The sequence below is a fragment of the Xenopus laevis genome, chromosome 7S, assembly GCF_017654675.1.
Source record: "Xenopus laevis strain J_2021 chromosome 7S, Xenopus_laevis_v10.1, whole genome shotgun sequence".
Classification (NCBI taxonomy): domain Eukaryota; kingdom Metazoa; phylum Chordata; class Amphibia; order Anura; family Pipidae; genus Xenopus; species Xenopus laevis.
The window spans coordinates 5,558,107-5,662,481 of record NC_054384.1 but is presented as its reverse complement, the minus strand read 5'-3'; the positions used below and the strand labels follow the sequence as shown (position 1 = coordinate 5,662,481).

Here is a 104,375-nt window from a genome sequence, read left to right as displayed (position 1 = left end):
GGAACAGGTACCGGTACAGCTCTATTGCGCATGCGCCGAATGTCACGGAAAACTTCGTGACATTCGGCGCATGCGCAGTAGAGCTGTACCGGTACCTGTTCCTACTGCGCATGCGCCAGAAGACGCCGGTCAGAGCAGGAAGAAGACGCGCGTGGGAGAAGATGGCGACTGTGAACTCCGTGGACAGGACCTGCGCAGAGGGGTGAGTAACAAGTTAGGGGCATTTGCCCAGGGGGACAGGTAGGCCAGGGGGGAGGAGGGAGGGGGGCAACACAGGGGAGGGGGGAGGGGTTTTGCGCCCTGGGGCTTTCCTTATCCTTTAAGAGCAGGGATCCCCAACCTTTTTTTACCCGTGAGCCACATGCAAATGTAAAAAGAGTTGGGGAGCAACACAAACATGAAAAAGTCCTTGGGGTGCCAAATAACGGCTGTGATTGGCTATTTGGTAGCCCTATGTGGACTGGCAGCATACAAGAGGCTCTACTTGGCACTATACTTAGTTTTTATGCAATTAAAACTTGCCTCCAAGCCTGGAATTCAAAAATAAGCTCCTGCTTTGAGGACACTGAGAGCAACATCCAAGGGGTTGGGGAGCAACATGTTACTCACGAGCTACTGGTTGGGGATCACTGCTTAAGAGTGACTGGAGACTGGGGTACAGAGCCCAAAATCTGGTAACTCCCGACTTCTACACAAGTCAGTCCCATTGCATGCTGGGTATTGTAGTCTTACATTAAACTTGGCAGTCTGCAAATTGTTAAACAAAAACTACATTACCCAACATGCACGGGGAGACACAGGCTTGACACATTAGGACAAGAAAAAACGTTGGCTGGTTTCCAAAGTAAAAACCAACCAAAGGCCCAAAAAGTAGCCCAAATACGCACCTTGGCTAGTTTATACTTTTAAAATCCGCCTGAACTTTAAATTAGTAGCCCAATTTGGCTGGAAAACCACCAACCTGGCAACCCCGCCTAATGGTAAATCTGTGCACAGCCAGGGCTGATCCTGGGACTGCTGCGGCCCCCCCCTTACCTGCTCCGCACTTAAAACATCAACGTTGGAGTGGGTCGAAGGGGCGTGCATGGCTAGTGCAATGAGCACAATAGCGCTCTCTACACTAGCGGAGCTGAATTTCTGGGTTAAAACCAGAAAACGTAAGGTTACAAAAGGTGGCTTTTTGCCCCCCCCGTAACTCGCCACTCACTAGAGTCCTGCATTGGGTCAAGTACCCGTAATATACCCACAAAGTGGCTGGGTTTCAGGCAAAAAGTCCCTGATTCTTTGTCTGCGTGGGTAACCCGGCTTGGTACCCAACAAAGGCTTGATCCCTCCCTTGTGGTTATTCTATTTTTTTTTTGCTAAGATTCACTTCTGGTTTCGCCCGGGTTGGAAAGTTAGTTGACCTATTGCGGGTCGAGCCATGGGAACATGCTGGTCAAATTGCGGGTCAGGTTGTGGGTCGGGTTTCAAAAAATGGACTTGCGCAGGACTCGCTGCCACCTGAACAAGGTTCGCACCCTGCCTCATAGGACTGGAATAACTGAAAAAAGCTAGACGGGCCCTTGATCACACTGGGCCCCTAACTATAGCCTAGGGGAGCCTGTGCATCAATCCACTTCTGCATCTGCATTGGGCTCTTTTATAAAAAAACTGGCCCTGGGTACTGGGAGGGAAGTGCTGCACTGCCATCTTTCCCCATCTCACAAGTAGTAGTAGTGGGCTTGGGCTGGACCCACTCAGTATAGCAATTCTGACAAATCTTAGGGGGTTATTTATTAAAGTTCCAATGCCAAAAAATTTAAAAAATTCAAGTTTTTTTTAATATAAAATCTGAATTTTCTAGTGGAAAAAAAACCCTCGAATTTTTCATGCTTTTGTTATTCTGCTGCTAAAAGGCTTCTAAAAGTCCAAATCCAAAGATACTCCATCTCCAAGCTGTCGGGTCGTAGTCAATGGCAAAGGTCCCATTTCAAATTTGGTCTGTGCTGAGTTTTGACTAAAAATCTGAAAAAAATGTGCGTTTCAAGCGATTTCGCGAAAAAATTTGAGCATCTCAGGCATTTTTTTAATGCAAAAACTCGATTTTTTTACGAACCGAGTTTTTTTTTTTATAATAAATAAGGTCAAATCGGGAATTCTAGTTTGGTCGGACTTTTTTTTATTTAAGAAATCAGAAAAAAAAAATCCGATTTTGATAAATACCCCCCTACGTGTAATGTTCATACTCATGCAATCCCCAGCCAATTACCTTGGGCCCCTGAATTTATTATATCTTTTTTACAATGTAGTAAAGTACAATTGTTTCATATTGTCATTGTTAACCTACAGAAGTTCAATAATATATTTGCATGAAAAAGAAAAATAATACAATACGACTGTTATATTTTCATTTTTGTATAACTTCAAACTTAATAAATGAACTTTAAAGTAAGTTTTTTGCCCTTCTTTTTTGCATCTAGCATTCTTTATATATGTGTTTAGATATTCAACTAGGGAACGGTTACCAGCTAATAATGATTATTCAGGTTTAAAGGTATAAAAGCACAGAGATATCCGTAATTCTCCTCAGTCAGATCATATTATAGATAGGTCATAAAGTAAAGTAAAGTAAATTCCCTTTTTCTAAGTCACCTCTATTTTCAACACTATGGGGCACATTTACTAAGGGTCGAATATTGAGGGTTAATAAACCCTTGAAGTTAAATCCTACGAATTCGAATATCGAATTCGAAGGATTTAGTGCAAATGCTTCGATCGAAGTAAAATCGATAAAATCCTTTGAATCGAATGCTTCGAACGATTTTAAGCGATCAATCGAAGGATTTTTCTTCGATCACAAAAAGCTTAGCAAAGTGATGGGGAAGGTCCCCATAGGCTAACATTGTACCTCGGTAGGTTTAAATTGCTGAAGTATGTAGTCAAAGTTTTTTCTAAAGAGACAGTACTTCGACTATAGAATGGTATCGAATCGAAGTCAAAGTCGAAGGTCGTAGTAGCCTATTCGATGGTCGAAGTACCCAAAAAAAATACTTTGAAATTCAATGTTTTTTTCATTCGAATCCTTCACTCGAGCTTAGTAAATGTGCCCGTATGTTTCCTATTAATGTTTCATTTTATACAATATAATAGCTATCAATATTAGGCCGAGAGAAAAAACATATCTAGTCCATGAAAAGTGGCCCGGGGTGCCCAGGGTTGTCCTACTTGTAAAAATTTCTTGTGGTTCCCTTATAACAGAGAAGTCAGTTTTTCATTTATCATAATCTCTGTTATACGAGCCTTTCATTTTTGAATTGAAAGAAATGGGGTCCACCACGACTTAGCGGTGAATATAAACGTAATTCGTTTTCTGGAGTTGGCGTTAGGGATCCATTGATTAAATAGGCAACCCAGGGATCCTTTTGAATATGGATATGAGTAATAGAGTCGATCATTCCATAAATTCTTGACCAATATCTTTGCAGTAGAGGGCAGTGCCACCATATATGAGCCATCGTTCCTTCACCCCCACAATTCCTAAAACAGGCTTTAGATTGAGAAGGAAACATCGTGTTTAAACGCATAGTACCATCGAGTAAGTATTTTGTAGGAAGTTTCTATTTGATTCAAATTAATAGAACATTTGTTCGTTCCTTCCCACATACTCTCCCATGCTTTTGGATCAAGGGTTTGGCGTAGTTCCTATTCCCAGCTTTTGATATACGATGGAGGAATTATGTTGGATTTCATCATTAAGGACTGATAAAGTAGAGATTAAAGGAAAACTATACCCCCAAACAATGTAGGTCTCTATTAAAAGATACTGAGTAAAACAGCTCATGTGTAAAACCCTGCTTCATGTAAATGAACCATTATCATAATAATATACTTTTCTAGTAGTATGTGCCATTGGGTAATCATAAATAGAAAATTGCCATTTTAAAAAATCTGTTGCTTAAGTATTCATTTGGGGGTATAGTTTTCCTTTAAGTCTTTTGTGTAAGGGTAATCAACACTTAATGTTTCAAATGGAGACCTCAAGATAATCTTTTAATATTTTCACAACAGGATCCCTGTAATATAAAGGGTGGCAAACTTCCACAGCATACAGGGCCAAAGCAACCAAACTCTGCATTCTAGTCCTACGTTGAAGCAGGAAATCGAAGTCGAAGGATTTACCGCGATTCGTTCGATCGAACAATCGAAGGAAAAATCTAATGATTAAATCCTTTGAATCGAACGATTTTTTTGCTAGGAAAGCCTATGGGGACCTTCCCCATAGGCTAACATTGGTGCTCGAGTTTATGTGGCGAAGTAGGTGGTTGAAGTTTTTTTTAAAGAGACAGTACTTCGACTATTGAATGGTCGAATAGTCGAACGGTTTTTAGTTCGATTCGAAGTCGTAGTCGAAGTAGCCAATTCGATGGTCGAAGCAGGCAAAAAAATACTTCGAAATTCGAAGTATTTTTCATTCTATTCCTTCACTCGAGCTAAGTTAATGTGCCCCCCAATGTGCCCCTATACAAGTGAGTGGAGAATTGTGAAACTGCCTCTGCAGAACTGTGTGAAGTCTGCTAAATGGACAGTAGGTGGCACTGTTTCTTCTCCACGAGGGATACTACATATTGCCAGATGTGTTACAAAATTACATTTACTACTGTATAATATATTATTGTGTGCAAAGTTATAAAGAAAGGTACCACAATAGTCATTAACCTACACCCCCGACCCCATTATGGGGAACCCGATGCTTCTCTCTCAACATGAGGGGTTCCCTAGTGAACGTGCTGATGCTATATGTAGGTGCTATATTCTCTGTGCTCACTAGAAAGCTCTGCAATATGTGATCATGTTCATTAAACATAAAATAACTGTTGTATGTTGTCTTCTAACTGCCTTATACGTCTCTTTTTTTATTGCTTTAGCAAATAAATAGACATTTCCCACCGTTGGACTAATGAGAGGTTTCCGTTGCACCATAGCAGTTGTTCACCTTCAAACTCTTTTTTTCAGTTCAGTTGGTTTCAGATTGTTCCCCAGAAATAAAGACTTTTTCCAATTACTTTCCATTTTCTATTTGTGACTGTTTTTCTAATATTGTAGTGTAAAGTTTCATTTGTACACCTTCTCAAGCAGCTCTGGATGGGGAGGGTCGCCGACTCTTTAACTGATCTAAATTGATAGATTTAGTTGATACATTTGTTATCTTTGTCCCTGCTGAGCAGAATCTCTGGGTTTTATTAAGGCAGAGACACACGATCAGATTCAAGGAGATTAGTCGTCTGGCGACAAACCTTCTCTTATTCGGGGGGACTAATCACCCCGAACTGCCTTCCCGCCGGCTAGAATGTAATTCGCTAGCAGGATGACGCTTGGAGTTCTTCGTTTTCCGCAGTCGCCCAGAAACCGAAGCGCTCCGAGTGCCATCCGGCCGGCCTCCTGCCTCTAGACTGAGGGTGAGGGGCTCTTACACTTGTGTCTGGGAACAACGTACACAAGAAATGGTTGTACTTTACAGCTGTGAACAAGGAGTCAGTTTCTGGTACTCATCAGGTCTTGCTTTATGGCTATGGCAAAAACAGCAGTTGGTTGACTGAAGTCATCTCCCAGTTCTTCCCATATAAATGTAGGAGACACAGTGGGCCTGTCTTTCATGGGCCCCAGTAAAGCAGCCCATTCCCTCGCCTGGAACATTCGGCCAGTTCCCCTTTAAATGAGACTCACACAGTCCAAGCAGTAGAATATCGAAAGGGATTGATCACCTTTTAATTAACTTTAAGTATGATGTAGAGAGTGACAATTTATGTTTCGTCCTGTACTCACCCAATGAATTCTCTAGGGGGAGCTAAACAACAGCTGATATTTTTCAACATTTCAGTCCATTTAGATCAAATGCAAATGGCTACACAGCAGCTTGTTTATATAAACTATAGTAGTACTTATCTGTTATCTACTGTGTATCCTGTGCTTGAATGGCTGCCCCCATGGCTACACAGCAGCTTCTTTATATAAACAATTGTAGAGTTTCTGAAGCAAACACAGCAGTTTTACCAGTGCAGGACAACACTACATTATATTATTATTAATTTAAATGACTTAACTTTTTTGATTTTTCCTTCCTTTAAAGGAGAACTAAACCCCCTTGCAAATAAAAAACCCTACCCCCGCCCTCCATAGTCCCCCTCCCTGCTCTCCCCCGCACAGGTGTTAACATCTGTAAATGCCCGTAAGCCTGTAATTACCCCTCGTTGCAGAGGCAGCGCAGCAGAGCTCACGGGCCATCGTCAGTGCTTCGGTAATCTGAGTTAAGTAAGCGCTGGGGACAGATCGTCGACTTAGCGCACCAAATTCTTTGTCTTCCTATTTTATTATTAATTTGCGGACCAGGTGGACCCGCATAAATCCTTTGGTGCAGAAAGCAAGAATCTACACTTAATTGGGACTGAGCGCAGCACTTACAACCTTTAGATAAGTAAGCGCTGTATCTGCGCATGCACAGTTGGAGCAGTTTTATAACTGCGCATGGGCCGAAAGTACCGAAAATTACCGAAACGAAGATTACTGAAGCGCCAGAAGGCGCCCGTGAGCAGGGAGGTGGGACTATGGAGCGTAGAGGGTTTTTATAAGAAAGGGGGTTTAGTGCTCCTTTAAACAGTGTCCCTGTGGGGCCTCTTCCAACAACACAGACATAGGTGAGCAAGTTCCCCATATATCAGTGGTTAAAGGGTTTGCTTGTCCTTTAATTGCCCAGAGGCAACAGGTGGGAAATATTATACAGTAATAACACCCGAGACAGAGGGCGACGCTATTCCGGGGATGGGACTGTAGTTTTTTCAGTGATAAGAGACACAGGAGGCAGAGAACCTGCCCTCAGAGGAAGAAGAGAGGGAACAGTACTATAATATTTGCACTATTCACAACAAAGCCTTGCAATGCACGGGTGACGACAGAGCAAGCACACCCTTCTCATTATTACAAAATCTCTGCACCAGGAAGCAAGAACCAAAAAAGAAAAAGTTTCACCTCTCCAGGAAATCAGAAATGAGAAAAAGAAAAGTTGCCCATGCCGGTTATAAATGAACCTGACAGGGATACAATTGACACCAAATTTCCTTTTTCTTTTGATATGTTTATTTTAATTTTTCTTGCACTTCCTACTCCTGCTGGGCCAGTTTCTGTTTTACAGCAGCTGTGGAGTTGTTTCCTTTGCCTTGCTGAGCTTTCTATTCTCAAGAATCTGGGCAGAATTCTTCAGTGATGGGGTTTTCTATTCAAGGGGGTGAAATTTAGCTTTTTGAGATGTACCCGACAGCCTTCTAGCCCAGCTCCTGCAATATTATGGCTTGATGTGGACTTGTATTGTTATTTGGAGATTTAGTTCCCTTCCTGACATGTATAATATAGAGTTGTGCCATGAGATTGCTGACAGATAGAAGGCTTACACCAGAAAGTGGTTGATCCTCAAGGGAAATTTATAAATGTAAATGACAAATACAGCAAACTTATGAAAAGTTATTGAAATTGCTTAACCAAATTTAGCAGAACATATTTCACATATGTACATAATCATCTTGAAATAAGCTTATGGTTATATTGCAGGTATAGTAGGGAGAGATGGTGTCTATAGTAACAGTGGATAATAGTCTCTGGGAAGGGAGTGTGACTGTGGGATAGCAGGTATAGTAGGGAGAGATGGTGTCTATAGTAACAGTGGATAATAGTCTCTGGGAAGGGAGTGTGACTGTGGGATAGCAGGTATAGTAGGGAGAGATGGTGTCTATAGTAACAGTGGGATAATAGTCTCTGGGAAGGGAGTGTGACTGTGGGATAGCAGGTATAGTAGGGAGAGATGGTGCCTATAGTAACAGTGGGGATAATAGTCTCTGGGAAGGGAGTGTGACTGTGGGATAGCAGGTATAGTAGGGAGAGATGGTGTCTATAGTAACAGTGGATAATAGTCTCTGGGGAGGGAGTGTGACTGTGGGATAGCAGGTATAGTAGGGAGAGATGGTGCCTATAGTAACAGTGGGGATAATAGTCTCTGGGAAGGGAGTGTGACTGTGGGATAGCAGGTATAGTAGGGAGAGATGGTGCCTATAGTAACAGTGGGGATAATAGTCTCTGGGAAGGGAGTGTGACTGTGGGATAGCAGGTATAGTAGGGAGAGATGGTGTCTATAGTAACAGTGGATAATAGTCTCTGGGAAGGGAGTGTGACTGTGGGATAGCAGGTATAGTAGGGAGAGATGGTGCCTATAGTAACAGTGGATAATAGTCTCTGGGAAGGGAGTGTGACTGTGGGATAACAGGTATAGTAGGGAGAGATGGTGCCTATAGTAACAGTGGATAATAGTCTCTGGGAAGGGAGTGTGACTGTGGGATAGCAGGTATAGTAGGGAGAGATGGTGCCTATAGTAACAGTGGATAATAGTCTCTGGGAAGGGAGTGTGACTGTGGGATAGCAGGTATAGTAGGGAGAGATGGTGTCTATAGTAACAGTGGGATAATAATCTCTGGGAAGGGAGTGTGACTGTTGGATAGCAGGTATAGTAGGGAGAGATGGTGTCTATAGTAACAGTGGATAATAGTCTCTGGGAAGGGAGTGTGACTGTGGGATAGCAGGTATAGTAGGGAGAGATGGTGCCTATAGTAACAGTGGATAATAGTCTCTGGGAAGGGAGTGTGACTGTGGGATAGCAGGTATAGTAGGGAGAGATGGTGCCTATAGTAACAGTGGATAATAGTCTCTGGGAAGGGAGTGTGACTGTGGGATAGCAGGTATAGTAGGGAGAGATGGTGCCTATAGTAACAGTGGATAATAGTCTCTGGGAAGGGAGTGTGACTGTGGGATAGCAGGTATAGTAGGGAGAGATGGTGTCTATAGTAACAGTGGATAATAGTCTCTGGGAAGGGAGTGTGACTGTGGGATAGCAGGTATAGTAGGGAGAGATGGTGCCTATAGTAACAGTGGGGATAATAGTCTCTGGGAAGGGAGTGTGACTGTGGGATAGCAGGTATAGTAGGGAGAGATGATGTCTATAGTAACAGTGGATAATAGTCTCTGGGAAGGGAGTGTGACTGTGGGATAGCAGGTATAGTAGGGAGAGATGGTGCCTATAGTAACAGTGGATAATAGTCTCTGGGAAGGGAGTGTGACTGTGGGATACCAGGTATAGTAGGGAGAGATGGTGTCTATAGTAACAGTGGGATAATAGTCTCTGGGAAGGGAGTGTGGGTGTGGGATAGCAGGTATAGTAGAGAGAGATGGTGCCTATAGTAACAGTGGATAATAGTCTCTGGGAAGGGAGTGTGACTGTGGGATAGCAGGTATAGTAGGGAGAGATGGTGCCTATAGTAACAGTGGATAATAGTCTCTGGGAAGGGAGTGTGACTGTGGGATAGCAGGTATAGTAGGGAGAGATGGTGTCTATAGTAACAGTGGGATAATAGTCTCTGGGAAGGGAGTGTGACTGTGGGATAGCAGGTATAGTAGGGAGAGATGGTGTCTATAGTAACAGTGGGATAATAGTCTCTGGGAAGGGAGTGTGACTGTGGGATAGAAGGTATAGTAGGGAGAGATGGTGCCTATAGTAGCAGTGGGATACACCCTAATGTAATAAAGGATATTATAAGTCACCTGCATCCAAGGTCAATGTGCGCATCTGTGATAGCGGGTACTTCGACACCCGTGTCTGTTTCAACGCACTGAAGCACCATGACTCTTACATAGGTGCTGTGTGTGCCTGGACTCGAGTGCGACAAACTCCTTACAACTGCGTATACACTGAGAGACACCAGGAAAAAACCCTGTGGGACTCGGCTCTTTTGGGCCCTGCTGGCCCAGACCTGCTCCTTGCACTGATGCTCCTTACTTCTCTCCGTGACCCCGGTGTGCAGAAAAAGGTATGCGCTTGCCCCTACAAGGTGTGTGTGTGTGTGTGTGGGGGGGGGGGGTTGCAGCTGGGGGTTTTTTCTGGAAAAAATACCAGCCTATATATTTTATACAGTCAAAATAGATAGCCGCTCCAGACTCACCCCTCGTGGGTTTTCCTCTCGTTCCACTTCAGTACCGGGTGCTCAGCCACCAGCGCCCGAGCTGTGCCTTATAACTATAAAAACAGATAGACGGCATTCCGGATAAGAAAATGTATTGCAACAGGAGATGGATCCACACGGCCACTTACATATTTTATATCCCTATTAATAATAACATTGGGGGATTAAGCATCATTTTTACCGGCCAGGTGGCAACCCTAGCTGCTGTGGGGGCCCCTGAAGCTGCAGACCCGGTGGACCCCCCAGTCCAACGCCCCGTGTGTAAAGATATGACAGGCTTTTCATGGATCTTGTGTATTATAAACCCACCATTCAGCCAATTCCTTTGTGAAAGGTTCGGCCGAATACTGAACCAAACCCTAATTTACATATGCAAATTAGGGGTAGAAAAGGAAAAAGTGGAAAAATTCTTCTTTTGTGATGCGATTTCCCTACCTGCCCCTGACATATGCAAATTAGGATTCGGTTCGGCCTGACCCAAGAATTCGGCCGAATCCGAATCCTGCTGAAAAAGAGCTGAATCCCGAATTCAGTGCATCCCTCATAAATATCTATCTCTATAGAGAGAGCGAATAGGGTTTTCTAGAAAAATATTGGCCTTTGTGCATTTTTTTCTTCTCAGTGAATAACATTGGCGCCAATACTAAACGTCAGGCTGCAGGAGAAGGAAAGGCCGCAGCCCCGCCACATTTTGCCTTGTGTCCCATCCCCCATAACAGTTAAAGGCCTCTCACTTTTTTTGTATTCATGAGAGAGAGGAAGAGAGGGAAATGAAGTGCTTGAAAAAAAATGACATTTAGCAAGTGCCGCCTCTCCACTCCTACACCACGTGACTTGACTCCTCAAGGAAAGGAGAAATAGTTCTTCCTATCCCTATATCCTTCCGCGGCAGCGAAAGATCCATATTTCTAAAAAGGCGTTTTTGCCACTCATAGGCTTATTTTTATGGGTTAAGCACCCCAACATCCTTTGTGGGGGTGAAGTAAAAATGAGGCGTTGATTCGTCTAAGGTGGCTACTGGGATAAGAGGTGACTGGGGGGGTCGGATGATGTGGCGCTGTGAGGAGAACTATTACGAGAGGAGGAGGGATCCATTCCATAGGGTTTCGTCAAGTTGTGGGGAAGTAGAAAAAAAAAAAGCAGCAACGGAACTACGTTTCCCGACGCTCATTGGATCGGCTGCCGGCGAGAGGAATTCTGGGGGTTGTAGTTCCGTGCGGTGTAGATTTCTGCGCAGCGTACGAGGAGGCGCGGAAGGACCGCCTTGTTAGAGACAGGGTTACAGGCGGAGGGATACGCGCAGGCTCTTGCCGAAGGAAGCCATGATGGGAGCCTGAACGTGCGGTGGAGGCGGCGGGCTGAGGAGACATGAGCAGCGGCGGTGGAGGCGGCGGGCGGGCTCCTGCACAGGGCACTGAGTAGAGGCCGCCTGAGTGAGCAGGTCCCAATCGATCCGCAGCGACAGGAAATAGCGGAGCGACATCTTGTTCTTTTTCTCCCTCCGCACACGCAGTCCAAGGGGGAAGAAGCCGCAGAGCGAAGGGATCTTTTTCCCGGCAGCCTCGTTGGACGTGATTATAGGCCTCAAGCCTCCCGGGGCGCTTGGGTGACCCCCACCCCCGGCCGTACTCTGGCCTCCCCCGGCAGCACCAGCGGCAGCAGCAGCAGGAGGAGGAGAAGGGGGAGGAGAGGAGAGCCGAGCGGCCGGGGGGGAGAGGAGCCGGATCAGGGGGCCGCTGCTGCCCCCCATTCCCTACAGCAGCCCCTCTCCTCCTTCTTCCCCACCCCCAGGTTCCCCGACATGACCGCCATCATCAAGGAGTTCGTTAGTAGGAACAAGAGGCGCTACCAGGAGGATGGATTCGACTTGGACCTCACCTGTATCCCTTTCTAACACCGGCCTCTGCCGTCTCTTTCCAAAAAAAACCCCATGCCTTTGGTTTGGGGGCGGGGGAAGAGATGCTGGGAATTGTAGTCCAACATCTACTTGGATATCCCCCCTCTCTTTCAAATCTTGGTTGGATCCGTATGTACATGGGCTGTGATTGACTTCTGCACAAGCTCTTGGCAAGGGAATATTGTTCTGCCTATAGAGGTTCCTCAATGTCTCTGGGGAGAAAGTTCTGCCTTTTGAGGTTCCTCAGTGTCTCTGGGAAGAATGTTCAGTCTATAGAGGTTCCTCAGTGTCTCTGGGAAGAATGTTCTGCCTATAGAGGTTCCTCAATGTCTCTGGGGAGAAAGTTCTGCCTTTTGAGGTTCCTCAGTGTCTCTGGGAAGAATGTTCAGTCTATAGAGGTTCCTCAGTGTCTCTGGGAAGAATGTTCAGCCTATAGAGGTACCTCAATGTCTCTGGGAAAAATGTTCAGCCTATAGGGGTTCCTCAATGTCTCTGGGAAAAATGTTCAGGCTATAGGGGTTCCTCAATGTCTCTAGGAAAAATGTTCAGCCTATAGGGGTTCCTTAATGTCTCTAGGAAAAATGTTCAGCCTATAGGGGTTCCTTAATGTCTCTGGGAAAAATGTTCAGCCTATAGGGGTTCCTCAATGTCTCTGGGAAAAATGTTCAGCCTATAGGGGTTCTTCAATGTCTCTGGGAAGAATGTTCAGCCTATAGGGGTTCCTCAATGTCTCTGGGAAAAATGTTCAGCCTATAGGGGTTCCTTAATGTCTCTGGGAAAAATGTTCAGCCTATAGGGGTTCCTCAATGTCTCTGGGAAAAATGTTCAGCCTATAGGGGTTCTTCAATGTCTCTGGGAAGAATGTTCAGCCTATAGGGGTTCCTCAATGTCTCTGGGAAAAATGTTCAGGCTATAGGGGTTCCTTAATGTCTCTGGGAAAAATGTTCAGCCTATAGGGGTTCCTCAATGTCTCTGGGAAAAATGTTCAGCCTATAGGGGTTCCTTAATGTCTCTGGGAAAAATGTTCAGCCTATAGGGGTTCCTCAATGTCTCTGGGAAAAATGTTCAGCCTATAGGGGTTCCTTAATGTCTCTGGGAAAAATGTTCAGCCTATAGGGGTTCCTCAATGTCTCTGGGAAAAATGTTCAGCCTATAGGGGTTCTTCAATGTCTCTGGGAAGAATGTTCAGCCTATAGGGGTTCCTCAATGTCTCTGGGAAAAATGTTCAGCCTATAGGGGTTCCTTAATGTCTCTGGGAAAAATGTTCAGCCTATAGGGGTTCCTCAATGTCTCTGGGAAAAATGTTCAGCCTATAGGGGTTCTTCAATGTCTCTGGGAAGAATGTTCAGCCTATAGGGGTTCCTCAATGTCTCTGGGAAAAATGTTCAGGCTATAGGGGTTCCTTAATGTCTCTGGGAAAAATGTTCAGCCTATAGGGGTTCCTCAATGTCTCTGGGAAAAATGTTCAGCCTATAGGGGTTCCTTAATGTCTCTGGGAAAAATGTTCAGCCTATAGGGGTTCCTCAATGTCTCTGGGAAAAATGTTCAGCCTATAGGGGTTCCTTAATGTCTCTGGGAAAAATGTTCAGCCTATAGGGGTTCCTCAATGTCTCTGGGAAAAATGTTCAGCCTATAGGGGTTCCTCAATGTCTCTGGGAAAAATGTTCAGCCTATAGGGGTTCTTCAATGTCTCTGGGAAGAATGTAAATCCTATAGAGGTTCCTCAGTCTCTTTGGGAAGAATGTTCAGCCTATAGAGGTTCCTCAATGTCTCAGGATGGTTTTACAGCCTCTAACCTCGCTTTTGTGCTTCATGGGAGCACCTGTAGAAACGGGATGTGGAAAATTGTGAATTCAGAGGAAAAGTAAAATGGAATTTGTTCTTGGGACATTGGAAAAATAAGGGGGCAGCTGTGAGAATATGTAACGTTGAGGTTCGACTGCGGTCAGTGGATGCACCCAGTCCATGATTCATTCTAGGGAATCGGCCAAATCCTGCCACCCTTATGTAGGATTTGAATTTGGCCGAATCCTGAATTGTGCCTTTTTTTTTTTTTTTTTTGGTTAGCTGATGCCGTTTCAGATTTTCAAACCTGAATGACCCAATTAAAGAGGTTGTTCACCTTCAAACACCTACTTGTTTTCAGATTGTTCACCCGAAATAACGACTTTTACCAATGTCTTTCTGTTTGTGTGGCCTTTTTTCAAATATTTAAGTGTAAATCGTCTAAAGCAGCTCTGGGAAAAAGGGGGGGGGTCACTGACCCTGTAAACTGTTCTAAATTGATACATTTAGTTGAAACATTTCTTGTTTTTGTCCCTGTTGAGCAAAATCTCTGGGTTTCATTAAAGGCAGCTGTTAGAATTGATACAATAGTTGCTGATACTCCAGAGATGCTGCTGAGAAATGGATCAACTCAATGTTGCAGAATTGTAACAGTTTAGACTGTCTGAATTACTGAGCTGCCAGTACCAGAGACAGGGACATTCAACTTTAAACTTAGATTTTGAAAAAAATGGTAAAAAATAAATAATGTAAAGTAATTGAAAAAAAGTCTTTATTTTTGGGGAACAATCTGAAAACCACTCAACTGAAAAGTTTTTTTCCCTTTAAGGGATTTTTTTGATATTTGGCAAAAGATTTGTCCGGATCTAAAGAGAAGAATGGGTTCAGTGCATCCCTAAACCTAACTTTTGGTATATACACATGGTTGCTGCAGGGAAGCTCATCCGAGTCTAAATCCCTTTTGGGAAACCTTGTAGTCCCTTTGGGAAAGCCATTTGGAGGCAGGCATTGTGTGGAGGCTTTCGGTTGGAGGGGTTATTGAGCTTTGCCGCCATATATAGACTGAAATTTAGTATATAATATATATATATGCCCTGTACATTTTGCATTGGCCTTTGTAGTCCAAAGCCTTGTTGGTGTAGCCCTTGGTTACTGTTGAATCTCTCTTGGAGTTTAATCTAGGGACCTCCACCCTGAGACCTTAAACCTTAAATGCCTTACCTGTTACACTTCCACACTATAAAATATCGCCTTAGTTGCACTTAGAACTTGCTATGCTCTGGCATTGTCAGACTGCTCTTGGTTCTTGTGGAGCCTCTTAGGAAGAGCAGTCGCCATGCAGTGAGACTAATATTCAACAAGAGGTTCATTTAAAGGAGAATTCAACCTCTAATAAAATATCCCCTCCCCCCTACCCTGGGTTGACCCCCACCCAGGAAAATGCCCCTAATTTTTTACTCGCCCCTAGTTCACGGACGCCATCTTGTTTCTTCAGTCTTTTTTTTCCGGAAGTTTCAGCGCATGCGCAGTTGGATTAAATTTCCGTTCCAGAACCACTGCTCATGCGACGAAAGTCGCGAAAATTTCAGAAAAGTTTTCAGAAATTTTCGTGACTTTCTTTGCATGAGCAGTTGTGCGGGACCGGAAACTTACTTCAACTGCGCATGCGCTGAAACTTCAGAAAAAGACTGAAGAAAGAAGATGGTGCCCATGAATTACCAGGCCAGAATCTGCAAGGTCGGGTGAGTAAAAAAATTAGGGGGATTTGCCCCGGGGGGGGGGGGCAGGTAGGCTCGGTGGAGGAGGCAGGGGGGGGTCTACCCAGGCTATGGGGAGGTTTTTTTGTATTACGTGTTAAATTCTCCTTTAATAGCCATTTACACAGAGGACTGCTGGGTAATGCAAATAGATCTGTTCTGCAAGGCTCCATTTTGGAATTCAGATGTGATATCACAATCCCAGCTTCGTTGTATTGGGTAAGGTGAAAAGTAGGATTGCCAAGCCAGTGGTACAGCCTGGTGATGTCTTATTTTTGGGAGTATGCAACCTTCACCTCCAAGTTTGTAAGCCTCAACGCTCTCTTTTTTTTTGTTTTTCTTTACTGTGTTGCTGAAAATCATCTTTCTGGGTAAAAACTAATAAATCCATTGCTTTTAGATTATCCCGTATACAGAGTCTTTGGCATAAGATTCAGATGAATCCTGATCCTTAATTTGCATATTCAAATTTCTCCTCAAAAATGGCAGACTCCACTTTTTTAATGTCACATAGTTTAAGGATTTCGATTCCGTTCAAGTGCGCGCTAAGGATTTGGCTGAAATGCCACAATTTATCCTAATCAGAGAATTAGCGTGATGTGATGAAGTGGGAGATTTCGTATTGTTAAGGCCATCGCTGTAAATACACAACATAATTGGCTTTGTTCCTGTATGAGAGCACAGTACTTGTTCACTTGTCTCTATTTCTTATGTATTTATATCCCTGCGAGTCTCGGCTTTGGTTGTCCAGCAGGATGAAGAGACGCTCATTGTGGCTCTCCTAGAGGTTTTTTTTTTTCTCTAAATATGATGCAATTTTAATCTAATTTGGTCCTCTGGCATTTGGTGTTTTAGATAATTGGCCCATAGCCTGCATTGAGTCCGATAGTACTGAGCAAGGATTCGTTATTTGCAGTCTATTTAAATGGTTATTTAATTTTGACATTTTAAAACAAATTTCATAAGCATTTGTCATGGAGTGCTGATTTTCGTTTTTTATTTTTATTCTTATATGACCCCATAAACCAATTCATCTCAAATCCCAACCTAACTGTCCTTGACTCTTCTAGAAGTATCTACAAGGGCCATCGCATCGGGATACTGTCATGTGAAAAAAAAAAATTCAAAATGAATCAGTTAATAGTGCTGCTCCAGCAGAATTCTGCACTGAAACCCATTTCTCAAAAGAGCAAACAGATTTTTATATATTCAATTTTAAAATCTGACATGGGGCTAGACATTTTGTCAATTTCCCAGCTGCCCCAAGTCATGTGACTTGTGCCTTCACTTTAGGAGAGAAATGCTTTCTGGCAGGCTAATGTTTTTCCTTCTCAATGTAACTGAATGTGTCTCAGTGAGACATGGGTTTTTACTATTGAGTGTTGTTCTTAGATCTACCAGGCAGCTGTTATCTTGTGTTAGGGAGCTGCTATCTGGTTACCTTCCCATTGTTCTTTTGTTTGGCTGCTGGGGGGAAAAAGGGAGGTTGGTGATATCACTCCAACTTGCAGTACAGCAGTAAAGAGTGAAGTTTTTCAGAGCACAAGTCACATGACTTGGGGCAGCTGGGAAATTGACAATATGTCTAGCCCCATGTCAGATTTCAAAATTGAATATAAAAAAATCAGTTTGCTCTTTTGAGAAATGGATTTCAGTGCAGAATTCTGCTGGAGCAGCTCTATTAACTGATTCATTTTGAAAAATTTTTTTTTCCCCATGACAGGTATCCCTTTAAAGGGCTGGTTCACCTTTAAGTTAACTTTTAATAGTTAAACCTTTGTTAAAACATTTCAATTGGTCTCCATTTTATATGTATTAGGGATGCACCGAATCCACTATTTTGGATTCCTCTGAATACCAATCCGAATTTAGGTGTGGGATGGGAAAAACATTTTTTACTTCCTTGTTTTGTGATAAAAAGTCACACGATTTGCATGTGCAAATTAGAATCCGGTTCGGCCGGGCAGAGCATATGACCGAATCTGAATCCTTCTGAAAAAGGCCGAATCATGCCCGAATCCCTGATATATATAGCTTTCAAATGGGGGTCACTGACCCCATCTAAAAACAAATGCTCTGTAAGGCTACAAATGTATTGTTACTGTTACTATTTATTACTCATCTTGCTATGCAGGCCTAGTCTATTCATATTCCAGTCTTTTTTTCAATTTCATCAGTGGTTGCTAGGGTTATTTGGACCCTAACAACCAAACTGCTGAAATTGCAAACAGGAGAGCTGTTGAATAAAAAGATAAATCGCTCAAAAACCACACATAATATAAAAGGAAAACCAATTGCAAATTAACTCAGAATATCCCAAAGGTGAACTCAAAGGTGAACAAACCCCTTTAACCCTTTTCCAGTGGTAGAATAAACCACCTGGAAAGCTCCACACTACCATGTGGTGTTTGAGCACTGACGTGAATATTTTTATATGTTTTAACCCAAAAATGCATTTGTGCAATTCAGGGCAAGAGGATTGATGTTTGCACTGCCAGTGGAGAAAATGCTATGTGTGCTATTAGCTTTGTCTTCAGGGTGCCAGTGCCAATATTTGAGAATTCCAGGTCTTCCTTTGATTACCAAGCAGTGTGCAATATAGAGGGTAAATGGGGCAGCGACATTGCCCTAAATTAGCACTATTGAATGGTTTGTTAAAGGGGTTATTCACTTTCAAAACCATTTTTTTTTTACATTGTTCGTTTCAGACAGTTCGCCAGATATAAAGACATTTTCCAATTACTTTCAATTTTCTTTTTGTGACCGTTTTTCTAATATTGACTCTTTAACTGTTCTAAATTGATAATTTAGTTGATTTATTTGTCCCTGCTGAGCCTTCATTACAGGCAGCTGTTAGAATTGATGCAATAGTTGCTAATATTCCACAGAAGCTGCTGAGAAATGGATCCACTAAATGTAGAATAATATCGTTTGGAATCTGCTCTTGATCAGACTGAAACCCCAAGAGAGACAAACATTAAACTTTAATTTTGGGAATACGGTAAGAAATCCAAAGATGGAAGGATCATAAGCATCTTGGTTTTTTCACTGATACCATGCAGCGATATTTTAGTTAATGGTACCTGGGAAACATGCCCTGGATCCCATAGCAAGTGTCAGGCAGATTGTAAATTGATGGTTTCTAACTAATGCTTTGATGTTGGAATATATAGACATCCTTTTTCTCTTAAAGGGTTACTGTCATGGTAAAACATGTTTTTTTTCCAAAATGCCTGTTAATAATAGTGCTGCTCCAGAAAATTCTGCACTGAAATCCAGTTTACAAAAGGGTAAACAGATTTTTTTTGATTTTCAAATCTGACATGGGGCTGGACATATTGTCAGTTTCCCAGCTGCCCCCAGTCATGTGACTTGTGCTCTGATAAACTTCAGTCACTCTTTACTGCTGTACTGCACGTTGGAGTGATATCACCCCCTCCCTTTCCCCCCCATCCAGCAGCCAAACAAAAGAACAATGGGAAGGTAACCAGATAACAGCTCCCTAACACAAGATAACAGCTGCCTGGTAGATCTAAGAACAACACTCAATAGTAAAATCCAGGTCCCACTGAGACTGATTCAGTTAAGTAGGCGAAATAGCAGCCTGCCAGAAAGCAGTTCTGTCCTAAAGTGCAGGCATAAGTCACATGACTGGGGGCAGCTGGGAAACGGACAATATGTCTAGCCCCATGTCATGTTTCAAAATTGAATATAAAAAAAATCAGATGCGTTTTGAAAAAACATGATTTTCCATGACAGTATCCCTTTTAATGGGATTTAGGCTACAGGTACTACCTATATCTAGATATTCGGTCACAGGTTACAACCTACCTTAGCTAAATGGAGATTAGGCAGACTTTAGTGAAATTCAAAGTCCGCCCAGCCAATCCAGCAGTGGCCTGAAGCACTGAGATTAGAATGTAGAACAGGACAGACAAGTAGTACCTAGTGGTTGCCAGCAAATGTAAGTGAAAGTGGTTCTGCTGTATATATTTAAAGCAATTACAGCACCAAATAACAAGCAAAGGGGGACAAGATGGACGATAAGAACAGTGGGAAGGTTCCGATATGAGCCGTGCTATAGGGTAGAGACTTGAAGAATCAAATTGTCAAAGAATAAATAAAGCAATTGGAAATTAGGGAAAAATAGTTGAAGAACAGATTGAAAACACAAGAATGGGGAAAGGAAAGGGTTAATAGGAACTGGTCAGACTTTCTGCAGATATCCTGCAACTGGATCCATACTTGTCCATTTATACATGAAGTCAAGTTCTAGTCGTATGTATATTTTTATTTGTAAAGCGCTCCTTGAGGGCAAAGCACTGTACAACAAAAAAGTCAAGATGAGAATCTGCAACGGTGCGACACTTGCACTAAACTCCAGCCTCCGCCAGTAACAGCCGAGAGAAGTTCTAATAAGGATGGAAACCTACTGGGCATTGAGAGGCTAAGCCGTATGTAAGAGAGGAAACGATAAAGCGGAAGTCAGAAGTTGGAGCAAGTGAAACTTGAAATTGGACAGTGAGACCACAGAAGGTAGAGGGGGGTGTAGGGTGAGAGCAAAGGGATCGCAGAGGACAAAGGAGGAAACTTTTGGTTACAGTGACTTGTGTTTTTTTGATCATTGGGCGCCAAACTGCCCCATGTATTATTGCATTCCCTATATTCATGAGTTGATCATCTGTGTTTCAGCAGAGTCTTTACACAGCATAGTTGCTAATACGGGTGCTTGGGGTTGACATTAGTGTTTGCGTGGTTTATTAATGAATCGAGCTGCTTTTGTCTTGGACTCTTGGCAGTTTATCTTCAGCCAATATGGCACCAGGACAAAACACAGGCTTGTTATTCATGCAACCTGGTCCGGTCAGATTCTTATCTGATACAGCCCTGCTAGTCCACTTCTGCAGCCGACACCATCCTGTGGCTTGCTCACAATCTCACCTATTTACTTGGTAGCCCAGGGCGAATAAGGCTTTCGTTTTGCTTTGGCTTCTGTTGTAGAGATGTAGGGAAGAGAACGGGCCCTACTTGGATAATCTGTGTCGAAGAAGCTGATGTTCTTACTGTTCTATCTGCTGATCACTTACGTTTCATGGTTACAGTCCCAGCTCAACCAATACTAAGTGATCCTTTACTGCAGGTTTTTAGCTGCTGCCAAATCTGGCTTTTGCACATTTCCAACGTTTGACAGATGTCTGCCTTTTGTAAAACTCGTGAATGTTAAACTGAGCATTGAATTGATGTTATTGCAGAGTGAAACTTGATCCCTTAAGCTGGCCATAGACACAAAGATCCGATCGTACGAATCCTCGTTTTGTACGATTTACGGACCGTGTTTGGAGTGTCCCGACATCTGTCGTGCCATGCCGATTGGTCGTTCAGTCGATCGGACAGGTTAGAAAATTACTGTCGGCTGCCGATAATATCTCTGTGTATTGCCGATCTGACGATCTTCAGAGAGAGACTGTCACCAGCTTTTGTCGGACATTACTTTCCTACGATTGCTGTAGGGGCAGAACATCGGCTGATCTGTTCCTTTTCTACTTTATTTGATCTGAAAGGTTAGTGGCAGGTCGGGAGATGGGTAAGTCCGATCGTTGGTGGATTCCAACGATCGGATCTTTGCATCTAAGGCCAGCTTTAATGTCAGAGGCTTCGTTCAAAAGGCTATTGCTTGGTAAATGCAAGCAAAGTTAGTCTCTTTACTAGGGATGCACCAAATCCAGGATTCGATTCAGGATTCGACCTTTTTCAGCCAGATTTGGATTCGATCGAATCCTTCTGCCCAGCCGAATCGGAATCCTAATTTGCATTGGCAAATTAGGGGCAAGGAGGGAAATCACGTGACTTTTTGTTACAGAACAAGGAAGTAAATGTTTTCCCTTAACCCCCCTAATTGCATATGCAAAGTCGGATTCGGTACAGTATACGCCCGAATCTTTTGTGAAGGGTTCGTCCGAATCCAAAATAGTGGACTCGGTGCATCCCTACTCTTTACTGTGCTGGTTTAAATGAAAGATTTCATATTCTTATCTTAGCATGGCAGACGAATGTACGTTCAGTTTGAAGCTTGTAGACACAAGCAGAGGCGACTAAATCTTCCCGAATCTGCCTGTGTGCTTGAACCCTGAAGGGTTGCATTTAAACCTGAACGGGGCAGGAGGAACATGGTCTCCTTGTGTTGGAGGCTGCTGTGTAACCCTCACTCTGCTTTAAAAATAGCTTATATAGCACCGACTTTTTTCTTGTTTAAAGTAAAATATAAAAAATATGTTGGGTTTTTAAATTCTCCCTATAATTCTAAAATATTTCTGGCCAATAAGTCATTGAAATCACCTTCTGTATTAATAGAGAAATATTAATATTTGCTCAAGTCTGAGATCCAAAGTACAGACGAGATTAAACTGAAATGTAGGATTGCACGTGCTAGGATTGCATCAGATTTCTGGCAGTCCTGGTTTTTTCCCCTACAGAGCTGATTGGCTGGCAGTATTAACAGATCTGCACATAATCCTAAAATTTTCGGGTGCGTGTATATAGTAAAAAGAACACAGTAACTCCAAATATAAAAATGCTTTGTAGGGGTATGTATATATGTGTATGTATGTATGTGTGTGTGTGATATTTCTTACACTGCCCTAATAGCATTTTGCTTCAGAAGTTCAGTTTACGTAAGCCATGGGGCCAGTTTAAAGAGATTCCATTATGATTTTATTTCTAAATGACACTGTTTACACTGCAAATAATTCACTCTACAATATAAAATTTTATTCCTGAACCAGCAAGTGTATTTATTTAGTTGTAATATTGGTGTGTAGGTGCATCTCAGGTCATTTTGCCTGGCCATGTGCTTTCAGAAAGAGCCAGCACTGCACTATGGAACTGCTTTCTGACAGGCTGTTGTTTCTCCTACTCAATGTAACTGAATGTGTCTCAGTGGGACTTGGATTTTACTATTGAGTGCTGTTCTTAGATCTTCCAGGCAGCTGTTATCTTGTGTTAGTGATCTGTTTGCTCTTTTGAGAAATGGATTTCAGTGCAGAAGTCTGCTGGAGCAGCACTATTAACTGATGTGTTTTGATGACCGGATCCCTTTAAGTTAACAGTTAGTATGATATAGAGAGGGATATTTGGAGACAATTTGCAATTGGTTTTCATTTTTTATTTGTGGTTTTTGAGTTATTTAGCTTTTTATTCAGCAGCTCTCCAGTTTGCCATTTCAGCAATCTGGTTGCTAGGGCTCAAATGACCCTAGCAACCATGCACTGATTTGAATAAGAGTGAATATGAATAGGAGAGGCCTGAATAGAAAGATGCATAATGAAAAGTAGCAATCAAGATTACCCTAGCAACCATGCATTGATTTATGAGTAACAAATGTAGCAATAACAATAAATGTGCCGGCTTACAGAGCCTTTGTTTTTAAGATGGGGTCAGTGACCCCCATTTGAAAGTTGGAAGTCCGAATAAGAAGGTAAATAATTCAAAAAATAAAAAATGAAGACCAATTGAAAGTTTGATTAGAGTTAGCCATCCTATAACATGCTAAAAGTTAACTTAAAGGTGAACCACCCCTTTATAAGCTTTTATTTTTGTGTGCATAAAATAACTTTTATATGTAAAAATATTTTTCACTTTATAGTATGGCCCTTTTTAAAGGGACAGAACAGAAGTTGCGGAGCATATTGGCAGCTGAATCATAAAATCTTCATTTATTGAAAATAATTAAAAGGGGTTGTTCACCTTCCAAGCACTTTTTTCAGTTTTAAGATTGTTCCCCAGAAATACTTTTTTTCAATCACTTTCCATTATTTATTTTTTACTGTTTTTCCAAAATCTAAGTGTAAAGTTGAATGTCTCCGGTGTTGAGTCCGACAGCTCAGTAATTCAGGTGCAGATTCTAAACTGTTAGAATTTTACAACATTTAGTTGATCTCAGCAGCATCTCTGGAGTATCAGCAACTATTGTATCAATTCTAACAGCTGCCTGTAATGAAACCCAGAGATTCTGCTCAGCAGGGACCAAGATAACAAATGTATCAATTTAGAACAGTTTACAGGGTGGGCGACCCCCTCCCAGAGCTGGTTTACAGGGTCGGCGACCCCCCTCCCAGAGCTGCTTTTAGAAAGGGAAAAAATATACTTTACACTTCAATATTAGAAAAACGGTAACACATAGAAAATAGAAAGTCATTGGAAAAAGTCGTTCTTTCTGGTGATCTATCTGAAAAGAACTAGTTGTTTGAAGGTGAACAGCCCCTTTAAGAGAATCATTTGGGCAGAAGTAGAATCATGGCATGACACAAACCAATTCTTGTTTAAAAAAGCAGTGTCAAAATAAAGGAGGAGATGGGGCGAGTTATGGCAGTTTGATGTCACATTTAGGTTTAGAGAAATGTCAGGCATTATACCTGTGAATTTCTCACTAAGCCCAGGACTAAAGTGCTTCATGCACGGTTTAGAAAATATAACACAAGCTGCGGGTCTATGCAATTCGTTTTAAATAGATAGTGACGTATTTAAGATTTTAAGTGGTAATATACCTTCCAAAAGTGACCACCCTCCTGCCCCCGTTTATGACCTGTTAAGGTGGCCAATTACGATCTTTCTGGGAAAAGATGTTTCCAAGAAAGATCGTTTGTTTCAATACACACGTGTAGAGCTGAATGGTCAGATATACGGGAAGAAACAATAGAATTCTACCTGTATCTGACCATTCAGCACTAACAATGGCCGATGTTTGGGTCCCTTCAAAGGCATCCGATAAAAATTTTCAGACGAGGCGACCGATATCCAAGTCTTCTGCCGATATCGGTTGGCTCTTTTTCCACCATACATGCAACGAAAATTAGTTTTGTACGATATTATCTGTGCGTCCATGGCCACCTTTAGTCCTACCTTTAGAATATTTGTGTTTGTTTGGCTGTCATGCAATGCTTGAACATTCTGCCTGTTTGGATAACCCAACTTCCAGTGCTGGGGATAATATCTAACATGGTGCCATGCATGACATAGACAGCTGACTTGATATAAAAAGAAGATTTAGGAAGGATAACATAGCAGAATCCCTAAAGTTGACCTTAAACGGGAACAATCCTGAAAATTTAATATAGGCTTCGTCATACTGAAGTAAGAAACTTTCTAAATACAATCAATTAAAACCTGTTTTGTGTTAGAAATAATCAAGTTTATCTTCACTATTCCTCTCTCAGCATCTGTTTCTCTTCATTCTCTCTTTGTACAGCAGTTGGGTGTCAGATATTCATTTACAGTTAGATCCAATATATCTTATGGGGGGGCTATCCATTCATAGACCCATGCCCGCCGATGACATCACAAAAGGGGTTGGGCAGGCGGGTGCCTATAAAACCGGAAGCCGGCAGTGTAAGATTTCGGGTGGGGAGAGCAGGATGAAGAGCTCAACCCTGCCTGCAACCCTCAAACAGCACAGCGAGGTCAACCCGACCCGCAAGTATAGGGTCGGCCCGCACATCACTAGCCACAGACACTGATTGACGGATAATTCAGACCAAGTCTGTGTCTATAAATGACTTATTGATATGCTGCTATTCACTGTTGTCTACCTGGCTCCCCTTTTTTAGGAAACAACTACTTCGATACTGTTGGGATTTTAATGATATTTAGGCCAGTCTGATTGTTTGTATCGCCCAGTAGATTGTATTTAAAGGGATCCTGTCATCGGAAAACATGTTTTTTTCAAAACACATCAGTTAATTGTGCTACTTCAGCAGAATTCTGCACTGAAATCCAGTTCTCAAAAGAGCAAACAGATTTTTTTATATTCAATTTTGAAATCTGACATGGGGCTAGACATTTTGTCAATTTCCCATCTGTCCCTGGTCATGTGACTTGTGCCTGCACTTTAGTAGAGAGATGCTTTCTGGCAGGCTGCTGAAAGCATCCAGAAAGCATCTCTCTCAATTATGAATAATATGGTGTCACGTTATGCTAAAAATGCATATTAACTTTAAAAATAGCCCCTTTATTGGCGTTCCCTATAGATGTTCTCTGGTCCCTCTCTGAGTTTCAGATGAGGGGTGGGTGTGTACTTAAGTTCCCTGCCACATGCAGAGTTGCTGGGGCCAATCACAGCCCTGCAGTCACACAAGCAAAGAACTGCTTCAGTTCCCTATCAGGTCCTGCTAGCTGCTTATTGGTTCCTGTCCTACAGTGCTGAGTGTTGCCGGCTTCCCTGCACAGCCTGGGAAAGGAGGCAGCAGGCAGTGGAACAGATGGGCTTTTGTAGGGTTTTTGTAGTAATTTACAATAAAGTAACCAGAAACACTACTTCCTTCTATAGCTATTTGTGTATGACTAATGCATTGTTACATTCTTTTTTTTTTATATATATGTCTCCTTTCAACATGATTTCTGACTTTTTTTTTTTTTTGAAAATTTTTTTTTTTTAATTTTTAAACTCCCCCCCTCCCCCCACCAATTAAGCAAAAATAAATGTACAATGAGTTTGAACGAGGGACACCCTTCTCCTAGCTGCAGAGTATGTCTGAGGCTTATAGATAAGGAGCAGTTGATTATACAGGGGCTTTATCAGTGGACTGGTAAATTGAAACTATTCCAACCGCAGTTCCTTGTTAGTGATGAGGTTGGAAAATGTACTTTCACTTTCACACGTTCATCTGCTCAGTGCAAGAAATAACCAAAAACAGATATTTATTAATAGACAATAGGCTGAATTTTCATCGCAATCATTTTTTATTATTCAGCTCATGTTAAAGAATGTTTTATTTACCGTTGTTTTTGTGTGTTCAGGATAGTCTCCCAGTTTGTATAAGCAGTTAATAAAATGTCACTGTATTCATGGAATTGGCCATACTTGGAATTGGCCATTCTACAACATGCTAAAAGTTAACTTAAAGGATAGGTAAACCTTGAAAATAATTGAATGTAAAATTTAGCAGTGGGCTATTCTAAGCACCTTTGCAATGTACATTCATTATTTATTTTGTTTTAATTCCAAGATATTAAGGGATATATGTACTGTTAATAGGAATGAATTTTGTTACAACAGCGCCACCTGCTGGTCAGTTTCCCACCAGTCTGACCACCAAGTAGTCAAGGAAGTTGTCAGGAGAAAGAAAGAGGCTGCTCTGATGTTCTTCTGCTTAGGAATGATGTAAGAAAGGTTTTTAATTTAATTCCTAAGCAGAAGAACATCAGCCTCTTTCTTTCTCCTGACAACTTCCTTGACTACTTGCTGGTCAGACTGGTGGGAAAATGACCAGCAGGTGGCGCTTTTGTAACAAAACTCATTCATATTAAAAGCACATGTATCCCTTAATATCTTGGAATTAAAATAAAATAAATGATGAATGTACATTGCAAAAGTGCTTAGAATAACACCCTCATCAATTTTAAATTCACTTATTTTTATGGTTTACTTATCCTTTAAAGGTGTGCCACCCCTTTAAAAGATCTATAGGCCATTGGCTGTTACTACCTACAGTGCTGTAGATATGTGCAAGTGTGATTGATAGGTCACATTTTTTAGCCTCCTTGTATTGTTCCTAAGCCAAATTAATTACAGATGAAGCACTTACTATATTTGCTCGCTTCAGTCAGTGTTGCCTAATCATGACTTGTTTTATGAGCAAGGGAAGAAAAGCTGATAAAAATCTTTAAGACAAATGATATAGATTTGTATGAAGGGCCTCTCTGTTGGCACTTGAGTCATTACATAACAAACCCTAAAAAAGAGCAATGTTGGATTTTATATGCAGAACAAACTATACTAGCCCAGAGGTTCAGCAGTCCTGTAACTACTAATCCTCGACCAAAACAAAATGAGGCCTATCTTCCGAGATCTTCACTGCTACGGATTTGAGCAGGTAGAGAGGCTTAAGCTGGCCATAGACGCACAGATCCTATCGTACGAAACGAGGATTCGTACGAATTGAGGATTCGTACGAATTGAGGATTCGTACGAATTGAGGATTCGTACGAATTGAGGATTCATACGATTTTCGGATCGTGTGTGGAGAGTGCCGACATCTTTTGTCCGGCAGAGATTGGTCGTTTGGTTGATCGGACAGGTTTGATTTTAACCCGAGCGATCCCGCCAAAAAGCCCATTGCACATCGTAATCGGATCGTTAGTCCATACGGCCGAACGTTCAGATTACCCCCGTTATAGCCATGCTCGTTAATGGCATATCAGGGAAAGATTCGTTCATTTGGTGATGTCGCCAAACGAGTGGATCTTTGCGTCTATGGCCACCTTTAGGGTGTTACAAAAATTTCACCGGCACACAGGATAATGCAAGCATGCTGCAATAAATCACATAGCAAGGCCGAGCCTGCTTGCATTATCCTGTGTGCCGGTGAAATTTTTGTACTGCTGTTATTGGAAGGTGGCCGTCTCCTTCCTTTGCTGTGCACCAGGGAGTCACTATCGAAGGACGAGGGTGTGCGGGTGTTTTTGGAATTCACCTTTAGGGTGTACCATTTACAGTCTAAAGGTGGCCATAGACGCACCGATAATATCGTATGAAATAAATTTTCGTACAACGTTCGATGTGCATTTGGTGGAAGACGAGCTGGCCGATATTGGCAGAAGACTTAGATATTGGTCGGCTCGCTGATCACCCCAGGCTAAAAATTTTGATCAAGCGCCTTTGAAGGCACCCGAACATCGGCCATTGTTAGCGCTGAATTCATCAGATACAGGTAGAATTCTATTATTTCTATATGTATATCTGACCATTCAGCTCTACACGTGTAGATTGAAACAAACAATCTCTCTTGGAAAGTTCTTTTCCAGGGAAAATCTTAATGGTTACATCTATGGCCACCTTAAATGGGACCAGTCACCCAAAAAAATTATTCCAAATCCTATTTTATCACAATAGTCAAGCCAGATGAACTTTAATTACACTAAATAAGTTTTTTTGAATCTTGTTTCCTTCAGTCTGGGAATTCATAATTATAACAAGCAGGCAGGAGCCATTTTGTGGACACTGTTATTAAGACAAGTCTTGTATCATCTCAGAATCTTGTTTGTGCACCAGAATGGGGGACCTGATGTCCATCCCCATGTCCTGGTTACACAATTAAATGGTGAAGAGAACTGGGGAATGTGGGGAGAGCAGTGACATGTAGGAAGTGCTGAATGGAAAGTGAAAGTAATTGTCTGCCCCGCCTCTATGCCTAAAGGTGGCCATAGACGCACAGATAATATTGTACGAAACAAATATTCGTGCGTGTATGGTGTGAAAAGAGACGACCAATATCGGCAGAAGACCTGGCTATCGGGCAGCTTGTCGATCGGGCTGGATGGAAAATTTTGATCGGGCGCCTTTGAAGGGACCCAAACATCGGCCATTGTTAGTGCTGAATCGTCAGATACAGGTAGAATTCTATTGTTTCTACCGATTCAGCGCTACACGTGTGTATTGGAACTTTTCCAAGAAAGATCCTAATTGTTACGTCTATGGCCACCTTTAGGCGTATAGGAGGGGCAGACCATATTTGATTGACAGCTGAAATTTTTAAATGATCTTTTAACCACTATGAATGCTTTAATAAAAAATAGAAATTTGATTTCATGTTTAATTTGAAAAGGACTTTTATTATACAGCTTTTTGTGTCTGGGTGACAGGTCCCCTTTAATTCTTTGCATTAGTGCTTCTTTAGGAAGCCATTCAATAAATAGCCTGAAGCTAGGCCGGTAATTTAGACTTGGCGACTGCTGGGTTAGCGCGGTAGTCTTTATGGTTTATTTACTTTTAAAGAAGACTTGTATTTATGCGCTGCTTGACTTGATTGGAGCACAATGGAAAATAATTTTGTTAAAATGGATACAAGTTCCCAGGCTGCAGTGGATTCTGGTTAGCAAGGCCCCCCTCCGTCGTGTGAGCGTCTAACTACAGGGATAGTGAAATAGCCATTCTTCGAGGAACTTTTCTTCATGGACTTAAGCCAGAAAGGATTATTTCCTACAACGGCATTTGAAGTGTGGAATAGAACAGCGCTGTTTTCAAGTACATTCACTTAAGAAATTAGCTTGGCAAATGCCATGAATATATCCCCTATGCTGAAAATACCAAAGGCTTTTTTTTTTTTTTTCTCTACCCCTGCTCCTTTGGCCTAGCCAAGGCCGCTCAAGCACAAAGTGTTCACTGTCTTAAGGATTCTACAGAAAGTCTGTACTGCAGCTGGAACAGACCGTGCTTTATACTCCCCTCTGATATATTTAACTCATGGATCTGGGAAATCCACGTACTGTCAGATTATTGCCGAAATACTGAAAATTGTTTCCATTTATTCCAAACAGTCCTGTGCCTGTAGCATCTCTCTGTAGGAAAAGCAGATCTTACAGCGACACATTCTGTCCTGATTTTTTTGATGTTTTTATTTCTAAATTAAATTTTTTTAGTTGTAATATTGGTGTGTAGGTGCATCTCGGGTAATTTTGCCTGGTCATGTGCTTTCAGAAAGAGCCAGCACTTTAGGATGGAACTGCTTTTTGGCAGGCTCTTGTTTCTCCTACTCAATGTAACTGAATGTGTCACAGTAGGACCTGGATTTTACTACCGAGTACTGTTCTTAAGGCCCCCCCATACACGGGCTGATAAAAGCTGCCGACAGACCGAGTCGGCAGCTTATTGGCCATCTGATGGGCTGGTATCTGACCATCTCGATCTGGCAGGTTAAAAAATCCTGCAGGATCGTGGCCGCATCTATGCGTGTATGCGATCCGACCACCCCTATCGGATCCATTATGATCTGATTGTTGGGCCCTAGGACCCACGATCAGATCAGACCTATATCGCCCACTTCGATGTGGGCATATCGGGGAGAGATCGCCAAACGTACAGATCTCTCTGTGTATGGCCAACTTTTTATCTACCACTTGTGTTAGGGAGCAGTTATCTGGTTACCTTTACATTGTTCTGTTGTTGCTGCTAGGGGGAAAGGGGGAAAGGGAGGAAGTAATATAACTCCAACTTGCAGTACAGCAGTAAAGAGTGACTGAAGTTTATCAGAGCACAAGTCACATGACTGAGGGCAGCTGGGAAACTGACCATATGCCTAGCCGTTTGCTCTGATGAGAAACGGATTTCAGTGCAGAATTCTGCTGGAGCAGCACAATTAACTGATGTTTTTTGAAAAAAAACATTTTTTTCCCTGGACATCATCCCTTTAACTCTCTTTAGGGTCACACCGGTGATAGAGGTTGCCCATCTGACTAGTGTGACCTGATAACTTGGCCTGTGGGTTTTTTATCTTTAGATCTTGGGCTTTAGGTGGACAGTAAGCTGTGCTCTTTCTGAATCGGGGGCTACACTCATGCCCAGACTGACAATCTGTGAATTTTGGCAAATGCCCGAGGCCTTGCTGTAAGTTGCCATAGACAGTCACTATTTAGGAGGCAGTTTAGGGCTCTGTATATTTGAAATACTAGGGCCTATTTTGAATTTCAGCCCAGACCTGTCCACACTTTTCTGTATGAGCTAATAGTTGTGTGTTTTTTCTGCAATCTGACTAGGGATGCATTTGGTAATCGGCCAAATCATTGGTGAAAGATTTGGGCGAATACTGAACCGAATCCTAATTTGCATATGCAAATTAGGGGCAGGAAAGGAAAAAGTGAAAAAAAAAAATCTTCTTTTGTGACGAAAAGTTGTGTTATTTCCCTGCCTGCCCCTGATTTAAATATGCAAATTAGGGTTCGGCCAGGTATAAGGATTCGGCCGAATCCTGAACCGAATCGTGGATTCGGTGCATCCCTAAATCTGACCAACCGGAGCATAAAACAGGTGCAGTCTTCCAAATAGTGATCCACTGAATCCACTATATGGGATTTGGCCGAATCCTTTTGGAAAGATTCGCCGAATTCCGAACGGAATCCTAACCCTGATTTGCATATGCAAATTAGGGGCGGGAAAGGAAAAAGTGTGAGCATTTTCTTCACTTCCTTCTTTTGTGATGAAAAGTGACGTCATTTCCCTCCCCGCCCATAATTTATAGATGAAAATTACCATTCGGGTTTGGTTCGGCCAGACACAAGGATTCGGCTGAAAAAGGCCAAATCCTGAACCGAATCCTTTGGTGCATCCCTACTTGCAAACCTGTATAAGTAACTGTGGGAAAATAATGAGTAAGTCCACTTTCTACACTTAGGCCAATAGATGTTCAGTCTCAGAACTTTCTTATTAATCGTGACATGATGGAGACGAGTTCGAGTTCCACCGGAATGTCTTTATCATTCATTATAAAGTGAAAATAATCTGCACAAGATGTTTCGTTCCCTGCTGTTTATTTTTTCCTTGACATAATAACTCTTCAGATATTTATCCAAACATCATTGCCATGGGCTTTCCTGCAGAGAGGCTGGAAGGTGTATACAGAAATAACATCGATGATGTAGTGAGGTAAGTAACCACTATCTTCTATAACATGTATCATGTGACTTGCACGTATGTATTTCTTGCTCATTGGTTGGCTCTGCCGTTGTTTTTACCCAAAATAGGAAGCATAGAAACGTCAAGAATACCATTATGTTTTCATTGTATCAATAGGCTCTTCCCAAACACAAAAAAACCCCACCAACCCCATGTCAGTTCCAATATGGGATCCGTTATCCGCAAACCCTTTATCCAGAAAGCTCTGAATTAGGAAAAGCCTCCATAGACTCCATTTAATCTAAATCATCCACATAATTAAAAACGATTCCCTTTTTCTGTGTAATAATAAAACAGTAGCTTGTACTTGATCCCAACTAAGATATAATTAATCCTCATTGGAAGCAAAACCAGCCTATTGGGTTTATTTAATATTTACATGATTTTCTAGTAGACTTAAGGTTTAAAGATCCAAATTACAGAAAGATCTGTTATCAGGAAAGCTCCAGGTCCCAAGCATTCTGGATAACAGGTCCCATTGGTGCAGATGAAAGACAATTTATTATGGTTTCCCTGTAGGGATGCACCGAATCCACTATTTTTGATTCAGCCGAATCCTTTGCAAAAGATTCGGCCGAATACCGAACCGAATCCTAATTTGCATATGCAAATAAGGGGAAAACATTTTTTACTTCCTAGTTTTGTTACAAAAAGTCACACGATTTCCCTACCCGCCTCTAATTTGCATATGCAAATTAGGATTCTGTTCGGCCGTGCAGAAGGATTCGGCTGAATCCTGCTGAAAAAGGCCTAATCCCAAACTGAATCCAGTATTCGGTTCATCCCTATTTCCCTGTAACATTTCAAAATCCATAAAAGCTTGTTCTCGCTGTCTTTTGTTTGCCCCTGTTGTTTGCTTGAATTACCTAAAGAACATTAGGACTCCACTACACAGACTGCTTTGAATACATCAGACACCTGTAGTACAAGAATGGGACCTGTTATCCAGAATGCTTGGAACCTGGGGGTTTTCGGATAATGGATCTTTCTGTAATTTGGATCTCCATACCTTACGTCTACTAGAAAATCATGTAAACATTAAATAAACCCAATAGGCTGGTTTTGCTTCCAATAAGGATTAATTATATCTTAGTTGGGATCAAGTACAAACTACTGTTTAATTATTTTTTAAAAACCGTGTCTATTGGAGACGGCCTTTCCCTAATTTTGAGCTTTCTGGATAACCAGTTTCTGGATAATGGATTCCATACCTGTACTGGTTTCTAAACTGCCATATCGGAATTCCGCCCTGTAATGGGAACTTGTATTGTATAAACACTGTATATTGTGTGCGGTCCCTAAGCTTAAAAAATTGGATTAATTGGATAAAATGGAGTCTAAGGGAGATGGCCTTTCTGTGCTTTGGAGCTTTCTGGATAACTGGCTTCTGGATAATGGATCCCATACCTGTACTCTCCTTTTTACTATGATTGATGTTTAAGTCACCAGCACTAGGAGTATTTTATATTGATTTGTACTGGAGCAGTACCAGGGTTCTAGTGATTTACTAGCCTGCGGGAAGGCAGTTCGGGGAGATTAGTCGCCCGAAGAAGAAACGATTTGTCGCTGGGCGACTAATCTCCCAAAATAGCAGCGTGTGTCTCTGCCCTAAAGATACAAATGGATTGTTATTGCTACTTGTTATTCCTCCCCTTAATATTCAGGCCTCTCTTATTCATATTCCAGTCTCTTGTTTAAATCAGTGCATGGTTGCTAGGGGAATCTGGACCCTAGCAACCAGATGGCTAAAATTACAAACTGGAGAGCTGCGGAATAAAAAGCTAAATAACTCAAAAACCACAAATAATAAAAAATTAAAACCCAACTACAAATTATGTCGGCAAATCCCTCTCTGCATCATAACAAAAGTTAACTCAAAGGTGAACAACCTTTCTCGGGGTTTTGTTCTCTTTAGTTAATTGCCGTGTATGTGTCACTTAGAAATACAAAGAGGTTTTCATACAAAAAGCAAAAGCACTTGAGGCTAATTGTTTTATGGATGTTCAATAAGGTAAAAGCAGAGGAATGAAGGGAGAGATGTCATGGTGTTTAAATTCGGAATGTCTAGTAAAATGTCAGGCTTAATCTCTTTCCCAGACAGTGTAGGCTATGGGAGGTGTCGCAGTGTTAGCGTTTGTGTCATTGCTCATGTTTTTTACATCTGCTACTTTTAAAAACTCTCTCCTCAGTGTCAATTGTGATTTTGTTCTGCACGTGGGTGGCCAAATCAGGCACAGATCTGTTCTTATAGCAAAATCTTCATCGCTAATGAGCCATTTTTATTGGCTATGCTTAGAAGAGTATAGGATTAAAACAAAATGCTGAAACTTAAAGGAACAGTTCAGTGTGAAAATAAAAACTGGGTAAATAGACTGTGCAAAATAAAAAATGTTTCTAATATAGTTAAGGGATACTCTCATGGAAAAACTTGTTTTTTCCGAAACGCATCAGTTAATAGTGCTGCTCCAGCAGAATTCTGCACTGAAATCCATTTCTCAAAAGAGCAAACAGATTTTTTTATATTCAATTTTGAAAATCTGACATGGGGTAGACATTTTGCCAGTTTCCCAGCTGCTCCAGTCATCTGACTTGTTCCTGCACTTTAGGGTGGAATTACTTTCTCGCAGGCTGTTATTTCTCCTACTTAATGTAACTGAATGTGTCTCGGTGGGACTTGGCTTTTACTATTGAGTGCTGTTCCTAGGTTTTAGGTTAGGGAGTTGCTATCTCATTACCTTCCCATTGTTCTGTTGTTAGGCTGCTGGGAGGGGGGGAGGGGTAATATCACTCCCAACAGTAGAGCAGTAAAGAGTGATTGAAGTTTATCAGAGCACAAGTCACATGACTGGAGGCAGCTGGGAAATTGACAATATATCTATCCCCATGTCAGATTTTAAAATTGAATATAACAAAATCTGTTTGCTCTTTTGAGAAATGGATTTCAGTGCAGAATTCTGCTGGAGCAGCACTATTAACTGATGTGTTTTGAAAAAAACATGTTTTCCCATGACAGTATCCCTTTAGTTAGCTGAAAATGTAATGTATAAAGGCTGGAGTGAGTGGATGTGTAACATAATAGCCAGAACACTACTTCCTGCTTTTCAGCTCTCTAACTCTGAGTTAGTCAGCGACTATAATGGGGGCCACATGGGACATAACTGTTCAGTGAGTTTGTAATTGATCCTCCGAATTCAGCTCAGATTAAAAAGCAACAGTTATGATCTAGTCACTTATTGGTTACTGCCTGGTAACCAATCAGTGGAAACCAAGAGAGCTGGTTTTTACACTTCAATATTAGAAAAACGGTGACACATAGAAAATAGAAAGTAATTGTAAAAAGTCATTATTTCTGGTGATCAATCTGAAAACATTTAGTTAAGGTTAAATTTTTCCCACCATATCCATAATCTGCTTAATTAAGCGCAATAAGTCGGCAGTGTAAGGGGACCTCTGATGGGCTTTCCCGATTTATATCTGGCAGAAACCATCCAGATGTCCCATCGGGTAGGTATAGAAATCCCGTTGGATTAAGGACCAAATCAGTTCATTGATGTAATCCTTGATCCGGCTGCCTGTATTTTCCTCGTTGTGATCCGATCGTAGGGCCCATTGAATCAACCTGATATTGACCACTTCAAGGTGGGTATTTCAGGGAGAGATCCTCTTGTTTGGGGACCTCGCTAAATGAGCAGATCTCTTTATGAATGGCCACGTTTAATCTTCATATACATAGCCTGTACTTCAGAGATACGTCTCCTTTAATAGTCTCTTGCTTTGGCCGTGCTCCAAGCCCAATGACAAATAAAGGTGTAGCATAGCGAGCATACCGGTTCCATAAGGAATGTACACATACAGATAAGAATGCTCACAATGCACTGATTATGTGGTGGAAGCTAAAGTTGTGCAGCAAGTTATGAGGAAGCAAAGATCCGTGGCCAAATATGTGCCGTTTGCTGCAGCGTTCAGCTATGAAATGGCTTTGAAAGGCTGCTCCTTTGCACAGAAAAGCCCAGTTATTACTAGAAAAAGGAACAAATGTAGGTGATGGGTTTGGTCAGCCCTGATGAATAGCACCGAAATCCCTGTTATTTCCGGTTTGTGGTGATAAAAATCAAGTCTGCTCAGTTTATTGTGACTTTGTCTTACAAATAATGTAACGCGTGTGAGAATTTTCTGTTCCGGATTGACTCCTCAGAAATGATTTGGGGGGAATTCACAAAAGTGTAAAGAGCCCATTTTTGGAGTAAAAGTGGTGGTAAACTGGAGTAAAATACTTTCTCCATATTCACAAACAGAAATCCACCTAAATCCCAGACTCAACCACCACTTTTCATCCTTTTGTGAAAGAGACAGTTTATGGACAATTAAATGAATTGAATAAATGGCAGAAAAACGACAATTTAAAAATGGAGTAAATCTCAGTATAACACTTCAATTTTAATATAATCTGCTCTGCTCTGGTTCAGCCAATCTTCGTTTCACACATCTTGTAGTAATAATTCCCATTGAGGAATTATCATATTAATAGGGATTAGCATTTTATAGTAAGGGCTCAAGTTTGTGTCTAACCCTATAGGTGTAAAAGCCTCATTAACAAAACACCTTAAACACTGATTGAACAAAATAAGTGTATTTTATACAATTTGATATGTAAAAAGTTCTTAAAGGGATACTGTCATGGGAAAAAAAAATTTTTTCAAAATGAATCAGTTAATAGTGCTGCTCCAGCAGAATTCTGTACTGAAATTCATTTCTCAAAAGAGCAAACAGATTTTTTTATATTCAATTTTGAAATCTGACATGGGGCTAGACATTTTGTCAATTTCCCAGCTGCCCCTGGTCATGTGACTTGTGCCTGCACTTTAGGAGAGAAATGCTTTCTGGCAGGCTGCTGTTTTTCCTTCTCAATGTAACTGAATGTGTCTCAGTGGGACATGGGTTTTTACTATTGAGTGCTGTTCTTAGATCTACCAGGCAGCTGTTATCTTGTGTTAAGGAGCTGCTATCTGGTTACCTTCCTATTGTTCTTTTGTTTGGCTGCTGGGGTGGGGGAAGAGGGAGGGGGTGATATCACTCCAACTTGCAGTACAGCAGTAAAGAGTGATTGAAGTTTATCAGAGCACAAGTCACATGACTTGGGGCAGCTGGGAAATTGACAATATGTCTAGCCCCATGTGAGATTTCAAAATTGAATATAAAAAAATCTGTTTGCTCTTTTGAGAAATGGATTTCAGTGCAGAATCCTGCTGGAGCAGCACTATTAACTAATTAATTTTGAAAAAAACATTTTTTCCCACGACAGTATCCCTTTAACTCAAACTTATTTTATTAGTTTTATCTTAATGAATGAGGCAATATTAGCAATTTGAGTGAATATATTATCTAAAGAAAACAATGTTGCCAGATGAGCGGATCTCTCCCCAATAGGTTGGCCATATCTGGCTGGTCTGATCGTGGGCCCATCATAATGCTGCCAATACAGGTGGTTGGATCGCGGGACCGCATCTACGAACAGATTTTTAACCCTGTCCGATTGACATCTGCCCAACCTTTTGGCCAGATATCGATCGGGGAAGCCCGTCGTAGGGATCCACACATGTGCCGATTGGTCCTTATATGGCCACCTTAAGGCTGATCGGTGCTGACGTTGTGCTGCTCCCTCACATGCTTATGCACACGTATGTCAGTGGGTCTCTGGGAGTTGTCCGTACTTGAATTGCTTCCGTTGTTGGGTGGGTTTTTACTGGGATCTCTGCTAACAACCATGACACGTGCAGTATATACTCGAGTATAAGCCGAGTTTTTCAGCCCCCAAAATATGCTTGGCTTATACTCGGGTCAAGCACAAAAAACGGTTGCCGGTGTCCAAGAATAGTCGCCGGCGTCCAAGAATAGTCGCCGGCGTCCAAGAATAGTCGCCGGCGTCCAAGAATAGTCGCCGGCGTCCAAGAATAGTCGCCGGCGTCCAAGAATAGTCGCCGGCGTCCAAGAATAGTCGCCGGCGTCCAAGAATAGTCGCCGGCGTCCAAGAATAGTCGCCGGCGTCCAAGAATATTCGCCGGCGTCCAAAAACGAAACTTACCAGAAGCTGCTTCATTTCTCACCCAAGGCTTATACTCAAATCAATAAGCTTTCCCAGTTTTTGGAGGTAAAATAAGGTACCTCGGCTTATACTCGGGACGGCTTATACTCGAGTATATACGGTATGTGATATACTGAGCTCCACGGAAAACTGCAGAACTGACATTCTTGTGGGCCACACCACCTAATAATCAAAGCCAGATTAAAAGTAATAAAGCTTTAGAGCTACATGGATGTGACATGAACTCTTGTTTAGTGTCCAGAGGAACAGATAGCCATCAGTCTTATTTTCCAGCCTCCGTTATGGGGATTTTGACTTGCATTTTGCTTTGCAGAATCCAATCTCTTGGCAGCTGCATAATATGTAGTTACCCTGCTCGCTAAAAGCATGGGGGGGGGGGGTTATTGGTATTGCAAATCTAAGGGCTGTTTCCGATGGGGAGACAAATCTCCTGAAAATGTGTCTCCAGTGGAAATCACAAACATATTGCAAAGTTGCTTGAAGTTTCCTCCCCAGGTAACTTTGTGTGACTCCAGAAGAACAAAATGATTTGTTGGTTTTACCACCGATTTCAATTATTAAAAATTGAGATTTGTCACCCGCAGTCGTGCATTTTTTATCGCAAGAGACAAATCTCCCCATCGGCCACTGCCCTTAGTGTAGCGAACGACTTGCATGACGGAAGCTATTGTTTTGGCAAATAATTCCTGCAATCAAACCGTAACTTCTTCTATTACTTCTGGATCAAGTTCCTGTATAGAAATGTAATAGTTCAGTGATGAATGAGGAATCGTTTGTCTGTGTTTATAGGGATACAGGACAGGGGGGATAATTGCTGCTGGAAGTATAAAGATTTGGGTTCTTAGTGAATTGTACATATAAAGGGGTTGTATAATGAAAGAGAATGTTTCTCTTAATATACTTCCCATGGTGGGGTGCCAGTCTAGTAATGTAAGTGTAGGGATCTTATACAATTACTTTGGCCATAGAAAAGAAGAATGAAATGTATCCGTTATGGAGGGGAGTCTGGGAGGGAGGTTGGGGTCTGTATGTTTTGGGAGAAGGAAAGGATCACTTATGATAGCCAGACCGCAGAAGGGCTTAAGGAATTGAGTGAATTTTTGTGGTGTTGACAAGGAGAGAATGATATTGAAGACTAGACTTTGCTGTCTGGTCTGGAACTTGCCGCAAGATATTTTGAAACCGGAGACCTGAACTGAAGGTGAAGGTTCCAGCGCAGAAAGATGAGATTGCAAGTTAAATTATCTGATGGTGTGATGAATGGAGCCTGGTAATGGAGAAAGCACCGTGATTTGATCACTCAAACAGTAATGGGCTCTACTTGGGAGGGAAAGCAGGAAAGTTGTTTGTTGTGAATGATTTGTATCCTGGGGAATAGTTTGAGTGAAGCTGCAGAGGTGTCAGGGGAGAAATCAGTAGAGGCCTTAAGGTTCTGCTACGATTATTCAGTCATTTATTTAGAATTTGAGTAAAGGTGGCCATAGACGTAACAATTCCAAGAAAGATCGTTTGTTTCAATACACACGTGTAGAGCTGAATGGTCAGATATACAATAGAAACAATAGAATTCTACCTGTATCTGACCATTCAGCACTAACAATGGATGATGTTTGGTTCCTTCAAAGGCACCAGAACAAAATTTTACATCCAGCCCGATCGACGAGCCGACCGATATTCAAGTCTTCTACCGAAATCAGTCAGCTCTTTTCCCACCATACGCACATCAAATATTTTAGTACGATATTATCTGTCTATGGCCACCTTAAGCCATGCTTAAAGTAGAACTAAGGCCTAACTAAAGAAGTAGTTAGAAATGTTGTACATTGTGTTTTGTGCTTCTGTACCAGCCCAAGGCAACCACAACCCTTTAGCAGTAAAGATCTGTGTCTCCAAAGATGCCCCAGTAGCTCCCCATCTTCTGTTCTGCTGATTCACTGCACATGCTCTGTGCTGCTGTCACTTACTGAGCTTAGGGACCCACTCACAATATACAGTACACATAGAATAGAAATGTCACAATATAAGGCTGATTAGTAATTAATACACATAATTACTACATGGCAGCACAGAAACCAGTGCAATTAGCATCAGAATTGAATAATCAGCAAACCTGTAGCATCAGCTTATATTACAGCCAGGGAAGATCATTTTCTGCTGGATAATTAGTAACGAGCCCTAAGCTTAGCTTCTCAACAGCCAATCAGAGCCCACTGAGCATGTGAGTGTCACAGACACTTTCCAAGATGGTGACCCCCTGTGACAAGTTTGAAGTCCTGGATCATTGCTGCTATCGACAAGCTCAAACTTTAGGCTGGTAAGTTCAGTAAATACAATATGGCATTTTTAGCCATTCATTTTTAGGATTTAGTTCTCCTTTAAGCACACAAGTGCATGAACTAACAATAGTCGGAGTGGTAAGTGTCTTTTATGAATAGGTGTAATTGGAGAGAACTGAACAGGTAGATTACTGCTGGGATTAGGACAGTGGGACATTAGGCAAAATCCTAAAATCATCAAGAGACAATTTGGATGCATAAGAGGTAACACCTATGTGCCTAGAGGCTAGCTATATCTCTCGCTCTCCATATCTCTCGCTCTCCATATCTCTCTCTCGCTCTCTATCTCTCTCGCTCTCTATATCTCTCTCTCTCTCTCTCTCTCTCTCTCTCTATATCTATATATATATATATATATATATATATCTATACCTCAAATTCAGCTGCAAGTGAAAAATCTCTGCTGCTTTCAGGAAGTAGAAAGGGGTACAAAAAGGGAACTGAAAGCCGAGTAGTGGGCAGATTCCTCTCCCCATGATTTAAATTCATTTATTTGGCACCTTAAAAAGTCTGTGTTCCGATCTGCTTTAAGGTGCATTTGTGCCATTCCTCGTCCAATCCTGTTCTCCCCTTGTCTTTTCTAAAGCAGGCTACGATTACTTACAGGATTCCTTTGTAGCAATTGTTGGGTATACCTTATAGTGTATAGTATGAGTATTATCCCTGTATTTGCTACTATATGTATTAGTGGGAGATACCATATTTCTAAGCACTTTCTCTACATTTTGGTGCAAATTCAATTCGTCTGTGTAACCGATTGGGACTTGCTTCCTGATTTTGCCAAGGAACATCACCCTTGGCATTAAAGGAGAACTAAACCCTAAAAATGAATGACTAAAAATACCATATTTTAACTTATTGAACTTATTGCACGAGGCTAAAGTTTGAGCTTGTCAATAGCAGCAATGATCCAGGACTTCAAACTTGTCACAGGGGGTCACCATCTTGGAAAGTGTCTGTGACACTCACATGCTCAGTGGGCTCTGATTGGCTGTTGAGAAGCTAAGCTTAGGGCTCGTCACTAATTATCCAGCAGAAAATGAGCTTCCCTGGCTGTAATATAAGCTGATGCTACAGGTTTGCTGATTATTAAATTCTGATGCTAATTGCACTGGTTTCTGTGCTGCCATGTAGTAATTATGTGTATTAATTACTAATCAGCCTTATATTGTGACATTTCTATTCTATGTGTACTGTATATTGTGAGTGGCTCCCTAAGCTCAGTAAGTGACAGCAGCACAGAGCATGTGAATCAGTGAATCAGCAGAAAAGAAGATGGGGAGCTACTGGGGCATCTTTGGAGACACAGATCTTTACTACTAAAGGGCTGTGGTTGCCTTGGGCTGGTACAGAAGCACAAAACATAATGTATAACATTTCTAGCCTACTTCTTCAGTTAGGCTTTAGTTCTCCTTTAAGAAGGATCTTCGGGTAGAAAATGCGTCACAGCCCATATGTTTAACCACAAAAGCCAGACCTTCCCTATTTCGTCTCTGTACTTATGGTAAAACTTCAGCTTCGGTTCAACAGTTTCATTCACTTCCCTGTTCTGCTTGTGGCTTCACCGTGTAACGCTGCACCACCTCTCCTTGCGTGACCAACATAAAGGCGATTACCCTGAATGTACATTTACAGAAAATGACTTCACTGCTTCTGTGGCATGGGTCTTTACAAAAAAAAAAACCTGGCTTTTAAAATATAAAATACCCTTTTGTAAAACCGAGACTATTTCCAACCTCGGAGTTTGATGACCACACAAAGGTGCAGAAGTCCAGGCGAGAGATTTATACAAGTCATGGAACGTATTTCTTAATATCCTCATTTTTAAAACAGCGAATATATTGTTTCTTGTACACATTTGTCATCCATGTTACAAGTGACCTCATTAACCACTAAATACAGGTATTGGACCTGTTATCCAGAATGCTTGTGACCTAGGGGTTTCCGGATAACGGATCTTTCTGTAATTTGGATCTTCATACCTTAAGTCTACTAGAAAATCATATAAACATTAAATAAACCCAATAGGCTGGTTTTGCTTCCAATAAGTATTAATTATATCTTAGTTGGGATCAAGTACAAGCTACAGAGATTATTTGGATAAAAGTGAGTCTATGGGAGATGACCTTCCAGTAATTCTGAGCTTTTTGGTTAAAGGGGAAGTAAAGTCTAAAATAGAATAAGGCTAGAAATGCTGTATTTTGTATACTAAACATAAACATGAACTTACTGCACCACAAGCCTAATCAAACAAATGATTTATGTTTTCAAATTTGGCCACAGGGGGTCACCATCTTGTAACTTTGTTATACATCTTTGCAAGACCAAGACTGTGCACATGCTCAGTGCGGTCTGGGCTGCTTAGGGATCATCATAAATAATCAAAACCGTACAAGTCAAATAATATCTGCCAGAAGCCGATACAGCAAGACTGATTAATAATCAGAATATACAGACTGCACTGGGTCCTGTGTTGTCATGTAATCTAATGTGGATTTTATAGTTTTTGTATTATTTAATACAAACTTTCTCCAACTCTGCAGAACCAGTGGCTGCAGCAAAATAATGCTCCAAATAGAATCCCAGTTTATCTGTTTAAATCTGGCTCCATGGTCTTTGTCCTGCAGCTGGAGTTGGAAACAGTAAAGGGGATGTAAAGGCAAAAATAAAATCCAATACAAATCTCTACACAGTCGCCGACTGCTCTACAGGGAAACAAACAAAGCTGCTTGAGTTCTGCATGGCTGGGAAGTAAGGCGGGGGCTCCCCCTGCTGTTCATAAGTATGATTGTTTCCCTGCAGGGCAGTTAGGGACCGTCTGACAATTCCTATCCACAGCAGTAAATGAAGGGAGAATTTCACTGCATACAGTCAGGTTTCTTATAAAAATGGTACACATTCATTATTTAAATCTATTTTAACAAATACCTTTTTGTTACATTCTATGTGGGCTTGTGAATACATTCAAAATCATTATTCTTTTTCTATCTTCCCCCCCCAGGTTTCTGGACTCGAAGCATAAAAATCATTACAAGATCTACAATTTGTAAGTACTCAAAATTTTTATTCTTTATAAAACAATAAAAAGCCTTAGCAAGAGAAAGTGCGGTGCTTTTTCATGTCTGTACAGCGAGAGAACAAGGTATTGTCTTACACACTTGTGTGCCTGAAACAATTAGTTGGAGGAGTCTAATGGAGAGTTCTCTTCGCTCTGTTCTGCTAGAGAAGTGATGAGGTTAAAGGGAATTTTGGAAGGCTGCCATGTTACTTGATCTACTTTTTAAATGGCTTGGAATGGAGCCCATTCTATGGCCTGTGACTGTGCTCTGAATGGAAATAGAAGGTACAGATAATGTAATTGACTTGTGGGGGAAAGCTCCCCGAAATCACAGGTGAATTGCTGAAATGAATGCGGTCTGTTCCAAAAAGATGTTCCTCGCTTATCCTGCTTACTGCCAAACTCATGCACACTGTAGCTGTGAAAGTAATCCCCTGATCTAATCCTGGTGCACTCGTCAAACATTGGAATGGTTTTATTTTATTAAATGCCCCTCTTTGCCAAACGTAAATATGGGGAACACTATTCATTCCTAAGAGGACAGCAGCCATTGTACTGCTTGACTTAAAGGAGAAGGAAAGGTTAAAACTAAGTAAGCTTTATCAGAAAGTTCTATATAAATACACCAGTAACCCCTCAAAGTAATGCTGAGTGCTCTGGCAAAAGAAACAGCACATTTCTTTCCTTCTGTTGTGTACTCATGGGCTTCTGTATCAGACTTCCTGTTTTCAGCTTAAACCTCCAGGGCTAGGGCTTGAGCATGCTCAGTTTGCTCCCCTCCTCCCTTCGCTGCTGTAATCTGAGCCCAGAACTATGAGTGAGCAGGGAGAGACTCGGGCAGGAAACAAACATGCTAAAAATCCTAGCAGCAAGATAGACATCTACTAGAGAGTATAATGCAAATATTAACCAGAGCTTTCCATTTAAAGGAGAACTAAAACAACTAAAGAAGTAGATAGAAATGTTGTACATGATGTTTTGTGCTTCTGTACCAGCCTGAGGCAACCACAGCCCTTTAGCAGTAAAGATCTGTGTCTCCAAAGATGCCCCAGTAGCTCCCCCTCTTCTTTTCTGCTGATTCACTGCACATGCTCTGTGCTGCTGTCACTTACTGAGCTTAGGGAGCCACTCACAATATACAGTACACATAGAATAGAAATGTCACAATATAAGGCTGATTAGTAATTAATACACATAATTACTACATGGCAGCACAGAAACCAGTGCAATTAGCATCAGAATTGAATAATCAGCAAACCTGTAGCATCAGCTTATATTACAGCCAGGGAAGCTCATTTTCTGCTGGATAATTAGTGACGAGCCCTAAGCTTAGCTTCTCAACAGCCAATCAGAGCCCACTGAGCATGTGAGTGTCACAGACACTTTCCAAGATGGTGACCCCCTGTGACAAGTTTGAAGTCCTGGATCATTGCTGCTATTGACAAGCTCAAACTTTAGCCTCGTGCAATAAGTTCACTATATAAAATATGCCATTTTAAACCACATTAATTTTTAGGGTTTTATTCTCCTTTAAGGCTTAATATGCTGTATGTCTAAAGACGTAACAGAATTGTGTGTGTACATCTATGTAAAATATATATTTTCTATAATGCCTTTCATATCCTAAAGGAGACATTTTGTGTAAAAAAAAAAATAAATAAATAACGTACCAGTGCATTATACTCATTTAGATATAGAAGAATTGTGCATAAAAAAAGTGTTGCAGGCTGATTTATTCAATGTTTCTGCAAAAAACCTAAGGGCCAAGGCTCACGCTCAGATTTGGGGAGATTAGTCGCCCGCTGACAAATCTCTTCTTTGGGGCGACTAATCTGACCAAACTGCCTCTCACTGGCTCGAATGTAAATCGCCGGCTGGATGGCACTCGGAGCGCGGGCGACTTCGGAAAAAGAAGCACTCAGAGTGCCATCCTGCTGGCGATTTACATTCTAGCCGGTGAGAGGTAGTTCGGGGGGGATAAGTCTCCCCAAAGAAGAGATTTGTCGCCAGGCAACTAATCTCCCCAAATCTGAGCGTGTGCCCTGACATTTATAATGCTTCTCTTCCGCTTTCTACTCCCTGAATTCCCAGGCTGTGCAGGAGAGCTGGTGGCATTGTAGGTCAGGAACCAATCAGCAGCTAGCAGGACCTGATAGGGAACTGAAGCCTGTCTGTGCTTTTGTGACTGCAGGCCTGTCATTGGCTGTCCCTCTCCTACTGTGCTTCTGGCAGGGACTGTTGGGACACACCCACCCCTCATTTCAAACACAAAATCGATAGGGAGCTCTAATAAAGGGAATATTTTTAAAGATATTAATTTTACGCCCCATGTAAAAGCAACACCATATATAACTTACTTTCATTTATTCTATATGTCTCCTTTAACATTTAGTCCGTTCTCTTAAGTAATCATTGCGGCTCTAACTGAAGTTCTTTTGCCTTTGCAGGTGTGCAGAGAGACATTACGATACCAACAAATTTAGCTGCAGAGGTGAGTTCAGATGTCAAATATTATTGCTCGAAAAAATGGATAACTTCTCCTTTTGTTTCTGAATGTAATTTATCTCCTTGAAATATACTAAACTGTTATACAGTGTTCATTTTCAATGCATATTGTTTGTATAACTATGATATGTATGCACCTTTATCCAATAAAAATTTTAAGTTATAAAAAAAATAATAAAAAAAAAAAATATTATTGCTCGCACATTTAAGTGACCACGTGTGATTTGATGGTTTTTGAAAGATCTCGACACTTCATTTCCTCCTTGTTGCGCTCTCTTCCCCAGCTTGATGGGGTGAATATGGGCCGGAGCTTTCTCCTGCGGCTGTAGGAATTGCTGTGTGAGCGTATCCATTGCTCCTGTCACAGCTTCTTGTACAGTCTGCAGAACATAACTTATCTGGGTAACTAAAATCACATCAACGTCTCTCTTAAAGGGATACTGTCATGGGAAAACATGTTTTTTTTCAAATCAATTCCAGCAGAATTCTGCACTGAAATCCATTTTTCAAAAGAGCAAACATATTTTTTAATATTCAATTTTGAAATCTGACATTGGGCTAGACATATTGTCAGTTTCCCAGCTGCCCCCAGTCATGTGACTTATGCCTGCACTTAAGGAGAGAAATGCTTTCCGGCAGGCTGCTGTTTTTCCTTCTCAATGTAACTGAATGTGTCTCAGTGGGACATGGGTTTTTACTATTGAGTGTTGTTCTTAGATCTACCAGGCAGCTGTTATCTTGTGTTAGGGAGCTGTTATCTGGTTACCTTCCCATTGTTCTTTTGTTAGGCTGCTGGGGGGGGGGAGGGGGTGATATCACTCCAACTTGCAGTACAGCAGTAAAGATTGATTGAAGTTTATCAGAGCACAAGTCACATGACTTGGGGCAGCTGGGAAATTGACAATATGTCTAGCCCCATGTCAGATTTCAAAATTGAATATAAAAAAATCTGTTTGCTCTTTTGAGAAATGGATTTCAGTGCAGAATTCTGCTGGAGCAGCACTATAAACTGAGGCATTTTGAAAAAATTTTTTTCCCATGACAGTATCCCTTTAAGTACATTGAAACATTTTGTGCCTTAAGCTACTAAAAATGCTAAAACAGGGATTGTTTGTCCATATATTGCAATATATATATATATATATATCAGCTGGCCAACTACATCAGTCATCGCCGATATTAAAAAATTAATGTTGAGCACAACTTTCCCTTATCTGTGTCTCCAAAGTAGGGTTGCACCAAATCCAGTATTTGGTTCGGGAGTTGGCCAGGATTCTGCCGAATCCTTCTGCCAGACCAATCCGAATCCTCCTGGGAGGGAAGTCACGTGACTTTTTGTCACAAAACAAGGAAGTAAATGTTTTCCCCTTTCCACACCTAATTTGCATATGCAAATTTAGATTTGGAATCAAACCCTGTAGCATCAGCTTATATTACAGCCAGGGAAGCTCATTTTCTGCTGGATAATTAGTGACGAGCCCTAAGCTTAGCTTCTCAACAGCCAATCAGAGCCCACTGAGCATGTGAGTGTCACAGACACTTTCCAAGATGGTGACCCCCTGTGACAAGTTCGAAGTCCTGGATCATTGCTGCTATTGACAAGCTCAAACTTTAGCCTCGTGCAATAAGTTCATTATATAAAATATGGCATTTTTAGTCTCATTCATTTTTAGAGTTAATTTCTCCTTTAAATCTTGCTTGGGACATAGGCTAACATAACTTGTTTCCCAATCCATTATACAGTCTTCCTACATGCGTGTGTTTCTTTATGCTTTCAGGCTTTTTGCAAATGTATAAAATAAAGTTGCCACGTCTTTAACCCACAGTTGCCCAGTATCCGTTTGAAGACCACAACCCACCACAGCTAGAGCTCATCAAACCTTTCTGTGAAGATCTTGACCAGTGGTTAAGTGAGAATGAGAACGTAGCAGCTATACATTGTAAAGCCGGCAAGGGTCGGACGGGGGTTATGATTTGTGCCTATTTGCTACACAGACGCAAATTTCCTAAAGCACAAGAAGCCCTAGATTTTTATGGAGAAGTACGGACCAGAGATAAAAAGGTACATCTGCCTGACGTCTTGCTAATGTGCCTAACAGACCTTTTTGCTTTTATAGCTTTCATAGTTTTTGAATTATTTGCCGCCTTCTGACACTTTTCCAGCTTTCAAATGGGGGTCACTGACCCCATCTAAAAAAAATGCAATTGTTATTGCTACTTTCACTTACTCCTCTTTCTACTCAGGCCTTTCATATTCCAGTCTCTTATTTAAATCAATGCATGGTTTCTAGGATAATTTGGACCCTAGCAACTGGAAGGCTGAAATTGGAAACTGCTGAATTAAAACTCAATAACCGCAAATAATAAAAAAATGAAAACCAATTGCAAATTGTCTTACAATATCACCCTCTACGTCAGGGGTCCCCAACCTTTTTTTACCCATGAGCCACATTCAAATGTAAAAAGAGTTGGGGAGCAACACAAGCATGAAAAAGTCCCTTGGGATGCCAAATAAGGGCTGTGATTGGCTATATGGTAGCTCCTATGTGGACTGGCAGCCAACAGGAGGCTCTACTTGGCACTATACTTAGTTTTAATGCAATTAAAATTGCTTCTGAGCCTGGAAATCAAAAATAAGCACCTGCTTTGAGGCCACTGGGAGCAACATCCAAGGGGTTGGAGAGCAACATGTTACTCACGAGTGGTTGGGGACCACTGCTCTACATCATACTAACCGTTAACTGAAAGGTGAACAATCCCTTTAAGTTATGAGCAATGAAATGGTTGTACATTTCAACCTGAAATTGTGACCACACAGAGCGGTTTCGTGGAAAAATCTCTTAAAGGAATTTGTTCAGTATAAAAATAAGAACTGTGTAAACAGGCTGTGCAAAATAAAAAATGAATCTAATATAGTTAGTTAGGCAAAAATGTAATGTATAAAGGCTGAGTGACTGGATGTGTAACATAATAGCCAGAACGCTACTTCCTGCTTTTCAGCTCTCTTGCTTTCCACTGATTGGTTACCAAATTAGGGGCGGGGAGGGAAATCGCGTGACTTGTCACAAAACACGGAAGTAAAAAATGTTAACCCCATCCCTAATTTGCATATGCATATTAAGATTTGGTTCAGTATTCAGCCGAATGTTTCGCAAAGGATTTGCCGAATAGTGGGTTCGGTGCACCCTATTAAACACCGTCTCTTTCTATTTTTAGGGAGTCACAATTCCCAGCCAAAGGCGCTATGTATATTACTATAGCTACTTGTTAAAAAATAACCTGGAATACAGACCGGTGCCCCTGCTATTTCACAAGATGGAGTTTGAAACGATTCCAATGTTCAGTAGCTCAACATGCAGTAAGTATTTTTTAATTTTCCTTTTAATTTTACACATTATTGTTCTCCAATTTGACACTGATCTTTTCTGCCATACTCATTCATGAAAGGCTAAAATGAAAGCCTAATACAGGTATAGGATCCATTATTCCGAAACCCATTATCCAGAAAGCAGAAAGGCAGTCTCTCATAGACTCAATGTTATCCAAATCTTAATTTTAAAAAATGTCCTTTTTCTCTGTATTAATAAAACAGTCGCTTGTACTTGATCCCAACTAAGATATAATTAATCCTCATTGGAAGCAGAACCAGCCTATTGGGGTTATTTAATATCTACATGATTTTCAAGTAGACTTAAGGTATAGAGATCCAATTTACGAACGTATCTGGTATTGGAAACCCCCAGGTCCAGGCATTCTGGATAACGGGTCCCATACCTGTATTAGGCTTTCATTTTAGCCCTCTTCTGGTCTGCAACTGAAAATGTTATCTGGTTGTCAGAGTCACCGACCCCAGCAAGCAAAGATAACCTTATAGCAGTTAAATACCAAGTACCTGTGGTTTATGTGAGGTTTCTATGTTAGATGAGCTCCGGTAACTGATGTTTTTCTTTGCCTTTATTTAACAGAATACCACAAAGCTCTTGTGTAGTCCTTTATTGTGCACACACACTGCTGTGGTTTTGTTTTGACTTTGTTCTACTTGAAGTTTCATGCACCCACCCTTCCTGAGTAACCGCACCACTTTGGGCTCTTCTCTATACCTGATTGACACCTAAGCTGGAAATTCTAACCTGTGAACTGATTAGCGGGTGCAACCTTGTTATCGGCTCAGTCTTTGCACCTTTCAATTAAAGGGTGGAGGCCAATAGTCCCTGAAGAGGAGAGATTCGACCGAGTTTTAGTAGAGCAGTGACCTCCCAGCATTTTGAAATAGAAAGAGGCGAAGATTTTCTGGCCACACCCCCCTAATTACCATGTTCATATACCAGAAATTTGGCAGGTTATGAAAGTTTGAACAGATTTCTGTGGTTTTTAGGTGTTATTACAGTTTTGCTAATGAAAGTGAATTGCCCTTTAAGTCACTGTTTTCCAAAGAAAGCTGCTCATCTTCAATTGTTTCTTTGCTTAGGGCTGGTTCACCTTCAGACAACTAGTTGTTTTCAGAGAGATCACCAGAAATAACGACTTTTTCCAATGACTTTCTATTTTCTGTGTGACTGTTTTTCTAATATTAAAGTGTAATTTTTCACCTTCTAAAGCAGCTCTGGGAGGGGGGGGGGTCACCGACCCTGTAAACTGTTATAAATTGATACATTTAGTTGATACATTTCTTATCTTTGTCCCTGCTGAGCAGAATCTCTGAGTTTCATTACAGGCAGCTGTTAGGGTAAGGCCAGACGAGGAGATTCGGGCAGGTTTTGTCGCCTGGCGACTTATCGCCACGTCTTTTGTGCGACCAAATGGGCGACTATTGAAAACGCATCGCCGCATGTGCATTAGCGCAGGCGATTTTGCGCTGTAGCCTATGGGGAAAAAACGCTGAGGCAGTTCGGGGAGATAGTCACGCAAAAGACATGGCGATAAGTCGCCAGGCGACAAAACCTCCCCGAATCTCCTCATCTGGCCTTACCCTTAGACTTGGTACAATAGTTGCTAATACTCCAGAGATGCTGCTTCCTTTCCTAGCAGATGTATTAGAGCTCACTCAAATAACGGATTCCAGTACAGACAAAATGTAACAAAATAACTGCCTTTTGCACAAATTCTGCATGTAGAGAGACATGATGTCTGGTGAGTTTAATAGAGTGACCTCTAATACATCTTCTAGGCAAAAGGAGCCCCCCTATAAGATATATTGGATCTAACTGTCAATGAATATCTGACACCCAACTGCCGCATGAAGAGAGAATGAAGAGAAACCGATGCTGAGAGAGAAATAGTGAAGATAAATTTGATTGTTTCAGAAAAGGTACAGAATTATTAACGGATTGTATTTAGAGAGTTTTTTAATTCGGGATGCTGAAGCTTATATTACATTTTCATTTTTGCAATAGTTCCCCATTAAGTTTTAGAAGCTTTGTATCTTTTTCTGGCTGTTCAGTGCAGGAGATCAAAAAGAAAGTCGGGACATTTCAGTAAGAATCCAGGACTGTGGGCTGAGCTGTCTAAATCGGGACTGTCCCGATTCGTGAAGTGGTGTCCCAAGTGGAGGCCGGGCCTTAGTGTGCACCCTCCCTGTGTGAGTGTGCTCTCAAGCACCGGAGCACTGGGGAGCTTTGAGTCTACATTGTTTCTTATGATGCAGCTGGGCAGCATGCCTCCCCTAAAATGTTGGCACCCTAAACCCAGGTCTTTGTGACCTCTCTACAAATCCAGGGCTGCCCCAACTAGTGGCTTATTTTTCAATCCTGATTTTAGACGCATAAAAATAGGTTGCATAAAAACCCAAGGCTACCAAATTGCATTAAACAACATAGTGGCTACCAAAAAGCCAGATTTGGCTCCCAAGGAACTTTTTGCTTACTTGTGTTGCTTGTATTGCTCTCCATCTTTTGAGATGTGGCTCATGTGGGGGGGGGGGAGAGGAGGTTGAGGGCCCCTGTTCTAGAGATCTGCAGATCTGCATATAGTGTTGGGCCCAATATTATTATAGAATGCCCAGTTATAGGTGATGCCTAACGAGTAGAGTCCCTGATGTCTGTATTGTGATCAGATAATCTCCAAACATGCCATTAGATATATCTACTTGTCAGTAACCAAGGAACGTAGAGCTGCGGGAGTCCCATTTGATTATATATGAAAGCCAGACAAGCAGCTGGGTGAGATTTTCCTGCCCGGCTTGTAAACAAGGACAATTATTCCCTCTATTTGGTAACTAGGCAGTAAAACCTGATCCGTTCAACCTGGTGTCAAGGGCCCTTTAATTATGTAAATATCAATTATTTTCCTTGGGCATCCGATCCCTTCACATCCGTGAACTCTCGTTCCAGTAAAACCTGTTTTTATTCTGTTTTTTTAACGCCAGTACACTGATAGAATTAAACTGGGCTTTGTTCCTATAACAAACAAAAAAACACTCTTCTCTCCAAACCAAAAAAGCTGTTGCAGTCTCTCCGGCCTAAGGGTTAGGGCAGATTCGGGGAGCCAGGGGGATGACACTCATCGTGCTTCGTTTTTCCGAAGAAACTTTGGGCGACTTCAGAAAACAAAGTGCCGCGAGCTCCATCCCGCTGGCGGCAGTTCGGGGAGATTGTCGCCCCGAAGAAAAGAAGATTTTTTGCCGGGGCAACTAATCTCCCCAAATCTGCCCATGTGCCCTTACCCTAAGGGCAGAGACACTCTGTGATTTGGGGAGATAAAATCTCCTTTTCTTCGAGGCAGCAATCTCCCAAAACTGCCTCCCGCCGGCTAGAATGTAAATCACCGTTGGGATGGCACTCAGATCACTTCGTTTTCCAAAATTGCCCGAAGTTTCCTTGGGAGGAAGGCAGGGGAGGCAGTTCGGGGGGAGATTAGTCACCCTGAAGAAGAGATTTGTCGCCGGGTGTCTTATCTCTCCGAATGCCCTAAAACTGCACATTTATACCTATTTTATTTGTTTTGCCTGCTGTTAAACAGCCAGAAATACATTGTACTCTCACTGGCAGATTTATCAAGCGTGACTGAATCATTTCCTATAGGTTGTGCGCACACAATTGTTGAACTAAAGACTAAAAAGAAAATATGGCTATAAATGCTCTATTTTATACAGCGAGCTTACTGTACTAGCCCAGTAACAACCCTATAACAGTAATAAGACGGGCCTTTAAGTTTGCCCACAGCAGCTCCCTCAGTTGGATCTTGTGAGGCTTCCGTTTGTACACCAGTAGCAGCGCACATGCTCCGTGTCATCTAAAGTGAGGACTTAAAGGGATCCTGTCATTGGAAAACATGTTTTTTTCAAAACACATCAGTTAATAGTGCTACTCCAGCAGAATTCTGCACTGAATCCATTTCTCAAAAGAGCAAACAGATTTTTTTATATTCAATTTTGAAATCTCACATGGGGCTAAACATTTTGTCATTCCCAGCTGCCCCTGGTCATGTGACTTGTGCCTGCACTTTAGGAGAGAAATGCTTTCTGGCAGGCTGCTGTTTTTCCTTCTCAATGTAACTGAATGTGTCTCAGTGGGACCTGGATTTTACTATTGTGTTCTTAGATCTACCAGGCAGCTGTTATCTTGTGTTAGGGAGCTGTTATCTGGTTACCTTCCCATTGTTCTTTTGTTTGGCTGCTGGGGGGGAAAGGGAGGGGGGTGATATCACTCCAACTTGCAGTACAGCAGTAAAGAGTGATTGAAGTTTAACAGAGCACACGTCACATGACCAGGGGCAGCTGGGAAATTGACAATATGTCTGGCCCCATGTCAGATTTCAAAATTGAATATAAAAAAATCTGTTTGCTCTTTTGAGAAATGGATTTCAGTGCAGAATTCTGATGGAGCAGCACTATTAACTGATTCATTTTGAAAAAAATTTTTTTCCCATGACAGTATCCCTTTAACATTAGTCGTGACGTTACATCTGGCATAACCTCTAATATTCTGCCACTGATTAATGTACAGGTATGGGATGTGTTATCCAGAAAGCCCAGGACCTAGGGTTTTCCGGATAATAGATCTTTTCCACTGATTTGGATCTTCATACCTTAAGTCTACTAGAAAATCATATAAACATGAAATAAACCCAATAGGCTGGTTTTGCTTCCAATAAGGATTAATTATATCTTAGTTGGGATCGAGTACAAGCTACTGTTTTATTATTACACAGAAAAAGGAAATCATTTTTAAAATCTGAATTATTTGATTATAATGGAGTCCATGGAAGATGGCCTTTCCATAATTTGGAGCTTTCTGGATAACAGGTTTCCGGATAAAGAATCCCATACCTGTACTATCTGCTATCTTCATCCTTAAAGGGATACTGTCATGGGAAAAAAAAATTTTTCCAAAATGAATCAGTTAATAGTGCTGCTCCAGCAGAATTCTGCACTGAAATCCATTTCTCAAAAGAGCAAACAGATTTTTTATATTCAATTTTGAAATCTGACATGGGGCTAGACATTTTGTCAATTTCCCAGCTGCCCCATGTCATGTGACTTGTGCTCTGATAAACTTCAATCACTCTTTACTGCTGTACTGCAAGTTAGAGTAATATCACCCCCTCCCTTTCCCCCCCCCAGCAGCCAAACAAAAGAACAATGGGAAGGTAACCAGATAGCAGCTCCCTAACACAAGATAACAGCTGCCTGGTAGATCTAAGAACAACACTCAATAGTAAAAACCCATGTCCCACTGGGACACATTCAGTTACATTGAGAAGGAAAAACAGCAGCCTGCCAGAAAGCATTTCTCTCCTGAAGTGCAGGCACAAGTCACATGACATGGGGCAGCTGGGAAATGGACAAAATGTCTAGCCCCATGTCAGATTTCAAAATTGAATATAAAAAAATCTGTTTGCTCTTTTGAGAAATGGATTTCAATGCAGAATTCTGCTGGAGCAGCACTATTAACTGATTCATTTTGAAAATTTTTTTTTTTCCCATGACAGTATCCCTTTAAGTCTACTAGAAGTAAACATTAAATAAACCCAATAGGCTGGTTTTGCTTCCAATAAGGATTAATTATATCTTAGTTGGGATCAAGTACAAGCGACTGTTTTATTATTACACAGAAAAAGGAAATCATTTTAAAAAAAAATGTGAATTATTTGATTTAAATGGAGCCTATGGGAGACGGCCTTTCCGTAATTTGATGCTTTCTGGATAACTGGTTTCCAGATAATGGATCCCCTACTTCTACTTGTTTCTAAACTGCCATATCTGAATCCAGGCCTGTAATGGCAACTTGTATTGTATATACACTTTATATTGTACACTGAAGCTGTAGAATATAGTACAGGTATGGGACCTGTTATCCGGAATGCTCGGGACCTGGGGTTTTCCAGATAACGGATCTTTCCGTAATTTGGATCTTCATACCTTAAGTCTACTAGAAAATCATATAAACATTTAATAAACCCAATAGGCTGGTTTTGCCTCCGAGAAGGATAAATTATATTTTAGTTGGGATCAAGTACAAGCTACTGTTTTATTGTTAGAGAAAATCATTTTTAAAAAATAAAAGGATAAAATGGAGTCTATGGGAGACAGCATTTCCATAATTCTGAGCTTTCTGGATAACTGGTTTCCAGATAACTGATCCCATTCCTGTACCAGTTTAGAAGAACTAAGGATGCACTGAATACACTATTTTGGATTAGGCCGAACCCCCAAATCCTTTGTGAAAGATTCGGCCTAATACCAATCCGAATCCTAATTTGCATATTTAAATTAGGGGTGGGAAGGAGAAAACATTTTTTACTTCCTTGTTTTGTGACAAAAAGTCACATGATTTCCCTCCCTGCCCCTAATTTGTATATGCAAATTAAGATTCGGTTCGGCCAGGCAGAAGGATTCGTCCGAATCCTGCTGAAAAAGGCCGAATCCCGAACCGAATCCTGGATTCGGTGCATCCGTAAGAAGAACTATATAATTTTCTGTGATTTAAACATTGAGGCCTTGCAAGACTGTTCCCATTACAAAATGCCTCTCAAAATGGGTAGGGTCACTAATCTACATGAAATGGGCTAGTGGCTTTGCTCAGAGGGGTGATTATTTTAAGAAAATCAAATAAACCACATCTCCTAAATGTAATGGTGCAAACTTGTGTTTATGACCTAAACTCTGTTCCTGTGTATTTGCTCAAACTGTCATTTCGAATCCTCCAACTGACCTTTTTCTGCGCATTCTCCTAGATCCCCAGTTCATCGTTTACCAGCTGAAAGTCAAGATCTTCACTTCAACAGCAGGTCCCAAGCGAGCAGAAAAGTATATGTATTTTGATTTCCCCCAGCCTTTGCCTGTTTGCGGGGACATCAAGGTAGAGTTTTTCCACAAACAGAACAAAGTGATGAAAAAGGTGAGTGTGGATTTTTAATCTTTATAAACATGCTGATCTATGTATTAAACAATGGTCACTTAGTTAGAGGGGGTGTTCACCTTGAAATTAACTTAGTATGATGTAGAGAGGGATATTCTGAGACAATTTGTAATTGGTTTTTATTATATGTGGTTTTTGTGTTATTTAGCTTTTAATTCAGCAGCTCTCCAGTTCGCAGTGTCAACTGTGTGGTTGCTGATGTCCAAAACACCCTAGCAACCATGCACTGATTTGAATAGAAGACTGAAATATGAATAGGAGAGGCCCGAATAGAAAGATGAGTGATAAAAAGTAGGGATGCACTGAATCCACTATTTTGGATTCGGCCGAACCCCTGAATCCTTTGTGAAAGATTCGGCCGAATACCAATCCGAATCCTAATTTGCATATGCAAATTAGGGGTGGGAAGGCAAAAACATTTTTGACTTCCTTGTTTTATGACAAAGTCACACTATTTAAATCCCCGACCCTAATTTGCATATGCAAATTAGGATTCTGTTCAGCTGGGTAGAAGGATTCGTCCGAATCCTGCTGAAAAAGGCCGAATCCCGAACCGAATCCTGGATTTGGTGCATCCCTAATAAAAAGTTACAATAACTAAAAATGTGTAGCCTTGCAGAACATTTGATTTTTAAAGGGGGTCAGTGACCCTCATTTGAAAGCAGAAAAGAAGGCAAATAATTTAAAAAAACTATAAAATAGTAATGAAGACCACTTCAAAGTGGAGCTCCGGCTTCCAAACTAAAATTTAATAGAGGCCCACATAACTAATCAATCACAGTTATCTGTTTCTTCAAAAAGTCTGAATAAATGCCATTTTCTATGCTGAAATCCAGCTGTTTAATGGTTCTTCTCTTTCTGCATCATTTGAAATCCTGGCAGGGAAGGAGGGACTAAACACTGATGTTACAAATTGTAACTACTCCACAGCTTACAGACAGCATGCAGGAACTACATATCCCACAATGCATTGCACTGGGATGTTCTGTTCCTTATTGAAATCACGTGTGCAGGGAATTGTGGGGTTTGGGGGATGCAGGCTGAGGACAGATGGCTGTTGATACAAAGTAACAGTAGTCAGACAGCTCAGCAAAGTAGTCCGACAGATCAGCAGGAGAGCAGGGGGCTAGGCTTAGGGAACTGTCAAACAATTAAAATCATGAAAAGTCTGTATATATTTAATTGATGTAAAGTTGCTTGAAATAGTTTACTTTTCAAAAAGCTTAATTTATATTTGTGTGGAGTTCCCCTTTAATAGTAGATTTTAGTACCACTATAGCCTTGTGCACATTTCTTTTCATGGTGTCGGGTTGTTTCTTTAAAGGGATACTGTCATGGGGGAAAAAAATGTCAAAACACAGTTAATAGTGCTGCTCCAGCAGAATTCTGCACTGAAATCCATTTCTCAAAAGAGCAAACAGATTTTTTTTATTTCAACTATGAAATCTGACATGGGGCTAGACATATTGTCAATTTCCCAGCTGCCCCAAGTCATGTGACTTGTGCTCTGATAAACTTCAATCACTCTTTACTGCTGTACTGCAAGTTGGAGTAATATCACCCCACTCCCTTTCCCCCCCAGCAGCCAAACAAAAGAACAATGGGAAGGTAACCAGATAGCAGCTCCCTAACACAAGATAACAGCTGCCTGGTAGATCTAAGAACAACACTCAATAGTAAAAACCCATGTCTCACTGAGACACATTCAGTTACATTGAGAAGGAAAAACAGCAGCCTGCCAGAAAGCATTTCTCTGCTAAAGTGCTGGCACAAGTCACATGACCAGGGGCAGCTGGGAAATTGACAAAATGTCTAGCCCCATGTTAGATTTCAAAATTGAATATAAAAAAAAATCTGTTTGCTCTTTTGAGAAATGGATTTCAGTGCAGAATTCTGCTGGAGCAGCACTATTAACTGATGTGTTTTGAAAAAAACATGTTTTCTGATGACAGGATCCCTTTAATTTCTTGCCACTGAAGACTATGAAAGCTCCAGGTTATTGGATGGAGTCGCACAATGAGGCCGTCTGGTCCATTCATTTCGGTTCATATTCTTGTGTTCAGTCTGATTGGAGATGTGATCGTTTGCACCTGGGAAGTCGTTTGCATGACGTGTAGCTGTAATTAAGTATAAATGACCAGCCCTTATCAGCTCTACTTCTGCTCTGTCACCTGAATAAAATATTTACACACAATCTGCTGCAAGTAACACCCAGTGAAACAGCCATGGACTTGTTTAAGGCTGAGCCCTGACCTGTGGGAATGAATGTCAGCTCCCTGCTGTGTGTGTGTGTGCTCCATAAGTGCCTGAAACGATTGGGTAATATGTCTGCATGGTTCCAAAATGTTTAAATTGTCCTGTATGTTCTGAAAGTTATCTGGTGTATTCTCTTCAAAGGCTCAGTAACAAAAAAAAAAAAATTATATTTGGTACATTTAGTCTGCAGTGTTCGCTTCAGAGTCTCTAACGTTTATACATACAAGCTCCATTGTATCTATGGAAAATACCATTGAGGGTCTACCCGGCATAGAATATAACAGACACTAAAACCATTGTATTCTGGGTTATTTATTCATGGTTCCCTACACACACAATTAGGGATGCACCAAATCCAGGATTCCGTTCGGGATTCGGCCAGGATTCGGCTTTTCAGCAGGATTTGGCCGAATCCTTCTGCCAGGCCGAACCAAATCTGAATCCTAATTTGCATATGCAAATTAGGGGCGTGTAGGGAAATAGCGTGACGTTTTGTCACAAAACAAGGAAGTAAAAATGTTCCCCTTCACACCCCTAATTTGCATATGCAAATTAGGATTCGGTTCGGTATTCGGCCGAATCTTTCGAGAAGGGGGTTCGGCCGAATCCAAAATAGTGGATTCGGTGCATCCCTACACACAAGAAATAACTATTGCTGGGAAGACTCGTATAATATATATCATGCATATTAATAGTTTTTTTTGTTTGTTTGTTTGTTTTTAGGAAAAGATGTTCCACTTTTGGGTAAACACATTCTTCATACCAGGACCGGAAGAGTATTCGGAAAAAGTAGAAAACGGAACGTTAGTTGGGGAGCATGAGCTTGATGGCATCTACAGTACAGAGCGTTCAGATAATGACAAGGAATATCTCACCCTCACTTTAACTAAAAACGACCTAGATAAAGCTAACAAAGACAAAGCCAACAGATTATTCTCTCCAAACTTCAAAGTAAGTGCCAATATCATTGTATGCTGGAACACATACACCCCCTACAACCTGATGGGCTCCCCCTAGAGCAGTGATCCCCAACTAGTGACTCGCGAGGTGCATGTCTCTCCCCAACCTCTTGTATGTTACTCCCAGTAGTTTCAAACTCAGCTTATTTTTTTAATTCATGGCTTGAAGGTAAGTTTTGTTGCAAAAACCTCACCAAACAAGTGGATCTTATTGTGTATGGCCATCTTAAAGGGATACTGTCCTGGGAAAACATGTTGTTTTTTCAAAACACATCAGTTAATAGTGCTGCTCCAGCAGAATTCTGCACTGAAATCTATTTTCCAAAAGAGCAAACAGATTTTTTTTTTTTATATTCAATTTTGAAATCTGGGGCTGGACATATTGTCAGTTTCCCAGCTGCCCTCAGTCATGTGACGTGCCTGCACTTTAGGATGGAATTCCTTTCTGACAGGATGTTATTTCTCCTACTTAATGTAACTGAATCAGTCTCAGTGGGACTTGGTTTTTACTATTGAGTGCTGTTTTTAGATCTACCAGGCAGCTGTTATCTTGTGTTAGGGAGCTGCTATCTGGTTACCTTCCCATTGTTCTGTTAGGCTGCTGGGGGAGGGGGATGATATCACTCTGAATTGCAGTACAGCAGTAAAGAGTGACTGAAGTTTATCAGAACACAAGTCACATGACTGGGGGCAGCTGGGAAACTGACAATATGTCTATCCCCATGTTAGATTTAAAAATTGAATATAAAAAAAAGTTTGCTCTTTTGAGAATTAGATTTCAGTGCAGAATTCTGCTGGAGCAGCACTATTAAGTGATGCGTTTTGAAAAAAAAAAAAAAAACATTTTTTCCCATGACAGTATCCCTTTAAGTTGGAGAAATCACAGCCTGCCAGAAAGCAGTTCCATCCTAAAGTGCAGACACAAGTAACATGACTGGGGGCAACTGGGAAACTGACAATATGTCTAGCCCCATGTTAGATTTAAAAATTGAATATAAAAAAATCTGGTCTTTTGAGAATTAGATTTCAGTGCAGAATTCTGCTGGAGCAGCACTATTAACTGATGTGTTTTGAAAGAAAAAAAACATTTTTTCCTTTTAACAAGGATAATTTTGGACCTATTCTCTCTAACTCAGGAACTTATAATTGGATGAGGCATAACCACATTGCTGATCTTTTTTGCTTTGGGCTGGTTATAAACTTGCCTTGACTTTATTCTAATATTATTTTTTTTAATATTTCATTTGGATGCGAGACCCTGACTCTTATATATGTCTCTCTATCCCACCACAGGTGAAGCTATTTTTCACCAAGACCGTAGAAGAATCTTCAAACTCCGAAGCGAGCAGCTCAACCTCTGTAACGCCGGATGTTAGTGACAATGAACCTGATCATTATCGATATTCCGACACCACTGACTCTGATCCAGAGAATGAACCTTTTGATGAAGATCAGATCACACAAATTACAAAAGTCTGAAGGGGGTTTTTGTTGTGGTTTTTTTTTTTTTTCTTTCCCCATTTTTTTCTTTTTTTTTTTTTTAAATCGAGGGAAATAAAACCACAGATGAATGCAAACTTGAATAAACTGAAAAAAAAGGAGCTTTTTAAATGACATTGTCAGACACCAGTGATAGGAGCCATGATCTATTCCTTGACCAATATTCCGCCAGCGAGGTGTTAACGGCCCTGCTGTCCAAACGAAAAGAGAAAAATCGAAACGAAAAGGTTACGTAGCATTGTTATGTATATTCCCTTTTCAAGTCTAACGACATATATATATCTTAATTAGGTTAAATAAAGATGGCACTTTCCCATTTTATTCCAGGTTTTTTTTTTTTGTTTTTTTTTTTGAAAGTGGAGATTTGTATACTTGGCCTTTTATTTTGTGTTGTGTCACTAACGTAAAATGAATCCTGTGCATTGTGAAATCCCTGGCTCTCCGCAAGTAGTAGTGAGGCAGTAGGATAACATTTTGCCGAGAGATGTAAGGGTCAGGGCACACGGCGAGATTCGGGGAGATTTAGTTGCCCGGTGACTAATCGCCGCCTCTTCAGGGCGACAATATCCCCGAAATGCCTTCCCGCTGGCTAGAATGAAAAATCGCCGATGGGGTGGCACTCGCGGCACTTAGTTTTCTGAAGTTCAGGGCACAGAAGCAGATTTGGGGAGATTTAGTCGCCGGGCGACTAATCGCCTCTTCTTCGCGGTGACAATCTCCCCAAAGTACTTTCTCGCCTGCTAGAATGAAAAATCGCCAGTAGAATGGCACTCACGGCAATTTGTTTTCCGAAGTTGCCTAAGGGTAAGGGCACACGGGGAGATTGTCTCCCGGCAACTAATCGCCTCTTCTTCGGGGCGACAATCTCCCCGAACTGCCTTCCCGCCGACTAGAATGGCACTTCATTTTCCGAAGTCGCCCGAAGTTGTCTCACGAGGAAACTTTGGGCGACTTCGGAAAACAAAACGATGTGTTATATGGGGGAGGGGGCTATATGGTGCTTAGTAACGCAATTGCAGCTGCATTGACCCCGTGGCATCTTCAGCCAATCACACCTGTTTCTTCGCATGCTACGAGAAATTCATCCTGAACATAATTAGGAATTGCCCTGTCGCTGCTTCATTTTTGTGCATTTATATATATATATTTTTTAAAGCATAATGGTGCTAGAAAGGGCAGCTAATAGGAAGCGATTCTGCGTTGAGGTACAGGAACTTCAAAGTGCAAAGAGTCAGGAACACAAGAACGACGACTTTGTCCGGAGAGATTTTTTTAAGGCACCCAGAGACACATTCAAGAAAATGAAAAAGGATTGGCTTTCCCTCTCAGTTTAATGGCTGTTCAATCTCCCACGTAACCGTGGCCGGTTGTACCATCTGGGTGCAGAGAGAGCTTTAAAGGGGAACGATCGGGGAAAATGAAAATTTTATATAAGCTTCATTATACTGAAAGAAGAAACTTTCTAAGTACAATAAATTAAATATTCTTCATTGAAATCTGAAATAATCAAGTTTATCTTCACTATTCCTCTCAGCATCTGTTTCTCTTCATTCTCTCTTCATGCAGCAGTTGGGTGTCAGATAATAATTGACAGTTAGATCCAATATATCTTATAGGGGGGCTCCTTTCCTATCAGATGTATTAGAGCTCACTCAAATAACTGATTCCAGTACAAACAAAATGTAACAAAATAACTGCCTTTTGCACAAATCCTGCATGTAGAGAGACATAATGTCTGGTGAGTTTAATAGAGTGAGATCTAATACATCTTCTAGGCAAAAGGAGCCCCCCATAAGATATATTGGATCTAACTGTCAATGAATCTGACACCCAACTGCTGCATGAAGACAGAATGAAGAGAAACAGATGCTGAGAGAGGAATAGTGAATATAAACTTGATTATTTAAGATTTCAATGAAGAATATTTAATTGATTGTATTTAGAAAGTTTCTTATTTCAGTATGCCGAAGCGAATATTACATTTCCGTGATAGTTCCCCTTTAATTGAGTGATAATGCACACATCCCTTAACCTACTTACTGCATTGATTTGCAACATATGTGCTGTGAACGCTTTATGTGCTGCCTGCAAACATCTCTACTTTAATTTTTTTTTTTCTCTTTCCGACCCAACCTCTCTTTATTTTTGTTGGCTCTCTTCGTTCAACATCTGTTTTTTTTAATGGTGCACAGGATATTTCAATGTGATTCTATAGATTTCATTTATAGGTTTAAAAAGAAAAAGGCAAGCCAGCACGATGCATATGGTAAAAGTCAGCAGGTCCACTTGTGTTTTTTTTTTTTTTTTTTTTCTTCCTCAATCGTACACATTCTATTACAATGCGTTTTGCAGTTTTGCACACTTTTAATGTCATTAACTGTTAAGGGATTTTACTTGAATAATGTTTAGTACCTACAATGTCGTTTTTTTTTTTTTTTATATATATATACATATATATTTTTTTTTAATTTACATACACGTGGTTTAGGAGCCAGTGTTGCTTTAAAACTTTTTTTTTTTCCAACACTGCACAGATATAAAAGTTGTGTATTTTGAAAAAAAAAAAAAAAAATTATATAAAATGTCCCAAATATTCTATATGGTATGATTGCTATTAAACTATTAGAGATCTGAACTGGCAGTGTTCTTGTTTATTCACAGTTGAAGCCGATTTATAGCTCTAGATTTTTCACTTCTCGCCCAGACCGCAGTTGCGTGCAACTCGATAAACTAAACGTTTTTTTTTTTTTTTTGGCCAATGGGGCTTTTAGATCATTCGCCAAATACTTCACCCTAATCTGGAATTCTACTTCGGGTATATTTTAACTTAAATAGCTCTGATTAAGGACATAGCAGCCAATTGAATTTGGTATAGGAATTGGCACCATAGTAGAGGTCTCTTCTGTTGTTAGACTGAAGGGCGACTTATTCTTGGAAGTGGTGGCAAATAAAACAGCCTTATCACAGTCTTGTATATTCACTTGTCTTTAGGCTACCCATCTCTCATGCTCGGTATAGTCAAAATTCTAATCCACAGCCAAGGATCATAGCTGGGACTAATGTCCATATCCCAGCATTGCCTACAAGCAGACTATGTGGAAGTTCGTACTATAGAATGTTGACTGTACAAGTCATAGAAATGGTCACTAAAGACGATTAAATTTGAATATATATTTGGATATTCGAGGGTAGGTTGCATCTAGAAGTACATGCTGCTCTTTGCTTATTTTGTTACCATAAAGATACACTATACAAAAAAAAATAAAGAACGAAGACCCATTTTATTGGTGCTAAGGCTCTGCTCGTAGTCGTTGATTGTGGCCATATTTCTCCTTCTGCACCTTAGCGGTCAGCCTTGAGATGAGCATTTTCGAGAACACGGTAGATAGGTCATCCATGGGGGAGAGGATGTTCCACCAAGGAATAGGAATTAGAGTTTGCAAGAGTTACCATGTGATTCCTCATACTTTATTGCTTGTGGCTCTTTACTTTGCATGAACACGCACAATTGAGCTGTGTAGTTGCAGAACGTTTCAATCGGTCGAGCTGTGAGTAGGTCTCGAGGCTTATAGCAAAGGACTTAAACAGGGATCTTATCCAAAATGTGTTGTAGCCTATGTCGGAGCTGAGCAGCGTGTACAATAGTGCCCCACCGTCCAGGCCTGTGTTACAACTCTTAGTTCACCATTCATGCATGCGCAACTCTTAGTTGTAACAGCAAGCTGTGATTCTGTTGGAACATAAGTGATTATTGAGACAGAAGGCCCAAACAAATACAACAATAGAATGTGGTAAACCATGAATATGGCTAATCATTTGAGTTCATCGAACCGTCCGTTAAAGATGGTCATACAACCCCGTTTTTGATGAACTATTTTGCTTGATAGGCTGCATCACAGATGAGAATCAGCCGACTGTAAAAGCTAGCCAGGCATGCCCGCGTTTTGGAACGCCAATTTCAACCATGTTGTCTGACCCGTTGGGGACAATTATGAAAATTGGAGAGGCTGTTTTGACTGATCAAATCTCATCGCAGATGATCACTAATGTTTGAAAATTGAATCTGCTGATGCATCATGTTGGGTATAGTGTCGGCACAGTCTTCACTTTCTGTTCCGGGGTCTGTATGAAGGAGCAATAGAGAGGTGACCGTACACATGTATAGCCACTTATGGCACTTGGCCATGGGCAGATACCAGGGAATAAAAATGAAAACTGTGGCATAGAGATAATATTGACATCTTGATATTGCCATTGGAGAATGACAAAAAATGCCTTGGTCCTTTTTAGACCTTTTTAGAAAGGCTTCTTTCTGCATTGTATCTGGCTGGCAACACTTGGGGTGACATTTTTAGACCACTCATGGTCCTTTATCTAAGCAGCCTGTCTGATCATGCACCATCCTGGTTGTATAGAGCCTGATTCCAATGTACTTTGCTCTCCAATTGATTCATTTGGTGGATGTTAAATAAAATACATAGGGAGAACAATTTGGAAACATGATCATTTTATCTGAGAGCTCGTCGGAGAACCATCATAGCACCATTCATGCATGCGCCTGAGATGTAGCCACAGTTGCTTGTATGTTACAGAGGACAACGTGTCTGCTGGCCCCCAGGCAATATACACACAGACACATGCATACAATTAGATTTAGGAGGGGGTTGCCATAAACATCCTTTATCACAAAGTTGCAGAAAGAAGAGTTGGGTTCTGTGAAGTGTATTTAAGAATGATAGAAAATACTCTCTCATGAGGGCACTGCGTATTTAAGGTGCAGTTTCTTAAGGATAGTTATTTTTCCAACCCAAGAGACATTTGGTGAGACCTACTTGAGTTGTTTTTTAATTCTGTTTTTGGCTTTAAATTGCAACGTCCCACAATGTCGGACAATGTTTAGAACTGTCTCCGTGATCGTGCAAACATGAGATTGTGCCATCCAGCTCCCTAATTGCAGACCGGAAGTGCTTATAGGAGCGTAATCAAGATAAAGCAAATATTTGCAGCCTGTTGCTATAAGTTGACTTACTTCCGATTAGGTCTTCTGATTGGTAGTCAGGGCAGCGCTGTCTCGAACTGCACACTGTTAATGCTGTAGCTTGTTAGTTGGTCTGAAAGAATATAACATTAAATAGCTCCACTCATTTGTTGCCTTACTGCAGTCATCTCTGGCCTTTGACTTACTTTCCAGCAGTAACCCAACAATCTCACAAATGGTCGATACTGGGAGGTAATAGTTTGGCCGTAGTCTTGAGATTACTGCTTTACTCTCCTTTAGCCAGGAGTGAAGCCTTGGCACAGATAGCTTGCACTATGACCAATCATTGAGGCACCTCTATCAAATTTAACCATCAGTGGCTGCTGGTGGAGCTTTGACCAATCAATCCATTGGGAGGGATATTTCTCAAGTACTTTGTGTAATTTCATTAAAATTCAAACACCTTTTATACCAAAAAAAAAATAAAATAATGAATTCTTGCACTATCGGGTCGTCTTTGCTTGACAGTTGTAGTGTTTCGATTCCAGTTGTCTCTGTACTTGAAGAATCTTCAACGTGTGCAGCTCTACGTCTGCTTTTAGGAGATGCCGGGAGTTGGAGGGCGGGGGCTAGATGTGTAAATTTAGACATTACCGTAATAAAAGTTGTCAAAAGCTTTGTCAGATTAAAGCAAAATAGGAACAAACCCTATGACCTTTTAATTTGCACCTGCCAAACTTTACCCCCACAAAAGATGTAGGCTCCCCAAACGTTAAAGCCAAGTGAGTTTTGCACTGTTCATGTTTTTTTTTCCCATCCGAAATATTTACTTGAGTGGAGTCAAAGAAATTCAGAAGCCTTACAAAAAAAAATGTTCTGGTGTCGTTAGAAGTGGGCAGAAAAAAAAAAATACCGTATATATATATATATATATATATATATATATATATATATATAAATATTTATGGAATATGTATTGCATATAATATGCTTTTTATTTGCTTCACTTACCATCCCTTTTAGACTTTGGCAAGAATAATGTTGACGGGAGTTGATTCAACTCTCTAACGTATACGCTCATCCTCATCCGTCTTATTTATAGACTGGGTTTCATTCAGCCTTTTGGCTCTGGTAGAGCTCCGGGGCCTCCAAAGTCACGACTGTTGCATAAGAACCAGAATTTTGCAATGTTAAAGGGATACTGTCATGGAAAAACATGTTTTTTCTAAAACACATCAGTTAATAGAGCTACTCCAGTAGAATTCTGCACTGGAATCCATTTCTCAAAAGAGCAAACTGATTTTTTTATATTCAATTTTGAAATCTGACATGGGGCTAGACATTTTGTCAATTTCCCAGCTGCCCCCAGTCATGTGACTTGTGCTTTAGGAGAGAAATGCTTTCTGGCAGGCTGCTGTTTTCCTTCTCAATGTAACTGAATGTGTCTCAGTGGGACCTGGATTTTACTATTTAGTGCTGTTCTTAGATCTTCCAGGCAGCTGTTATCTTGTGTTAGGGAGCTGCTATCTGGTTACCTTCCCATTGTTCTTTTGTTTGGCTGCTGGGGTAAAAGGGAGGGGGTGATATCACTCCAACTTGCAGTACAGCAGTAAAGAGTGATTGAAGTTTATCAGAGCACAAGTCACATGACTGGGGGCAGCTGGGAAATTGACAAAATGTCTAGCCCCATGTCAGATTTCAAAATTGAATGTAAGAAAATCTGTTTGCTCTTTTGAGAAATGGATTTCAGTGCAGAATTCTGCTAGAGCAGCACTATTAACTGGTTCATTTTGAAAAAATAATTTTTTCCCATGACAGTATCCCTTTAAGTATTCGAAAGGTCCTTCTTTAGTGCCGTAGGGATCGTCCCATTATTAACGCCACAACGGTGATTGTTACACACACCCCCTGACACATTTCTGTAGCAGGAATCCAAATCACTTTTCCTTTAATCGGAAGTGCGCTCACCTATGACTTAACATTTGTAGGCGGCGCTCTGCCCAGATTCGTGCATTTCCATTCACCGAGGAGGTTTCATTTGTAATGAAATTTGTGCAATATGTCTGACAATGCCTGTGGTTGCCACAAAGTGCCTCGTTTCCTTTATTTTTCCCTTTTATTTTTTTTAAGTGATATGAAATTTGTCATGCACAAGAATAGTAGGGGTCAAACTGTGCACTATTAATAGGCTACAACTGATGTTGGGCTAAATGCCCTGCCCCTCTTTACCCTGCTCTAATGTTAATTGGTCGAATAAAAAGCCTATATTCTGGGTCAACCTCTTCGTTAAAAAACCGATTTTGTGCCGTGCTGCAGTGGCTCTGTTATGCTATGCACCGAGGATATTCAACAGATTACATGTACAGGATAATGCCTCATACACATCACCTGTCTATTTGTTATTGTATGTGTGTTAACAACCCTTTTATCTTAGTGTTATAAAACTCCACTTAAAGAGAAAAAAACTGATTAAAGGATAAGTAAACCTTTAAAATAAGTGAAAGTAAAATTGATGAGGGGACTATTCTAAGCACTTTTGCAATATACATTCATTATTTATTTATTTATAATTCCAAGATATTAAGGGATACATGTACTGTTAATATGAATGAATTTTGTTACAACAGCACCACCTGCTGGTCAGTTTCCCACCAGTCTGACCAGCAAGTAGTCAAGGAAGTTGTCAGGAGAAAGGAAGAGGCTGCTCTGATGTTCTTCTGCTTTGATTTGAGAAAGGTTTCTAATTTTATTCCTAAGCAGAAGAACATCAGAGCAGTCTCTTTCTTTCTCCTGACAACTTCTTCCTTGACTACTTGCTGGTCAGACTGGTGGGAAACTGACCAGCAGGTGGCGCTGTTGTAACAAAATTCATTCATATTAACAGTACATGCATCCTTTAATATCTCGGAATTAAAAATAAATAATTAATGAATGTAAATTGCAAAAGTTCTTAGAATAACCCCCTCATCAATTTTACATTCACTTATTTTAAAGGTTTACTTATCCTTTAAAGTCTCCTCCTTGTCACTGTGTGGGTGTTTTATTGGAGGGGGGGATGTATAGTCCAAAATGATGTTTACATGCAGAGGGATGTCCCAGGTTCTTTTGCTCCAGTTTCCAGTGTTTTTCTTTTGTTGTGGTCCTAGCAAAGAAAAAGCAAAAACAAATATGTATATTACAAAATAAAATAAATATATTGAAAAAGCCAGTCCACCCAAAATGCTGTTGATTTTTCTTCATGTCTGTTGCTCAATAATGGAGATGACTGGTATGATTGGCAAAATAACCGCATTCTCATCGGGGCGGATGACTCGCATCACATGGAAAAACCAATTGTGGTTACACCGGTTCCTTAGCCAGTGCTACAAATTGTGTGTCGGACATGGTACTGATCGATTGAGCAATGGCTTGCTATCACTTGTGCCTTCCCTTTGGCTAGCAAGTCTAGACGGTTCAGTTCAGAACTAGAATCTGTTTACGCTACGTTGCTATATTGCTGAACATAACCGGACAATCCATCTACAGTTTTGAGTTCCAAACTCCCTCTGGAAGCAGCATCAGAATAAGAACTAGCTATTGGAAGCCTGACCGAGCAGAACACAAGACTAACCGCCATATGCAATGCTATGCTTTGGTGTGAGTGGTGGAAATCCATTTGGAGAGGTGGAAATGGCTTCCCATCATGCTTCACAGCTGGCAACATCACAGACTAGTCAAGGAATTCTGGGTAGGAGGAGAAAACTACTTACCTGAATGCATAATCTCTGCTGTTTGGTGGATGAGGAAGATCTTTATTTTGGTTTGCTATAGGGTCTTTAAATCTTCTAATGGCAAACCCGCATATAATCACATTCAGTAAATATTGGGCAATATCTTTATACAGTGTATAAGATAATGTAAAAAATAATTTACCGAGGGATGTCCATCCTACAGACATGGGACTGCAATACAAAGATCCTGCCGTATTCTGGTGATGCTGATGAATTGCTTCCATTTCGGAATTTCCTAAATATAAAATATCCTCCAACCCCCCCCCTTGCTGGTGTTCAGGTGGTTTGAGAAGATAATCAGATTATTACTGGTAATGGGATATTAGTCAAGATTGGGTGTAAAGTGAGTTTTAACAGACAAGTACAGTATTGGGTTACAATCTACGTGATTGGAGAGCTCCATAGCTGGTCACATGGAAACCCAAGTCAAATGAATTATTCAGGACGGCAATTTGCTTGAAACAAGTCAATGTGATTGATCAGAAGTCGGCCAGTCATTAGTTCTTGGTCGATGTAATATGAGAGCTGTACTTAAACATTTGTTATAAAAAAGAGATTCCCCAAAGTGGTTACGTTGATTGGTAAATGGATGAGCCTGGAGCCGATATTCCCAAGGATGCGAATTGATCTGGTTCTGCCTCCATTCCTATATAGCGCCAATGAGTATTAATAATAGGGGAGGACTTCTGTTGGATTTACCGTATTTCTTACAGATTTTACATTATGGGGCTCGGACATCTTGGACGTTTCGGATATGAATTGCCTGCAGTGAGGCAGCACTTGACAAAGATTTTATCAGGGCCATAGCTGTTTTTGGAGTGAAAACCCACAAATTCACAGGGAGAACATAATAGTTTCTTGCAGATACCCCAAGTGGGAATGAGGTTTAGGAGGACCCGAGCCTTCCAATGAAACTAACCAATGAGCCTCAGTGTTTTCCAGGTGTTATTATAACATTATAATAGACTATATCAGCTATGCTGGGCCCAGTGCAAATGCTGTATCCATCCTACAAGCTGCCTCTAGTAATCATATCTCCCAACTGTCCTGCCAACACAGACCAGAACAAGTTTTGAGGTGAATGTTGGACTTGGCCTGGTGTAATGTAGCCAGCTTAAACGGTTGTTTAAAAGTTCCCTGTACAGACTATGAGGAAATGTAGGGGACTGTTCCTGCTGAATTGTGCTTAGTACAGGGGAATACCTATGCTGCCATAGTTTTATGGGATCTCTCTGTACAGACTATGAGCAAACTTAGGGGACTGTTCCTGCTGAATTGTGCTTAGTACAGGGAATACCTATGCTGCCATAGTTTTATGGGATCTCTCTGTACAGACTATGAACAAACTTAGGGACTGTTCCTGCTGAATTGTGCTTAGTACAGGGAATACCTATGCTGCCATAGTTTTATGGGATCTCTCTGTACAGACTATGAGCAAATTTAGGGACTGTTCCTGCTGAATTGTGCTTAGTACAGAGGAATACCTATACTGCCATAGTTTTATGGGATCTCTCTGTACAGACTATGAGCAAATTTAGGGACTGTTCCTGCTGAATTGTGCTTAGTACAGAGGAATACCTATACTGCCATAGTTTTATGGGATCTCTCTGTACAGACTATGAGCAAATTTAGGGACTGTTCCTGCTGAATTGTGCTTAGTACAGAGGAATACCTATACTGCCATAGTTTTATGGGATCTCTCTGTACAGACTATGAGCAAACTTAGGGGCTGTTCCTGCTGAATTGTGCTTAGTACAGGGGAATACCTATGCTGCCATAGTTTTATGGGATCTCTCTGTGTAGACTATGAGCAAACGTAGGGACAGTTCCTGCTGAATTGTGCTTAGTACAGGGGATACCTATGCTGCCATAGTTTTATGGGATCTCTCTGTACAGACTATGAGCAAACTTAGGGGACTGTTCCTGCTGAATTGTGCTTAGTACAGGGAATACCTATGCTGCCATAGTTTATGGGATCTCTCTGTACAGACTATGAGCAAACGTAGGGGCTGTTCCTGCTGAATTGTGCTTAGTATCTTTGTGTATCTTTGTGCACTGGGTTTATTTAATGTGCAAGAGTCAGCATTGTGTTTCCAATTTAAACAAATGGGAAGCAGCTTCTGATGGAAAAGGGTGTTCTTGCCCCCAGAGTTCTCCCTGGTGGTCCAAATTTACAATGTCCCATAAGCTTTGAAAGCCAAATAAGACTGAAGAAACAATAAACAAATGATTCTGAATGATCAAGATATGAGCGTCCTGCTATTTACCCAAATGTAACGTCAGAAACTTAATTGTTTTCATAAGCAATCGTGGGGGAGGTGTCAGCCATTAGTGTTCAGCTGGAAGCACAATACTAGTACAAATAGTGCATGAACTTGCCCACATACACTCCACCGGCTGGTTAGGCCTACACAGTTCCACATGTTTACTGGGCGGGTAACATGTCACTAAGCGTGTGGGCGGGTTTGGGAATCGTATCCTATTAATCTTGCTCATAGCCTGTTCAACATTCTCCCCTGTACTAAGCACAATTCAGCAGGAACAGCCACTAAGTTTGCTCATAGTCTGTACAGAGAGATCCATAAATCTATGGCAGCATAGGTATTCCTCTGTACTAAGCACAATTCAGCAGGAACAGTCCCTAAGTTTGCTCATAGTCTGTACAGAGAGATCCCATAAAACTATGGCAGTATAGGTATTCCCTGTACTAAGCACAATTCAGCAGGAACAGTCCCCTAAGTTTGCTCATAGTCTGTACAGAGAGATCCCATAAAACTATGGCAGTATAGGTATTCCCTGTACTAAGCACAATTCAGCAGGAACAGTCCCTAAGTTTGCTCATAGTCTGTACAGAGAGATCCCATAAAACTATGTTATTACAAAGTCAAGTTGAGTAGAAGACATGACGTGTGTCTCACTCACTCACTCGAAGGCAGATAAACCACAAACCCCCAGTTTCACCTGATAAGTTACCAAATCTGATCAAAGTTCTTTGGTGTAGAAGACACAAGTTCATCATCAGATGTTCCACCAGACCACAAGCCCCTCAGCACTTTGTGTTACATTTCAGCCTCCCCTTTATGTCAGAGGGGGATTATTTGGTTTATAAATTTAGGTTGCTGAGTCCAGGCTGTGAGAGAGGACATTGGGATAATGTTCCCTACCTAATGTGATGGTTTTACCCATAATGCACTTCCCCCTTCTACAATTTCTATCTAATGTTGCACCTAGTGCAAAAGTCCCAATCTCCTATACGGTAAATTATGGCAGCGGAGTAAACTGGCGACTGTTTTCTTTTGGGTCCCACCACTGCCATATATGCTGCATGCCTGAAATATACAGTATTTATATTTATATAATGGCCTTGTTGAGTTAGAACGTTACTTTATAGAGTATTCAGCTGTACAGGGATATTTCCAATTGCAAACCTATAAATAGCCAGTGATGTAATGGACTGCAGCCTTAGCACTCTCGCTCCTGAACATCAATAGTCTGTCTCATTGCACCCGCTGCATCTACAGAGAGGTGAACTGCAATGAACTCAAGGTATGATTCATATATAATAATAATAATGCCCTGCAAGAACAGCTAATGTACCTATAAATACCCCGTCCTCTCCAGCTCAGCGTATTACTGACTTCTAACTACGGACCTATAGAGGCTTTATCCAAACAGCCTGATCTATAAGAAAGGACTGTCGCTGTTGGAAGTAGCAGGTATAGTAGGGAGAGATGGTGTCTATAGTAACAGTGGATAATAGTCTCTGGGAAGGGAGTGTGACTGTGGGATAGCAGGTATAGTAGGGAGAGATGGTATCTATAGTAACAGTGGATAATAGTCTCTGGGAAGGGAGTGTGACTGTGGGATAGCAGGTATAGTAGGGAGAGATGTGTCTATAGTAACAGTGGGATAATAGTCTCTGGGAAGGGAGTGTGACTGTAGGATAGCAGGTGTAGTAGGGAGAGATGGTGCCTATAGTAACAGTGGATAATAGTCTCTGGGAAGGGAGTGTGACTGTTGGATAGTAGGGAGAGATGTGTCTATAGTAACAGTGGATAATAGTCTCTGGGAAGGGAGTGTGACTGTGGGATAGCAGGTATAGTAGGGAGAGATGGTGCCTATAGTAACAGTGGGATAATAGTCTCTGGGAAGGGAGTGTGACTGTGGGATAGCAGGTATAGTAGGAAGAGATGGTGCCTATAGTAACAGTGGGATAATAGTCTCTGGGAAGGGAGTGTGACTGTGGGATAGCAGGTATAGTAGGGAGAGATGGTGCCTATAGTAACAGTGGGATAATAGTCTCTGGGAAGGGAGTGTGACTGTGGGATAGCAGGTATAGTAGTGAGAGATGGTGCCTATAGTAACAGTGGATAATAGTCTCTGGGAAGGGAGTGTGACTGTGGGATAGCAGGTATAGTAGGAGAGATGGTGTCTATAGGAACAGTGGATAATAGTCTCTGGGAAGGAGTGTGACTGTGGGATAGCAGGTATAGTAGGGAGAGATGGTGTCTATAGTAACAGTGGATAATAGTCTCTGGGAAGGGAGTGTGACTGTGGGATAGCAGGTATAGTAGGGAGAGATGGTGTCTATAGTAACAGTGGATAATAGTCTCTGGGAAGGGAGTGTGACTGTGGGATAGCAGGTATAGTAGGGAGAGATGGTGCCTATAGTAACAGTGGATAATAGTCTCTGGGAAGGGAGTGTGACTGTGGGATAGCAGGTATAGTAGGGAGAGATGGTGCCTATAGTAACAGTGGGATACTGAGTTCATTGCCGTAACCCGTTTGGTGCTGCAGAATTCATTCTCAGCCCCTGGGAACGGTCCCATCAGCATCTACTGGAATTTGATGAATTGCCCATTAGGATAATTCAGTAGCCACTGCCAATAGACGTCAGGGGTGGGGACGGGTGATGGTGACATTGAAGAGCCTAATGAGATTTATGCCTCCTACACAAGGTGAACCAATTGAAAGTTGCCTTTGCTATTTGAGAAGCTGATTGGCTGGTCATTTATAGAAGCTCCAGCTGTATTGTGAAGCTCCGGCCTCTAATAAATGGGATAATGGGATTGGGGGTATAAACGGGGGAAGCCGATTTATTGCCGACTGCTTTATAAAGGGAATGATGTGAAGGGCTGTGCATATTAATCCTGAGATCCACCAATGGAAGTCTGTTGTTTCCCCTTCAGGTCATAAATAGTGGAAAGGCTCAGGGTAACGGGGAGTCTGACTCCCTGCACCCCCCTTTTCTTAGGGTTTTCCAAGTTTTAATAAAGGCAAAGCAGAATGAAGCTCTGTCTAATAATTCTGATCCCACACACAGACTCTGCTCAGCCAGTTTAGTTGGAAAGGAATAAAATGTCAACCCTAATGTGCTCTGTATATGGGCAACATGGTGGTCCCTCTCCCCAGACGAGGAAGATCCAGACTAGAGGAGGGCTGCCCAACTGGAGGCCTGTGGGATGGATTTGGCCAATCTAGACACGTTTATGGCCCCTGGTTGGATCACATCTCATCCAGTTGTCTAATTGATTTCCAAAACTTCCAAGTTTCTCCTGGAGCGAGTCTATGGTTAGGGGATGCAGGGAGTCATGGAGTAGGTAAATAAAGGATTCGGATTCTGTCTCTAGGCGGGATACATTCTGCCCCTATTTCCATTCTCTATACCCAGACAGACCCCAGTCACTCTCCAGTAAACCCCACTATGACTCAGGTCAGCTGACTAAAGGGCCCCCTCTAAGGCACTGCTCCCCTATCGGCCCAGGCTTGGCTCAGTTTATATATTTGCCTGTGCTAAGGGACTATTCCATCCTGAATATATAAAGGACCCTGTACAAACAACTCCCAGCGACACACGCAGAGCCGCCTCTGATTGGTGGAGAGGCCGGTGTCACCGCAGAGTCTGGTTACTGAGCCTCCGTGGAGGTCACCAGATGGCTTTCTCAGGTCACCAACAGCAAAATGTTCCCATTTCAGCTTTATTTGTCTTTCTCGCAGTCTCATTAGTCTTTGTGGTTTGAAATACTGTTACTCACCCAAGGGAGTTGTATCCTGTTATAAACTCCCTCCTATTGATCTAAACACATCTGGCGGGACAGGCCACAAAGACTGACGGAAAAAGGAAAAAAAAAAAAAGACCCTCTAACTAGTCACAGAAACGGCATACATTGGGATTGGAATTATTCAGCCTTAAATTGGCAGGGGATTCTGGGAGTTGTAGTCTAGCATTAGAAGGGGCGTCGGTTTGCTAAGGCTTTATAAACCTAAATGAAATAATATCCTTTGTTATTTCCACATTTAGGCCTGAGGCGACCCCTAAAGTGTCTGTGCAACTGCTGCACTCATTGCACTTGGAACCGGTAGAAGAGGGGACAGAAAGGGGAGCTGGTAGTTTTTATGTTTATTCCCTTGATGCACTTAAAGGCTCAACAAGCAGGGGTGCTTTGCCAATGAGGCGAGTTGAGGCTGTCGCCTCAGGCAGCAGCGCCCCACTAGGTACCAGGGGCAGCAAAAATGCTGCTCCTGGTACTTAAAGAGCGAATTTCCAGGGGAGAGGGGGCAGCAGCAACTGCTGCTGCCTCAGGCAGCGGAGGGGCCAGGATCGCCCCTGTCCACAAGGCAATATATCAGGCACTTCAGTGGTTAATCTCAGCCCTGGTGGATTGATATCCAGTAATGCTCTAAGCACCAAACTCTCCTCTAATACACTAGAGAACCAGGGACTGGTGTAACCAACCCCCAGCCTGGCACTTCTTCACGGGTGGTGGGTGGGTGCTGGTTGAGCTCTTCTCCTGCTCTCCCCTTCCGCCACCATCAAATGCTTCCGACTTCTGGGTTCTTCTTTTATATACGCTGCGCCTGCTCACCCCGCCCCTTTTATGACACCATCAGCGGGACGGCACTGGTATATAAAAGGAACCCGGAAGTTGGGTTCGGGCGGACGCGGGTGGTGGGACAATGGGTGGTGGGAGGATGGGTGATGGGCAGCCCACACCCGACTCACCCATCTATGACCTCACAAAATGGGGGAGGGGTGTGTGAGCGGCCATAGACACCGGGAGAAGAAGAAAGGTTGTGGGTGGGGAGAGTGGAAGGAAGAGCTCAACCCAAACAGTGGCGGAACTATCGGGGGAGGAGGGGGTGCGAGCAGGCCAGGGTCCGCACCCCCTCACAGCCCCCCAGCAGCTCACGCGCCACTGAAAAATGCGGCCGTACGGAGGGGGGCGGGGCCTGGCTGCGCGTCATGCACCAGGGCCATGCACCATGCACCAGGGCCCGCTACTGAACCCAAAACTGAACCCAAACCTGCCCGTGAACTGTGTGCTGAAATCAGGCCGAACCTATCCAGCCTGTTTGTATTAGACTGACCCACACATCACTATTTTGTTCCTTGTACCCTGCTTCAGATCCTGTAATAATAGGGATGGTACACCAACTACAAGTGATTAGTACTGCTGCCTTGCAGTGCTAGAGTCCTGGGTTCAATTCCAGCAAGGGCACTATCTAGTAATTAATCCCCCACTATTTCTGTAAATCAAGACTATCCCAACAGGAGGTAGGCCATGAGAGGAATGGTCCAAACCAGTTAGTCTTGGCTCGAGGAGACTTGACTACTGCTACACTGTTTCAGTGGTATGTGTAGTGAGGACCAGCAGTGCAGTGCAAAGCAATGGACAGACAGATCCTGCTTTCAGAAGAGATGATATTTTCAAACAACTTTCAAACCAATGAAAATGAGTCTTGAATGGATATTGGAACTCTTAGATTGATGTTTTGGTTTAACTTGCCCTTTAAGGCCCATGCAGGACTGCGGGGGGGGGGAGTCTTTACATTTTGGCCGCACGTATAAATATTATCCTGACAATAAGAAAGAAATGATGATTCTGGCAGCCCCCCTGCCCTCCCACAGCTTGAAAACGTTTATGTATTTATCTGGGGACGCTGCAAAGTCCTCTTTCACATTGGAGCAAATTGCCCTCTGGTTGAAGTTTCCCTTTAGGCTCCTGGAGAGCTGCCAGCGCCTGTGCAGAAAGGGTTTGAGATCTGGAAGACGGTCGGCCTGTTATTGAGTTGAAGAATAATCTGCCAGTCCCGTTCAGACATCTGCTCTTCGTGAGATTTCCCAGGAAGCTTGCGAGCCTTGGGGTCTTCCAAAATCCCTCTTCCAAAATATCAGTCCTCCACATTGGCTTGGACTTTGCACAAATTCACGGTGCTGTCGGCTGTATCCAGGGGTTGTTGCTCCATAACGGAAAATGGCGACTTTCCTTGAATAGTTTAATTCCTATACTTCTGCCGTACAACTTTATCTCATTCTCATGTGAGGGTCCTGCCGGCAGAGCTGGGCCAAGTGGTCCAACCCCAAACTTGTTCCAGCACCTCACTGTCCCATCTGCTGCCCACTCACACCCCATTCGGACACAAGGGGGGACCATGCAGACTTCTTCCATATAGTGCCCTGGCTGGAATTGAACCAAGGACCCAGCGCTGCAAGATGACCATGCAAACCATGCAATTATTTTCTCTTTCATCCATCCCAAATATTATCATCAAATTCCAAAAAGTTCTTCAGATTAACCATTAACCCTGTTTTTGTTTGAAAATCTGACCATAAGAAGGCACTGCCTCGTCTTCAGAGGCCTCATCGGAGCAATCATGGCCGCTCCCACTGACGCGAGCCAACACAAATATACAGACGAATAAGTCCCCCTGTGCAGAATTCCCTATTACAATCTTAGTTGAAAATGAAGTGAAATCTAAACCCAATTTAGAAACGGAGTTTCTCCCCCGTTAGGTGGGGCCCCGGCCTTCCGTCTCTGGCAGGGGCCCCTGATCTTTAACTCAGCGCTGGCTATAGAGACGCAGATGCAATTTCCCTCTTGTTCAATGTCAGAACCCAACCCCCCTCCCACGCACACATTGTTTGGATTAAACCAATGTCAGCAGTAGAATTTGTGTTACACACACACTCACACACACACACTCACACACAGCAGTAAGGGTCGGGCATATGGTTTCCCAAGGTCTATTTTAAATTCAGTGGTGAATAATTTGTCAGATGTTAAAATGTATAATTACTGACACCATTACTTGTTTTTTCCATGCCCTTGGCCCCATCATGTGAAATCCAGAGTAAATATCTCTATTGGACTCAGTCTTGTGTTATTGTGTGCAATGGTCCCCCCCCCACCCCGGGAGGCCCAATGGTATGGACCAGAGGCTTCTATAACATAGACATTAACCTCCCAGGAGTGTTCAATGTAGTGGAGGTGGGACATCCATGAACATCAATGTCTTCTAGATCAGAGTCTCCCAGACCGTGGGGGTTGGACCCTTGAGGATGACCCAAAGCAGTGAGGGGAGGGGGGTGTTCAGGCTGAAGGATTTGAGATGAATCCTCTTTTGTTTCTCTTTTGTTGGGAGTCCAGCTTGACGTCTAGTTGGGGTAAGTGATTCGGCTGGAATACTAGAGCCATGAATCGCTGAAGTCAATCTGGTGATGGACCTCAAGTTGGACAGCCGTACCTTACATATTCCTGAAAGCCCAGTGTTAAACCTGATAATGGAGAGATTTGGGCGACCACTTTTACTTTTTGGATATTCTAGAAACCAGTCTAACGTGCCAATGTTTGTATCTATCTATAACAATCTTACAAGAGGAAGGCCCATAAATTGGGCTTAAAACCAAACCAGTTGAAGGCCACCATTAAGACCCTTTGAGTAGAAGTAATCCTTCACATCCCATGTTTTATACCCGATGCAGAATAGTTTAATGGTTTTAATCCTACCCACCCACGGCCTTTAAAACCATCACGGAGGTTTATTAATCTGGCCCACTACTCAGTAAGTGAGTATAGTCATTGCCTGCTTGGGCAGAACGTTCCTGATGTTCATGGGCTACATCACTATCTAACGAAGGGAATGAGATACCTGATATCTATAACTATAAGAAAGTGGTAGATCCCTTACAAGGGGCTCGTATTTCAGCCTGACCCCAGAACATGCCACAAGCAAATGTCAGCAAGATGTTGTGAGTTGCAGTCGAACAACCGAATGACGTCCCAACAATATCTAACAATTACAGTAGATGCAGATTATCATGTGATATCTCCTTTGTGTTTTCATCAGCATTTCCTCCCCAGGGGTCCCTGTGATGATGGGGGCCCAAAGCAAAGCTCTCCCTGTTCTACCTAAAATAGCCCCCGATTAAGGGAAAACCCTCTTATGTAAGATAATAAATACAAATGTAGGGCACTGATTTTCTTGGCTTCTGTTTTAGGTTTAAGGAAACTGGAATCCTCAACCATTAGTGGATAATCTGCAGTAATCTCCCTGCAAATCTGCATCGGGCCAGTAAATGGAATGGTCACCAGTGCACTGTAGAAATCAATATGGGTCTTACTGGTATAATGAGTGTCGGCTGCAGGGGTTAAACTGTGTAACTGTGTCACATATTCACACTTTTATTCATAATTCATTCTATGTAACATACTCACATACATGCACAGTATAAAGCATACAGGATAATGTACCCCTACTGTAAATGATAAGGATATTAGAAGTCACTGAGGGGTTGTTCTGTGACCATATAAAGGCACAAGGCTGCAGGCTGAGTTATACAGGGAACTCTGAGTATCACTCATGTATTATAAGGGATAATCTACCCCCTACTGTAAATGATAAGGATATTAGAAGTCACTGAGGGGTTGTTCTGTGACCATATAAAGGCACAAGGCTGCAGGCTGAGTTATACAGGGAACTCTGAGTATCACTCATGTATTATAAGGGATAATGTACCCCCTACTGTAAATGATAAGGATATTAGAAGTCACTGAGGGGTTGTTCTGTGACCATATAAAGGCACAAGGCTGCAGGCTGAGTTATACAGGGAACTCTGAGTATCACTCATGTATTATAAGGGATAATGTACCCCCTACTGTAAATGATAAGGATATTAGAAGTCACTGAGGGGTTGTTCTGTGACCATATAAAGGCACAAGGCTGCAGGCTGAGTTATACAGGGAACTCTGAGTATCACTCATGTATTATAAGGGATAATGTAACCCCTACTGTAATTGATAAGGATATTAGAAGTCACTGAGGGCACACAGCATTTAAAAACTACGCACACAAGTTTAAAATGTGCACATTAAAGAATTTTTTTGAATGAAAGATCTAGGGGAAGGTGACAGAAGAAGAAAGGATCTACCTTCCCCTAGATCCTTTCTTCTTCTTCTGTCTTCCATTAGATCCTTCCTTCTTCTGTCATCTTCCCCTAGATCCTTTCTTCTTCTTCTGCCTTCCCTTAGATCCTTCCTTCTTCTGTTGTCTTCCCCTAGATCCTTCCATATTCCACCGACTTCCCCTAGATCCTTCCTTCTTCTGACACCTTCCCCTAGATCCTTCCTTCTTCTGTTGCCTTCCCCTAGATCCTTCCTTCTTCTGCCACCTTCCCCTAGATCCTTTCTTCTTCTTCTGCCTTCCCTTAGATCCTTCCTTCTTCTGTTGTCTTCCCCTAGATCCTTCCATATTCCGCCGCCTTCCCTTAGATCCTTCCTTCTTCTGTTGTCTTCCCCTAGATCCTTCCTTCTTCTGCCCCCTTCCCCTAGATCCTTCCTTCTTCTGCCACCTTCCCCTAGATCCTTTCTTCTTCTTCTGCCTTCCCTTAGATCCTTCCTTCTTCTGTTGTCGTTCCCTAGATCCTTCCTTCTTCTGCCACCTTCCCCTAGATCCTTCCTTCTTCTGCCACCTTCCCCTAGATCCTTTCTTCTTCTTCTGCCTTCCCTTAGATCCTTCCTTCTTCTGTTGTCGTTCCCTAGATCCTTCCTTCTTCTGCCACCTTCCCCTAGATCCTTCCTTCTTCTGCCACCTTCCCCTGGATCCTTTCTTCTTCTGCCTTCCCATAGATCCTTCCTTATTCTGCCACCTTCCTTTAGATTCTTCCTTCTTCTGCCGTCTTCCCCAAGATCTTTCCTTCAAAAAAATTATTTTATGTGTACATTTTAAACTTGTGTGCGTTGTTTTTAAATGCTGTTTGCCCAGGCTTCTTTGTGTGCACCACAATTTGTGCATACCCTGAGCTACAGCCCTGAAGCAAACCCGCAGTTTATATTTAGGGACCATTCATGTTCCACTGCCAACTCCCACTCGCTTGAATGGAAACGGCACCGGCACTGGAGCTTCTCTGAGTCCAGCTGAGAAATGGAGGAATCAAAGCTTCTGCTTTTGCATAAATATGTATTTTTCTTTTCTCAGCGACTGATTAAAAAAGCTGTCAATTAACCCAAATCCCTTTTATCTGAGAGATGTGGCCTAGGGTTTCTTTAAGCAGAGTAACGGTGCTGCTTCCAAATGGGAACATTAAAAAAATCAGAGCAGCTGATCAAAGCGCCTTGAGAACAAACCGGCTTTTATCCACTGACAAGAAGTGGGTGCTGGGTGGGGGCGGGGGAGCAAGAGCAGCAGCAGCACATGGGAGTGGGTGGATTTGCACGAGTAAATCAGGTTCAAGCTCAGACTGCAGCAGCAGCATCTGGTTTAAGGTACATCGACTAATGAGGCCAGGTGCTTCCTGTGTGGGAGGAGGGGAGAAAGACAGAGACCTCTAGGGGACATGGAGATTTCGAGAGAGAAAATTTTTTTACAAATTTAGTCTAATATGCAGCCCCCTCCCCCCATGAGCAGGGCGGTTAGATTTAAACGTCTGATTTAAAGGGACACAGCACACAAACGCATGATCACTTTTTTGCACCCCCTACTGTAAATGATAAGGATATTAGAAGTCACTGAGAGGTTATGTGACCATATAAAGGCACAAGGCTGCAGGCTGAGTTATACAGGGAACTCTGAGTATCACTCATGTATTATAAGGGATAATGTACCCCCTACTGTAAATGATAAGGATATTAGAAGTTACTGAGGGGTTGTTCTGTGACCATATAAAGACACAAGGCTGCAGGCTGAGTTATACAGGGAACTCTGAGTATCACTCATGTATTATAAGGGATAATGTACCCCCTACTGTAAATGATAAGGATATTAGAAGTCCCTGAGGGGTTGATCTGTGACCATATAAAGGCACAAGGCTGCAGGCTGAGTTATACAGGGAACTCTGAGTATCACTCATGTATTATAAGGGATAATGTACCCCCTACTGTAAATGATAAGGATATTAGAAGTCACTGAGGGGTTGATCTGTGACCATATAAAGGCACGAGGCTTTTGATTCGGTTCGGTTTTCTAAAGTCTTTGTGGGTGTGGGTCTTTTCTAAAGGATTCAGGCATTTGGCCGAATCCCAAAGAGTGGATTCGGTGCATCCCTAGTAATTAGCACCAGGCTCCTGCAATACCAGGGACCCCCTTCTGCAACTGAATCTTTTATGAATAACCAGTGAGACTTCAGATAATGTGAGCGGCTCATTGTTGTGCAGTTCTCACCAGCCGCCCCTTCCTCACTTCTATGAACTTGGGCCTTAGAACTTTTCAGGAAACGAGTTGCACAACATTTTCATGGGAGACGCAGAACAGGCTGAATGTGATTAAATATTCCCAGTTCTGAGAAATTGTGATTTGAGGGACACAGAGGCTTCTTGGATAAGAGCGAGACATTCTTGGCCTGTTACCCTTGTTACTTACAGACGTGGGACCTGGAACATGGGAAGGGGTATTGGGTAACACAAGCTGGGGGTCAGAAGCAGTGGGTGGGGGGCAGCTCAGTTGGAAGAGTTAATGGCACTATAGGAGGGTAAATGTTACAGCTTGTCTGGGAATCCTCTGACCTGTGCCCATTAGCTGTTGCTGCACTTTAACTCCCAGCATGCCCTGCAAACCGAAAACATTCTATAGAGGCCGAACGACAACCATTTCAGCTGCAGTTCCACAACTCCCAGCATGCACCACTATACATATGTGTACAGCATCCCAGTAACATGTGAGAAACACGCGTGACCACACTGAACTGGTTTAAAGGGGTTGTTCATCTTTAAATTATCTTTTAGTATGACATAGAGAGGGAGACATATTCAGCAGCTCTTTGCAATTTCAGTCATCTGGTTGCTAGGGTCCAAATTACCCTAACAACCACACACTGATATGAATAAGAGACTTGAATATAATTAGGGGAGGATCTGAATAGTACTATACAGTAACCCCTCAGTGACTTCTAATATCCTTATCATATGCAGTAGGGGGTACATTATCCCTTATAATACATGAGTGATACTCAGAGTTCCCTGTATAACTCAGCCTGCAGCCTTGTGCCTTTATATGGTCACAGAACAACCCCTCAGTGACTTCTAATATCCTTATCATTTACAGTAGGGGGTACATTATCCCTTATAATACATGAGTGATACTCAGGGTTCCCTGTATAACTCAGCCTGCAGCCTTGTGCCTTTATATGGTCACAGAACAACCCCTCAGTGACTTCTAATATCCTTATCATTTACAGTAGGGGGTACATTATCCCTTATAATACATGAGTGATACTCAGAGTTCCCTGTATAACTCAGCCTGCAGCCTTGTGCCTTTATATGGTCACAGAACAACCCCTCAGTGACTTCTAATATCCTTATCATTTACAGTAGGGGGTACATTATCCCTTATAATACATGAGTGATACTCAGAGTTCCCTGTATAACTCAGCCTGCAGCCTTGTGTCTTTATATGGTCACAGAACAACCCCTCAGTGACTTCTAATATCCTTATCATTTACAGTAGGGGGTACACTATCCCTTCTAATACATGAGTGATACTCAGAGTTCCCTGTATAACTCAGCCTGCAGCCTTGTGCCTTTATATGGTCACAGAACAACCTCTCAGTGACTTCTAATATCCTTATCATTTACAGTAGGAGGTACATTATCCCTTATAATACATGAGTGATACTCAGAGTTCCCTGTATAACTCAGCCTGCAGCCTTGTGCCTTTATATGGTCACAGAACAACCCCTATGTGACTTCTAATATCCTTATCATTTACAGTAGGGGGTACATTATCCCTTATAATACATGAGTGATACTCAGAGTTCCCTGTATAACTCAGCCTGCAGCCTTGTGCCTTTATATGGTCACAGAACAACCCCTCAGTGACTTCTAATATCCTTATCATTTACAGTAGGGGGTACATTATCCCTTATAATACATGAGTGATACTCAGGGTTCCCTGTATAACTCAGCCTGCAGCCTTGTGCCTTTATATGGTCACAGAACAACCCCTCAGTGACTTCTAATATCCTTATCATTTACAGTAGGGGGTACATTATCCCTTATAATACATGAGTGATACTCAGAGTTCCCTGTATAACTCAGCCTGCAGCCTTGTGCCTTTATATGGTCACAGAACAACCCCTCAGTGACTTCTAATATCCTTATCATTTACAGTAGGGGGTACATTATCCCTTATAATACATGAGTGATACTCAGAGTTCCCTGTATAACTCAGCCTGCAGCCTTGTGTCTTTATATGGTCACAGAACAACCCCTCAGTGACTTCTAATATCCTTATCATTTACAGTAGGGGGTACACTATCCCTTCTAATACATGAGTGATACTCAGAGTTCCCTGTATAACTCAGCCTGCAGCCTTGTGCCTTTATATGGTCACAGAACAACCTCTCAGTGACTTCTAATATCCTTATCATTTACAGTAGGAGGTACATTATCCCTTATAATACATGAGTGATACTCAGAGTTCCCTGTATAACTCAGCCTGCAGCCTTGTGCCTTTATATGGTCACAGAACAACCCCTATGTGACTTCTAATATCCTTATCATTTACAGTAGGGGGTACATTATCCCTTATAATACATGAGTGATACTCAGAGTTCCCTGTATAACTCAGCCTGCAGCCTTGTGCCTTTATATGGTCACAGAACAACCCCTCAGTGACTTCTAATATCCTTATCATTTACAGTAGGGGGTACATTATCCCTTATAATACATGAGTGATACTCAGAGTTCCCTGTATAACTCAGCCTGCAGCCTTGTGCCTTTATATGGTCACAGAACAACCCCTCAGTGACTTCCAAGTAAGTAATAAAAAAATGGCAATAACAACAAATTGATAGGCTAAAAGAGTCAGAAGAGGACAAATAATTGTAAAAAAAAAAAAACTATACCAAATAAATAATGAAGAATAATTGAAAAGTTGCTTACAATCTGCCATTCTATAACATACTAAAAGTTAACCTTAAGGTGAAATACCCCTTTAAGGATAGGGCAGATGGTAATTTAAAGGGGCAGTTAAAGTAAAAAGCTGTTGATTGATATTGCGAGACAATCAGGTGTTCATAGAGAGGAGCAGGGGTTGCCATATTGCTTGCACAGGCCAAGACAGCTAGAGAAAAGAAATGAAAGTGCTCACTGATATTACTGAGGCCCCTGGTGGTGGTGGAGTGGAATAAAAGATTCTAACATTGTTCATTTGCTCGATAACTCTGCCTGGAAATCCTCCCCCCCCCCCCCAGTGATGCTCCCAAATGGGAATCTCCAGTAATGATGAATTCCAACATCTCCTCCTGGTTATAGAGCCCTAAGCTCCTCCTTCATCACACCAGCCAATCGGAGGCCTTTGTAACATCGTTCAGAAGACATGGACAACCAGAGGATTAGTGTAGGACTAGGATTTTGGAGAGGCCAGAGATTTGGCTTTTTTCCTTTTTCTGTGTAATAATAAAACAGTCGCTTGTACTTGATCCCAACTAAGATATAATTAATCCTTATTGGAAGCAAAACCAACCTATTGGGTTTATTTAATGTTTATATGATTTTCTAGTAGACTTAAGGTATGAAGATCCAAATTACAGAAAGATCCATTATCAGGAAAACCCCAGGTATTCTGGATAACAGGTCCCATACCCATATCGGGAAAGCCTTGCATTACCTCCATAAAGTCAGCGGGTTACCCTTCAATAGGCAGACTAAGTGGTTCCTATACCACTGGCCAAGCTCATGTTTTTCTAATTTTTCCCTAAAAGAAGTCGAACAATTGGGCCGTCACATGTTCCGCTATAGCCGGTGCCCCAGGCTCTTATAATTAGGAAATAGAATTAGGCCTCTAGTCATGCGAGTTTAATTAGCCCTACCCCAGAAAAGAATGGGCTCATCTGTCCACTGCTTCTGAGTAAATGGAAACGGGGCCCTATGGGGGCTCATGCCATTCCTGCTCTCTCCTGAAGCCCACTCTGCTAGTCCAATTTCCGTAGATGTATGATAAATGGATAATCCTTCCAGATATCTATGAGATGATGCAGACAAACTTCTGAGATCCCGGGTCAGTGGTGCCTTTCATGTCATTCTCTGATTTCAGCCATTTAGAGATCGCTCCCTACTTAAGGGATCATTTGCCACTGCCACATGTAAAAGTGCTTCTATAGGTGACAGTTGCACCCCTCAGGTCCCTGCTGTGATTATAAATCAAAGTGCAGAGTGGTTAGAGAGGATAACCTGTATGGGAATTTAGGGTTTAGTTCTCCTTAATGGAGAACTAAACCCTAAAAATCTATTTGACTAAAAATGCCATATTATATATAGTGAACTTATTGCACGAGGCTAAAGTTTGAGCTTGTCAATAGCAGCAATGATCCAGGACTTCAAACTTGTCACAGGGGGTCACCATCTTGGAAAGTGTCTGTGACACTCACATGCTCAGTGGGCTCTGATTGGCTGTTGAGAAGCTAAGCTTAGGGCTCGTCACTAATTATCCAGCAGAAAATGATCTTCCCTGGCTGTAATATAAGCTGATGCTACAGGTTTGCTGATTATTCAATTCTGATGCTAATTGCACTGGTTTCTGTGCTGCCATGTAGTAATTATGTGTATTAATTACTAATCAGCCTTATATTGTGACATTTCTATTCTATGTGTACTGTATATTGTGAGTGGCTCCCTAAGCTCAGTAAGTGACAGCAGCACAGAGCATGTGAATCAGTGAATCAGCAGAAAAGAAGATGGGGAGCTACTGGGGCATCTTTGGAGACACAGATCTTTACTGCTAAAAGGCTGTGGTTGCCTTGGGCTGGTACAGAAGCACAAAACATCATGTACAACATTTCTACCTACTTCTTTAATTAGTCTTTAGTTCTCCTTTAATGTCACCACTTTATCCTCAGGGATGGCAGATATGTCTGATTAGATTTTTGGCCCCAGGGCCGGTGATTGTGATATGAGGGGCCCTGTTCTGACCAGTTGGGACAGGACCTAATCCCGTTGGGATTTTCCAGCTCTCTCTTCTCTAATCACAGCCTGGGAATCTCACAGCCTGCCAACCCTTTCATGTCCATCTGGTACCCAAGCGCAGATCACTTTCACACATGTACATCGGAGCCATTGAAGGGAAACGGGGAGACATACCCCAATAATTGGCACCATTCAGCACTCCAGCCTGAGCAATGCTCCCAACATTTCACACTCCCCCCCCCTGACATTAACACTTGGACAGCCCCGCAGTATCCGTGATCCTGTCCCGCCTGTGCCATTAGAGCATAACAGGGGTGTAATAAAAAAAAATGTGCCGGCGTGTTCTTCCTTTATCATCTGATACCCTGCGCATTCATCTGGCATGAAAGGTGTTAAACACATGTAGGGGCCTGGGAGTTGTTTCCAAGAAAAGGGCAATATTATTAGAAAGAGCAGGAGGCCTCTGTTGTGATCCCCCCACTAAAAATATCTCGGAGGAAATTCAACTCCGCGCTGAACGTGCCTGGGCTCTGCACATTACTGGCCTCTTCAATCTCAGCCGAGGCCTAAATAGGCACATTAGTGGTGTATGCAAGACTGGATTTACCCGGGGGGCGGTGCAAGTATTGGGGTGTTTTGTCTGCACCCCAATACTTTATATACAATGATTCCTGCTGCCTTTGTCCTTCAGAACAATTGTGGTACGGCCGGAGGTATTTAAAGGGGTGGTTCACCTTCAGGTTAACTATTAGTTTGTTATGGGATGGCCAGTTCTAACAAACAAGGGAAAGTTGTGCTCACTACTAGTTTTTAAAATCATTAGGCGGGGGTGCAATGAGGGTGTGACCACAAAAAACATATAGACAAATACAAGATTCCTCTGCACTCAACCCATTATCAATATATTTAAGACAGCGACATTTTGTGCATACTGCTACTGAAAAATGCCTTACCCTTTAAACAAAACAGGGATTGTTTGTCCATATATTGCAATATATTTAAGCTGGCCAACTACGTCAAAGTCATCCCATATCTGGCCAGTCCTATGCTCAATTTTCATCTGATTCATTAAGAATTCTATGGTTTAATTATACATTTTATAAAAGGGACGAATACGTTTTACCTGCAGGTAAAACGTATTGCAGGTAAAACGTATTCGTCCCTTTTATAAAATGTATAATTAAACCATAGAATTCTTAATGAATCAGATGAAAATTGAGCATAGGACTGGCCAGATATGGGATGACTTTGACGTAGTTGGCCAGCTTAAATATATTGCAATATATGGACAAACAATCCCTGTTTTGTTTAAAGGGTAAGGCATTTTTCAGTAGCAGTATGCACAAAATGTCGCTGTCTTAAATATATTGATAATGGGTTGAGTGCAGAGGAATCTTGTATATGGCCAGTTCTAAGCAACTTTTCAATTGGTCTTCATTATTTATTTATTTTAGTTTATGAATTACAGTATTTGCCTTCTTCTCCTGGCTCTTTCCAGCTTTCAAATGGGGGGTCACTGACCCGGTCTGAAGACAAATGCTCTGTAAAGCTTTAATTTATTGTTATTGCTACTTTTTATGGCTCATCTTTTTGTTCTGACCCTCCCCTATGAATATTCCATATTCTCCTTCAAATCAATGCATGGTTGCTAGGGTCATTTGAACTGGATGTCTAGGTGTGCCCAAAATGCCCCTTTATGATATCAAGTCCCTGCACCCATTGAGGACCCTTTTGAGATGGATCTTCCCTGGGTGCCAGGGTTTATTGCTCTGCCATATAAAGGGGGCAGTTTAGGGGTGGGACAGAAGAGGCAATTTCCCAATAATCAGAGATAACAACAAATGATAAATTGTACTAATTTTAATATCTACATCAGGGATGTCCTGTAGTTCCCCCTGCTGTTATACTACAACTCCCAGAATCCCCTTGTAGCCAGACATCAGCATTGCCAGATACAAACAAGCACTCACTGGCTGGACCCACAGGGTAAAGAAGAGGAGGCTCCCCCCACCCCCAAACACTGCCTCCCAGAATGTCATAAATGAGACTCACCCCATGAAAACCCTGAATTGTGCTTTCCATCTAGTTTTTATAGGAACGCTAAGGAGCACGGCCAGTGTCGGACTGGCCCACTGGGACACTAGGAAAAATCCCGGGGGGCCCAGGTGTCAGTGGCCCTCTTGTTTCTAATCGTTTAGCCTGTTTCATGGTCATTCCCTATTTCTTTATGGGGAAAAAAAAAAGCTTAATAATGGAAGAATATAGTAAGTAGATATAAAAGAGAAGGAGAATAAAGAGGTTGGGAGAGGAGGAATAATAGTTTGGAAAGTGGGCCCCTGGCATCCCAGTCCGTCTTTGAGCACAGCTATCTTCTCCCCGGGAAACTAAATCCTGCCAGATGGGTTCCTATCCCCTCTAGGGGCACAAACAATGGACACACACATTATACAGATGTACAATTAACTCCCTGCATCTGCCGGCTTGGATGCCCGGTGCCTGCCCTGTTTATTAAGGAAGAGGTTAAATCCATCCCAATCACATCTGTGCAGCAGAGACACAATTCTCTCTTTCTTCTGTCAGACCTATCAATTTCCAGAGCCTCGGGGAGCTGCTTTAACCCCATATACTTGCCCCGAGGCCAGAGATTCCTGATAATATCCTTATCATTTGCAGTAGGGGGTACATTATCCCTTATAATACATGAGTGATACTCAGAGTTCCCTGTATAACTCAGCCTGCAGCCTTGTGCCTTTATATGGTCACAGAACAACCCCTCAGTGACTTCTAATATCCTTATCATTTACAGTAGGGGGTACATTATCCCTTATAATACATGAGTGATACTCAGAGTTCCCTGTATAACTCAGCCTGCAGCCTTGTGCCTTTATATGGTCAGAGAACCCCAGAGTGACTTGTAATATCCTTATCATTTACAGTAGGGGGTACATTATCCCTTATAATACATGAGTGACACTCAGAGTTCCCTGTATAACTCAGCCTGCAGCCTTGTGCCTTTATATGGTCAGAGAACCCCAGAGTGACTTGTAATATCCTTATCATTTACAGTAGGGGGTACATTATCCCTTATAATACATGAGTGATATTCAGAATTTCTTGTATGAGGTCTGCAGCCTCTTTAGAGTGCCAGGAGAAATGCATGAGAAAGAAGAGCAATATATATATCATTTTGTTTGGGTATATATATATATATATATATATATATATATATATATATATATATATATATATATATATATATATATATATATATATATATATATATACTGTATATATGTTTGCCTTGTAAGATACATTATTAAAAGCTCAGTTGATATAGAACTATAGTGAGAGAGAATGTAATAAAATCCCTAAAATGCAGAGCTGGGAAGAAGAAGCCTTGGAAGTTGTTTAATGTTGGAGATTTGGAGAGTTTCTTCCCCTTAGCAGATGTGTGGAGCAAAGTTCACAGTAGGAGCATTAATATTGCAAGCACAGCATGGATTGTTCTGTCAAGATCCAGAGACTGGGAAAGGCACTGAATTCAATATAGTGAGTGGGGGAGGGAAATGCAGGGGGTAATACTGCAAGTAATCGGGATTCCATACTCCCCTTCCCAAAGATTTGTCTAAAGAGAAGCCGTTAATATCCCACAAGGCAACATTTACACACGATGTCCCTTGAGTTCTTGCCATTTGCATGTAAGAAAATAATCATTATAAGCAGATGTCCCTCTCTATAATGACGGGCTGGGCGTCAGCCTTGGCCCCTTCACTAGAGAGACGCAGAGATAAATCAGCAGATGCCACTTTGAATTTGTATCTGTAAACAATTAGCAGCACACACGAAAAAAAATCCAGATCCCTGAAGTATTCGGCCGGCAGAAAAAAAAAGCCATCTGGGGAGAAAAACAAGAATTACCCACCAGCAGATTCCAAGAGGATATACTTTATATTTATATATATAATACACAAAAGCCATGAATATCTTGTAAATGATATTCTTATAAACGGTGAGTTCTGATGTCATCAGTTATAAACGGTGAGTAGTGATGTCATTCTTGTCACATGACTCACTGAAACGTGTGTATTATAATAAATAAAGTTGCAAAATGTGAGGATATTGGAAAATAACCTCGGAGTTCCATGGTCATGAAACTCCTCGGTAACTTATAATATCCTTATAATTTACAAGAGGGGGTATTTTATTCACTATATATCTATAGGAATATACAGTGTATATTTGTATTGCTATTCATGATCAAGCAGTCTCCTGGTTCTTCTTGATCCTTCTGTGTCTCTAAAACTGGCCATACATCTCTAAATGAGCAGATCAGTGTTGGCCAACACACACACTGGGCCAAGTCAGACTGATCTTTTCCGGTAGGATCAGCTCATACATTGGGCTTGTGGAGACCCATCAGACTAGGGAAACATCATTTTCAAACATACAGATAAATATCTGGCAGATTTTCAGCAAATATCAGTCGGACAGGTCCTGTCAAGGGCCACAAAGCTGCCAACTTTTCTCACTTCTTTTTATCTGCTGATGGCTTTCTCTACTCTTCTCAAAGCCGTTGCATTTTCATCCCCGTCACATCTACTGCCTTTCTCTCTCCTTCTCTCTGGCATTCCGTCCCTGAATTCCTGAATAAGGAGCTCTGCTTCCAAAGCTAACCCTAGATCCTACCTTTTAGGAAACTAGGACAGTATTTTCTCCAAACCATGGTCAATGCATCAATGTTGGTGTATCTGTGACTCTATGTTAAGCTGCCCATACACATGCAGAATTAATTGGCCAATTCGGCCTTTACAAAGTGAGTTGGCAGTTTATTTGCCCGTGTATGGGCCCTTCTTGACTGCTGCTTGACAGATACTGTTTCTGGCTATTGTGCAGGTAAAATCCTGTTTGGTGAAGACCACATTGGAGTGTTAAAGGAGATGGAAATGTTAAAATTAACTAAGCCTTATCAGAAAGGTCTATATAAATACACCAGTAAACCCTCAAAGTAATGCTGCTCTGAGTCCTCTGTCAAAACAAACACCACATTTCTTTCCTTCTATTGTGTACTCGTGGGCTTCTGTATCAGACTTCCTGTTTTCAGATTAAACCTCATTGCCCCGGGCGTGAGCATGCTCAGTTTGCTCCTCTCCCCCCCTCCTCCCTTCTCTGCTGTAATCTGAGCCCAGAGCTATAAGTAACCAGGGAGAGACTCAGGCAGGAAGTGATGCAGTGGCGTAACTACCAGGGGTGCAGCTGGTGCAATCGCACCCGGGTCCACACCCCCTTGGGGCCCAACGGAGCCGTGATAATGGTTATCGCAGGAGGCTGGGCAGGGGGAGATATTACACCTTACATGATTCATAGGGGGGAGAGCCCAACAGGGGGGCCCAGGTGCACATGCTGTACCAGGGCCCATCGGTGAGTAGTTATGCCACTGAAGTGATGTCACTGGAATTAGTGAGTTTTCAAGCATAAGACAAATGTAGTAGAATCACTCACCCAAGTAAAGACGTAGCCCAGGTGCTCCAGCCCCAGGCCCTCAGCTCAGGGGAGTGAATAATCCATATACAAAGCACATAAATGTTGGTGCCGGGCACACTGGTAAACCCACATATTGATCAGACCAGGAAAGTAGTAAATTAAAAGTTGAAGCTTTATTAAATAATCATCTCTCGCCTAGGAAGTGATGTCACACCAAGCTAATATGGCAGCTTATATCCTAAACAAACAGAGAGCTTCTAGAGCTTTTGACTCAGGTATGGTAAAACATTCTACAGAATGAATATAGTATTGTAGCTTGTACTATTGCAGCTAATCTATTGGCAATGAAATGTCCTGTCCCTGCTGGCCTCTTGTATAATCAGATCGTTGGCCTGTGAGATAAACTGTCATATCAACCTGATTTGGCCCAAAATGTATGTGGCTACATTGGGCAAGGATGGGCTTGTTTGTGACTTCTAGAGTTTAAGCCCTGTCGGTTACAGATAGGGATGTACCAAATGCAGGATTTGGTTCGCGATTCAGGCAGGATTCTGCCTTTTTTAGCAGAATTCAGATTCGGATAAATCTTTCTGCCTGGCTGAACCGAATCTGAATCCTAATTTGCATATGCAGGGAGGGAAATCGCGTGACTTTTTGTCACAAAACAAGAAGGTAAAAAATGTTTACCCCTTCCCACCCCTGATTAGCACATGCAAATTAGGATTTGGATCCGGTTCGGTATTCGGCGAATCTTTTGCGAAGGATTCGGGGATAAGGCCAAATCCAAAATAGTGGATTCGGTGCTTCCCTAGTTACAGACACCTTCCTTAGGCACTCAAACCTTGTAACTACAGTGTATTTACTGCCTTGTTACTATGTTTATGCCAGTTGCACCATAATAGAGTAACATTAAATAAACACACATACATTTAGGGGGCAATTTATTAATGTTAGTATATTTTTTAGCTCTAAAAAACTCGCATGTGAAGAAGGTTAATGAAAAACGACACCATCTAAGGGACAAATTAACTAAAGGGCAAAGTGGCTAACGCTAGCGAAAAATCGCCACCGTGACGTCATTTCGTTACTTCGCCAATTTACTAACGGGTGCTGGTGTTAATCCGCTAGCGAAAAAAGTTGAAATTTTTTCTAAGTTCCAAAAACACTGGCGTTTTTTACTTTTTTAAAGGTGATAGGCTGAAAAAGATCGTAAATTTTTTTGGGGGTACCCTCCTTCCCCCCTACATTTCCTAACATATGGCACCTAAACTATACACGGGGCACATGTATAGGGCAATATAACACCTCTATTTTATTTTATGAAGCTTTCCCAGGCTTGTGTAGTGTAATGTATTTGCTGCTACGTATACGTCCGTTGTACTTTAACTTGGCGCCGTATGCAAATTAGGCGTAACTTCGCTTTGCTTGACGAATAAATGCTAGCTTTATTACTTTTCGCCTCCCTGAGCACAACTTCGGATTTTAGTGAATTAATGGCGCCCTGGCGAAGTGCGGCGAAGCCAGCGCTGGCGCAGCTTCGAAGGTACGTAAATTTGCCCCTTAAAAGCTGTCAAAGTGATTCGGAAGTCAACGAAGTAAAATGTTTTCCAAGCAAACGACAATTTCGAGATTTCTGTATTCTTATTTGGATTCTTTTTGCATTTTTATTCATTCAAGCTTTTTATAATTGGATCTTTTAAAAAATAATTAGACTTTGATGCTTTTTTTTTAATGATGTGAGTTGAATGGCGGTGGAAAAATTCTCACGAATATGAATTTTGATAAATCGACCCCTTAGAAGTAACTAAATATTTTACAATTTGCTAAATTGACTTCTAAATAACCTTGACAGCGTTTAGATTAGGGATGCACCGAATCCACGATTAAGTTTGGGATTCAGCCTTTTTTTTTAGCAGGATTTGGATTCAGCCGAATCCTTGTGGCTGGATGAACCCGAATCCTATTTGCATATGGGAATTAGGGGCGGGAAGGGAAATCTTGTGACTTTTTGTCAAAAGTAAAAACTTTGGTTTTTCCCACTTTTTCCCTTTCCCAATCCTATTTGTATATCCAAATAAGGATTTGGATTTGGTTCGCTATTTGTCAGAATCTTTCACGAAGGATTCAGGGATTCGGCCAAATCCCAAATAGTGGATTCAGTGCATCCCTAGTTTAGATGGTGGAGTTTTTCCTTTTTCCACTTAATAAATTGTGAAACAATTTTTTTTAAATTTTTTTAAAACCATTGTTAACGTACAAGTTTTTTAATGCTAAAAATTCAAATCATTGAACCCTTCGTACCCGCGTCACATTGGGAATAAGAAGTATTGTCTGATCCTGAGAATCATTGTCCCCAGCACACAATGTTGCGATCAAGACCCCCCAATACAACTCACGGCTGTGAGACAATGGCAGATATTGTGTTACTTGATGGTGAGAAAGTTTCTATTTGTAATGATTGGCCTCGAAAACGAAATCAGAATCAAACTTGCTTTGCTAATAATTTATTCTTTGTGAGTGAGCTGAACTTTTTACGAAGTCATTGACTCAACTTCAACTTTTCATCTGGGTCCCATCACTTTTTGGGGGTGGAAATTTGAATCTAAAGGAAATGGAATCGTTTTCCTTCACAGACTTCTGTTTTTACTTACCCCCCCCCTCCCCCAGCAAAATGAATTCAATATGGGTCAGGTTGTCTTTAGTGACGGTGGGGCTGGGGCAAAACAGACTTTGATCCAACTATTTATGCGCTAAATCTACAAATCCTTTTGAGATTTTGATGAATCTGTATTTTATTTGCAGGATCCTTAGTGTTACCCAACCCAGATCCAAATCCTTTACATTCAGTCACATGACTGTACTACACAAGGTAACTAAAGGCAATTATTCTGTTAACATGATGCCAAATGTGAGTTTGGTTTAGGTTCAGTCTATTCCAAGAGACTACTATCCCTGCGGCTACTATAGACACCATCTCTCCCTACTATACCTGCTATCCCACAGTCACACTCCCTTCCCAGAGACTATTATCCACTGTTACTATAGGCACCATCTCTCCTTACTACACCTGCTATCCCACAGTCACACTCCCTTCCCAGAGACCATTATCCACTGTTACTATAGGCACCATCTCTCCCTACTATACCTGATATCCCACAGTCACACTCCCTTCCCAGAGACTATTATCCACTGTTACTATAGGCACCATCTCTCCCTACTATACCTGCTATCCCACAGTCACACTCCCTTCCCAGAGATTATTATCCACTGTTACTATAGGCACCATCTCTTCCTACTATACCTGCTATCCCACAGTCACACTCCCTTCCCAGAGACTATTATCCACTGTTACTATAGGCACCATCTCTCCCTACTATACCTGCTATCCCACAATCACACTCCCTTCCCAGAGACTATTATCCACTGTTACTATAGGCACCATCTCTCCCTACTATACCTGCTATCCCACAGTCACACTCCCTTCCCAGAGACTATTATCCACTGTTACTATAGGCACCATCTCTCCCTACTATACCTGCTATCTCACAGTCACACTCCCTTCCCAGAGACTATTATCCACTGTTACTATAGACACCATCTCTCCCTACTATACCTGCTATCCCACAGTCACACTCCCTTCCCAGAGACTATTATCCCACTGTTACTATAGGCACCATCTCTCCCTACTATACCTGCTATCCCACAGTCACACTCCCTTCCCAGAGACTATTATCCCACTGTTACTATAGACACCATCTCTCCCTACTATACCTGCTATCCCACAGTCACACTCCCTTCCCAGAGATTATTATCCACTGTTACTATAGGCACCATCTCTCCCTACTATACCTGCTATCCCACAGTCACACTCCCTTCCCAGAGACTATTATCCACTGTTACTATAGACACCATCTCTCCCTACTATACCTGCTATCTCACAGTCACACTCCCTTCCCAGAGACTATTATCCACTGTTACTATAGACACCATCTCTCCCTACTATACCTGCTATCCCACAGTCACACTCCCTTCCCAGAGACTATTATCCACTGTTACTATAGGCACCATCTCTCCCTACTATACCTGCTATCCCACAGTCACACTCCCTTCCCAGAGACTATTATCCACTGTTACTATAGGCACCATCTCTCCCTACTATACCTGCTATCTCACAGTCACACTCCCTTCCCAGAGACTATTATCCACTGTTACTATAGACACCATCTCTCCCTACTATACCTGCTATCCCACAGTCACACTCCCTTCCCAGAGACTATTATCCCACTGTTACTATAGGCACCATCTCTCCCTACTATACCTGCTATCCCACAGTCACACTCCCTTCCCAGAGACTATTATCCCACTGTTACTATAGACACCATCTCTCCCTACTATACCTGCTATCCCACAGTCACACTCCCTTCCCAGAGATTATTATCCACTGTTACTATAGGCACCATCTCTCCCTACTATACCTGCTATCCCACAGTCACACTCCCTTCCAGAGACTATTATCCACTGTTACTATAGACACCATCTCTCCCTACTATACCTGCTATCTCACAGTCACACTCCCTTCCCAGAGACTATTATCCACTGTTACTATAGACACCATCTCTCCCTACTATACCTGCTATCCCACAGTCACACTCCCCTTCCCAGAGACTATTATCCCACTGTACTATAGGCACCATCTCTCCCTACTATACCTGCTATCCCACAGTCACACTCCCTTCCCAGAGACTATTATCCCACTGTTACTATAGGCACCATCTATACCTACTATACCTGCTATCCCACAGTCACACTCCCTCCCAGAGATTATTATCCACTGTTACTATAGGCACCATCTCTCCCTACTATACCTGCTATCCCACAGTCACACTCCCCTTCCCAGAGACTATTATCCCACTGTTACTATAGACACCATCTCTCCCTACTATACCTGCTATCCCACAGTCACACTCCCTTCCCAGAGACTATTATCCCACTGTTACTATAGACACCATCTCTCCTACTATACCTGCTATCCCACAGTCACAGTCCCTTCCCAGAGACTATTATCCACTGTTACTATAGGCACCATCTCTCCCTACTATACCTGCTATCCCACAGTCACACTCCCTTCCCAGAGACTTATTATTATTATTATTATTATTATTATTATTATTATTCCTGCTACTATCCCTTGAGAGCTCAGGATGGTAGAGCAGAAGCTGATGATCAAACTGCATCATCTGTAGACTGGACAGGGTCAGACTGGGAGACAGGGGGAGACTGGGATGCCAAATGTGATGCCAAATGTGAGTTTGGTTTAGGTTCAGTCTATTCCAAGAGACTACTATCCCTGCGGCTACTATAGACACCATCTCTCCCTACTATACCTGCTATCCCACAGTCACACTCCCTTCCCAGAGACTATTATCCACTGTTACTATAGGCACCATCTCTCCCTACTATACCTGCTATCCCACAGTCACACTCCCTTCCCAGAGACTATTATCCACTGTTACTATAGGCACCATCTCTCCCTACTATACCTGCTATCCCACAATCACACTCCCTTCCCAGAGACTATTATCCACTGTTACTATAGGCACCATCTCTCCCTACTATACCTGCTATCCCACAATCACACTCCCTTCCCAGAGACTATTATCCACTGTTACTATAGGCACCATCTCTCCCTACTATACCTGCTATCCCACAATCACACTCCCTTCCCAGAGACTATTATCCACTGTTACTATAGGCACCATCTCTCCCTACTATACCTGCTATCCCACAGTCACACTCCCTTCCCAGAGACTATTATCCACTGTTACTATAGGCACCATCTCTCCCTACTATACCTGCTATCTCACAGTCACACTCCCTTCCCAGAGACTATTATCCACTGTTACTATAGACACCATCTCTCCCTACTATACCTGCTATCCCACAGTCACACTCCCTTCCCAGAGACTATTATCCCACTGTTACTATAGGCACCATCTCTCCCTACTATACCTGCTATCCCACAGTCACACTCCCTTCCCAGAGACTATTATCCCACTGTTACTATAGGCACCATCTATACCTACTATACCTGCTATCCCACAGTCACACTCCCTTCCCAGAGACTATTATCCACTGTTACTATAGACACCATCTCTCCCTACTATACCTGCTATCCCACAGTCACACTCCCTTCCCAGAGACTATTATCCACTGTTACTATAGACACCATCTCTCCCTACTATACCTGCTATCCCACAGTCACACTCCCTTCCCAGAGACTATTATCCACTGTTACTATAGACACCATCTCTCCCTACTATACCTGCTATCCCACAGTCACACTCCCTTCCCAGAGACTATTATCCACTGTTACTATAGACACCATCTCTCCCTACTATACCTGCTATCCCACAGTCACACTCCCTTCCCAGAGACTATTATCCACTGTTACTATAGGCACCATCTCTCCCTACTATACCTGCTATCTCACAGTCACACTCCCTTCCCAGAGACTATTATCCACTGTTACTATAGACACCATCTCTCCCTACTATACCTGCTATCCCACAGTCACACTCCCTTCCCAGAGACTATTATCCCACTGTTACTATAGGCACCATCTCTCCCTACTATACCTGCTATCCCACAGTCACACTCCCTTCCCAGAGACTATTATCCCACTGTTACTATAGGCACCATCTATACCTACTATACCTGCTATCCCACAGTCACACTCCCTTCCCAGAGACTATTATCCACTGTTACTATAGACACCATCTCTCCCTACTATACCTGCTATCCCACAGTCACACTCCCTTCCCAGAGACTATTATCCACTGTTACTATAGACACCATCTCTCCCTACTATACCTGCTATCCCACAGTCACACTCCCTTCCCAGAGACTATTATCCACTGTTACTATAGGCACCATCTCTCCCTACTATACCTGCTATCCCACAGTCACACTCCCTTCCCAGAGATTATTATCCACTGTTACTATAGGCACCATCTCTCCCTACTATACTGCTATCCCACAGTCACACTCCCTTCCCAGAGATTATTATCCACTGTTACTATAGACACCATCTCTCCCTACTATACCTGCTATCCCACAGTCACACTCCCTTCCCAGAGACTATTATCCACTGTTACTAGAGGCACCATCTCTCCTACTATACCTGCTATCCCACAGTCACACTCCTTCCCAGAGATTATTATCCACTGTTACTATAGGCACATCTCTCCCTACTATACCTGCTATCCCACAGTCACACTCCTTCCCAGAGACTTATTATTATTATTATTATTATTATTATTATTATTATTCCTGCTACTATCCCTTGAGAGCTCAGGATGGTAGAGCAGAAGCTGATGATCAAACTGCATCATCTGTAGACTGGACAGGGTCAGACTGGGAGACAGGGGGAGACTGGGATGCCAAATGTGATGCCAAATGTGAGTTTGGTTTAGGTTCAGTCTATTCCAAGAGACTACTATCCCTGCGGCTACTATAGACACCATCTCTCCCTACTATACCTGCTATCCCACAGTCACACTCCCTTCCCAGAGACTATTAATCCACTGTTACTATAGGCACCATCTCTCCCTACTATACCTGCTATCCCACAGTCCACACTCACCTTCCTCTCTCCCTATATACCTGCTATCTCCTTCCAGAGACTATTATCCACTGGCACCATCTCTCCCTACTATACCTGCTATCCCACAATCACACTCCCTTCCCAGAGACTATATTCCACTGTTACTATAGGCACCATCTCTCCCTACTATACCTGCTATCCCACAATCACACTCCCCCTTCCCAGAGACTATTATCCACTGTTACTATAGGCACCATCTCTCCCTATACCATACTCCCACCATCACACTCCCTTCCAGAGACTATTTTATCCACCTGTCTACTATACCCTATTCACAGTCACAACTCCCATTCCAGAGACAATTATCCACTGTTACTATAGACACCATCTCTCCCCTACTATACCTGCTATCCCACAGTCACACTCCCTTCCCAGAGACTATTATCCACTGTTACTATAGGCACCAATCTCTCCCTACTATACCTGCTATCCCACAGTCACACTCCCTTCCCAGAGACTATTATCCACTGTTACTATAGGCACCATCTATACCTACTATACCTGCTATCCCACAGTCACACTCCCTTCCCAGAGACTATTATCCCACTGTTACTATAGACACCATCTCTCCCTACTATACCTGCTATCCCACAGTCACACTCCCTTCCCAGAGACTATTATCCCACTGTTACTATAGGCACCATCTCTCCCTACTATACCTGCTATCCCACAGTCACACTCCCTTCCCAGAGACTATTATCCACTGTTACTATAGACACCATCTCTCCCTACTATACCTGCTATCCCACAGTCACACTCCCTTCCCAGAGACTATTATCCACTGTTTACTATAGACACCATCTCTCCCTACTATACCTGCTATCCCACAGTCCACACTCCCTTCCCAGAGACTAATATCCACTGTTATATAGGCACCATCTCTCCCTACTATACCTGCTATCTCACAGTCCACACTCCCTTCCCCAGAGACTATTATCCCACTGTTACTATAGACACCATCCTCTCCCTACTATACCTGCTATCCCACAGTCACAACTCCCTCCCAGAGACTATTATCCCCACTGTTACTATAGGCACCATCTCTCCCTACTATACCTGCTATCCCACAGTCACATCTCCCTTCCCAGAGACTATTATCCCACTGTTACTATAGGCACCATCTATACCTACTATACCTGCTATCCCACAGTCACACTCCCTTCCCAGAGACTAATTATCCACTGTTACTATAGACACAACCATCTCTCCCCTACTATACCTGCATATCCCACAGTCACACTCCCTTCCACAGAGACTATTATCCACTGTTTACTATAGACACCATCTCTCCCTACTATACCTGCTATCCCACAGGTACACTCCCTTCCCAGAGACTATTATCCACTGGTTACTATAGGCACCATCTCTCCCTACTATACCTGCTATCCCCACAGTCCACACTCCCTTCCCAGAGACTATAATCCACTGTTACTATAGGCACCCAATCTCTCCTTACTATACCTGCTAATCCCACAGTCACACTCCCTTCCCAGAGATTATTATCCCACTGTTACTATAGGACACCATCTTCTCCCTACTATACCTGCTATCCACAGTCACACTCCCTTCCCAGAGACTATTATCCACTGTTACTATAGACCACCATCTCTCCCTACTATACCTGCTATCCCACAGTCCACTCCCTTCCAGAGACTATTATCCACTGTTACTATAGGCACCATCTCTCCCTACATACCTGCTATCCACAGTCACACTCCCTTCCCCAGAGACTATTATCCACTGTTACTATAGACACCATCTCTCCCTAACTATACCTGCTATCCCACAGTCACCACTCCCTTCCCAGAGACTATTATCCACTGTTACTATAGACACCATCTCTCCCTACTATACCTGCTATCCCACAGTCACACTCCCTTCCCAGAGACTATTATCCACTGTTACTATAGACACCCATCTCTCCCTACTATACCTGCTATCCACAGTCACACTCCTTCCCAGAGACTATATCCACTGTTACTATAGACACCATCTCTCCCTACTATAACCTGCTATCCCACAGTCACACTCCCTTCCAGAGACTATTATCCACTGTTACTATAGGCACCATCTCATCCCTACTATACCTGCTATCTCCACAGTCACACTCCCTTCCCAGAGACTATTATCCACTGTTACTATAGACACCATCTCTCCCTACTATACCTGCTATCCCACAGTCACACTCCCTTCCCAGAGACTATTTCACTTTACTAGACACCATCTGTCCCTACTATACCTGCATCCCAGTCACACTCCCTTCCCAGAGACATTATCCCCTTACTATAGGTACCATCTTAGCCTATATCCTGCTATCCCACAGTCACACTCCCTTCCCAGAGACTATTATCCACTGTTACTATAGACACCAGTCCTCTCCCTACATATACCTGCTTATCCCACAGTTCACACTCCCTTCCCCACCGAGACTATTACTCCACTGTTACTATAGGCACCATCTCTCCCTACTATACCTGCTATCGGGTCCACAGTCACACTCCCTTCCCCAGAGATTATTGTAGTCCCACTGTTATTATAGGCCACCATCTCTCCACTTACCATATACCTGCTGATCCCACACGTCACACTCCCTTCCCCAGAATTATTACCACTGTACTATAGACACCATCTTCTCCCTACCTGATACCTGCCTCATCCCACAGGTCACACTCCCTTCCCAGAGACTATTATCTCACTGTTTACTAGGAGGCCACCATCACACAACCTACGTATACCTGGCTATCACCACAGTCACACTCCCTCTGCCAGAGACTATTATCGCGCACTTGTTACTATAGACACATCTCTCCCTACTATACCTGCTATCCCACAGTCACACTCCCTTCCCAGAGACTTATTATTATTATTATTATTATTATTATTATTATTCCCTGCTACTATCCCTTGAGAGCTCAGGATGGTAGAGCAGAAGCTGATGATCAAACTGCATCATCTGTAGACTGGACAGGGTCAGACTGGGAGACAGGGGGAGACTGGGATGACAGTGGGATACAGGAGAACTTGATGGCAATGGGAGAACTTGATGGAAGTGGCAGGACAAGATGGTGACAGGGAATAACAACAGCAATATAGGACAAGATGGAGACAGTAGGAGGCACCCCTGTCCGTGGAGTCATGCAAAGTAGAGCAATATGTTCCTTATGCAACCGATTCCCCTGTTTTAAGCAAAACAGCCCCTCATAGCCTGTATAGAGAGATCCCATAAAACTATGGCAGCATAGGTATTCCCTGTACTAAGCACAATTCAGCAGGAACAGTCCCCTAAGTTTGCTCATTGTCTGTACAGAGAGATCC

General features: G+C 42.1%; 1 protein-coding gene across 1 annotated transcript; it reads left to right on the top strand.

The window, feature by feature from the left end:
- Nucleotides 1-11,716: 11,716 nt before the first annotated feature.
- On the top strand, nucleotides 11,717-61,313 carry pten.S (phosphatase and tensin homolog S homeolog). Its single transcript, NM_001197276.1, is given in 9 exon segments — nucleotides 11,717-11,917; nucleotides 31,803-31,887; nucleotides 43,358-43,402; nucleotides 45,862-45,905; nucleotides 47,746-47,981; nucleotides 49,136-49,277; nucleotides 56,093-56,256; nucleotides 59,257-59,484; nucleotides 60,786-61,313. Coding segments are annotated over 9 exon segments (1,209 nt in total). The 5' UTR covers nucleotides 11,717-11,838; the 3' UTR covers nucleotides 60,972-61,313.
- The last annotated feature ends 43,062 nt before the right edge of the window (nucleotides 61,314-104,375 follow it).